Consider the following 144179-nt stretch of genomic DNA (forward strand, 5'->3'; position numbering starts at 1 on the left):
AGCTAGAGGTGTGTGTTTTGTACCTCTGCACTTAAGAGAACCCTACCCCCACCACTTTGCATCCTGGCTCTAATGACTTAATTTCACAGTAAGAGAATAAACCATTATCAAATACAAAATCCATGTTGAATACTGTACTTTGACTGTTCTTCAACAAATCTCAAAGATTTTTCCAACAAGGGAAGGAGATGTGAGGTGTAACCAAAGCCACTTAATTCCTCCTCCCTCTCCCACAGATGTTCACGACTCAGGGGCTTTCACCCTGACAAGAAATACTCACAAAAAATGGGGGACTGTAATTTACATCTCTTACAAAATCTGGAAAAAGTGATTCATCAGTGTTATGCTGCTAACAGCAATAATTGGATATTCCTTAAGAATCTTAAGTAAAAGCATAGCAGTGTCAGTCAGACACATACTTACCGTGTCTTGACTGAGGCCTTACAAGGTGCACATCATTGCAAGAATTACTTAAGGCAGAACAGAACAGAGACACCTGATTTTCTGGACTGCAGAAAAGACTATAGCCTAATGATTATTTTCATTGCAGAGCTGCCAGTGTTGCACAGTTAAGTCACACAAACACAAATTGTTCTGAAAGACCACTTCAACTGTTAGCTGTTCAAGACACTCTAAATACATATCAACAAAGAGGAAATCTCCACAATTAGAGGAAGAACAGGGAGAAGTTTCTAATTTTTTAAAATAAACTTTTAATAGGCTTTTCATAGGCATGATTACTATGGGATCTTCCAGCCATAAGCAATACTGCACACTGCAACACACCACAATTTCACTGTACATGAAAAAGTCTGGGAAGAGAATTCCTTCACTGGAAAAATATCATACAATCACTTAAATAAACAAAGACAACATTACAGTGCAAACAAAATCTTGGTTTTATTTATGCTGCAGTTACTGAGAACCTTCTTTCTAAAACTCTTTTAAAAAAATAATTAAAAAACCCACCCACTTACAACCAACATTTTCTGAGATGATTTCCTTTTGCAGAACCAAGAATCTTAGTCTGATCCTTGGAGGTGCAAACTGTATACACAACTGTACGATGTGTATTGACCTGATTTGAAGGGGGCAGGGGGCTCCCAACCCCAAACTGCAATAAAAACAGCACGTGCTGGCTTCATTTGACTTTGGATCAGGCCCACATCAAGAAAGATTCAGTACAATAGTCCTCTCCATGAGCTAAAGAGCAAACACTTAAGGATGCCTGGCAAGGTCCTGGTTTACAGGAATCTTGGTCTTGGCAGCCAGTTGCAGAGCGAATAGGGGCATTTTTCCCTTGCAGAAGAAAAACAGGCTGTAGTTCAGCAACAGTGCCAAGCTCTCAGAAATTCACTTCAACATGCACAGCAGGCAACATGACATCTTTCTGTCCCAGGAGGCCTGAGGGAGTTGCCAGAGCCCACACAAAGAATAGGACAGCAACAGATGCAATCTCATTCTTCATCTTTGCGAATTCTGCCAACTTAATGCACTCATACTCTGGCGAGAGAGAAACATGCACCATCACAAGTGCCTGTATGCTCTTGCCAACTGGTCAATCTTATGAGGAGAAGTGAGAGTTCTGGGAAGACATTAGGACAATACAAGGTGCATGTAGGGCAAGCACATAAAAAGAGGGTGTTTGGTTTCATTTGGAGAGGAATGTTGCCTCTTTGTTAATTCTGCTGTGCCACCCTTCTCTCAGAAAACCAGCAAGAACCTCCTCCAATGAAGCTTTGTCTGAATGTTGGGTGAGATGGAGACAGCTGACTCAACACTGTTGCTATACAGAATGACTGTGGGCTCCTTGTGTATGGGTGATCAGCTCTCATTGAAACTGCTGGATGGAAGGACTCACAGCAAATTCATATGCAGGACAAGACAGGCTTAAAAGACAGGCAGCAGAACATTCACCACTGATGGCATTATATGGAACATCTTGAAGTTCTTATCAGATTAGACAATACAACAAAGCACTACTTTACAGGCATTAAATAAATGATTATTCCATTACTTTTTTCAGATCTGCACTTATTTCAAAGCATACATAGAGGGAGGAGTAGGAAAGAAAGCTGAATTAAATAACAATTTCACAGTCCTATTGCAATCTGTAAAATATGTAAACTGCATGCTATTTGCTACTCCAATAGCTGATGAGCACTCTAGACATACAGGTGGGAGGTGGCACGAGGTCAGGACTACCAGGCTACTGATTCCTCAGTTCCAACATTTCTGCACAATTGCAGTTTTTCACTTATCCCCTTCAACAAGTACATGGAGCACATACCAATTATCACTCAAGTGGGTGGGCACTGAGCTGGCAGGACTGAGGTAGGGTAGTTTCTGCAGTGCTTCAGGCCAGCAGTGACTGAAATATAGCATGGAGCTTCTGCTCAGGGGGGAAACAAAAATTAGCCAGGAGGCATGTGTCAAGGGATCATGTTGTAAGCATACCATTTACATCAGAGAACCAAATTTCTGCTCTGATACATACTGCACATCTCATTTACACAGCTGGAAAAGCCAGCTTGTGGAAAGGCAGTGTGACACACACTCTAAGTCTGCTGCCTCAGTGGGACAATTGTTTGCCCCAGATGAAATGAGCAAGTGAAGATTTTGCCTGCAAAAGCCTTGTAAAAGCCTTCAACCACCCTCATGCATAAATAATAACCTATGCATTAAAATGACTCATTCTTAACTATTCACCTGCCCCTATGAATGAAACTTGCAAATGAAGACAGTAACCCTTAGAGATTTATTATTGTACCAGAAAGGATAAAAATATATATTAAACCACTATTTTAATTACATTCCCTATTCATAAATAATTGACAATGATTTGCTCTCACAAAATTATTTGTTAGGATTGTGTGCCTAAGAGGACTTTGCATTGTTTGACTACCCCAAGAAACCGCATAAAAAAGACATATCAAGCTGAGCGACCACACAGAACCACAGGGACTTGCCTGCTAAGCAGCTCCTTCACAGGTCCACCAAGACCACATGCCAGTATTTTGATGGAATACAGTGTCCCTCAGGGTTAGAAGTTTCTCAGGGTAGCAAGAAAATGAATGTTGCTGGTGCCTTAGGGCTGAGAAGAAGTTGTTGATTCTTTTTAAACCACGGAAGAACTTTATGTTAGAAAATACCTTCATATTCACAGAGAAGCTCTGGGAAGGTTATCTGTTCTCTTTGAACTAAAACAGGATTCCTTTCTCTTAAGTAGAAGCACAGTTCTATGGGCATGCTGTAGTGTAAGAGTACCATACACACAGTCCCACACAGAACTCTGCAGAGAGCCCCTGTGACCAAGACTAGAGGCAGCCACTCTCCATCACAGACTGAAGTGCTGAATTCTGGGAATGGAATCCATGAGACTCAGATTGCCTCTCACCTCCCATCCACAGGAAGGGGTGAGACGAGTATTATAGAGTCCTCACAGCCACAGGGTAGAGAAGTGACAAGTGTTCTGCTCCTTTGATGGGCAGCTTTCTTGTAGTGTAGTAGTGGATGACTTCAGGAACAGTGTCAAAGGGAGGACTGTTCTGACCCAGGATGTATTTCTCTTTGGTTTTCATCAGTTTCATGTGCATAAAACCTTGACTGCTCCTGCAAGGAAAGCAAAGAGTTAGTTCATGCCTATGTGTGGGAAGCACCACAACAGCCTCTACTTCATGATTCAGGGAAAGGTAGAAGAAGTTTCTGGGTGACAGGCTGAGAATATTTAATACGTCAGTGACTGTTAGCTTGATACTCCCACGGACAGCCTGAAAGAAATGGAACCTAAGCTAGGATACTGTTTTCACCACCTACACTCTGTGGCGATTCAGCCTTTTCCTGCTGGATCCAAGTTCAAGGCTGCCTCATCCTGCAGCTGATCAATCCATGCCAGAGGACAACTGCTTCCCCTCCTCCTCCGCAAATTTTGCAGTGAATCTCCCCTTTTCACTACTGCCAATTATCACGTGAAGACCAAAGGCCAAAGGTTTTGGCCTTTCAGAGGTCTGAGTCCCTTTTCATTGAGACAGATGCAGGCTGTAAGGCCCACTGATGTCAAGCAAGGTCTTCACTGCTGCTGGGGAGTCCTCGGGGCAGACCATCCCACCCTGGCAGCAACTGCCCAGAACAGGGCCATGTCCAGAGAGATGAGGTAACTTAGCTGGGAAAACATCCCTGCAACTCAGATGAGCCCACTCCTCAAGGCAATGGCACAGAGACTTTCAAACAGCAGAAGAATGCTCCTCTCCTGCACAGTGCTGAGCAAAGGCTGCTAGCCTGCAGCCTCTTGAGTCAGCCTGTAACTTCCACACCAGAAATAGGCAGTCCCTAGGTCACCTGCCTCCCTACATGGCACTCTGCCTCTTCAAGGGAACGCTCATGAAAACAGAGGGAAGGGAAGGGCAGCACAGACAATGCCCTGTCTGCTCCTGCCTCCCCAAAAGCAAGCCAGACAACATAAGCCAGTCTGCTAGGTAGCACCCCCACTCCTGTACAGCACAGCAGGTGGTAGACCTGCTCCCATCTATTCCCAACAGTGACACTTCAATCTCTGCTCTCTTTTGTCTGGCAGACTTGCACACTGCATAGTTTAGCCAGGACAAAACAAGAACAAAGGACAGCTCCACACTTCAGGATGTTAAATGAAGCCTAGAGAATTTTCACAACTTGCTCACTGTCCCAATCCTTAACATTCTGGCTCCAAACCATCATCTCTTCCAAGTGTTTCCAGGAACAAGGACAAACATGTTACAACTGGAGAGGGCAGTTTCAGCAATGAAACCCAGTTTAAGAGGACACAGCAAGCTGCAATAGGAAAACATAAATCTTGCTGTGTTGAAAGCAGTTTTTCTTAAATCTGCCATTTTCTATTTAGCAGACAGCGTTCCCTCTAGAAGTGCTTGGAGAACAAGCAAACTCATAATTTTCAGACATGTTGAGCAATTCTATGATGAAGTGACCCTTTCTGTTGAGCAAAAATCACTGCAGACCTTGTAATTATAGCTCTACAAGCTTAAAATCTTGATTTATTTTTTTTTTAACAGGAAAAATTCTTTTTCAAAGGATAATTGCTCTCTAAATGATCTCCTTTAAGCCAGGGTGACATCTCTAAATACTTTATCATGAAGCAAGATATAGTGTGCCCTTCCTTCCGTTCATTATGTAACCACTTTGCTACAAAGTACTTTATGAGTCTGCCATTAAAATACTGGAATTGCAGGTGGCTTCTAATTTCAGGAGTCTGGCATGAATGGCAGAACAATCTGCTAAATTTCTCAGACTTTTAAGGCAGCAAGGGCAGATATACAGGCACCTTTTAAAACAGCAAGAAAACAGATACATATAATGTAAGCAAAGTGCTATGAGCTATGAATTCATGCCAGACACCTGTTCCATTCTTAGTATGGAGCAGTGTGGATACACTGGTTTCGAAAGCACATGGTCACCGAGCCTTCAGCAGTCGATATCTTTGGCTACCAGAGCACAAACAACAAAGGGGAAGCATCTATCTATATCATGACAAGCCAACCTTTTGGGGGGGGCACACAAAATGTGAAGATGAGTGAAGAGCAACATGACCTGACAGTTACAGACAGCAGCCTTATGGAGTTCAGTCCACACAAATACAAAGTTTCTGCCCTTAGGATAGAATGATCCCATGCAACAATACAAGCTGGGGCCTAACTGTCTAGAAAAGAAACCCTGCTATGGTGGACAACACAGAACATGATTCAGCATCACTTTGCAGCAATGAAGGCCATTTGCAGCCTACAGAGCACTGGTGAGGCTGCATTTGGATACCGTAACTGTTTTGAGGGCCCCAGTACAAAAAAGAAGTCAACAAATGGGAGCAAGTCCAGAGGAGGGCCATGAAGATGGTCTGGGGCTTAGAGCACATGAAGAGTAGAGAGGCTGAGGGAACTGGGCCTGCTCACAGAATCACAGAATGGTTGAGGTTGGAAGGGACCTCTGGAGGACTCAACCCCCCTGCTCAAGCAGGGTCACCTACAGCACATTGTATAGGATCGCATCCAGGCAGGTTTTGAATATCTCCAGAGAAGGAGACTCCACAAACTCTCTGGGCAACCTGTTCCAGTGCTCTGTCACCCTCACAGTAAAGAAGTTTTTCCTCATATTCAGATGGAATTTCCTGTGTTTCAGTTTGTGCCCATTGCCTCACAGCCTGGAGAAGAGAAGGAAGAGGAGAGGGGATCAAATTGTACCCATCCACTGCCTAAACAGGACAATTACAGAGAAGACAGAGTCCGACCGCTCAGAGGTGCACAGTGAGCCAACAATCACAAGCTGCAACAAGGGGAGTTCCCACTGAGCATAAGGAAAAACTTCTTCCCCATAAGAGTGGTGCAGAGAAGTAGGGGGGTCTCCATCTTTGCAGGTTTTCCAAAGCCCTCAGCAACCTGACATAGCTTTTGGGTGAGTCCTGCTTGGAGTAGGGGGTAGGACTGGACATCTCCAGAGGTCTATTCCACCAAGAGCCTTATAGAAATCTATGGCAATTCTTCACCATCTCTATATTTCAGAAACCACTAACCTAAGCTTCCAGCTCAACAACTATTTTGACCTGAAAAACATTTAGAAGAATAAAGACTATTAAGGAAATAAGGTCAAAGAAAAATCAAAGAAATATATGAAATTTTATTTTGGAACTCCCAAGAAAAATTTTTTTGAATGCCTCTCCGTGTCAGTTCCTTGATCATCTGAGTTAGGAAGTTGTCAACAATGCACTCCAGAAATGTCCTGAATTGCTTGTGTCCTGCTCCAGCAGATATCAGAGTGGCTGAAATCCCCCGGGATGATCAGGGCTTCTGAAAATGAAGCTTCTTCCAGTCATCTGAAGGTCTCGTCTACTTCTTCCTGATCAGGCAGACCACAGCAGACAGCCACTAGAATATCATCCTTATTGGTTTGCCCTCTCATCCTAACCCATAAACTCTCAGCTGACCCATCACCCATCCCCAGGCAGAGCTCTGTGCATTCCAGCTACCCTCTCACATAAAGGGCCACTCTCTCTCCTCGTTGTCCTGACCAGTCCTTCCTAAAGAGCCTTTATCCATCTATCGCAGCATTCCAGTTGTGTGGGATATTACACCACGTCTCTGATCCTAGTGAGACTGTAGCCCTGTAACTGCACACAGACTTCTATTTCCTCCTGTTTGTTCCCCATGCTGTGTGCATTAGGGTACAGGCACTTCAGAGAGGTACCCCAGCATGCCATCTTCCTAGAAAAGGCATGAGAGCTTTCCCCATAACATGGTCTATAGGCACTTCCTTATTTACTTACATACATATGGGATGATCCCACTTCAGCCCTGTTTTGTTGATCAAGATGTCTCTACTGCTTACATCACCCACACCCTTTGGTTGCCAATCCTATCTACCATTTCCTTACTTAACTATTGGCCATCGTCTCCCCCCTACCCCACCCCACCCTGCCTCGTCATTTCTAGTTTAAAGCCCTCCTTACCACGCTGGGCAGCCTGTCGGCAAAGATACTTTTACCCCATTTTGTCAGGTGATCCCATCTCTAACAAATAGTTATCAGTCATCAAAGAGGGTCCCATGATCGCAGAAAACAAAACCCTGTTGGTGACACTAGCTGCACAACCAGTTGTTGACCTGCAGGGTCCGTTTGATTCTCCTCAGACCCTTCCTCCTCACTGGCAGGATCAAGAAGACCACCACCTGGGTCCCCATGCCCTTGACCATCACTCCCAGAGCCAGGTAGTCACATTTGATACTTTTCAGGTCTCTCCTGCCAGGATCATTAGTGCCTAGGTGGATGAGCAAAAGGGGATAATAGTCCAAGGGCCTGACAAGCCTCAGGTAGCCTCTCCACAACATCCTGAATGTCAGCCCCCGGCAAGCAGCAAATCTCCCTAGACAGCAAGTCAGGTCAGGTCAGCAGATGGGGTCCTCCATTCCTTGCAGTCAGGAGCCTCCCACTGCTAACACTCATGCTTCCTCCAGTTTCTCATGGATGGCTGAGGCTCAGCTGGCACAGGTGCTCCATTTAAGAGTGTTCCCAGCTCTTCATCAACTATGAGAGAAGTGAACCTATTCCTAAGTTTCAAGTCTTCTGGTGGAGCAGAAGCCCACCTCCTTGTACCAGAAGTGGCAAGGTTCCAGCCTTCACCATTGTAGTCGTTTCCACTTTCTGACTTGATTAGGCACTGTCTATTCCTGCCCCTCCACTACAGTGGGAAGTTCTGACTCCTAAAGCCACAGAGTCTCAGAGAAGATCTGTTCAATCTCCTTCTCATTCTCTCTGATGCTATGCAGTCTGCTGACCTCTTCCCAGAGCTCCTTGACTTGCTGGCTCAGCTGACCACTGAACACCTTCTGCACGCAGAGAGACCATCAGCCCCAACCTGGCGCCCCAGGTACTTCTGGCTGTCCAAGACTTGCAGAGCTGTGTCCTTCTGATGCTCTATCTGGGTTGAAGACTCTGATGTTGGAGTGACAGTTACTCCAATAGCTGTTGCGGACCATGCCCTGTGGTGCATGATAGTTGAGAACTGAGTTGTGGTGCATGATAGTTGAGAACATGTGTGCTGGCCTGATTAGTGTTGCCAGGCCCTTTTTGGCACCCTTCCGTGCAAACATTTCACAAGAAACCACAATAAAATCCACTTCCATTTTAAGCCAGACAAAACACTATTAAGGGGAAGACTTGCAAAAAGGAAACTCCAAGTTTTGACCTTCTCTAAATCTAAAAGCTGAAGAAACTTGCTGAAGGGCAGAAGATAAAAGGAGGTGGGACACGAGACGTACACTATCAGACATGCTGGATTTGGAGTTGGTATTAGTGGGGAAACATCTGAGAGATTCAAGAGTAAGAGAAATCAGTCCAGTGTGATGGCATAGTGAGGAAATAGCTGCATCATAGCCATGTGGCCAGAAAAAAAAAAGGGTGCAGACTGCAGGACAGACTGCTCACCTCCTGTCATTTGGATTTGCCCTTTGCCAACCAGTCAGAAGGAATCACATCACCCTGCAACTGCGTGTAGAGAAATCTTGCAGTTAATGGGGACTGGACAGTAGACAGGCTATGGAGGACCTGCACGCAGGTCCTTCCCAGTATGACATGCAGTATGATGCAGGTCCTTCCCAGCTATCCTAAACTAGGTGGAAGGAAAACAACCATTGAGTCCTGGAAGCAAGGAGCAAGGCACTTTCCTGTGTAATTATGTCTTTTACAATGATAAAGCATTCCCTCTTTTTCTTTTTTTTTCTTTTTTTTTTTTTCCTCCCAGTGGCATCTGCAAATTGCCAGCTCAAACTTGGAAAAGCAGGATCTGATTGGATGGAGAAATGCATCAGCAGAAATGAAAACACTTCAGCATAATGAGCTGGCCAAACAAATACAGTAGATACCATCTCTGTTGTATATATCAATAAGCCAAACTCATGGCCAGCTGACAGCCAGTTCCTTTAGGGTAAGTACCTTTTTGCTGCTTCAGCTCCTTTTGGAGCAGTGTTCTGGTTCAGAGGTCAGAGAGTTAGAGCATTTGCTTTGAGTCAAGAAAATCTTTCTGCCACTGTTTCTTCCCTCCACTGCAAAGCAAGTGAAGTACGGCATGAAGTAATTGCTCTGTGAACACATTGTTTCAAAGCACTGTGGTGCACAATGATGCTGCACAAGGCAGCTCCAGCTGCCACATTTCCCATCAAAAGAAGAGTCCTTATGTCATTTTCTCTTCCTTTGATAAAACATGTTTGAGAAGCAAGCTGCAAATCAGAGAGATCTCCCCAGCAGGTAAACCATCTCATTAATGTATGCAAGCTTTAAAATGACACATAACACAATTCACACCAATGCTGGATATAACTTATTATCATAACAAAAAGCAATTTTTGATCAAGAGGATTATGAAATACTGCCAGTGAGAGAGACCCTCATAACAGAATCATCCACTACTAAAAAGCAAGATATTTAATAACAGATTATGTGATTTTGCAGCTGCTGGGGCATATTGCCTACAGCCAGAATACACTTCCTACACCTCTTACTTTTCCTGGTAATTGGTCAATGAATTTTTCATGAAGCATACGGGCAACAGTTATGCTAAATCAACTCCTTTCACAATAAAATGACTTAAAACCACTTGCACAAAGAAATGATGTCATTAGGGGTAGAGGGGCCACACTCATTTCTCAAAAGCAGTAATCCTCTTAATGTAATCCACACATAGTTTGTATTTAGAGCAGCAGAGACTCATCACTGTTTTCTGAGATTTCTACACTAGCTCAAGGCAATGAGATCTCTCCCCTATTTCTCCTTTTCAAGAACTCTGCATTACAGTTTTTGAGAGATGTAGGTTCTGCAATTGCTGAAATCAGTAACAAAGCAAACTGATTTCTGGTGTAGAAGGACTGAGCTCAGAGATACCTCCCCATGCATTAATTTTATCGTTCCACTGTGTTCTGTGACAGTTTGCTCATTTAGCCATTGAAAGCTGACTGCCTAAGATTAGCACACTTGCAGATTTTACTTATCCAGGCCTGTTTTATTAAAATCAACCACTAACAAGGATCTTTGTGGAACTTCTTATATGGTTGAAACGTCAACTGGTCATGTGCAGGATTAACAGATATCTTCACTCTCAGCTATCTTCTCTGGGTTTTTTTAGTGAGAATCCTAACAGTCCTCACTCAAGCATTAGCTCCCCTTTTCTAGACAGTACGTTAGAAAACTTGTTAGCAAATGAATGGCAAGCTAACCTAACATTTTGATCACTGAAAAGTTGGTATTTCCCATCTGCTCAATCTGTTTCTGCCCTTGTATTTCTACAGTTTTTGGGTTCTCCTCCTAAAAAAACACTAGGTAAAACACAATCTGAATGGAAAGCCCTCAGAAGTGTTTTTCAGAGCTGATTTGTGTGAGGGTTGAGGAGCAGCAGGGGTGGCAACTGGGAGCTGTGTAAAACTGACCTCAAAAGTTTGCCATGTCAAGCATGCAAACTTTTTGTTCACAAAGGAGAAAGACCGACAGGCAAAAGAATGTAACTGGACTGATTTTTCTGTTGCTGGGTTTTGTAGCCAAGAACAACGTACTGCTAACTGTTCACTGCAAACACCAGCAAACTAGTTATCAACATATGGTTCATCATGGGCAAAGATCAAGTTTCTTTCCCAGCTACTTTTCCCAGATGTCCAGCACTCCTTAAGCTGATCAGTATTCCAGGCTTAATAGTGGATAACAACCAACGTTATTAGGAAGCCATTAATGATGTTTTCAAATCCTTTCCTCACTCACAGAATCTTGAGGTTGGAAGGGATCTCTAGATATCATCTAGTCCAACTCCCCTGTTCAAGCAGGATCATCCAACAGCAGGTTGCCCAGGACCTTGTCCACATGACTTTTGAATATCTTCAAGGATGGAGACTCCACAACCTCTCTGAGCAACCTCTTTCTGTGCTCAGGCACCCTCACAGTGAAGAAGGTTTTCCTTATGTTCAGACAGAACCTCCCGTGTTTCAGTTTGCGCCCATTGCCTCTTGTCCTGTCACTGGGTACCTCCCTCCTCTTAGTTTGAAAACATGACATTGGGCATCTGTTGTCTGCCCTCCTTGTTCCAAATAAACCATCTGAGTAGTCACTAGACACAGCTAGAAATATCAAACTAGACATTTCCCATCCTCCTGAATAAAGAACAACAAATCAAGTTGGAAGTCAGCTTAGCATCTTGAAACTCTGCCCCTAAAATTAAGTACTTCCAAGTGCATTTGTTCCTGTTCAAATCTCCATTAAGAATCCCTCTGCGCTGTACTTCCACACTGTCCTCCCCCATTTTAAGTCTCATTTGTTCCTGTTACAGACTCTCTTCTTTGCTGTGCCCAGACCCAAAGAGAAGCAGTGGCTATTAGTAACAGGCATAGGCAGAATGCATCTACACTTGTTTTACGGATCTATTGATGCTAGACCAGTGACTACAATTACAGCAACACTGTTCACAAGGGAATCCGGAAGTCAATATCCCTCCCTGTTATTCTCTGCCAGACCCTTTCATTTCAAGTCCTGTTCTTAGTAAGCAGAGATATTACTGAAATTTTGGGTACAAGCAATGAAAAAGATTAGTGGTCAAACTGGTAATAAATCAGTTTCTGCTTCTTTATTTGAGTACTGTTGCATCTCATCTGAATTTTACAAGTATAAGCAGAAGATGTCCATGACAGTGAGTATTCCTGGTTTTGGAATTAGGATTTTTCAGTCTTTTTCAGTAACAAGAACTATAGATCCTGCTGGGCCCAAGATTTCCAAAGAGCAGAGCATAAAGAAAACCCAAAATACACATACAGAAATGTTGATGGATGCATGTACCTGAGGAGAGCAGACACAATAATTTTGCTAGAGAAGCTGCTAGGACCTGACCAGTTTAAGTCAGATGCTATTGTTAGTATGGGACTTCCGAATAATCCTATGATTTCTCAAACGTTGCAGTAATTCTTTCCCAAGCTTTTGCTTAACTGAGGGAAAATAGTGGATTTGACACAGGCAATATTCACGCCTTCCTTTTCTCATTTCAGCCATTCTGGTGAGTTTCAAAAGAAGAATAGGAGAATTCCCAGCTGCTAATCCCTGTACTAAATTACTTCTGAACTTTCAAGTACAGATGTTTACACAGATCCAATACTTGATATATGACTAATAGTCACACCTTGTTTAAAGTGTTTTGCAACACAACCCTAAAACCAAACAACTTTGAATTACAGTTTCCCCATATTTTCCCTTCAGTTCTCAAAACCCAATGAAGATGGGAAAGAAATTGTGTAGACAGCTCATTAGACTGTGCTTTGTTTGATTGTGTGCTTACAGTATGGTACAAGAACATTCAAGAAATTAAACTTTTTTTTTTTTGGGGGGGGGGGGGAGGTCTCCAGAAAAAGTTACTGGCTTTGAAACATCACTCATGTTCATAAACAGAAAAGTCCTCCCAGCACTGCTTTAGCCTAAAAAAGTGCTGCTTTGTCAGAACACATTTTCTGCATCAAGGCATCCATTTTGATGAAATGTCACTTGAGCAAGGAAAAAAAAGCAACAACATTGCAATAACATCAAAAAAAATCCAGCTATTTTGGAACCACATGCTTTGTTTTTCCATTCTGAAATGACTTTCAATTTCAAAATTTATTTTATGTTCTATTCTGTCACTTCTAACAAGTCCTACAATGTTTCAGGCCAACCCACAGCAAGAAATAAAATCTCTCCTTAAAAATAAAATCCTGTTCCTACCTAAGATGAATGATTACTTAGAAAAATCCTTTCCTGGAAACATTCAGAGGCTGACCTGTCCACTACTTTTTCTATCTCAGCTCTGCTCTTTTCAAGCACAGTGCACACAACAGTATGTTATTCCGTATCTGACAGCCACTGTCTCCATGAGCAATAAACAGTGTCTGTCTTGGCTAGCAAGGGCTAACAAAATATCCCCTTGCACCACTATCCAACACACATGAAGACCATTCTGCTGTGTCAGGCTCCATTTCCTACAGCCACTTCTCATTTGTGGCTTGGGAGGTAGGACGTTAGCCTGTTGGATAACACCAAGTTACAGGGTATTCTGTGGAAGCAATAGAGTCCTTGTTGTCTGCAAACACCAACTCCTCTAACACTTCTGTTTTGACTGCTAGTAGACTAGATATACATTTTAAAATACTTTGATTAAATTGCTTATTTAGAGAGCCATGAAAAATTCCCCTTCCTCTTTATAAATTGTATTGGCAGGAAATAACTAGGCATTTCTTACAATATTACAACTGTTACTTTCCAAGAAGATGGTAAGTATTTTACATCAACTAAGAGGTACAAAAGCAAGCACTAATCCAAAAACTGGCACATGCCCAAAGTCTATGTTCTCAATTTTGGAAAACAGGACTTGTTCTACAGACCAATTCTGCATTTTCCTAAGTGGCAAAAAGTTTTGCTTGCAGTCCCCTCTGCCATTTAGGGAAAACTACATGTCTGTTTATGAGCTCACGGTATCAGGATGTCAGTAAGCAATCCATGGGTGACAAAAAGGTTCACTGAACTCAGCTTTGTTCTCCCCGCAGATGCTGATTGTGAAGAAATTAGCTGGCTTACCGAGCAGAAACCAGAACCCATTACTGTTTTTACCTCATACTTTGCACATTTAGCTGACTTGTGGAATAATGCTAATCTAAAATAGTCACATTTCCACACATTGAAATGCGAGTCAGGAAATGAAGTGCAGGCCTGGTGCAGCCTTGGGAAGGCAGAGGTCCTGACTGAAAAAGTTAAAAATCCAGAAACTCTAACTGTCAGAAGCCAAGAAATTCAAAAATCACTTAACTGTGGCAGGGCTTCTCATTGCTTCTGAGAAATCTTTGTGCAGAGTTGAGTATTACATGTCCCTTGTGGCTACAACAATCTCAAAAAATAGTGAATAAACAAAGAATGCAGGGGCAGTTGTATATTAGGGTTTTGAGGTGAAATTTAAATATTGGAGAAGATTTCAGGAGGATCAAAAGCATGCAGTGCTACTCTTCAGGGCATCAGGCTGGAAACCTTTATTATAGTGAATGAACATGCATTTGACAGTAGTACTAATTCTGAAAATACCCATCATTCATTCCAGAGACAAGGAGCCATTACCACCTGTCAAACAAGAATATACTTGAGGCACATTCAGATCAGTGGATTTCCCTTTTCCTACACACTTATTAAGTATTCTGTCAAAATCTGTCAGCTGTCCTCACATACACTAAATAATTCTGTGGAAAGGGAGAGTACAAAAATGCATAGTAACAAAGGCTCTAGCCAAGACAAAATGTATAGAATCTTGTCTCTTCCATCTCTAAAGAAAGCAGTCACCTTTTATCCCTGTGACTCAACAGCCCGTGCAACTTGGTTTCAAATTTGAAACCCTTCAGTAAGGCAGATCACTGCCCAATGATCAGACAGAAATAAATTTTACTATTATACCATCAAAATGTTAGATTCATTGACAGGATTTTAAAGGATGATTATTGTTATTGTTAGTTACTATTACAGTAATTAACAATAATTATTGTTAATTTTTATTAAATTCTTCACAACAATGAGGACTCACAGCATTCTAGAAGGCTCTGGGTGGGAATAGACCTCTGGAGATGTCCAGTCCTACCCCCTACTCCAAGCAGGACTCACCCAAAAGCTATGTCAGGTTGCTGAGGGCTTTGGAAAACCTGCAAAGATGGAGACCCCCCTACTTCTCTGCACCACTCTTATGGGGAAGAAGTTTTTCCTTATGCTCAGTGGGAACTCCCCTTGTTGCAGCTTGTGATTGTTGGCTCACTGTGCACCTCTGAGCGGTCGGACTCTGTCTTCTCTGTAATTGTCCTGTTTAGGCAGTGGATGGGTACAATTTGATCCCCTCTCCTCTTCCTTCTCTTCTCCAGACTGAACAGGCCCTCAGCCTCTCTACTCTTCACGTGCTCCAAGCCCCAGACCATCTTCATGGCCCTGCTCTGGACTTGCTTCCGTTTGTTGACTTCTTTTTTGTATTGGGGGCCCTCAAAGCAGTTACAGTATCCAAATGCAGCCTCATCAGTGCTCTGTAGGGAAAATGATTACTTTCTTCGATCTACTGCCCCTGCATTAGGTATTAGAGCCCAGCAGGTGGTTGTTCTTCATTATGCAAGACTGAAATCTAATACAGTATAGTAATTGATGTGCTGTTTTACTATCAAACTTAGCAAAGGACCTCACTGATCCTGATCTGCCATAAAGTCATCGCTGAACACCTGAAACACACTTTGAAGTGAGAGATGGCTCTCTTCCTGCTTCTGCACATTCACCTCCACCTCTTTCACCACCACGCTTGCTAGCGAGGAACAGATGTAATATAAGGAGCTTGCAACCAGGCATCTCTACAGCAGTCAGAGCTTGGGGGTTCTGGCCACAGCACAGTTTACAGGAGTATGGATCTCCAGATTTTACCTGGCCTTGTGCAGTTACAAATTAGGTTTAAGTAAAGAGCAGGAGAGTACGAGTGGGCCGAACATCTACAAGGGAAGGAATCCAGAAAAGAGCCAACACAAATAAGAGTGTCACCACCTGTGGAAGGGCAGAACAATGCAGGGCTGCTGGAAGAGCTGCAAGAGAGGTCACAGCTGTCCCTCAGGCCTTTGAGATCTTTCTGTTCTGGGAGGTAAATCATATTCCTTACCTTTTTTGCTACAGAAAACGTCAACAATGCTGATAAGGAGGACGAGCTCTCTGGACCTCAATCCAGAATCCCATGGAAGGACATTTTTTGCCTCACGCACTTGTCATCAAAAATAATTTCTTGTTTATTATTGAGATGAGCAACATATGAATCTATACATCATAAAGACCATTTCTCAAGCCAGACTCCAGAGGCGGCCAGTTCACACACAACGAATTGTTACTGGGTAAACAATGCTAACTTGAAATCACAGGTGTTGACATAAGCAAGTTAAACCACCCTGATGAATGCTTTCACCTGCAGATGCATTTTGACTTGACAACAGAGCAACTTTTATGTGTGCTTCACACTCATTGTACTGCCATTTTTGGAACAGGAGCGAGACAACAAACAACTCGTGCAAATTTCTGTGCAAGCTAAACCTGTCTGGCCCTCTCAAAGTCCATGGAACACAGACACTTTCCTGATTTTGGAAAAGAGGGTCTTTGGAGACATGTCGATTGTTTTAAATGGAATTGAAAAATTGCTACCATCTTTTAGTATAAACTTTGCAAATACAGGCAATATTTACGCAGATTCTCATTGCTAGACATAACTCTGCTTTGGGAAACTTCCATTTCTAGTCTTCCATTACAAGGGGAATAGTCCAATGAAAACACTGATTAGGTTAAAAACAAAACAAGAAAAAAACACCAAAACCAGAGCAGTACTGGATGCTTTAAAAAACCTGCCACATGAAGCTAAGGAATAGACTTTAAATTGCTAACAATCTCAACACAAAATCAGGATGCCATTGTTCCTTTTTCTCAGAATCAGAATGTATTGCACTGAATTAAGCACATGATGGCTCACACATGCTGACAAAGGTCTCCCAGAAGCATAAACACACCTAAAATGCAATGATGAATGTGAGTGCCTGGGGGATGTGTGCAACATTCAGACGCTGCAATTTTTGCCCCAGAATTATCTTAAAGACACACAGCCACACAATTACCAGAGCTTACCTCACACCCCACAAAACAATTCCACAGTCTACTGATGTACCAGTCAGGCATTTTACCATTTCCATAACTCAATAGAATCATTTTTGCCTAAACAATAATAATAAAAAAACCTAGAGTCATAAATCAAGCAGTATAACCAGAGGAGACAAAAGTAACTCATTGGATTTCAATATCAACTCAACCACATATTGGAAGCTTTAGTTTAATGAACTAAAATGGCAAAAGATAATGCTCCTATTCATATTCAAAGTGCCTTTGGCTCCTGAAACACTTAAGGAGGCTTGGAAATGCAATTTAGAAAGGTCCGTTTCAGTGCTTCATAATGTGTTCTTTGGATAACAAACCACTTGTGGCCAGTATTTTATCAATTTCTGGACAACCTATTTCCACAGGGTGATTTTTTTTGTTTGTAAATTAAATCTTGGTCTTTGTACTCTTTCATATGATTGACTTATTCTCTAATGTGACTGATTTATGCACTATTACATAATAAAGACTGTTTTATTATTTGTCTCAGAATATGCCTACATCGCTCACATGATTTGCAGCAAGACTGCATAGTATAGTTCCAAAAACTTACTTAATCTTGGTGTTCATTGCCTTTTTCCACTCAGTCCCCCATATATAAACTCATAAATCATCCACATTCACAGGCAGAGATTGCCCTCAACAGAGACTAGAGAATTAGCCAGGAGCTGATGTTTTACAGTCACTGTTCCACAGAAAACAAGGAGGAACTTTATTTTTGCTCATGTGTGTGAGAAAGTAAATCCACCCTTTCCCCAAAGTTTTTCCACAGAAGTTATCAAAATATCCATAAGAGAGAGATGTGTGTGTTCCTTGATTTTTACAAAGACCCAGAACTAACAAATTTCATAGGGTCACTCCTTTGGGTATGCAGATGTTTTGCCTGCCCCTCACCTCCCCTTATAACTATGGTAAAGATGATCAGCCAATGGGAGGATGCCGGATAAAGGCAGCTGAGTGCTCTTCAGAGCATATCAGTTAAGAAGTGAGAAGTGATTGAAGTCATTTGAAAGCATTTCATTAAGGCTTCTGTATCCAGTTATAATTTTTACTGATGTGCCGAAACAGTGAAGGAATCTCTCCTCAAATTTATTATATTTTTTTAAAAAAAGTAACAGCAACACATTACACTTGATTAGATAACTAAGAATGTATTTAATAATCACTCACCTTAGGCGACTAAGCCAGCATGCTGCCAAAGCAAGTCTGGCTGGCCCATCACTCCAGCCTTTTGTAGGACCTTCACCACTGCTTTCCTGTGTACAAGGTATGGCTATAGCAGAGACCCATATCCACTGCTCCAGGGCTCTATCTCTACCTGTAGCTACCTTTCAAGGTGGCCAAATTGGGAAACAGAGGGACCCAGAAGCAGCTCTAGTGTCCCTGAAGGAAACATGCAATCCAGGTGGACTGTGAAAGAAGCAATCTAGTGCATCTCCCAGCCCTTCTGCTGTAACATTAACCACTCAAGCTTGGCTGGCAAACATTTGCCTTACACCAACAGGTGATGAGTTGTTGTTTACCATGTCCAGCTATGGGGTGGCACTCCCTTTTCCTGTGTACCTCAAAGAGCCTCCCAGTTCCTTGCATAAAAGTTCTGTCTTCAGGCAACAACGCATACTTCAACAACAATTCATTTCTTTCTTTTTTTTTTTTGGAGTGACTTGGCTATCACCTAACCTTCACCCATACAGGCCTTATGGCCCCATTCAGTCTGCCATGGGACCACAGAGCTGACTGTGGGCTTGGTCCTCTGCCCTTGCAAAACCCCTCCTTAATGAGCAGTAGGACCATTCTTAGGAAAATAATCCTTTTAAAGGAACAAGACAGTAGGAAAAGCAGAGATACACAAGGAGATGTGACAGAGGTGGGGAAACTGAGAGATGTTACGGTTGAAAGCCAGTGAATCTTCTCATTTCAGATGTCCCCGCGAAGCCCTTCACTGTCCTGCTTCTGGCAAGGAATGCAGACCAGGGATGCACTACCGTGAATCAAATGCAACTTATTACCCTGAATGGACACATCAACTCAAGGACATGGAAGAGCAGCAATGGTCCCAAAACCTGGCCCTCTCCCTTTGGTTCTAAAAGGCCAGCAGAAGGATCTGTGCACTTTAATTAAAAATAAGCAAACAAAAAAAAACAAATGCAACCCTGATGAGTTTGTCCCAGGTGAAGGGTTATGGGCACCTGAGGACCAGGACTACCTTGCTCTATGGGGCTTTCACAGCCTTGTGCATCAGCCCACATCCCCTCTAGTTTCCACTGGAACATCTCCCAGACTGACAGAAAGCACCAAGCATGCAGGTGCAAGGGAAAGAGGCTTCATAGGGAGAAACTGAAAGCAGCCCTTCAGTTCTATAAGGCAGTAGAAGCCCCTGCTACTCCTGTGTCTCTCCAGTATACTTTTAAGAGCTGCTATGTGGCACACGGTGGCCTCTGGCAACTGCTGCGGACAGCCTGAGGACAGTGATGCTTGGGTCTAGTATCTTCTGGAGTAGATCAGGCTGCACAGCACTTGAGCTAAAGATTTTCAGGGTCTGAAGGGATACCAGGCAGCCCTGAGGCATTGCTGGGAATTTTACGGCATTTAAACTCACAAGGCCAGAACTGAGTCACAACCTGCTTGTTGCAAGTTGTGCTGTATGGTTTTCGAAGCAATGTGCTGAAGAGGTCAGACTAGACTACGGGATGAAGGTTTACAGGAGCACCTGAACATGCAAAGCCCGCTGGAGTAGATTTGGAGGGTAGCTCTGGTGCACAAGGAGCCTTGCTACATGTGACAAGTGCCTGTTACGTCTGCAGACCTAGGAACAAGCCAAACAGATTTACCATTCCTTTCTGGGGGACAGAGCTCATCTTATGCTCTTTTCTCCACATCTTATGGCATGAGGGTACCTGTGCTGTTTGGGGCAGGAGATATTCAGCTTTGTTTCAAGCATGCTAGAAAAGATAATGATAGAGGAGTTAAGGGGTGCAATAAGAGGAGAAAGAGTGGTCTGCAGCTGTGGCATTGGGGTGGATTTGGAGTCCAGCTCCAGCACACAGTGCTACCAGCAGGAGCTACAGCAGTGATCCAGAGAACACTACTGCTTACATACTATGCTGCAGCCCTGCTTCCAAGGTCTCCTTAGCAGGCTCCAAAGCAAAGCAAACTGGCTCAGAACAGCAGGGCTCTGAGATCACTCTTCGGAGAGGTATATGCTGCTCCTCAGAAAAGACCATGCAGAAAACATGACTTCCTTCAGATGCTTCCTGTTCTTATATATCTTTTCTGCTCTGGTCAACTGTCATCCTTTTGCTATAGGTACAAAGGTATTTTAAACCAGTGTTCTTCAGCATTGCTACCTATCGACAGTCTTTGAGGGCAGGGCTGGCTTGAGTTCTTTTACATCAGAGCTGTTTTCTAATCTGATTCAGAAGGGGATGAGAGCAAGCATCTACCATCTCTGGGGAGAGTATGGCATCTTACAGCTGTAACACTGGCTCACCTCTAGGCTGTCAGATGGCTGTATGCTCCGTGTGGCATGTTCTCAAACGGCAGGGGAACACAGTGCTCTTGCACAAAGCCATGTGTGTGGACTGTGCTGTACTGGAATCACATCACGTGCCTAAATGTTGAGGGAGAATTCAGCAAGATGGAGATGTGTTTGTTCAATGTCACGGTAGGAGAGACAGCAAAAGGTCATGGTCCATCCTCCTCTGGCATTTTCTTCTCCAGGCAGTCATGGGAGGCTGAGAGAGCAGAATCACCAAAAGAAGACCAAGCCCATGATGTAAAGAGAGGAATTAAAGACATTTTGTGGCAAGGGTGAGGGCTAACGGGACCTGTCCAGGAAAACAAGTGTACCATTATGTCACAGTTACAAACATTTCCTTCTAATGCTAGATGCCTACACCTAAAATCAGCTATAAACAAAAAAAGGCCAAACTGACTCTTGAAAAAGGCAGGAAGGTCATGTTGGTGCTGCTAGGCTCCCAGCAAAGCAGGCAGCTCTTCGCCCCTTCCAGTCCCAGTGATTCCCTACTACAGGGAACAATGCAAAAGTCGTGTCACAGGGAAAGATCAATGTAATTGCACTCCTGACAAAAGGCTAATTGGTGGGGTGAAAAAATGCATTTAATGATAGGCAATTTCTCTAAGTTCCACAACTTAGACAATTTTTTGGAGTCGACTCAATGTGCGTAATCATCCCTCTCATTAGACTTGCATAGTTCAACTCTGTATTCAGCGGAAGACTTAGTAACAATATCAAAGAAATTGTTATCTCCTCAACTCTATTCTGTTTATCATAGTTGATCATTTCAGCCTCAGAAATGTGTATACACATTATCCAGTGAATCTTTTGGATTATCTAGCTAATAATGCCTTTTGCTACTTTGAAAGTTGGAAATCTTTCCTTTCAGAGCTTAACAAAGCAGAAGTGACAGGTAGCTGATCCCTCTATGTAAATAGGAAATTAGAAGTGGCTGGGTTCATCTTAAGAGATTTTTGATAAAGAAGGGGCCTGCAATTGCCTTCATAACTTTGCATAAAGCAGCACTGCTCTGATTTCAACTAGTGGCCAAACTCTGTTCCTCTAAGACACTGCAAAGAAGGGAGAATAGTCTTTAGTGCTACTCCGACTGTAGCTGCCACTTGAAAGATAAGACCTTGCTGTCAGTCCACACAGAGCCTGCTTCTTGATTTCCACAGACATGCAGGAAAAATATACAGGTCCCTCTGAAGCTCAGCCTGGCCCCTCAGTACCTAGCAGCTGCCCTGAGCCCAAAGTCAATGGAGGATTGCAGGGCAGTTGCAGTCACCAACTTTGCTTCTTGTTGTGTGCATTGGGGTGTCAGCAGGAAAAAAGTAGATGGTCTACGAACACGTTCCACGCATCACCTACCCCAGGTAATCCTCTTGTGGCTGGAAGCAGGGCCTCCACTATGAAGTAGGACACGAGAGACCAGCTGTCACCCCACCTAATGGCCTGGCATAGCTAGACTCTTAAATCGTTTAAGTATCAGTGTTTTCCTTGTGAGTTAAAAGAGTTCTGGCTGGAGCCTTAGAAATACTGATCACCCACAAAGACAAGTGGCAACGTGGGGCCTTGAGGAAGTCAATGCTAAGTTCAGGGCTCCAACCCATGGACTATCCAGCAATGAGGGATATAAACACCTTGTAGCTGGCAGTAGTTTGGCACTGATGATATCACAGTTCAGAGACTTTCCAGTCTTACCCTGAATGAATATAAATAAATAGCTCCAGTCTGGAAAAGTGCTTATCTTATTGAGCAGATAAAAAGTGGTCTAAACTTTAAAATATAATTTTGCAAATCTCTCTTTGTTATATGGTTTGCTTTTTTCCAGCCTGGGTTCTCAGTTCTAGATCACAATCTTAAAACAACTTAAGTCTGAAAGTGATGTTATTCATACCTGATGGTCTACAAAAACTATTGCTGCTGCACACAGGCCTCACTGTCATCTCATGACAGCACCATGTCACAACTCTTCAATATTGACAGAAATCCCCTGTGAAAGAAAGCTCTTAGATGTTTTTAAAAGGACAATACTTGTTTTCCAAAATACATTGTTCTGGTACTCAGTGCCACTGGGACAGCTGCTACTTTCTCCAGAGGTACCTTTGACTTATCAGGGATGTGCTTAGCTGACAATTGACAGCTAAACTGAAACTCTGTTCACAGTTTTTGTTTACTGTAGTTTCCTATTCTGGTACTGACCCATCTGAGAAAAGGGAATTTGACTGATAAATTCACATGCTTCTTCACTGTAACCATGCCAGCACCATATGAATTATAGAGACAGTGGTTTTACTGCTTGAAAGCAAGCTAATTCTCTATTTACAATAAGATTATATTATACAGAATAAGATTATTCTGCTATTTGCTCCAACTGATCATGGCTTAAGTACTAAACAACATCGGCTGTGCAAATGTGAACCTAACTGCTGTTTTCTACCCTTTCTGTCAAAGAAGCAAGACAATACTGAAACAAAAGAAAACATCAATAAAGATCAGGATGTAGTCAAACTTAAGGGAGTATTCCCAAAGTCATATAAAACATTTCTGAAGAGGATTCTTAACATATTTCTGGTAACAATTCCAAGGGAATTCTGATATAAGTAATGATCTATAGCAAGTAGAAGGGAGTAGAGCCTCCTTTCTTGACATGCCTGGCAAAAAGCCATCCCCTCTATAGCTAGGGATAAGGGTCCCAGTCTATCCTGCAAAACCTACCACCATAGGCCTGGCAATCAAGACACCTTTCATTTTTGGGGATTAGGGGCAGTACACCTCAGCAAAAGACCTCTGAGAAACAAATATCAAACACCTGAAGAAGCCAGTTGTCTGGCAACACTCCCAAATAAAAAACACAAGAGCATCACAAAACTGTGGGTTTTGGGGCCATTACCTACGCCCTACACAATGTTTCATCATCAGCTTCAGTTTGCATGTCAATGATTTTAATGAAATCATGGCAGAAAACAGTTAAAACTGCAGTTAGCTTCAGAGTCAGAAGTCAAACACTAGCATGTGCCTATACTCTCCAATGTAACTGTCACAGACTGCTTCCTGAGAGGTCATTCCACGGTAACACAAGCCATACACTGTACACTAAGCAGGGGCGCTATACAGATCATATGAGAGCAGCATCTAGGACAAGGAGGCAGCAGAAAGCAGAAGCCAGAAGCCTAGTCCAACCAACATGGACATTCAGGAATTACTTGGAGGACAGCTGTCTATTTCTTAACTGTGGCATCTATCAACTCCAAAGCAAGGATTCAAGAACCATATTCTAGCACAATTATGTTAGATTAATGAAACAAGTGACAATGTTGCAAGTTTATAACAAGCATAAATAACATATGGCTGGTGAGGATTAATAAAACTAAATGCAAAACTAACAGGTATCCCCCATAGATACTGTGCATCTTTATACTACTTTCCATTTCATATGTTATAAACAAAGAAGCAAAATAATACAGTTGTTTGACGCTGAGTGGGTCTGTTCTGAACATTTGACTATGGACATTTAATCTGTATTAACAGCAACATTTCAAAACCTTCATCTTTATAGATCTCTCACATGCACAGAAGCCCTCAAGTACATTCGAGTCTGCCAGTCAAAGGAAAAGTGAGCAAAGCCATTTTTTCCCATCCTATGCTGACAGTCCAGATGCCAGCCCAGCCCTGCAAGAGGGGCACTGGAATGGTACAGTGACACAGGGCCATGACAGTGTGGTGGTGGTAGAACATGCATGTTATTACAAAGAGACTCTTATTGGCTGGCATTACTGAAGACACTACAGTAGGGCACCCACACACAACCCCACCCATGATCATGCCAGCAACCCATTGCCTGCACCCTCTTTATGTCTTCTTCTTATAACACTAATTCCAGTATCTTATCACATCTTACTGATTGTGATAGAAATTATCTGCCTGCCAGCGACAGCAGTCAAACCTTAGGTCTGCACTTGAATGTTTCAGGAGCTCTTTTCTGCAAACAGAAGTAACTTTACTCCTTGCAGTGGGATCACCACCAAGGACAAGGTTATACACATTCTCACTATAATCTGAGGAGGAGGTGTCTGGTTACTATTGTGTCTGGTTAACCCCTCGACTACTCCATGCACACCTTGTTTTGATCATCTCTCCTATATAAGCCATATCCCTGTGCTGGTGAAAATGGGAGATGAAACAGATGCTCTCATATAAATGAAGCACTGGAAAGAGTGCAAAACCATCTGAACACCATCAGCCTCACAGGTAGACTTCTTAGTCCATTCACTGAAGTCAAGCGAGCTATGAAAGGACACATGCTTGAAATCTCCCTTACCATGATACAGGGGAAGCGATAGGGCTGCTTAAGCTAGAAACCCACTGGGATACAAAGTACACCAGGAGCACATGACAATCACTTGACCTCAGTCACGAGGGATTTTACTCTGCCATCAGTTGGAAGGATATCCAGAAAAGCATGTATCTGCAGCAATACCCAGAGATGGGCTTGCTAGGGAAATGCAAAATAAAGCCAAAGATAAAAAACTCTAGAGTACTAAATGAGTTTCACATTAAAGCCTGCAACAGAGATAACAAATGCTGAAAATGAAATACACAGCTAGTGCCAAATTCATTGGAAGTTCAATAATAGGGATGGAAAAGGGTGAAAACTGCCTATTTTAGAAATGAGTAATACATTGTGTTTCACATTTCAACAAAGAATGAAGGAAGCAGGAGGTTCAGCAAGATAAATACTAATAAGAATATAAGATTGCATGGCAATAAAATTAATGAAGAGATTTCCTGCTGCTCTGAAGTTAAGGATGCACAGACACAAATGAACACCACCACAGACTGATCATGTGCCCCTGGGCAAAGGAATCAGGGCCCCAAATAGTAATATGTATTTGGCCCTTTAACAGGGGCTCTTTTCCTGCAGCTAAGTAGTCATAAATCAGGCTGATTGCAAGGAAATGTTTCTCTTGTCTAAATTCATGATCTTTGGTTGAGCTGTCCAAAACTAGAGGAACGTTACATCTGAGAACACACAGATCAAATGACAAAGGGGACAACAGGAGCTGAACTTCATTTCTAAAGTAGGTGTGTTCCAGTTCTTTAAGGCAGACATCTGTATTACAGAGCGATCACAACAACAGTGACAGAGAAATCTGTATTTTAAGAACTGCTCTAGTGCTTAAGAAAAATACTTTCAGATGACATCTTAAAACTGGGTAAAGGATGGACTTCTACTCAACCCAAAGTGAGGATATAAAACCAGCTTGAAATCTACTATTTAGACCATTAGGCTAAGCCAGGAAAGATGGGGCCCTTTATTTCTAGTGAACCTCAGAATGTACAAATGTTTCTTTGCATGTGCAGGTTTACAGCTGTTTTTGAAAGTGTTACCATCATTCCAGAGATAAAACATGCCTCTAGCACAGCTCTGTGCTAGACTGTCAACAATAACAATGGTAAACAAAGCAGGTGGGTCTGTGTCACAGGGCTTCTCCACATCACATGATATCCTGGAAGAAGAAAAGCATGGAAAGAATCTTCTTTATACCTGTATACCCATTACCAAGGTCAAAAGACTTGTTCTCATGCATAGAAAACCTGGGAACCTGGAAACTTCCTCTGCTGGAAATGCAAGTGAGCATATGTTGAAGTTGACATTTGTAATGTACTCTGATCAGCCTAAGGTAAGTGATGCAAGTTAAAAGTGGCACTAAAATATTGCAACAAGGCTTACTTCCTAATTCTGAAGGTCTTTCAGCTTTGATCCTGGGCTTTTTACTGGCAGGAACCAGCAACAATGCCACCCACTTCTACCACAGTAAACCACACACAGCTTCTTTCCTTCTATGACTGAAGAGTCTTTTACAAAAAGAATAAAATCCCAAGCTATACAGTTGCTAAATCTGAACAAAGCAGAAGCAGTAGTAGCATTTCTAATCAGATGCACAGAAAACTCCAAGTTTATTTTGTTAAATGAGCACCAAAGAATAACAATCTCTTACCAGATCCCAAATCAGTGACTGTCACTATATATCATGCAGGCCAACAATCTCAAATCCTCTGGGTGCTTTACCGAGCTGAACTGGTGCAATAGACTGGCTCATTTTCTCTTCTTGCACCACAAAAGTTCTGGCTTATAAATTACATTTACATGTTTTACTGACAGATACTTACTTCAGTGAAAGAGAATAGTCGTGCTTGCTTGTTTGACTATTTCTTACAAGGTAGCTACACTCTTTACATAAACGTAACAGGTTTTCTGCATCTGTCCGACTGATTGCTCCATGATACCATCTACGAAAAAGCAGAGAGATTAAGACATGCATATTCCAACCGATATTGCTTTCGTTACTTTGTTTCTTTAAGGTATGAATAAATGATATTTAAAGATCTAACATCTTAAGGATAAAAAGCACATTGCTTGCCTTATCTAAAGTTAACATTAAGCTTGAGATAGCTTGTAGTTCCTTTCTGCTGAAGCGAAAAGTTTAGATCTGGGCAGCATGTGACAGGATTGATGTAAATATTTATGTAATAAATTCTCATCAAGAGCAGCACATGTAATCTCTAACCTGCAAGCACTAGATCCCCAGTATACACACTTACTCTATTTTGTCCCCACACTACATCAGTATTTCAACCGAAGGCAGCCAAACCACTTCTGAAGAATACAAACAATATGGGAAAAGATTTGCAAACAAGTCTTTAAGAAAGGAGAAAAGCATTAAAGAAGGGTGCCTGTTTCCTCAATGTGAAGATCTATAACAAAGACACTTTCCAAGCAGGGCTGGGAAAACTCCAGAGCATTTCTAGTAAATTCTTGGGGGAATCTGTGGAAAGGGCATGACCAATTTTGAAAGTTCTTCTATGCCAGGAAGAAAGGAACTCAGAAGAGAAAAGGTGGGTCCTTTACTAAACTGACCATTGCAAACAAAGAATCTCTTCAGCACATGCTACACTGTATCAAAGATTAAAATCTTACAATTCAGTAACAAACGCTTTGAAAGGCAGCAGACCCCTCCCCCAACTTACCCCAACCACATAATGAGCCTGGCACTGCACAGAATCAGCCACATCTCTAAGGGAAATCTCCTCCTTCCTGCAGTTGCCAGCTGCACTTCAAAGCATGAGATGATGCTACCCTGCCTGCTTAGGATGCATACATCAGAAATGCTCTCTGCCAGTCAATGCCAGGAACTGTGACTGGCCTTGTGCAAAACAGTTTCCTTCCATTTGTTCTAAATTTATTTCTCCGTTAACCTCCTTCAAGAAGGGTGTTGCTCTACATAAAAGCTAAGTGAATAAACACCAGAGAGATTCCTTTCACAGAAGTAATGCTCTTAACCACCTGGGGCCAACATCAGCTCCATTGTCGAATGTGGTGAATGAGCTAAACAAAAGCTGGTAATCAAATTAAAAATTCATCATGTGCCTGCTCTGGTTGCAACCAGAGTTTGCATTAGATAAAGCTAACAGTAGGGTTAAACTATTGTACATTCAAGACAGATCAGAAAGGGATGCTGTGACAGCTCCATCACACACACGCAGCAATGAAGGATCCTCAAGTGTGGTTGTTTTTAGACAATGTTCCCCCTTCCCTCATCAGCTACTTACTGCTGAAGGATATTTCTCAACAAGCAATTTAAAGGCTAGGTTGTATTCTGAGCATAAGAGAGGGATTCTAAATTAATAAGAGTCAATCAGAAAATGGAATTGAGAAAGAATCTAAAATTATTCCTAATGCTATAAATCATTTCTCTTTCTGTTCCCCCAAGGAAAGTGGCAAATAAAACCAACATAAAACACAAGCCCAGCCAAAACCAGGAAAGCGTCCTGAAATCCAAGACTTACATGGAAGTATTTCATCTGTTCTTTGGGCCTGGTGTTCCTCAGTGGACAGACTCAGGCTCATGGACAAAGAACACCAAGTTCTTTCCAAGAAACAAAACAGGCTTTTAAAAATAGAGTTGGCAGAAGAACAACAAAGTATAAAGAGAACTGCTGATGGAGAACATCTGATTAGAAAAATGAATCCCAGAAGCTCTGGCTACAGCTGAGAGTAAACATGAGTATTCAGAAGTGTAATTGCTTGTGCATCGCATGCCAAGGGAGACGGGAAAGTCAGACTGTTCATGCTCCAGCTATCCTGAGAGATAAGCATGGTGCTATAACCAGCTCAAAGTTCTTGAATAACTTGCTGTTTCAACTCTGTTGCGGTTGTTCGCCCTGGGCATGTCTATTCTTTAAATGTCAACATACAGATATTTGTACAGAAAGGTCAAGATTCAAATGTCAAGAATACATTCACAGAAGAGAGCAAAGATACCTGGGAAACATGCCAGTGAAAAACTGTTAGAATAAGAACCTGAAAATGTTCATGTCTTCTGAGATATTTTGGAAAAATACAGGCACACAATACAAATCTAGAAGCAAAATTCAAATCCATGTGCTTCTACCTTTACCAGGACTTCCTCCTGAGGTTAACTGAAAGCATCCTGATCTGTGGCTTGTAGACATTCTTCCTGATGTCCCTGATTTTGTCAAGATCAGATTTCAGCTCTCAGTGGCCACAGCTCCAGTGAAAACAGGACAGCTGCATCAGTCAAGCAGCAGGTGCAATCAGTTATTGCAGCTCACATAATGCACAATACTAATCTGTCTCTGAATTGGTCAGAGCAAAACAGGAAGTCACCAGATCTTGTATATAAGGCTGGGAGGGATTCACTTTCAACAAGACGCAGGAAACAAAGCAGAGCACACTTTCTTTTATTCACTGTTACTTAGAGGAAGCACAACAATTTCATTCAATTTCCCTGTGTCTATGAGTTACTAAGTTCATAAGTAGGGATCCCTTAATCACAGTCAACTCATTGCTTGATATATTAACATGCCTTAGTATTTCAGCCTGTTTGGGAAAGTTCCTAGCCTACACTTTGTTTCCTTTCCTCTAGATCCTGCTCTCTACTAAAACAGAGTCCATATTTGTAGAGAGAAAGAAAGAGGGACTGGCTTGGCAGATGCTGTGGTGAGGTCTCACTAAAATGTGATCAGTTTGGATGAGTATGATTAATCTACAGTACAATAAATCCAAGCTATTCAATTTTCTGACATATTATTGTTAACTGTGCATTCATTTCACATTTGATCCTGCATACATAAGAACCAAAAGAATCCAGTATGAATAGCTTTATCTCCTTTAATTACTGAAGTGGGCTAAATCTGCAGCCTTTAGTTTTAAATTGCAGTGATCAGCATGCCTAGTGTGCCTACTGCAAATTAAGGACTAAACATAAACATCAGATTGCTCCATGAACTAAACAGGTTATCAAAAATGTTCAGCAGATACGTTGAAAGAGACCTACACAATAACCTATATAAGAGTCAAAAGTTAATTAACAGATGCTCAACTTTCTGCAATATTTTAAATGTATTTTTGGACTACAACTATTCAAGTCCGAAGATCAAATTTTATAGACGAACGTAAAGCACTTAAATCATTTATCTATAGTGTGTTCAGTGAGTAATTTCACAAGAGAGGTTGCTATTCCCTGTGTTGGAGATGCATCTACCCTCTGTCAATGGGCAGGTGCCTCAAAGCTTTGGCTGTGGTTAATGAGGTAGAACATGATACCATGTGGGTGATATTATTCTCTATTTCAAGCTTAAGGCCAAAGTGTTGCATGGAAAAATAAGAGTGCCAAAGGCAAAGGAACTTCTGCAACCACCTTCACTCAGCCACAACTGTCAGACAGGAGTATTCTCTCCTACTGAGAATCTGAAGTGCAACAGGATTCAACACTAACACTCCCAATACTGCTACCACTCAGGGACAAAGTTTTTCCACACAGAGGGCATTCAAATGCATGCTAGGTTATGCCCTCCCTCTTCTCCAAAAAGAAATTCTCCATCTAACTTAGAACATCAGGGTCTGGTGTAGGACCACCTTGATGGATTCCCTGACCCTACTGTGTGAATTTCTTTGAATCCTCAGTGCTCACAGACCACAGTACTACTAGCACAAACTATAGCACAAGATATTTTTTTCTCTTTTGGATTAGACAGGATTCCAGCACCGTGTTTGAGGCTGCACCTTCAGTATGGTACAGGACAGTGGATCACTCCAACATGCAAACCAGCCTGTCCAAATGGGTCAGGGAAGGACAGCAACGAGGCAGGACAGAGGTCACCCTTTTGGATAACAGACATTCATTCAAGGCAATTCCCCCACAGCTTGAATTTGGAGCTGACAAAGACACCTTTACATATCATCCTGAGTTTCACAACACCATAGAAGAAAAAACTGTCTCTTTTCTGAAAACTCTGTAAGCAGTCTCATCAATCTCTCCCTAGAGCAGTGTTACAGCTAGATGTAGGGCACATGTGAGATATCAGAAGTATGCTACGCAACCATAAATATGTGGAATTCATGAAGCTCTAAAGCACAGTTCAGATGTATGTGATGCACACCTATTTTCCCCAGAGTAATGAAATAACATGGATAAAGGTGGAATAAGCCACATGTGACTTGACAGATAAAATTCACCGTTCCTGAGGTGAGTTCAAAGAGGTTCCTATTTAACTTTATTTTATCCCTCACAGAAATTCCTTAAGCTCTGCAGAACTAATGAGAATAACTTTCTGTGAGCAATAACACAGGGGACACAGAGGAAGAGGAGCTAGACAGCAGGATGGAGGACATCTGCTGCTCCTATAAGTGCACGGCAAAGAGGTAGAGAGCAATTACTATGCTTACTTACATCTGTTTTTCCAGTGGAATAGTTGGATCTATTCTCTCTCCAAGGATTCCACAAAATTCTGGACTGCCATGTTTGAAGGGTTTAAAGCCTCCTCCGGGTGCTCGTAACTGCCTGCGCTGGTCATTTGAGGGAGAAGGAGATGCCTGCCGTTTCTCACTTCCATTAAACTGGGCTGTAAGATACAGAATAGTTACCTCTCCAGGCAAGCAAGGTTAGCAAGGACCAACATAGCTGTAGCATTTAGAGAGGTATCACACTTTTCAGGGAGAATAAACATGCATCCACTAGCATGAAATCTAGTGGTTTATCTACAAAATTGTGTATAATCTGAAGATGCCATATTTAACAGTGCACAGTACAGTCCCCAAACTCTTACCTTTCTAAAACTCAATAATGTAATCCACAGGCTTCAAAACACACGTAAAATGATCAGGGCTTATCCTAACACTTTTGATATTCTCTCCCCATAAGATGATACTGTCAGACTACCCCTCACAGTACCAAAGACAGCCTTTTCAGTCGTTTCACCTGCCATAATTAAGACAACAAACAGGTGAGAACACTAAGAATCCAGCTTTCCTCAGCTACATGGAACACCTGAACAGTGACCTGGGCGCAAATATGGACAGCCAACACCCATCTATCCATATCAAAAATGCTGGCAAGCAGCAATGATTTAAAAAATTCTATCAACTTATGCAATGCTGGCACAAGCCTTTTTTTCTTGAAATACAAGGGTATAAAGAGTGATGAAAAGGGAAAATGCCATTTGTCAGTTTCTCTCACAAACTATTATTCCAAGAAAAAAGATATGGCTTATTAGCAGAGCTGTAATTTCTCAGAACACTGCATTGTCTGTAACAAAGTACATACTAATGAGACCTGCATTCTCATGCCTATAAAATCTAGACTTACAGATTCTACACATTCCTAATTTCATGCAACTAAAAGAGACAATATTGGCAGAAGCAGTTACAGGAGCTACCCATACCATCCTCTTGAGTCTATCCCTACATTTTAGGTTTGTTTCTTCATCATCAAAAAGTAACATTCCCAGCTGCTGATGGATTATTGCTTTTCAGGTTACCTAGCGGGGAGCATGTAAAACAAATGTCACTGGTGTCAAGAGGCAAATGCTACAAGACCTATATACGCACACACACAGAGCAACCAGCTCTCCTGAGATTTTCAGCAGCAAAGCTAGAAAAAAATGTTATAAGGATGCTTAAACGGCATCCCTGCAACAGCTTGCTATAGATCTCATGCATTTAGAGCTCAGCTTGTTACGACATACAGGCAGTCAGGCCTGTGGCTGGTACTACTTACTGGTTTAAAGCAGCTCTACACAACACAAAGATGGCTGTAATCTTCAATAAGACAATGCATATAGAAGAAAGACGTATTCAATGGGGAAAGAGTTTTGGATTTATTTATTTTTTTAGTTTAGGAGAATTAGGATAGTTCCTCTAAGTAGTTAAGTTAGTAGAAATTACTGCCGAAGTGGGGCAAATGTATTCAAACATATTCTGAAGTTTACATGGCAGAAATATACAGATTATTTTTTTTTTAAATGGAAATTCAGATTTAACTTAATTACTGGATAGTGAAAGATGATTAGCTGAACAAGGAGAAACAGGACATGTGTGTACCTGCCACCGAAACATACACACAGCACTTACATCAGCTATAAGAAAAACACCTGGTACTACAATTTGGAAGCTTTATGAATACAGGTGAGCTGAATGTCTTCAGCTACTGAGCTACACCTTTCAGACACCAAAAACATTTAGTTCACAAAACAAACAAACCCTTATCCAACTGTAAACAGCAATATCCTTACAATAATGTGATGGTTAGAAGAAAGGTCTGTTCTTCAAAAGTAGCACAGACAAAGTTAAATTCAGAAGCTTCTGAATACTTTATTTCTCTGAAAAGCTCAGACATGTCTCTGGACTCCTGCCCTTTTTTTTTTTTTTTTGGTGTGTGTGAATTGTATTGGCAGGAAGAAATGGCCTGAAATGGTTATCAGACAGACTAGAACTGGCAAGCTTGATACCCAAAGTAAGGCACCAACCCATGTGATGCTGTTATCAGGACTCACCTTAGGTCATTTCAAATCCCATCCTATCCAAAGCTGCAGCACCTACAGTGAAGTTTAAGCAGCTCAGCTTCAGGCAGCTGGAGTGGAAAGCTTCTTATTGACATGGTATTTCTGTTTATATGGCCACTACAGTTGTGGAACTGGCTACGTCCCTTCCCCTTTCTCTGTGCTTCCTCTCAACTGCCCTGCAGTTGGTGCCATAACCCACTGGGGGTGGCAGGCCAGCACTCCCGTGTTTCCAGTCCCCCAGGTCTTAGGCACCAGCTTTCTGTGCATCAGCAACCACAGCTGGCCAAGTTTGATATCTGCAGTTCCTCCTCAAGGAAGCAGAGGAGTGAGTGATGGCCATGAATGGGCCATCTGGCCCCCTACGTACCAGAGGGCCATTTATTTTATAAAGCAGAATTTATATGGGCTTTACAAATTTCACATACATTTCTGTTACCCAGAGCTTTGCTATCCCTATGTGTCAGCCTAGAATCAAAGCCCATACATTCAAGGGGGAGCCAGCGTCAGCCTGATGTTCTTGAATGGGCTCTGCAGTGTTGCCATCTCTCCTTCCAAGACAGACTTACGTACCAGAAAATTACTTTGTTCCTGTCATTTAGCCAGGCTATCAGCCCTTCTAACCAAACCAGTTTGCCAAGCTCAGCAGGAGGTCTAACCAGACCTGACCTCATCCCATAAAAGCCTTCAAAAACGCATCTCAGCTTTAGCTATTATTTCCTTCCTGCTTGCATCACCATGCAGACTCCAACAAAACAAAACAAAACCTGTTTGTGAAAGAACTCCAGCCATAGACAGGCAACATGCTGCATTCCAAGGAGCAGAGCCACATCTTTTCACAGTGCCATTAACAGTAAATGTTCCTGAGGAAGGCTATGCACTTCGTGCTCAGCATGACACGAACAGAACAGCTCTGTGCTGTGCTTGGGAGCCACACTGTGGGCATGATGCCCTCAGCCTGAGCAGACATCACAGGCCATGCACACCTTCAGTCTCTTCCCCACCTGTCCATGTGCAGAGTAGAAACCAGGCTTGACACATACCATTTCAGCAGTAAGTCTTGAAACGATGGCAGGGGAACAAATGTTTGTTCAGACTTGCATGAATAATTGACTACACAATAATTCTTGGTGTTTCTTGCCATTTTGGTTTGTTTCCCAGGTCTGTCACACAATAAATTGAAAACATTTGCTGTATAAGTCTCATTGTGTCTGCACTTCAAATCACAAATGTCTGCTGTCCCTCCAGATGGATCTTAAAATAGGAAAGTTTTAGCAGAGGTCACCTTTAAGTTCGCAACCTCCACAACTTCAGTGGCAGCTGGGACCCATAAAGTGAGATTTGCCCATTGCCAGCATCTCTATTACCACATGGGCCAAGGTTGTGCTTGTCAGAGAAATCCACCTCAGTTAAAATGGAACAAAAAACCATAGGGCCGGTTTAGAAAGCTACACTGAAGAACCATAGCACTCAAAAAAGTCAAAAGCACTTCAGACATCTCAGCAGAAGGACAGAACTTCTGCACTGCATACATTTCATTGTTTTAAATTTAGAAGTTGGAGCTCCTGGTGCCTTGTTTTAATATTTACACTGCCCAGGAGTTAGATTAAGTACAGTGAGCACTGGTTAGAAAGTAGTTTGAATCTGTGCTTGTAGCCAATCCCGACACATTCATTTGTAACAAATAACCAGTTATCTCAGACATACTAAGTTGTACTGAATTACAGATCTAAGCACAGATAGTTGATTTGCCTGAAAAAAATAAGTTTACTCTCCTAGTACTGTAAAACAGAATTAAAACATAGCTTTTATAAGTGATAAACTAAACATGTTTCACATGCTGTTGTGAACCCATAAAGGATTCATATATCGTAACATTTTTTAATTAAATTTCCTTTCAGTTTGTCACTTTTAAAAGCTATGTTTTAATTGTGTGTCTTCATAAAAGAAAATTATATAATTCCTTAAGAGAAAATTTACACACAGCAAATCAAAGTCTATTATTGGATGGATTATGCCTAATTATTTTAGTCATATATAGACAAATCAAAAACTAAAGATGAAGAAAGGACCAACACAAAAAAAAGCTTTCCTCTTTCAAAATCAACACTAAAATAAATACTACTTCGGAATTCACCTGATAACAGACAGAAAAAAAAAGGGGTGTGAAAATAATTGCAAAGCCCAAAGACTTCACAAGTACCAAGTGAGTTGCAAATGAAAACAAATGTTGTAGAAAAAAATCAACTTATTCCCTTTTTTCAGTGAAATAAAACTCAGCCACTTCATATGACAGGCACAATACATACAAAATGAGGCCTAGGATTTCCATGTGCACACACATGACTCTCGGGGACAGTTACTTTTTAAACCAATAATGTCACTTTTGTGGCTATTTTATTTCTAGTTGAGAAAGCTTTCTGTAAAACTGCACTTAAGAGTGATCTCACTGGAGACAGAAATGCCCTGATCCCATAGCACCATACTGTAAATATTTAGCTTGTATTTCAGTTGCCAAACAAAGAAGTTTCTGTTTTAGATATTTTGTTCACTTCGAAAGAAAAAAGATCTCTGGCCAGCACACAATCACCACCCTTGTGTGGGAAGCTCATGGTAACTCTGATATCATTCTTTGCCTTTGGAAAATTATCAAAACTAATACATAAGGAAAAACTCAATTCACAATGCAAAACTTCTGCACTAGGCTACACCACAGAAAAACTACACAGAGATAAAAATCCCTAAAGAATTTAATTTTTAAAGTTTTAAGTGTCACTTATTCAGGCATGTCCCCCTGCTCCCTTTTTGTGCAGTCCGAGGGGCTACAACTACCCTCCTCCCTGAGCCTCCGACAGGTGCTGCTGACATTCCTGTGAGGTCTGTGCTAGCCCACAGTGACAGAAGGATGGGGATGAACCAAGAATCACATCAGACTCCTTTCTTGTGGGCAGAAATAAACACAGGGCAAATAGGAGAGGGTCTTGGGTGACAGGGACCAAGGGCCTGAACACGGGAGAAGGCAAATCCAAAGAGATGTAAAGAGGCAAGAAAATGGGACAAGGTGTTAGGTAGGAGAGGATGGATGAGAGAGACTAGGCATGTCTGAGGGACATGAGAAAGGGGAGAGGAAGACGAGACCACAAGCAGAAGAAGGGAAGAAGGGCAAGATGCAGACATGGTGAGGATGAGGAAGGGACAGGGAGAACACAGACAGCAGGCCCAAGGACAGAAAATCCTCCTGAATCTTGAGCAGAAAACACAGATTCCTCAGAAGGCACATACAGAGAGCACTGAAGACCCAATGCAAACCCACAGCTTGTGGCAATGCAGAGCTGCCTCATATGCTGGGGACAGCTCAAGAATCCTTCCAGGCAGTAGACACACTGCCTGTAAAACAGCATTACTAGGGACTACACTGCAGTGTAGGCAAGCTCACCTGTCAGGAGATGGAGGCTGCACATCTGCTGTAGGAAGAGCACAAGATGTCCCAGCACAGGGACACACAGAAAGAGAAAAGAATATCTACTGAATTAGGGCAGCAGTATCTGCACCAGAAAAGGGACCACAGCATAGCAGACACCCAAAGCAGATTAACTTCCAGCACATGCAACAGAACTACTGTGCTGCCATGCAAGCCTAGTGATGCACCTCTCCTTTGATCACGGCCAAACTGCCTATCTTGACACACAATAGATATCCCATATCACAACCAGGATTCTCATAGCCAGACAGCCTCCCGGCACAAGCCCTGCAAGCATTTTATTGGCCCCAGCAAACGTGATGGGTCAGCTCAGACAAGCTTGAACTCAAGCCTGCTTCCACCATGGCAGGGCTCAGCAGCAGAGCTCTGTCCTAGTGGAAGCCACACAAGCAGGTTAGGCTTCTGTGTTGGAGTTCATATTCTTTAGGGCGAGAGATTTCTTTAGCCTACAAAGCATCCAGCAGAACTAGATGCTGGCTCAGATCCAGGCTCCAGAAAAGTATCAGCATACGCTTAACAGAAAGTGACTGATCCTGGAAACCTCCAAGAGCAGACATGCCAGAGCAAACGATAGTGCTAGAAAGCAGAAATCAGCTTTCTCTAACCTCCTTTTCTCTTCCATAGGAGCCTAACAAGAGGAACAGGGATGCTGAGCAAGAGCTTCTTTTTAAGCAGTTCCTTCCTTCATGTTCATCTATGTCTCTCTTCCTCCCAGCCACATTTGTCAGGGTAAATATTATGGATAACAGCTTGGGTTGGAAACAAACCCAAACCAACCCCAAACTAAAGATGTAGAGCAAATGAAGTAGAGAGGCAGAGTCACTCTCAGAACAGATCCACACAGCTCTACTCCACTGTGCCATAAGAGAAACACATTTCTGACAAGCCCATCTCCATCAGTTACATTAGGGGAACAGATCAGAAACAAAGAGAAAGTGTATTTTCACAGCAGGCTGTCTGCAAAACAGCAATGCTGTAGAGCTCTGTGGAGAACTGTCATTCCCATTTCTTCAGTGTTGCAGTATCATGACACAGAGCACTGCAAAATCACAGAATAATTCAGGTGGAAAGAGACCTTGGGAGGACCCTAGTCCAACCTCCTGCTCAAGGAAGAGTCAGCTATGAGAACAGATCAGGTTGCTCAGGGCTTTATCCAGTCATCCCTTCACCCAGAATGAAAACCTCCAAGAATGGAGACTGCAAAACCTCTCTGTGAAACCTGTTCCAATGTTTCACTGTTCTCATGGGGATTCTTTTTTCCCCATATCCACTCAGAACTTTCCTTGATTCAACTTATGGCTGTTGCCTCTCATCTTCCACCAGGCACCTGCATCTTTGAAGAATCCGACTCTATCTTCTTGAAGACCTCCTCAGGAGACTGGTATTGGAAAGCTGCTAGTAGATCCCCCCAAAGCCTTCTCTCCTCCAGACCAAACAAACACAGTTCCCTCGGCATGCTTGTCCTCAAGCCCCCTTACCACCTTGGTGGGCCACAGCTGAACTTGTCCTGTTTTATAAATGTCTGTCTTGTACTGGGGCACCCACAACTGGATGCCATATTCCTTACATGGTCTAACAAGTGTAAAGAAAGGATAATGCTTCAAGGTTCACCACTAGGGTGATCTATTTGGGCAGAAAGAAAGCACTTTTTCCTAAGCTGTCATATTTCCAAAACAGATGCCTCTCACTCATTACAGTCAGTGAATCAGGGAATTACAATCAGCGAAGCACATTTATGATATGAGCAGTCCCACAAGAATAGCCCATCCTGTTCACAAACCAACAAACTAGAATGTTCATAGAGCCAAATCCTTATACGAGGGAGAATAGTGGTCCTGTCTTCATTGTCCCGGTAGTCTGTCAGGCAGCACATCATGTTCTAACTACACTACATGGAGAAAGAGCCAATTTACACAGAAATCCTGGGAGGAAATGTTTGATTTTTTTTGAACGGTGGAGAGAACAACTCCATCTGTTAAAGTACAAGACATCCAAATATCACGGAACAACACGTCAGATCAGCTTCTCCACAAAGTGCTAGAGAACTCAAATTTGTTATCTTTGCACACAATTGCAATTTGACTGCAGTGCAGGCAAACAGAATGGAGTTCATTTCAGATAATAAGTACATACAGGGTTTTCAAAAGGTTTTAATGTAATTTTGAATAAAGATATCCTCACAATAAGAGTGGTTGGCTATTTGACGGAAATGACAGAGCTGCCCAGAGAAGCGTACAGAAGCTTCTTGTCCTGTTGTGTTCTTGAACTTGTTGGAAAGCAGGAAATGCATTTTATATTAATGGTGATGCAGGAAGATGTTAAAACTTCAAGTTTTCAGTTCAACAGGTCAGAATAACCTCCCCATGCCAGAACTTTAACCGGCAGTTCAAAAAAATCTTCATGACTTTACTATGCTGATTCCCACATTTTTGCAACACAGAAGTTACAAACAACTGGAAGAAAGCTATTGTTGTGCCAATATTAATAAGGTTGACCCAGGGACCTGAGCAATCACACACATACACAAAAAAAAACTCTCGAAAAACAACCAAAAAAGTGGAGGTTAATTTTTCACTGTCAAACACAGGTTTATGAAACACATGAGCATGGTATTTCTTCAGTAAGACTGTATGTTATTGAAAGAAGCAGCATCACCACAGATAAATATCCACAGACCATTTGACTTACTGCTGAATAGTCTTTTAAGAAAGACAATACAACACTGTGCATTAAACAGGTTAAAAAGTAGGTAACAGACACAGCAAGACACCACAAAAACTCACCTTCGCTACCACTCCTTCAGAAGTGAGAAATATTCCTCTCCCCCAGTGCAGAGACTGTGCATCCTTTCCAGATTACATCCAGGATTCCTGAGACACCAACATGCACACTCTAGAAGTGACTGATTTGCTAGTACAGTATTGGGAATGAGTTTCTTACAGATACCAGTCTCTGTGCAGTTTCTCTCAGGTACATCTGAGCTGGCTCAGAAAGGGTAATGAACAGTGAAAGCATCCTAGTAATATGTCATGTTATTCCCCAGTAACACTTCCAGGATCAATTTTCTGCCATTCAGTACTTCAAGATTCAAATGTACATTTAATATTCTTGCAAGAACAAATCCTGAAGTTGCTGATTTAAACCAAGAGGAGCTGAAGGTGACCTGTAAGGCCAAATAATCCCTTAGCATCTTCCTTTCTTATCAAGATGATTCATCACTCCACTTCATGAGCTACTCTGGGAAAACAGACCCTCAGGATCTGCTTCTGCTTCTGGCACTCATCAAAAGCTATATGTTCCTAATCTTTTATGACATCATGGGAATTTAAATGAGCAACCCTCACTTAAACAGTCTTTGCCTGTACACCAATGCACACAGCATGGGGAGTAAACAGGAAGAATTAGAGATCTGTGTGCAGTCGTAGGGTCATAATCTCATTGCAATTACAGAGACATGGTGGGATAGTTTGCATGACTGGAGTGCTGTCATGGATGGCTACATGCTTTTTAGAAAAGATGGGCCAGGAAGGAGAGGTGGTGGAGTTGCTTTTTGTGTGAGAGAGCAACTGGAATGTATTGAGCTCTGCCTAGGGGTGGATGAAGAGCAAGTTGAGAGCTTATGGGTAAGGACTAAAGGGCAGGCTAGCATGGGGGACACTGCGGTGGGTGTTTAGTACACGCCACCTGAGCAGGAAGAGGAAGTCAATGAGGCCTTCTACAAACAAATGGAAGTAGCCTCACGATCACAGGCCCTGGTTCTCATGGGGGACTTCAACCACCCTGATATCTGCTGGAAACACAACACAGCTAGGCACAAACAGTCTCGGAGGTTCCTGCAGAGCACTGATGATAATTTTTTGACACAGGTGGTGGAGGAACCAGCAAGGAGAGGTGTGCTGCTGCACCTCGTACTAACAAACAAAGAAGGACTGGTTGGAGATGTGAAGGTCAGGGGCAGCCTTGGCTGCAGTGACCATGAGATGGTGGAGTTGAGGATCCTGCGAGGAGGAAGCAGGGCACTAAGTAGGATCGCAACCGTTGACTTCAGGAGAGCAAACTTTGGCCTCTTCAGGGACCTACTTGGAGGAATCCCATGGATTAGGGCCCTAGAAGGAAGGGGGGTCCAAGAGAGCTGGTTAATATTCAAGCATCACTTCCTCCAAGCTCAAGAGCAGTGCATTCCTATGAGTAAGAAGTCAAGCAAAGGAGGCAGGAGACCTGCATGGACGAGCAAGGAACTCCTGGAAAAACTCAGAAGAAGGAAGTATACAGAAAGTGGAAAGGGGGACAGGCCACTTGGAAGGAATATAGGGACATCGTCCGAGTATGCAGGGATGCGACGAGGAAGGTCAAGGCCCATTTGGAATTAAATCTGTCAAGGGATGCCAAGGACAACAAGAAGGGCTTCTTCAAATACATCAGCAGCAAGAGGAAGACTAGGGAAAATGTGGGCCCATTGCTGAATGGGGTGGGTGCCCTGGTGACAAAGGATGCAGAGATGGCAGAGTTACTGAATGCCTTCCTTGCTTCAGTCTTTACTGCTCAGGCCAGCCCTCAGGAATCCCAGACCCTGGAGGCAAGAGAGGAAGTCTGGAGGAAAGAAGACTTTCCCTTGGGCGAGGAGGATTAGGTTAGAAATCATTTAGGCAAACTTGACAGCCACAAATCCATGGGCCCCGATGGGATGCACCCACGAGTGCTGCGGGAGCTGGCGGATGTTATTGCTAGGCCACTCTCCATCATCTTGGAAAGGTCAAGGAGAACAGGAGAGGTGCCTGAACACTGGAAGAAAGCCAGTGTCACCCCAATCTTCAAAAAGGGCAAGAAGGAGGATCCGGGAAACTACAGGCCACTCAGCCTCACCACCATCCCAGGAAAGGTGATGGAGCAGCTCATCCTGGAGGCCATCTCCAAGCATGCGGAGGAAAAGAAGGTGATCAGGAGTAGTCAGCATGGCTTCCCCAAGGGGAAAGCATGCCTAACCAATCTGATAGCCTTCTATGAGGGAATGACTGGCTGGGTAGATGAGGGGAGAACAGTGGATGTTGTCTACCTTGCCTTCAGCAAGGCTTTTGACACTGTCTCCCATAACATCCTCACAGACAAGCTCAGGAAGTGTGGGCTAGATGAATGGACAGTGAGGTGGATTGAGAACTGGCTGGCAGAGCTCAGAGGGTTGTGATCAGCCTGGGAGTGCTGGTGGACACCAAGTTAAGCATGAGGCAGCAATGTGCCCTTGTGGTCAAGAAGGCCAATGGTATCCTGGGATGCATCAGGAAGAGTGTTGCCAGCAGGTCAAGGAAGGTGATCCTCCCCTTTTCTCTGCCCTGGTGAGGCCACATCTGGAGTACTGTGTCCAGTTCTGGGCTCCCCAGTACAAGAGGGATGTGGCACTACTGGAGCAAGTCCAGCGAAGGGCTACAAAGACGATTAGGGGACTGGAGCACCTCTCTTATGAGGAAAGACTGAGAGAGCTGGGCCTGTTTAGCCTGGAGAAGAGAAGGCTGAGAGGAGATCTTATCAATGTATACAAATACCTGAAGGGAGGCTGTCAAGAGGATGGAGCCAGACTCTTTTCAGTGGTGCCCAGCAATAGGATGTGAGGTAACGGGCACAAACTGAAACACAGACAGTTCCATCTGAACATGAGGAAAAACTTCTTCACTGTGAGGGTGACAGAGCACTGGAACAGGTTGCCCAGAGATGCTGTGGAGTCTCCTTCTCTGGAGATATTCAAAACCCGTCTGGATGCGATCCTGTGCAATGTGTTCTAGGTGACCCTGCTTGAGCAGGGGGGTTGGACTAGATGATCTCCAGAGGTCCCTTCCAACCTCAACCATTCTGTGATTCTGTGATTTATAGACTATCCTTGTAGTCAAAGCTGAACATGCTTGCATTGGTAAGCCAGGACCTAAACGTCCCCACCCGAAACACCTACTTGTCCAGACTATGTTACATGTCTGAAACTACTCAGCAGTCAACACATGGGAAAGAAGCAGCATGACTTTTTCTTAGTATTCCAGCAAACAGCTTTGCAAAGTGATTTAAACCGAAAGTAACTGAAGTCCGTATTATGCAGTCTTTGGAACCTGAAACAATGTGGACCAAGTGCATTGGGAATGACACTGGAAAGTAAGCCAACCCACAGTGTTAAAGTTTTGTCCTAACTTCAGAAAGTTATTTCACCAGTATGTTCTTAAAAGGCAAGCCACATGCAGCACAAACATCCACTGTTGTACACAGACAAGTATTTTTATTTTGCAAAATTAATACAGCTTGACTCCAGAGATGCACCTAACTGGAACGAACTTAAACTCCTCTCAAGAAGTCCACAAATTCTTCTTGCCAAGAACTCCTAAAACCATCTAAAAATAAAATTCTTCAGGCTACCATTTCTTGGGACTATACTCAATTAAGAAACAAGTTTCTTTTATGAAGCTGGGTAATATTTCACTTGGATATTTTTGTGTTACTCAAGGACATATTAAGAATCAAAAATTTGCAAACTGTTAACCAGAGTTTTCTTTTTCTATGTGAGCTTGTCTCAGTTTCACACTTCACTTACCAGAAAACAAATAAAACACATGTGTTTTGTGCTAAGTATTAACACTTCAGCAAGGCTCTGCATCACCATTTTCCTCCTAGCTTTTATGGGTCTGCTCACTGCCTGGAACAAAACATTTCCTCAGGAGCTTGGAGATGCCAAACAATTACTGTACAACAGTCAAAATGCAATGCAGATAACCTGAAATCTCTTTTGCACAGTGAAAGCTATTCCACAATGAGCTACTAGGAGCTCTCTGTTAATCTGATATGCTTCTCCTATGCTCAGGTTGAATGGCCATGCAAAAACTTTGTCTTGCTTGCTGCGTGTTGTCACAGCCACAGCTGACTCCTGCTTCAGCACAGAGCCAACAGACATGTGGAGAAACCATTTTCACTTCATGTACTCCATGTTAGTCTGTTCCAGAGGCAGTTCTTTCTTTGCATTTGTCCTGGTTGGATTTCATGAGGTTGCTGTCAGTCCATTTCTCCAGTTTCATCCAGTCCCTCTGAAAACCAGTCCTGCACCTCCTGTTTGATATCATTGCAAACCTGATGAGATATTTCACCTCTCCTTCTCCTTGTCACTGATAGAGATGTTAAACAGGAAGGGTCCCAGGACAGACCCCTGAGGAATCACACCTGTAACCATCTTCCAGTAAGAGTGTGAACCACTAAGCACCACCCCATGAGCCCAATGAAGCTGCCAGGTTTTCACTCATCTGAACTGTAACATTCCAAACTGCATAACGACGGTCTTGCAGCAGCACATGCTGAGAGCTGAAGTCAATGTAGATGCACCAACTGCATCAACAGGTCTAGTAATTTCAACACAGAAAGCAATGAGATTTAACAAGCAGGATTTACCACGGGGTAAATTCACATGGGCTATTCCTAAACATTGCTCCCAAGACTCTTTCATGCCTCCACCCATAGCCACATCTCTTCCCTTACCTTCTCACTCCCAAAATCCTGACCACACACAGCTCTCCTTCTGGCCTATATTCCCCAAGCTTTCTGCCAAGCTGACATCCAAAACGGAATGACTCTGTTTTCATACACAGCTTTTAACCAGAACATGTCATTGAGAGGGATATGGTAGAAAAAACATCCTCCAGGAGCTTCCTGGAACAGGGCCAGAGTATCAGACTCAGCTGGGCTTTGCTAGGGACACAGAGGTTCTACCAAGGAAAAGATCCTCAGCCTCCAGAATCACATCACTGCTGAATGAAGTCCACTCAGCCATTTTCTGCAATGTAACAGCGGGGAAAAAGAAGGAGCAGAGCACAACCAACATTACCATGAAGCATAGGCATTCACAGAGACCACAAACAGTTTGGCGTGAGATTTCTTTGACTGACAATTCTGAGACCTTCAGCAGTTGAAAAGCATTCATCTGAAAACAAGTTCTACACATCTAGAGAGATGTTCCAATTAGAATGAAGACAACACTCATGACAAACACCAAGAAACAACACTGAGTAGAGGCATGTTACTGCACGCATGCTACACAGCTACTTTTTAATTCAGCTCCTTTAGGAAGCGGCTCACCACTTTAAGCACCTTGCAAAACATCTCTCTCATCATACAGCCACACAGCAATCAACACCAGCTGTAGCAGGTCTAATAAAACAGGCAGTACTAACATGAACCAAGTGGTGAGTGAGTCTACAGGAGTTCAGCTGAAACACCAAACCAAAAAAAGGAGCGTTCTATACTTCTGTAGCAAGTAAAGATTTGAGACTACCCACATTTGCTTTTCAGAGCTTGCTTTTCTTTTTTCCTCCCCTCAAAAGCAGCAATGCTCCAATTCTCCTAAGGACCGGTACATATGCTACAGGCATGAAATAGAATTTTCTAGCTGGAACCTAGGAATCCTACCTGCCAGGGCTGGGATGGTGACTTTGTTCCATTCCCACGGCTGATCATACTCATCGGCAGGCCTGTCATCATCCTGTGGCAACTTGCTTTCTCGTAAATGCTGACTCACCACACTTTCAGAATCTGATTCCACACCACTGCCTTCTGGTTCATAGGGTGTGTCATAGAGCTGCATGCTTTTTTGATGGGACTTTACATTCTCCTCCCTCTGAAATTCTGTTGGCAAAAAAGAAAATTCCATTAGTGTCACTACTGACCGTGCTTTATCACTGCAGTTAATAATTTTAGAGTGTTTAACTTTCAAGCACTCCACAATATCCATGTAATTATACTACAGATGATAAGCTGCTACAAGACTTCTAGCTGTTAGCACAGCTAACAGAGGCAGCAAACATGCAGCAGTTTGCATAGCAGTGCCTGGGCTCTGCTTAGAACTTCTGAAGACCTTGCTGGAAGTTGTGGGGGCTTTCTGGGGACCCCCAAGGAACTAGAATGTGATTGCTGCAAACAGAAAAGGGGAGCTAGGCAAGGACAACTACAGGAGGCCTTAACTTCTCCTGGGAGAAGCTCTAGCTACGTGTAGCTGCCACTAATGAGCTCTCTTGGTTGCCCCTGATCAGAGGGATTTGGGGTCTTTGATCCAGGTGGCCCTTGATTAGGGTGGGACAAGTACCCTGTGGGTCAGTGCTAGGGAGTGGCCTATATAAAAGCCAGGCCTAGCATGCAGTGAAGAGATGCAGCAGTTTGCGCAGCAAAAAGGCACTTTCATTTCTGATCCCGGTGGTGTATGCTTCCTCCGGTATGGTCATGACATGCTGAAGAGCACGTTCCCCAGTAGCCATTGGAGTCGCTGCATCAGCTGCATCAGAGGCTTGGATCCAGACAGACCCTCTGACAGCTGATGCAGCTCTACAGGTCTCAGGCTGCAGGGAGTGCTTGGGGCCTCTCCGGGAGGCCTGGGCTGGCAGCCAGCTCTCCTGCAGGAGGTGTGCTGCTGTTGATGAGTTGTGTTGTCAGGTAAGGGAGTTACGGGAGGAGGTCAGCAGGCTGCAGAGCATCTGAGAGGATGAGATGGGAGATAGACAGGGTATTCTCGGAGACTTTCCAGCTTCAGGAGTCTCAAGCCCCCACCGCAGTGGAGTTGCTGGAGGGCTCTGTGCTATGTGAAATGGTACATAACACTGTAGAAGAAGGCTGGAAGCTGGTCACTTCTTGTAGGAGGAGAAAGGCTCCTACTCCTCCCAAAGATTTGCATTTGAAGAACAGGTTTAGTGCCCTCCAGGATGAGGAGGAGATGGGCAAGGCTGCAAGGGAAGTAACTGGGTTGACAGACTCTGTGCCTTGCCGGAACACCCAGAAGAAGCGGTGGGTGATTGTTGTGGGTGACTTCCTGCTGCAGGGGATGGAGGCACTTATCTAGAGAGGTTTGTTGCCTGCCAGGGGCTCGAATATGAGATGTCATGCAAAGCCTGCCAAGGCTTGTCTGCTCCTCAGACTATTACCCTTCTGCTGCTCTTCCATGTGGGCACTAACGATGCCAAGGGCAAACTGGAGACCAGCAAACAGAATTTCAGAGCTCCGGAGATGGTGGTCAAGGGTCTGGGAGCCCAGGTCATTTTCTCCTCAATCCTGCCAGTGAGGGGATGGATGTGAGGAGGAGGAGATGGCTTTTCCAAGTTAACAACTGGCTGCACCACTGGTGTTGGCAACAGGGTTTTGGCTTCTACGACCATGGGACCCTATTTGAAGACTGACAACTGATGGGGAGAGATGGGATCCACCTCACCAAGCAGGGCACGCATGTCTTTGCCAACAGGCTGGCCAACCTGGTAAGGAGGGCTTTAAACTAGGAAAGGTGGGGGAAGGAGAGAGTTATAGAGACAGGGTAGTCGGCAAAATACGGCTCAAGTTGGGATGCCTCCAGTGGGTGTATGCAGGCAGGGAAGTGTGCACAGCACATGGCTATAGTGTATCCTCTTGAATCCCTCCTGGAAAACGTGCATGCTCCATCACCTCTCTGAAATGCCTGTAACACCAATGCACACAGCATGGGGAGTAAACAGGAAGAATTAGAGATCTGTGTGCAGTCGTAGGGTCATAATCTCATTGCAATTACAGAGACATGGTGGGATAGTTTGCATGACTGGAGTGCTGTCATGGATGGCTACATGCTTTTTAGAAAAGATGGGCCAGGAAGGAGAGGTGGTGGAGTTGCTTTTTGTGTGAGAGAGCAACTGGAATGTATTGAGCTCTGCCTAGGGGTGGATGAAGAGCAAGTTGAGAGCTTATGGGTAAGGACTAAAGGGCAGGCTAGCATGGGGGACACTGTGGTGGGTGTTTAGTACACGCCACCTGAGCAGGAAGAGGAAGTCAGTGAGGCCTTCTACAAACAAATGGAAGTAGCCTCACGATCACAGGCCCTGGTTCTCATGGGGGACTTCAACCACCCTGATATCTGCTGGAAACACAACACAGCTAGGCACAAACAGTCTCGGAGGTTCCTGCAGAGCACTGATGATAATTTTTTGACACAGGTGGTGGAGGAACCAGCAAGGAGAGGTGTGCTGCTGCACCTCGTACTAACAAACAAAGAAGGACTGGTTGGAGATGTGAAGGTCAGGGGCAGCCTTGGCTGCAGTGACCATGAGATGGTGGAGTTGAGGATCCTGCGAGGAGGAAGCAGGGCACTAAGTAGGATCGCAACCGTTGACTTCAGGAGAGCAAACTTTGGCCTCTTCAGGGACCTACTTGGAGGAATCCCATGGATTAGGGCCCTAGAAGGAAGGGGGGTCCAAGAGAGCTGGTTAATATTCAAGCATCACTTCCTCCAAGCTCAAGAGCAGTGCATTCCTATGAGTAAGAAGTCAAGCAAAGGAGGCAGGAGACCTGCATGGACGAGCAAGGAACTCCTGGAAAAACTCAGAAGAAGGAAGTATACAGAAAGTGGAAAGGGGGACAGGCCACTTGGAAGGAATATAGGGACATCGTCCGAGTATGCAGGGATGCGACGAGGAAGGTCAAGGCCCATTTGGAATTAAATCTGTCAAGGGATGCCAAGGACAACAAGAAGGGCTTCTTCAAATACATCAGTAGCAAAAGGAAGACTAGGGAAAATGTGGGCCCATTGCTGAATGGGGTGGGTGCCCTGGTGACAAAGGATGCAGAGATGGCAGAGTTACGGAATGCCTTCCTTGCTTCAGTCTTTACTGCTCAGGCCAGCCCTCAGGAATCCCAGACCCTGGAGGCAAGAGAGGAAGTCTGGAGGAAAGAAGACTTTCCCTTGGGCGAGGAGGATTAGGTTAGAAATCATTTAGGCAAACTTGACAGCCACAAATCCATGGGCCCCGATGGGATGCACCCACGAGTGCTGCGGGAGCTGGCGGATGTTATTGCTAGGCCACTCTCCATCATCTTGGAAAGGTCAAGGAGAACAGGAGAGGTGCCTGAACACTGGAAGAAAGCCAGTGTCACCCCAATCTTCAAAAAGGGCAAGAAGGAGGATCCGGGAAACTACAGGCCACTCAGCCTCACCACCATCCCAGGAAAGGTGATGGAGCAGCTCATCCTGGAGGCCATCTCCAAGCATGCGGAGGAAAAGAAGGTGATCAGGAGTAGTCAGCATGGCTTCCCCAAGGGGAAAGCATGCCTAACCAATCTGATAGCCTTCTATGAGGGAATGACTGGCTGGGTAGATGAGGGGAGAACAGTGGATGTTGTCTACCTTGCCTTCAGCAAGGCTTTTGACACTGTCTCCCATAACATCCTCACAGACAAGCTCAGGAAGTGTGGGCTAGATGAATGGACAGTGAGGTGGATTGAGAACTGGCTGGCAGAGCTCAGAGGGTTGTGATCAGCCTGGGAGTGCTGGTGGACACCAAGTTAAGCATGAGGCAGCAATGTGCCCTTGTGGTCAAGAAGGCCAATGGTATCCTGGGATGCATCAGGAAGAGTGTTGCCAGCAGGTCAAGGAAGGTGATCCTCCCCTTTTCTCTGCCCTGGTGAGGCCACATCTGGAGTACTGTGTCCAGTTCTGGGCTCCCCAGTACAAGAGGGATGTGGCACTACTGGAGCAAGTCCAGCGAAGGGCTACAAAGACGATTAGGGGACTGGAGCACCTCTCTTGTGAGGAAAGACTGAGAGAGCTGGGCCTGTTTAGCCTGGAGAAGAGAAGGCTGAGAGGAGATCTTATCAATGTATACAAATACCTGAAGGGAGGCTGTCAAGAGGATGGAGCCAGACTCTTTTCAGTGGTGCCCAGCAATAGGATGTGAGGTAACGGGCACAAACTGAAACACAGACAGTTCCATCTGAACATGAGGAAAAACTTCTTCACTGTGAGGGTGACAGAGCACTGGAACAGGTTGCCCAGAGATGCTGTGGAGTCTCCTTCTCTGGAGATATTCAAAACCCATCTGGACGCGATCCTGTGCAAAGTGCTCTAGGTAACTGTGCTTGAGCAGGGTAGTTGGACTACAGAGTTGGATCTCCAGAGGTCCCTTCCAACCTCAACCATTCTGTGATTCTGTAAAACCCATCTCTGCATTTAGCAACTGTCTGGAAGCAACAGTTTTCTCTACATAACTAACAACTGCAGCACATTCTCCTGCCTCCACCAACATACCCCAGCTTGCATGGAGCCAGATTACAGGGAGCACAGTGTCAGTCCGTGAAAAGCACACTTGCAAGCAACTGCATGTAAATTCTGAGAACACTGATGTTTATGTGTGCAGTTAAGTCTTCAAGAATAGATAAGTTGGAAGTGCAACTCAGAGATATGAAGATGAATAAAAAATAAATCCCATAATAATTATATATGCTGACATAATTATATATGCAGTTACTCCTAGAGAAGCCAAAATATCAACAGAAAGTGAGCTGGGGCTAAACTAAGCATATGAAACAAAAACAGTGGTACCTAGACCTTAGCTCACATTATCTCAGTATTACGGACTACATTCATATTTAAATTAACACCAACTTTGTCAAAAAATGGAGATGTTGAAGCCCAGCAAAAAGGAACAGTGTACTGTCATTGTGAATAAGGCAAACCACAAACCAAGCTGTGTTTGGAAGAACACAGCCAGCAAACAGGGGGGGCGAAGCCATCTTGCCCTTTACTTGTCCCCAAGAAGGATACACCTGCTGGACTACTGTGTCCAGTTTGCACATACCCCCCTCCACACAGCTGATAAAACTAGAAAGGGGCCATCACCAGCTGGACAGCAGCCTGAAGTGCATGGCTGGTTAGTCTGATGAGGAAGAGGCTAAGGGGGATCTAACAGCATCCCACACTACCTGAAGGGCAGTCAGAACCCAATCTTTCTCAGCCATGCCAGGCAATGCAACAGGGGGCAACAGGGGCAAGATGCAGGTTGAGGGATCCAGGTGGGACATTGGGGGAACCTTTTTGCCTTGGAGAGTGGTCACCAGAGAGGAGGTGGTGGTGGTGGAGGGAGTCTTCATTCTTTGAGGTTTACAAGCTTTGGCTAGGCAAAACCTGGGCCACACCATCTAGTGCTGTGGGCACTTGACTCCTCTGAGTGGGAGGCTGGGCAGGACACCTCCAGGGGGCTCTTTGCATTCTGTGAATTTGTGCAGAAACAATACAAAAGCAGGTTTTCAAGCTCCAGTGATTAATTTAGTTCTTACTTGCATGCCAGGTAATTTCCATTTAGGCTACAGAAAACTCTTGCAAATCTTCAGGAGTATAACATACTGAAGCTTGATGGGGAGTTTGATATGAGCAAGTCACATCACTTGTCATATAGGATGCAAGGTAAGAGTTACTTTTTCCTCCAGCATTCATTCCCCAGTGTGGGACAATCTACCTGACAGGCAGGCTGCAAACCAACTTTCACAATGTCTTTGCAAATTTCTCTCTGTCAATTTATGGTTTATTTTTTCTGCACTCAGTAGATGGTAACAGTCTGCAAATGAGTACCGTGCTGATGGACAAAGGCATAGTAGGAAATGGATTTTGATGACTGCCAAATAAGTTTTCATCTTTTGTGAAATGTTTGTGTTGCCATGCTCAAAGAATTGTGAATAGATATATCATATTGCTTAAAGCATTTAATAGCTTTGCACTGCCACTATGGCTATATGCTTCAGCTTGGGAAGTGTATTCAGAACTCAGGTTTATGAGATATTTCCTGCAGCAAGGTGAAAACACCCAGAATTCAACCAAAACATTTTCATACCTTAAAAAGATACAGTCAAAATATATTTCAATCTTCCCTCTAGTCTAGCCAAAAAATGTTCAAAGTGGTAGGGTAAACTCTGTAGCAGACATAAAAATGCTGGCCTATTAGCTTCTCCTCATTCTAATGAGGCAGAATTTTAAATAGTTTCCTAGGGAAATGAAATAGTTCTCCCATACAGGAAACACCAGTTGGATAAACTAACCTCAAAGGAACCAAGTAGTAGAACGTGAAACCATTATCCTGATCGGTACACAGAAAAGTCCTTACTTGCAACAAATGGCAAAGTTGTTTAAAAAAAAAAAAAGAAAAGAAAAAGAGAAAGAGGCTTGTGGGAGAGTGAAGAGGTTTTTTTAACCTACAAATGAGTAAAGACTTACAGCAGCCCTTTCCATAACCCTAAAAAACATTCATCAATTCATCTACCAGCAAAAACAGTACATTAAAGTGATTGCTCAAAACCACCTCAAAAATACTGTGAAAAATCTACAGGAGGACAAAGTCCTTACTGTTCGGAAAAACATATTAAGTTTATACATTACAGATACAGCAAATCTGAAGAAATCTATGGCAAAACCACTGATGACAATACAAGTAATATAGCTATGGATAATTCCTAGTTATAAATAATAACCACATTCCTTACCTTTGCAATACAATCAAAATCTAGAAAAAGGTATCCAGTTTGCTCAAAAAAAGTACTTTCAACCCACCAAAAATGAAATACAGTCCTTGTGTTTCCACTGTTTTTCTAAAAAAATTCTGCTCAAGCATACTATGCTGCATTAAGAAACAGCTGATTAACACCACTCAGCTACGGACCGTTAATACTTTCTTGAATTCTCCTCCTTGAACTGAAAAGGAATAAGCATCTCATTTCCTCTAAGTCACAAACACGGGATGTGCCTGTCTTTCATGACTGTGAAGCCAACCACTAATAAACAAGGAAGTGTGCATTCCCAAGGAAGAGAAGCCATGATCCTGCCCAAGCAGAGATTTTACAAGAAAAAATCTACTAGTTTTCAGTGTCAAATACAGCTACAACACTGACTCCTGGTGCGTGAATATATTTCCATACAGGAGCTGATGATGAATTATCCTTTTACCCTCATGCACAAAATCATCAGATTATGCAGAAAAGATGACATTTAAAATAAAAGGCAGTAGGCTTCTATTTCATGCTGTGTGGTCAGACAGTAAAATGACAGATGTTTGATTCTGAAGCAAAGAAGCTTTTACAGGAAAAATTTGAAACTAGTGAGGGTAAGGAAGGGGAAGAGGGGGGAAAAAATATGTGTATGTACGTGTAAACATATACATGCACACATACATCTTATCTTTTATTTGTGTGTACAAAGATGAACTTTTAAGTAAATTTAAAGGAAGATTTATAAAGGAAAATATATGTAGTCTCCTTTATAAAGCCTCCTTTAAATTTGCTTGAAAGTGCACCTTTGAATTAATATATTGGAAGAATATTTATACAGAAAAATATTTTTATTATTTTACTATTAATCTATTTTTACTTGATCAATTTATTCTTAAAATTGTTTCAATTTTATTGAAAGTTAAAATCAAACACAGCTCAATGAAGAGTTGGATATTTAAGAATTAAGCATTTGAAGATGACAGAACATTTGTGCTTTTCTTATGATTTTCATGTAGGCTCTAATATTGACAGCTCTAAGTGCTAAAATAGTTACTGGAATGACCAGGGACTCAAAAATTGTGTTAATTCTGCTTTTCTGAAGCCTAGCTTTGGGGATTTAGAAGGCCAAGAGTCTTTTCACTGTAAAGACAGCAAGGGTAATGAAAAATACATCTAAAAAAGGGTGCAAAAGGTTTGTACAGACCACTCTCAGTTTACATTTTAATGTCTTGAAGTTCTGATTTATTAGTTGTATCCTTTAAACTCTTGCTTCTGACAAAGAAAAGGACATTTTTACAGATTTATGTTTATTTAGCAAGCTAGCTAATAGAAGAAGAAGCAACCACAGTTTCCAAAGAAGTTATTTTACTAGCAGGCTAGAAGAGAGACACAAATAATTCCTATTCTTTCAAACTAGCAGTTATGACAGAATCAGGCTCCAGGAGACTGGACTCCTTTGTGAAACTGAGAACCTGACCAGCAAGGTACAGAAACAGAGACACTTGGAAGCATAAGATTATGAGATACAAGACTGACCTTGACATTCCTCTTTCCATCTGCAATTCTTATTTATACCCACATATAGAACATACCTACTGCTCCACAGGATGAGCAGACAAACCCCATGGTAACCATTTCAGCAGTCACACTAAATCTTTTAATAGTCTTAAATAATCCAGCATCACTAATCATAGATGCCCTGTATTTCTCAGGTATCCCTGAGGGGAGCTCAGAGATATTTAGGGGAAATACCATGAAGAAAACAGCACAGCTACACAGACAAGAGGAGGAAACTTTGAGGACAGTACTACATGCTTACAAAACCCAAGAGCTGGGCATGGTTTCTTTCAGAAAAGATGCAACAGAAAATAGAACAACTAGATTCTTCTGCAATATATAGAAGACAATGGACATTTTCTTCACCTCAAACTAAAGCATCCAGTAACAAGTGGTCAAACAATATAATCGCATTCCAAATAAAAGTTCTGACAAAGTATAAAACAAAAACCACACCCTCTGAACCAAACATTTCTGTAAGTGCCACCTCGCAGTAAACTGAATCTTATCTGATATGCCATTTTGCAGAGCAGCACAACCCTTGGAAGCAATCCAAGACTTTAATTTCTGTGAAAAACAGGAAGAAAATTTCCCTTTTGTAATATTTCTTTTGATGAAATATGATAAAAGCAAAATGCAGGAGGTCCTTCCGCAAGAGCTGCATGAGGAATGTCACATATAGAAAGGTTCCCTGAAGTTAAGCACTGGTAAGAGAGCTTTTCTTTCCTTGCCAGATAAGAAGACAAGCTAAAGATTCAGCTGGGCAGGCAGCGAAGGCATTAGAAGAGCACATTCCTGTGTCATAATAGGAACACACCTTGCCTGCATGCAACCAGTATACAGAAAAGGGAATCTCCTGCTGAAGCACAAGCAAAGAACTCTCCTGCAGTTCTTTACTGCTATGTTAAAAAGGATAGAAGCAGCATCAGCAGACAGGATTCTAGGCTTTGGCCAAAGTCTTCATATTGAGTTGCACTGATTTTAGTCTGCAAGAAGCAAAGCAGTAAATCACATGAATACCCTGTTTTTTTCAACTTTTACTGTTGTACAATGAAAGCTTTTCAACATTTTACACACCAAGAGTTCACAGCATCTGTGATAACACAGGCATAGGAATTTCTTTATCACTTTGATAACAGACAGTAATTTCCACATGTCCCACCAAGAAATAAAGAGACTTACAAGGTAATTAGATACTGACACATTAACTTACAGACAAACCAACTGCAGCATTAATAAGCTATTTTGACTCATTAGTGTGTCAGATTCCAAAGTGTATTGACCCACATATATCAGGTGTACATAAGACAAGACAGATCCATCTCTGCTATAGATTTCAGGACTGGTGGAGAATTTAAAATGACAGTCCTACCAGCTCCTCAGTTTCTTTCCCTATGACCATACTCCTATCCTAGTGAGACAGATCTGACCATGAAGGAAACATGATGGAAATGGTATTGCCACACTATGTTGATTTCTGAAAGACTGGCACTGAAATTTTTTTTTAAGCAAAGTAAAAGGGCTGTTAATACCTTTTGCATTCCCAAGCCTGGAATAAAACTTTGGGCACCAGGACAAAATTCCACTACTGGGATTCTACACAGTGTTCTCAGTTACTCCCACTTTCATTTAACATTACAAAGCTCAATAAAGAGTTCATGGTCATATCGGTGGATAAAGCATCACCATCTTTTCTATCTCACTGGATGAAATACTTTGTAGTGCTCTTACCCTCAACCAGTAGCAGTTGGTAGAAGCACCTGAATGAAAGTACAAGAATTTGCAAAGTCAGAAGTGCATGCACTTAACTTTCATCACTTACATAGCCATCCGAAGAAGAGTCAGCAGATCATTGATTGGTTTTCACGACTAATTAAATTTTTAAACATTGTGCTGGAACAGAACACAGCCATCAACTTTGAGGATTTCTGCTCCCCATCTCTGGATTCAGACTACAGCCCCCCTCTTAGATATGGCTCCACTGACAAATCCTCTACCCAGAAGTTGGCACTTAAACAGCTCCAATCCTAATGACCTAGATTTAGCCTCCTGCTAACACATTCAAGAAAGTAACTAGCTGTCAACTATACAACATGTAAAACTATAACCAGCCTGGTGTAAATACCACCATGATGCCACCATCACTTAGAACATTTGCTCCACTCAAACAAACTAGATAATTCCAGCTGACATGATCTTAGAACTGAAGTGACTTTATCTGGAAATTATAGATCTTTCTGCTATCAAGTTCTCAAGGTGCACAGACAAACTAAACATTTATCTTCAGAAAGATCTGAATGTTTAACTAAAACAAGCAAAAAAACCAACAATCTTTTTCTAGACTCCATTATTTGTTCTGCTGTATGAACACTATGCTGTACTGGAGGAGGGAGCCTTTCAGCACTCAGGGTACAGGCTAAGTGATCTACAACTAGAATAGACAGTATGGAGTTATGAGCAACACAGCTTTTGAAATGCTGATTTACAACTGCCCCAGAGGGCTGTCTACAGGGTGCCCGGAGGACTTGCTATTGCACATAGGTTTTCTACAGACAGTACTTAGATAGCCAGAACAGCTCCATATTAAAAAAACAAGAAGGAAAAAAAAAAAAGTACCTGAGAACACGACTCAAGATCAGGGCCTGTTTGTGGACAATAGCCACATATATTCTTACCAGTCACTGAAGACCTAGAGTTATCAGTGGGAGCAAAGAAAAACTTGGAAAGTCTCAGGCCCCATCCACACTGAATGGCACTGGTAAGTATCTGGTGCATTGCACCAGACATTGTTCTGAGAGCTCAGCCAGCTCCTGCAGGTGAAGACCAGACCAGGGCCAGGTCTGAACACAGAAAGCCGTACCTCACCCTGTGTTCTTCTCGTTCTCTATCACGGAACAGTTCTTGCCAAACTGGCCAAAACCTCTTCTCTCTACATGCCCTTGAGGTTTCCAGCCATTCACCTGGCATGTAACCCTATTAAGGGTAGAGAGCATTTACATAGGCTACACATCAACCAATAATCTGCCAGTTTGCCAGAGGTACAACACAGATGCTAATGCAAGGATCAGCTTGACGTAAGAACAAGAAAATTAGTTCCGAATGAATCCATTTACTTACCCCCTCCACAAACAGTCCAGAAAACCTTAGACAACTGCTCACTTATTCCAGCTTCACTGTTACTGTTTCTTTTCATGCCCATCTTGGCAAGATGACCTGGCAACTTTTTACAATTCATACTGCAGACTTATCACTGTGTCTTTTTGAAGTCTTTACCACTGACAGACCACAGAAGCCAAGTTCTACCTCTAATCAAAATTCACTTTAGACCACCAGAAGTCCAACTGCTTTCTGCTCAGCTTTCAGGTCCATCTGGATCCCTCCATCTATTGGGCACAGGAGAGCACCAATAACCTCATCCCAACAGCAAGGAAGGCTGTTTTGAGACCACAACAACTGCCTCACAATGCTCATAATTCCAGATTTCTCTGCAGGAAAAGCTGGATATGGTGCCTTTCTTCCCTCCTTTTTCTTTCTGAACCAAGGCCATATGACTCAGATGTGAGCCACCTTCCAGGAATGAATAACTGACAATTGTTCCCCTACCTCAGTTTGAGAATTTGGCATAATATCCTGATATGAAAAGCAATGGCCCCAAACAGCCTGCATCATGACGGAAATCCTACCAAACTCCAGGCTTGACTCATTACCCCAGGGAACAGCATCCAAAGGAACTTTAGACTCCAGCAATCCAGATAAAGAAAGAGTACTAGGCCAGCCCGTGCAAGGGCAGGAAGGGAAAAGTCCCTTTATGACAAGTATCAGTAAACCAGAAACAAAAACCATTCATAATTTCCATGAAAAGTATGTGCCGAAAGAAAGAAAACAAACAAATGAAATAATCTGCCAGAGGAGACAAGAAGTGCAGTCTTTTTTTGGTGCGGGGGAGTGGCTTGGAGAACGAGAGGGAAGAAGGGTTAATGGTGGGGAGGGAACACCACAACACACAGACACACATAGAGGAAGAAAGACGACATCCTGGTGGAGTAGCAGAACAGCACTGCTGCCTCCAAAGGACGTGACTTCATGAATTCAGCCTTACAGACAGATTTCTTTAAAGACAGAAGAAAAAAAATGAAAGAAATTGAAATATTTTTAATTTCTTCAGTTGCTTGAAGTCAAAAGTTTAATCTACATAGTTGTTCCCTTCAACAACCCATTTTCTGTCAAATGAGCAGTCATTAAACATTGTAACTGCTGTCTTAAAATTCATGATTTCAGCAGACTTTTCATCTTTGGAGGTGTTTTGATGCTTCTTAGCCCAGTCACTCCTTACACATTCCTCAGAAAGACCAAGAAGAGGAGCAGGGATGCTCTTTTTGGTCAGAAAAATCAAGATTCTGTACATTTATTGCAGCTTGGCCAGTAGCCAACTCTGGTTGCTGCTACAGTCAGTCGCATCATGAGGCAATGGTTTGTTCTTAGGTTCTCTTGAACTTCCCTTTAAGGAGTATTGAATGGTGGGATTGAAGACTAGTCCATCCAACAATTGATGTGCCTTACAGCAAAACAGAGACTTTGGCTCAAACAAAACACAGGACTCCTATACTCTTAAGCTGCTATGCACCATAAGAGTGCCTTTTCCTTGCAGTAAAAGTAGGAATTGAAGCCCTCTTGGGAATGCAGACAGCACAAGGCCAGGAGAGGCATCAGGCAAAGCACCAAGACAGTGGGAAAATTATTTTCACATATACCTGCTAGCACAATGTTTCCCTACACCCCCAGACAGTTCCCCCACCCCTCCACCCCCAAAATTATTCTAACACTGGCACAACCAGAATCTATTCTCCTTAGAGGACATCCTAATACTAATGAGGTAGCTAATTTAAACAAGCTAATGCTCTCCAGGGCCAGGGCAAAGAAGCTGTAGCAAACAACTACGGTCTGTCAACTATTTCCTGCAGTTAGATCAGTATTGCTGGCTCAAGCCTGCTATTGATGCTCACAAGCCCCTTGTCAGATTTCTTCAAAAACACAATCTCACCTCTTGGCAGGAACCAACTTGAGAGGAGAGAGGAGTGAAAGTATAAACCATTCACAACATAAATGCAGCTCAGTGCTCTCACAGAAAGGAGATATTCTCTTCAACCTTGCCTGCCTGTCAGGGTCTCTGCTTATTGAGCGCTTGCTCAAAAGCTTGGCACAAGACCAGGTCTGAGCAGCAAGCTTTTTACTGAGTATAAATATGTATCTACACTCATACATTCAAGTTTATATTGCAAGGGATAGCCAGATATCAGGAAAGCCACTTTATTAAAACCAAGACAAGACGTGCAATTCTTTCCCTGACACCTGGGGGGTTTAAGTTCAATGAGAATTACTAAAAGAATCCCATTAACTGCATGCAGCTCACTTTGAAGCTGGCCTTACTTTCATGGGTGGGAGGAAGGGGGAAGCAGGGAGGGAGGAACCTCTAGAGGCCCCCCCCCAGCCTTAAATTGCCCTATGATTCAGAATAGGGAGGAAGTTGCCCACAGGAACGCCATACATGGCAGACTTAAGTGGTAGATTCAGGCAGTCAGAACAGCTGCCATCTCTGATTTAACAAAGCCAGACTGGCTCTGCTCTCATCTTATTTATGCCATCTGCCAACATTCCCCATATGGAGCACAAAGTAGGGAGAAGGACTGCTGCTTGAGACTCCTGCAGTAGATTTCTCACATAGATATGGCTACGTGGTCAAAAGCAACAGAGAAGTGTGAATTGCACTTCAGAGGAAGCATCTAGCCTGTGCATGTGTTTGCAGGTTTGTCTGTATTTGTTATACTGCACAGGCAAACCCTGACCTGATGTTAATTTTTAGTCCAAAGTTCACTTATAATCTGCTAGACAAGTATTTTTTCCCCCTCAGGGACAGCACTTTTATATAATAGTACAGAAACTGAAGTTGTATTTGAATGTATGGAGCTACTGATATGCTTTAGAACATTTTATCAAAGTCTTTCATGTCATCACTTAACTACATTTGTGCTTACACAAATATCTAATACCAGCAAATGAAACTGGTTAGCATTCAGCAGAACAGCATTAAGAACAAATCTTGTTCTTAAGAAAATGAAAGCACAGTCCAGCAAACACTGCAAATTAGTCCTCTTACTTCCCATATACTCCTTTCAACAGAAGCATCAGAAATGATGAATAGTAACATCGGATATTTTCTGCTTAGGTCAGGTCAGAAAATATCACGTCATAATTCATTCTAGTCATGATCTTGCTGCATGTAACTGAGTCAACATGCTATGGCAGCTTTTCCAGTTACACTCTTATTTTCCAATATGCTCTGCTAAACCACTAGATCAGAGTGCATGCAAACATTTTCAAAATGTTTGTACAAAACCACATCTGAAGAGACAAGTGTGAAAAGCTGGGTTTGTTGCTGTGAAAGTGTTTTGTTTTGATTTTTAAGAAAGATATAAAAACAACCTTAAAAGGGGATTACAAGAGGCTGTCTGTTCATCCGCTCTGTATTCCACCACGACGTCAAGTTTTCTCAGTGTCACTGCAGATGCTCCAATATTAGGCGCATCTAACAAGCTAGGAGAAGGAGCAGACGTGGCAATACTCACTCCTTTTCAATTCAACACAGACAAAAGCAATGGTAAATCTGAAAGACACCACATTATTTCCTTTTCTGTTCTCTTTCCTTACTATTTCATTTGAGACAATAACACACACAACTCTGCCCACTTGAGGATACATTACAACTGTAACAGCTGCTCCTGGGCTTGTCTAGAAAAAGCTCAGGAAGGCTCAGCTGTTCCAAACTTCTCTACTTTGCAGCCTACCCCAGCCAAGTTTAACAGTTGTCAGACCACAGGACAGCTACCACAGCATGAGAGCAGAGCCACAAAAAAACTACTGCTTCTTTGCATAGCTTTCCAAATTACAGAAAATGAACACAATTCAGATCTCAAAACAAGTCCAGATTTCCTCCAGGCAAGTCTCATTCCCCCCACTTGTCCTGATTCGTTCTTAATTGCTAGTTGACCTACAATAGCACCAGTTTTGCTTGCCTTCTTTATGTTTCATGCAGTACGCTATCTCTCCAAGCCTCTTCCAAGGCTTCCAAGCCATGGCTATACAATGAAACAAGCAACGTAGAACCATGAGTTAGCTTAATTCCACCAAGCCTCATTTCCAGCCTCTTCTTTCAAGTGTTGAAACTGCTTGAGAAATCCATGGTAATGCACCACAATCCAACAACAAGCACAAACAGACTGGAAGCTTTTGAGGTATTTGCTTGGGGAGGGGTGACAGAAAGAAACACTCACATCAGCATGCCAACATAGACTAAAACTGGAAGAGGCTTATTTGCCCCCAGCTGCAGGCTGCTGCTGCACAGATTAGTCTCTTGACATTTTATGCACCACCTGAATTTCCACAGATGCTTGAGCACCTCCAGAAGAGCACAGCGCTTTCAAGCGCAGCTCTTCATAGCCAGAAACAAGAGACAGTAAGAAGCCACACGCCGCATTGCCAGTCTCCGTAAAATGCAGAGCACACAAAACAAGCTGGGTTTCAGAGCAGTTCCCATCGATGTTTTAAACCCATTTTATGACACTGCAGTGAAGCCCCATTAAAAGGTTGGTAAAGCTGATATGAGATGCTGTTCAGTCTCTATGGCAAGCAGACCCAGAACTCTCTGAATCTTTCCCCTTCATTGATTTTTAAGGGTATGAAAAACCTCTTCTGGTTTGGCTTACAAAAACAAACAAAAAAAAAAACCAGGAGAAATAGCAGCTATCCAAATACAGCTGATGTCAGAAACCCACTGCATTTTCTTGAGATTTCACTCATGTTGTGCCACTAGAGATTTTCAGAGTTTGGATGCAAAGCCAGCATGCAAAAAATTTATCTGTTCACTAACAAGCTAAGCCCAGCAAAAAAGACAAAATATTACAGCTGAAAAGGCTTCTCCTTCTCTCCAAGCAGTACGACTTTTGCTTCATCACATGGTTAACTGTGCCAACCTGTTTTGCTGTTTTACTGAAGTCACTCAGGAAATCTACTTTGAACTAGTTTAACTTTTATGTACAGTATAGAGGAAAAAACACAGCATTAAAGAGAGTATTATATGAAAGGATGATTGAGAAAGTATTTCTGAGAAAAAAAATCCTCACAAGTTTAAAAAGACTCCCAACACAATATTTAACTTTAGCATTGCTAGCTGAGAAAAGGGCAGAATCTCCCTCTGACTTCATAGCACAGGTAATATCAACAATCTTTCAAAAAAAAAAAAAAAAAGTAGAAACATTTATTCTCAGAGTTTTAATCATGACATTAGCAGTGGTCTCACTAGAATAGTAACATCTCCACCTATAATTCACAGCACACCTCCAGCTATAGAGCAGCCTGAACTCCTGCCAGCACAGTCCAGCCACACATATGCAGGCCCTGTCCAGCCTGCAAGCCCATTTGTCCAGGCTCGGTCCCTTTTCTTTCATGTCGGAAAAGGTAGTGAACAGCTGTCAGAAACCATTTTCACTGCTGCAAGAACAGCAGGCTTTCAGCTTACACATTCTCTGTCCAATGTCTGTTACCTCCATAACACTGAGATATTTGTGGATGAACTCAAGCCTTCATCAGGGTGCTTCTTTATGCCTCATAAGCTCCTGCGTGTTTTTTTCAGTGATTCAGTTGAGAAAGACCACTATAGGGAGCATACTGTCACAGTGGCAAAGCTGGAAACGGACTGAGACCAAATAGGCATGGATTTTCACGTGCAGCCTGGCATGGGATGATTCTCACAGCCTTCGCAGAAAGCTCCAGCTGAGTTACAGGATCATAGGATAAGTCAGGTTGGAAGAGACCTCAGGAAGTCATCTTGTTCAATTTCTTGCTCCAAGCAGGGTCAGCTATGAGGTCACATCAGGTGCTCAGGCACTAGATGCTCAGTCCAGTGTTGAAAACACTCAAGGATGGAGACTACACAACCTCTCTAGGCAGCCTGTTCCACCACTTGACTGTCCTTATAATGAGAAAGTTTTTCCTTACATTCGGTTGGAACCTCTCATTTCAGTTTATCTGCTGACTCTTGTCCTTTCCATGCCTGGATGGGATGATGAAATCAGAAGGAATTGCAGTCTACAGAACTGTAATTTCAAGGGACAATGCCAAACAGTTTAATTTTTTATACAGCTCGCTCTAATATTCACAGTAAAGGGAGAAGCTCCCTTGATTGCCACATGCCCTCCTGCAGAGGCATGTTCTACAACACAGAATCACAGAATGGTTGAGGTTGGAAGGGACCTCTGGAGATCATCTAGTCCAACTCCCCTGCTCAAGCACAGTCACCTACAGCACATTGCCCAGGACCCTATCCAGACAGCTTTTGAATATCTCCAAAGATGGAGACTCCACAATCTTTCTGGGAAAACTGTTCCAATGCTCAAAGACCCTCACAGTAAAAAGAGTTTTTTTCCTTACGTTCAGGTGAAACTTCCTGTGTTTCAGTTTCTGCCTGTTGCCTCTCGTCCTGTCACTGGGCAACACTGAAAAGAGTCTGGCTCCATCCTCTTGACACCTGCCCTTCAGATATTTAAACATGTTGAAAAGATCCCCCCTGAGCCTTCTCTTCTCCAGGCTAAACAGGCCCAACTCTTGCAGCTTTCCTCGTATGACAGATGCTCTAGTTCCCTATTCATCTCAGTGGCCCTTCGCTGGACTTGCTCCAGTAGTGCCATATCTCTCTTGTACTGGGGAGCTCAGAACTGGATGCAGTACTCCAGATGTGGCCTCACCAGGGCTGAGGAGAGGGGGAGGATCCCCTCTGTCGACCTGCTGGCAACACTCTTCCTGATGCACCCCAGGATACCATTGGCCTTCTTGGCCACAAGGGCACATTGCTGCCTCATGGTCAACTTGGTGTCCACCAGCACTCCCAGGTCCTTCTCGGCAGAGCTGCTTTCCAGCAGGTCAACCCCCAACCTGTACTGCTGCATGGGGTTATTCCTCCCTGGGTGCAGGACCCTGCACTTGCCTTTGTTGAACTTCAGGAGGTTCCTCTCCGCCCACCTCTCCAGCCTGTCCAGGTCTCTCTGAGTGGCAGCACAGCCTTCTGGGGTATCCTCCCAGTATCCTCCACTCCTCCCAGTTTTGTATCGTCAGCAAACTTGCTGAGGGTGCACTCTGTCCCTTCATCCAGGTCACTGATGATTAAGCAGAACAGGACTGAACTCAGTATTGACCCCTGAGGGGCCAGTCGCTGGCCTTCACCTAGACTTTGTGCCACTGATCACAACCCTCTGAGCTCAGCTGTTCAGTCAGTTTTTAATCCACCTTACTGTCTGCTCATCTAGCCTATGAGGATGTTACGGGAGACAGTGTCAAAAGCCTTACTGAAGTCAGGGTAGACAACATCCACTGCTCTCCTCTCATTTACCCAGACAGTCATTCCATCAGAGAAAGCTATCAGGTTGGTTAAGCCTGATTTCCCCTTTGTGAATCCATGCTGGTTACTCTTGATCATCTTCTTATCCTTCACACACTTGGAAGTGGTATGTAGTATTAGCTGCCCCCTTAGTTGCTCCATCAAAGAATGCTCCACCAGAATCCTTTGCAACAGGCTTTTTTCATTTTCAGCTTTTTTATTCCATTTGATAGCTGGAGCAGTACAATTTCTTCAAATCCAACATAACTTGTACTGAGGGGATGAGGAGGATTGAAGTGAAAAGGGAGGGAGACTAAAATGACTTTGAACAGAGGCAAGAAGTTGCTTAATCAAGCAAGACAAGCATCAAATAAGAGAACTAGGAGCGCTTTCATTTTTTGCAGTCAGAAGATTTCCAAGATTCCCAGTGAATTCAGACCATCTTCTCACTGTAGAGTCACAGTTCTCTCTTTTCCATTTCTCAAGAGCCAGCTATAGAAGTACTAAAATGAGAGATACTCTTAGACCATGTGGGACCTTGGTACTCCTCACACTGCTGCAAGAAACATCCCTGTCTTGAAGGGGCAGGCAGATCACATCTAACATTAAAAGGATAAAAGTCCTTACGAAAATTGACCTGAAAACTTGCTGCTTTTTTGGAGGGGCCTGTGATGACTGACTGACAGACAAGAGAGAATCAAAGAAGCAAGCTAGAGCAAGATAAGAGTAAAACCCTGTATGCTAAAACCCAATGATGTGTTTAAGGTGCATCCAGACATCCAGCAATAAAAAAAAATTATCACATTGCAGACATTGACTGTATTTGTAGAAAAGATATGCTTTGTGCAAGCACCTCTCTTGAAAGGGAGGATTACAAAACTAGTGTTTCTTTACCCACATGATGCAGGGAGTCTCCAAACTGCAAGCACTGGTTAAACAGCATTTTGAGCCCCTAAAACTTGCTCTGCTAGAATGACCAGCATGTAGCCTTATTCATACCGTCTGCCAACAGTACAATGAACATATGAATTGTAGTGGGGAATCTACATCAGATGGGTTGATGCTGGATAGGTTCCCATGTTTGGACTGATTTCAAGCTGAGGCTAGCCCAGAGTTAGATCTTCAGACAGAGTCTAGAACTGGAACAGACGGAATGGTAGCCCCAACAAAGAATATAGCTAAGGCTATAGCCGTTTCCCATGCTTAAATACAAGCAGATTGCAAATCATGAACAAAGCCACTATAGTGCCCCACTATAGCACCTGTTGATCACGGGTTGGTTTGCTAGGCTCCATGACCTCCATTCCAACCAAAACTTCCTTTATAAGCATCCCAAGCTATGACTGCTAAGAAATATGTATCAAAGTAATTGCCATTGCTCTTTTTGCACTATCTGCAGTGGTAAACTCAGTGGAACAAACAGCGCACCAGAGGCCACCTGGTAAAGGAATAAGGATTTTACAAGAACTGACTCACCACCAGCACACTATTGTGACTATTCAGATGAAGTTACATGTCTGAACAAAAAAAAGCCTCCCCAGTTACAAGGGAAACTGACACCCGAGGGCTGTTTAAAGTAGGTTCAAGTTCATGGGAATGCTGCTTTCCCAGCACTCCCAGCATTTCTGAGTTAGCTTGTAGCAAGACAGAGCTATTGCTCCCAGCATGTCTACAAGGAGCTCCCTGTTAAGGCAGGTGTGTTTCTTTTGCCAAGCTGACTGCCACACATTGGGTTCCACCATGATTCAGACAGAGCTTGTTACTTCAGCCCCTAGAAAGAAGTAGTGAAGTGGAGGAAGACACCTGCTCTTCTCGCAATGCCTGCACTTTAGAGAGGGGACTCAGCTTTCTATAGCCAAAGAGATGGAGGCAGAGCACAAAATGCCTAGTTGTGAGCAAGTTAAACTACTGTTTTACTGCATAGCCAGGATGATGTTGACAAAGGCACAATGATCAATACACAGAAAAAGAAGAAAGGGAGGAGGGTATTACAGCTGAAAGCCTGTGATAAAGCAGGGAATTTTCCTTTGAAATTCTGCCTAATTCTCCCAGCCCCTGCTGGCAAAAAGTACAACCAGCTCCCAGGAGAACAAAGGGTCTCTTAGATGCACCTCTAGACTACTGAATCTGAAGTACTGACTAGCTAAAAGTGGAGGCTTGTCCACTGCCATGCAGGTCAGAATAGTTTCAAAGGAAATAAGAAACTGCCTCCTGCAGGCAGAAGAACAGGATGGACAGATTCCCCTTCACCCACCTCCTGGCAGAACTAAGCAGAAGAACAGAAAACTGCAAAAGACAACTACCACATCAGGAATAAGAGCGATAAGTATGAAAGCAGCCTAAAAACCATTCCATAAAATAAGACATTATAGAGAATTCCTTCCTTGCAGCAGAAAAAGAGCTAGGAGTGTGTCTTCTACAGCCAGTGCAACAATTCACACTATCATAATGGATACATAAAAAAACCCCAAAACAATAGAAAAAACACCCACCCACACAACTACTCAGAGCTCAAGAGAATGCATGAAAGGAAATTCTTCTGCATACAGAAGAGCCCCCTGGAGGTGTCCTGCCCAGCCTCCCACTCAGAGGAGTCAAGTGCCCACAGCACTAGATGGTGTGGCCCAGGTTTTGCCTAGCCAAAGCTTGTAAACCTCAAAGAATGAAGACTCCCTCCACCACCACCACCTCCTCTCTGGTGACCACTCTCCAAGGCAAAAAAGTTCCCCCAATGTCCCACCTGGATCCCTCAACCTGCATCTTGCCCCTGTTGCCCCCTGTTGCATTGCCTGGCATGGCTGAGAAAGATTGGGTTCTGACTGCCCTTCAGGTAGTGTGGGATGCTGTTAGATCCCCCTTAGCCTCTTCCTCATCAGACTAACCAGCCATGCACTTCAGGCTGCTGTCCAGCTGGTGATGGCCCCTTTCTAGTTTTATCAGCTGTGTGGAGGGGGGTATGTGCAAACTGGACACAGTAGTCCAGCAGGTGTATCCTTCTTGGGGACAAGTAAAGGGCAAGATGGCTTCCCCCCTATTTGCTGGCTGTGTTCCTCCAAATGCAGCTTGGTTTGCCTTATGCATTGGCTTATACGCACCTTGGCATAGCTCACATTCAACCTGCCATCTGCCATTACCAGTTTTTCACACACAGCAGCACCCATGCCATATCTGCAGAGGTCTCTGCTGTTTCCTCTCCAGTTTCTCCACCTTTCTCTTGATCTGGGAGCCCAGACTGGACACTGTAGTAAAGGTCAGGCCTCACCAGTACCAGACAGTGAATAACAACTTCTATATCTGCTGGCCATGCTTCTCCATACCTAGCCCAGTATGTTGTTTGTCCTACTCGTGACAGGAGCACTGGGTAGCCTGGGTTCAGCCTGGCATTCAGGAACACCCAGGTCCATTCCAGCAGGGCTGCTACTCAGCCAGGCAAATTCCAGTGTGCACCAAGAAATAGGGTTACTCCACTCCATTGGGGACCTTGGCACTTCTCACTGAACCTCACACAGTTCCTATAGGCCCAGTCATCAAATTTATCAAGATTCCTCTGCATGGAGGCTCTGCCCTTCCTAATCAACCACTTCTCCTAGTTTATTGGTCATCTGGAAAACTTTGCTGAGGGTGCAAGTGTCATTATACAGGCTGACAAAGATGTTGAGCAATACAGGCACCACTATCCACCATAAGATGATAATAGGTATGTCTATGCCATGAATCAAGTGCTCTAAGCATCCCTAGAAACCCTTGCATATCTTCTCAAGTCCAGCAGAGATCCTTCTCCTCTGTAAATGCTTCAGGGGTGGATTGCTGATACAAGCTGCTCTTGTCTCAGCTCAGCTTGCCCTGCATAGTCCACGGAGGAAGGACATGTTCCTTTTGGATTTAACTACGTCCAGGACACGTGAATTCAGCTTTCCATTTACTGCCAGCAGCTCTTCTGGGACTCTCTTAGATCTTTCCGAGTTCTCCCAGGGTGTTGGCAGCACAATACTGTGCTGATTCAGGACTGACTCAAAGGGATGCATATTAGCACTTCCACTGATCTCATGGGTCAACATGTCCTGCCTACAAGATCTAACAGTCTCAGTTCCAGGAAAGTAGCTGATAGCAGGTATTCTGTGTGACTAATTTCTTGGAAGAAATGCATCAAGAGCAAGACTGAATTTCAGCCTCCCCAAACACAAAAACCTGCCTTTCACTGTCCTGAAAGAGATATTTTATGCTTGAGTAGCTTCAGAAGCTATCCCAAGCAGAAGAGAACCACAGTGGATATTTTATTAGTTATTTTATCAAACTCTTCTGAAGTTCGTTTGTAATACTGCTTTTGCTCCATGCAGAATACCTTGTCACATGTCACATCTCAGGGAAAGTTACTATTTTCAGAAATCCCACCCAATGAAATCTGCAGAAGGTTGAAATGCAAAAAGAGGGGTTTCCTCCTGTCAACCATATCCCTGAGGCAGACGCATGATAAAAGGGGCCAGAGCCTCAAGCAGGAACTGAAGTCCCTGACACAGTGCCACATGCTGCCTACAAAAGCATAGGAAAATGCAAGCCATACATTCAAAATTCCAGGCAGGGCACAGTCCTGAGGGACTTCTGGGCCTGTAACATACAGTAGGCACTAATATACCCTATGCTTATCCCAACTTCAAAGCCAACTCCAAGGCCTAGCATGCCCCAATCTTCCTTCTCTCCCCATTCTAGAGCATAGAAAACACAACTCTTGACCTGGAAAAGGCAATAGTTTTTTCTCCATAGACACATCCCTCAGGGAAGGCATGCTTTCATACTGCCTTGGGTGAATGAAAATGTGAGCAACAGGTTAACATCTCAGGTCTTGAACCATACCCAGCTGGTAGCCTGTCCTGCCCTCACACAGGGGGTTTGATCTCACAACAGCTTAGTTCATTAGGGTAAAGCATTACAGTCCAGCTCACGATGTCACCTATAGAGTTCCTCGTTTAACATTGTATTCTCCTGTCAGACAGAACACCACTTCAAAACTGTTTCTCTGCAGTGCGCTTCCTGCAACTAAAAGAATAGGAAAAATAAAATAAAATAAATAAATAAATAAAAGGCTGCTGTCATGGAGGAGGATGTGGTCATCTGCCAGGCCCGCAAGGAACTCCTGCTGGGTTAAAAAGATTTTGTTCCACAGGTGGGCACTGCTTATACAGCAGCTGGAACAGGAATACAGCCACATGCAGTTTGCAGCCAGGCGATATCAGCAAGGTGGAGAGCACAAAACAGGTCTCCCCACACTTGCAAGTGTCACAATGGAACTGCACAACAGAGTAGAGGGATCCTTCACATGGTTCTTCAGCATGGCTTTGGAAGCAGAATTCAGGCTTTGGAGCAGAATTCAGAAAAGCTCACCTTGCATCAGGCCTAGATTACAGGGTCAGAAAACTGGCATTCAAGAGGGACAATATGTCTTGTAGGCAAATAGCCTGAATTCTTGGGCCTTGTAGCTATGAAGTTACCCGGACACAGACTTTGAATTCTTGCAGACACCCAGCAACTTGTCTGCTAGAAGGAAGTAAATCATCACGTGTTGTCTGCAACCAAATCCAGAGGCCTATAAAAGCCTTCTAGTTCACAAGAGTGCAGAACTGTTGTAGACATGAGGGGAAGAAAACCATGCAAATTTATTGCACCTTTCTCCCCTTCCCATGTGCTGGAGGAGAGAAGAAAAAGCCTTCAGATTTGCTGTGCTGTATTTCCTCTGGACTGCTTGCTGAAACTGGAACAAAGCAGAGACTCCAACTAGCTTATATCATAGGATAGAATTCAAGAATATAGCTCAGTGATGATCCAAGATTGGATCCCCCTCCAACAGTGACTTTCAGATGCCCTCTATGATCCACCATACAGACATGGTATAGATTGCCTTGATCAACTGTGCAAGTGTTTCATGCAATCTGAGGGCTTGACTAATTCATATTGAGAGGCAGAGCTGCCTGGAAGTGCTGTGTCACCACACAAAGTTGTCAGGAGACAGTGGAAAGGTACTATCCCTCCCAGCTCGCAGGGTATGGCTGTGATAGGGTCTTGTGATTCTTAGAGCATCTTAAAGGGAAAAACAACTCACACTTCCCTCCAGCATGGCCATACCCACAAACTGAGGGCATCCTCCCTTTTCTCAAGCAAGGAATTACCACAGTAAACAAACATGCTTCTCTCCAGCACTTGCCATTGGTACAGGCTGGTGGCAGCACATGCCCAGGACAGGCTTATCTCTTCTTCCCCTATTGTTCCCTGAGAAGAACGGATCACAGCACAACATTACAGGTAGCACCCACCACTCTAGCCTGACAATGGCTCAACCATCCCTGTCCATGAGAATGCAGCAGCCCCAGCCATTACTCCTCTGGGGAGCTGTTTCTCTCCGGAGTGTAAGTACCTCCTAGGTCTGATTCAAGCAATAGTGCTTGGCTGCAGGCTTGGAAAGGACGCACAGCTCCCTTGGCCTGTTCTTGTGACAGGTAACACACTACTGCAGCACAGGCAGGCTCTAGGGCCAATGCCAGGTGAAAAAATAAGAGTGAAAGCATGCATGCGAGTTGCAGTGGAAACACCCCACTTGCAACTGGCTCAGGGAGACAGCTCAGACTTTGCAAGCGAACACAGGGGATTTACACTGCAGTTCCCCAATGCTCTGGGGCCAGTATAAAAGGGCAGAGTCCCTTCTGGTGTGAGATAGCTCAGACAAAGCAGCACCTGGGGCAGCAGCCTTGTAAGGAACCCCAGTTACAGCAGTGTTATCTTGGGTTGTTTTTTCTTTCTTTTCCTCTTTGCCTTCCAGTCCTTCCTCATTTGTGTCCCACTAGGATGTGGTTATTGTGGCAGCATCAGCAATACCCATATCTTTTTTGCAGGTTGCTTTCTTTTTTTCTGGTCCACCTTGTTTTCAAAATCTTTAGAAATCAGTATCATCTTCGATGCCTGTAGTGGTTTTCATGTCTGCATGACAGCTGTCAGGCCAGGATCCCACTCTATGTTGAGCCAGCATGTGCATGTCCAAGATACAATATGTCAAAAAATTAGATCACAGAGAACCTCCTTCTTACATCTCTATTTACACCGGGACATGCAATCCCCAGACAGAATGGGAACAAGGCAAAAATGCCACACTGTTCCCGTGGCTCTTAGGGGCACATTCACCCTAGTTGAGACCCACACCTGGAGCACACAGCACACCAGGAAGGGGCGGCCAGAGTACAAGCCCCCTTCCGTGTCACAAAGAAAGGAGCTACAAGATCTGAAGACAGTTCTTTAAAGGTACTGAAGAAAAGGATGTGTAAAGGGACAAATACCAACCACAGCTACTACCAACTGGCTGCACTTCAAGCGAGCCATGAGGAGCTCACCTGGGCTTTTAGCAAATGCAGAGCAACTCTTCTATTTAATGAACACCATATCCCTGAAGTACATGACAGATGCCACCATGCTGAACCAACTTCTTATTGTTACAGCCCTAGGAAACACATTCGAAGGGTATTCAAAGCACCAAATCCATTAAACAGCGAAGTCCCAGGGAAGCCAAACAGAATCTGGACTACACAAAAGGCATAAGTTTAAAAGGCAGATCACTGAAGATTGCCCAAGGAGATTCCTGCTCAGCCTTCACCAAAAACTGCTTAACCACAAGACAAGTTTAACTCTTATTTAACAACGGCTCATCTTCCTAATTCAGTCCATTAGCTTACCTGATCAAAGTTATCATCCAACAACTTCTGTGGCATTGCAACAGTGGGTATTATTCAACACAAACCTAATTTTTAAAAAATAGAGGTAAACAAGTTACTGGATGTTTGTTGGTGGGTTTTTTTTCTCCTTTCGGTGCTTTTTTCTGGTAGCAGACAAGGGCAAAGGTGTGGTTTTGTACCCCCCAGTGAATTTTGGCATCAGAACATGAAGTTATTATAGCTTTTAAATGGATAGATTTGTAGTTTTTGGTCAAAAGTCTCACAGGATCGCAGATTTGATATTTTTTCCTTCTTAAGCTTAAAACCATTTGTGTAGAAGTAGTCAAGAGGCAAGTAACTAGAAAGCCAGAACAACATGAATACGCACTTGCTAACCCTTACACAGAAAAGGAAGTGTCCCCCATTTTACTTCACACACCTTCCATCCTAGGTGCTGGATAGCACATGTACACAAGCATGCACACACATACAACTGGAGTCATGGGGTCATGTGGTAACCACAGCTGTGTATTTACAGTGTATGTGGCATATGAGAAAAAAAGATTGTATTTTAACAGGGGAGAGTTTCAAAAGGTTTTATCTGATAAAACTTAGCAAGAAATGTTTTTTCTGCTGAGAGGAATTACAGAAAGAGACATCACTTTTGCCATACTGGATTTAGATATTAAATCAAATTAAAAAAAATAAAATAAAAATAAAAAGTGGTGGTATCTTTATGCCATGCTGTAACTGGAAATCAGCACAACCTTAACTACCGCATCCCCATGATAATTCATAATTTATCTTCTGTTTCACTGCAGTTTCCAGAGTTTAGCTGGGTATCTGCTGCAGAGAAGTCTGTCACTGAACAAAGACTATCAGGCAACCAAAGGGAATGGAGTCTTAGTTTTCTACATAATCAGCTATCCTATGTCCCATTTGGGCACAAGAGAAGAGAAGCCACTGTTAAAGTAAGTGGGCCCCCAGGGATTTTCTCTGAACCTTTGGCACAGGCTCCCTGAAGACAGGACAAACACTCAGGATTATCTGCCCAGGCAGCGGATGTGGGCGGCTGCCAGGAGACGACATCTTGACAAAAGCATGCAGTGGTTCTCACCACACCCTGCCTTGGCCTCAGGTTAAGCCTTTCCAAAGGTTGGCATAAGGGTCACTTTCTTCCAGCCAGCCTGATCTGCAAGTCTGGGAAGACAGTATTTTGAGGGACACTATCAGCAGAAAAAACTTCAAGCTTGATTAAATACACTTCTACCACAGACAGCATGGGATTAGACGGACCAGTAAGTTTCTTTTAGTAGTGACCAAAGATTGTCCCTGAAGATTCTAATTATTGTCTTCAATACCTGAAGCCATTTGACATTACATCTCTGAGCCCCCACAGCTTTCAGTGGGGAATAAAATGAGCTTTTGATGAACACAATACTTATTTCACACAGCATAGATTTTTCTTTAGGTGTAAACTTAGCTTCTCCAATTGAAGTCATAGGGTTTTGCCTAACTCTTTATTCCCTCAAGGAGCATGCAGCTTGCACAAACAATTTAGACCCCAATTTCAGACTAACCCTTGCATCTGGTGCAATTCTAACAGCTGGTGTCAGAATTCAGACTTAATCAAAAGTTAGGATACATCTGTAAACAAAGAATGAGCAGACAAAAAAGCTCTACAGTTAAAAAGAGGAATAACAGACAGAAAAGCCATTCTAAGCTGATGGTATGGCATTCACAGAAGTAAAAAACAGACTGGTGAACTCCCAGCTTTATGGAAACAAAAGCAGGGAAAGTTTTATATCTGAAGGTTGACTGAAATAGGTAAGCTGAATTATGAGTTCTCTTCCAGACTAGGAAGAATTTAGTGATCTCTATTTGACCCTCATTAAAAGGAACAGAAAAATACTAGTTTTTTTTTCCCTAATAAAATCATCTGTGACTTCTCTGGAAGTATTCTTATCTGTGAAAACCACAAGGTCAAGCTAGCCTGACATTAAACGACTTAAGGAGACATTTGTACCATCAGGCTATGACAATACCATTATCTTTAATACAACTATGGCATAAAGAATTGTGGAGCCAACAAGTCGCATAAAACACCCTTGCACATTACCTGTGTGACATAGAAGTGCAAAGCAGAAGTACAGCAGAGTTTAAAGGGGTGAAGGGGGTGGGGGATTTTTGTAATCTCTCCACAAGACAGGGCCTCGAGATATCTCCCATTCTGCCACATCATGCTGAAGGTAAATAATGTAACAGGTTGAACAGAAAACAACACTTCTGACTGACACAATAAAGTATGTGAGCTGATACCTAAGTTCCTGCAGAAGCACACCTCTTTGCTTTTTATAATCATCAGCAATGTACAATCATTACAAGGGACCTTAAAACTTGCTTAGAAAGAAAGGATAGCAAGTCTTAAATGGGGCATATTCCTCACTATCAATCCACAAGAGAGGCTCATCCCCCCGTATCTTTGCTATGCATTTTTTATAGTCAGTCTCTACGGGCTTTAAACAAAAAGGCTGAAATTGTAATCAAGCATGGAGAAGAGCTCTGAAAGCTGGCAAAGACCCCCCACCACCCACACTTTGTTTTCTTTGTCTCTTCCAAAGTGTTTTCTGCTCCTGAAAGCAGATTCCAGTTTGGGATTAACTCATTCTAAATACACAAAAGAATTTCACCAGATGAGTTGAAGTTAAATGGACAGCCATATAACATGCTTTTTGCCCCTCTAACAGTACAGCTAACAAACATCACAAACAAAGCAGCAAACATTTTGAGACCAAACCAAACTAAGACTAAATGCTTTCTTTAGAAAGGCTACTCTGTAGTAGTTACATAATAGAACAGAATTCATATGGGAACTGCAAACTGGATAATCTTGGAGCAATTAAAAAAACAAAAAATCACATGCTTGAATATGATGGAACATAACTTAATTTCACTGAGGTTAATGGAAAGACTTTTTCTATTTTTCTATTTTCAGCATTAGGACAGGAAGAGGGTAGGATAGGAACCAAAACACCCAGATGTCAAAGCACTAAGCATCTTCAGGGATTATCAAGCACCTTCTACCAGCTCAAAGGCATATTCAGAATACTTGCTGTATCAACATATACAATTAAACCCCAGTGTTGGAAGTACTTTTATCATCTGAGATCTCCTCACATCTGCTTTATAAGAACATACATAGCAGATTTGCTAGCTCCTCAGCTGCACCAAACACTGATTTGACCAAGAGGGTTGTAGACAAGGGTTTTCCAATTGCAAAGCTACACAAATTAACTGCTAATCCACCCAGTATTGTCCACATAACCATCCCATTTATTATGGCTAACCCTGTAAAAAGATATAGAATAAGCTCTTGCCCTAAATACAGGGAGAAGGAAATCAGGCACTGTCAACTTCAAAGCTAAAATTACAAGTGCTCACTATTACATTTCTACTGTGGAAAAAAATGCTTTCATCACTGCTGTGTAAGTAGCAAGAATCCATTCAAACCAATTTATTCATTTGAAGATTCCTCAGCTAAAATGAGATTTACATCAAGGATATATAAAAGTTCCCAGTCACTCTAAGATACTGAAACCTTCCAAACAATGTGCTCTACAGGTCATTTCCTGTGCCTTTCTTCAGGCCTGCTCTTTAAAAAAAGAAAAATAGGAACACTTGCATGCAAAAGGGATCAGTGCATCAAACTGCCTCATCTTCTCCCACTGACTGATCTTTCCTGAGGGCCCAAAGCAGGAGTTGCTGATAGAAAAGGAAAGCATACAAACAACTTAACTAGGCAAAACAGAAGGACTAATTGTGACATTCAGCTCATAATAAAAGCACCTACTGTACATCTGAGAAATGCACTACTGATCCCGCACAAAGGTATGTGCTGACTGAGTCAAACATTCATAAATGCAGAAGATATGGCCCCTGGCCCCCAGAAAAGCTTGCAGGCTGCAAAGCCTATTCGTAGGAAATGGATGCAGATCATATGAGGAAAACACATGAATAATAATCACATTATACATCTCACATAATGAGAGGACAAGGGGTGTTCAGCAGTCCAAATTCTTAGAACATTACCGCCATAAGCCACCTCCCTACATGACAACAAAGGAAGCAGACTACAAAGAACAGCAGTTAAAGGCTCAAAGGCATCCTAAGCGTCCCATTTTGTCCACAGACACAGAAAAACAGAGCACCAGAGAATCAAGGAAGAAAGAGACATGAGGATGTAGCTTTGCAGCCCTCCTGCAGTAAAGGCAGGACCAAGAAGCTGAAATCAGATGAAGAAGTAAGGTCACAAGCAAACTGACTAATTGCTTTTAAGTGAACTAATGCAGTGCCATGCTTCAGCCATCCCTGCTATGTACACATCCCTGCTAAGCCACAGCCTTGCCACTGGCAAGCAGGGCCATGCGCACGCCAACTCCCAGTGCTCCTATCACTGTCATCTTCTTACAACACAGTTCAAGCTATCTATACTCAACTGCCAGATCCAGAAGCGTATTTAGGTGCCAAGGCAGACACAGTCCTACAACAGCCTACATGACATTTACTATTGACTGTCTGAGCATCTTCAAAAAACACAGGTCCATGTGCCCAAGGACATTTCTGTTTCAGAGCAGTTGTAATATCCATGTGAACTGCCATGCAATTAAACCTCACATATGTACATGTGCAATCCTTTTTTCTTACCAGTCATTATTCTCTGGGCTTCATAGGGTTCCATATAGCCAGTGTTCTCCCCTTTCCCCATTTTGTTCAATTCACTTTTGGCATCAAATGGATCTGAGTAGTCATCTGGTATCAAGACCTGAAAGACAGGAAAGTAACCGTTACTGGAATTGCCACTGATATCTGTAAGTCAGAAGGAAGCAACACCCCAAAAGCAAAAAAATCCAAAGTTTCACACAGCTGTATCCTATCTCATCTTCAAAATGCAATCTGGGTTCAGACAAACACACAACTTCCACACATCAGCTACTTACTGGTGCTGAAATATGCCTGCTCCTGTTCATCACACCAGAGGCCTCACAAAGGCAGATTCTACTTCAAAAAAATTTTTGAGTAGCACAAAACATGGAATAATTGTGACTGGCAAATTACAAAGAACTAATCACTCAGCATATTCCATCCTGGGCAGTTCTTCTCTTATCAGAATAGTTTGTTCGTATTTGCAGAAAAGCATGCTTACATATGCAGATTGTCTCTACCTTTTTAGAGTTATAAGCCATAACAGAAAATACTGGTAAAATTTTTTCCAATGAGATATTCATAGGCTGTTCTTTTCACTCCATTAATAAAAAACTAACATTTTAATTCTTTGTTGAAAAGCAACAAGCCACAAAATAAGATTTTGCTTAAAGCTCATTTCCTTGGACCAATCTGTGCTATCTTTTCCCTTAAAGGAGCATTCCATTTACCTGTGTTTAGTGAAACTAGACAATAAAAGGCAGTGAAGAAATTATCTGTCAAAAGAACAAGTTCCCTTCCTCCATTAGGAGATCAGAAATACTGAAGGACAGAAAACCTCACCTCTTACCCTGCATTACCACCCTCTGTTGCCCCACACAAAATCATCATACGATAAGTCCCATTGGTTATGTAGGCACTATAATCAGCTCATAGAAATCGTTCCTCCCTATGACTGAACAGGCTAAGATAATCTTGGTTCTAGACACACAGAGATGCAATATAGAACAGGCAGAGGAGTACCACAGGCAAGTGAAGAGCCTGAAGCACAGAAAGCAGAGGCAAGCTTCTATCCCATTCCTCAGTATCAGGATGCCCACAGAATCATAGAACAATTCAGGTTGGAAGGCGCCACAGGAGGTCCCTTTAGAGGTTGTATTCGTCTTCACAGAACTCACAGACCTAAAATGTCAGAGCAAGCCTTCATTGTCCTATGGTCACAGGTTAACAATGGTAATCCCAAAGTATCTTGGGTTGATTTTTTAATTATAGATCAAGGGTGTTTTCCTTCACTCAATTTAAAGTGCTTGGAAGCTTCCCTTCAATAGGAAACTAGCAGACTGACGAGGATAATAGAGGGACAAAAAATAATCCTTTCTTTCACATAATGGTTGAAATGATTGTTTCATTATTGTGAATAACAGTTAGCTCAAAGGAAAAACGCCCCCTCTCCCCATCTTTGGCAACATACACGCAAGCAGCACTCAACCATACTGTCAGAGAAGTATCAGTGGCTGCACACATTTAATACAAAGACAACAATGTGTATCTCGCAGCACTAATTTATCCTAGTCACAAGGATCGGTTTATCTCCAAAAGCTCTGCAGCTGAACTGCTATCCATTTAGTTTTCTGATGCAGCCCTGTCAAAAGTTGATGGATGGTATCATAGGCTCCCTGCTGCTCTCTCATTACAGATGCTTACACCTAATAGTTGTCAGTCTTTAACATAACTGTACTAAAACACGAAAGAGAAAACAGCCTAACATGGATAGCTATTTGATATTTCTTCTTCTCCATTTGCCAAAAATACACTGTGAAAGAAATTATACATACAAAATGCTGTCAAACAGGATAAATCGGAGACTGATTTGCCTTAAGCTTAATGGTAAAATAAGAGCTCATGGTACCTAATAAAAGGATTAAAGTGACTAACTTGCTATTCAGAAGAAGTCTAACAAAACAAACGCTGCTTTCTAACAGCAAAACTAAGTGATTTGTCGGAGGGCCCAAACCTTCCAGAAGACCCATATGCCCCAATTTTGAATCTGTACCAGATTACAGTTTGGAAATCTACCTACTATAGTATTTCCTGGAATGAAAACCTTCCTTCACTCAGACATTGGCTGCAAACTCCTCCCCTCCAGATGAATAACAATATCATGGTCACTATGAAATTCTGTACAGCTCATCATAACTGTGCTTTCAAACAGGTCACCTAACACATTTGTCAGATTGAGCAAACTCCTCCCCCCATAACACCCCATCAACCCCAAGCTTTCTCTTCCAAACTCATTCAGGCAGAAATAACAATCTGCTTCCCTTCCTGGAGCTCTGTATCTGTATTTCCCAATAAAATGTAGCTCTAAAGCTCTGAGCTGCCAGAAAGCTCCCCAGGTAACTGTTACCAACCTCTCCTGGTGCTAAGAAGCTGCACTTGCCCTGAGCATCTGTAAATCCTCACAATTCTGGGGCACAGAAGTAGTTCCTTATACTAGGAGGCATACTGCCAAATATCACATCTATTCAAACCAAAGACTGAGTCTCCTGCATTTCACTGTTGCAAATTCATGATCTCTGTTGGATTTCAAATTTAACTCAGTAAGCCATCCTTGTCTTTAACATAGGAATAATGTTTGGAATGTAACACCATGGACTCAAGAGACACTCAGCCACTGAAAAGAAAGATCATGCATTACACCAGAGCTCTGGTATCAGAACAATGAAGAAAAACTGTGCTGTGTCAGCTGACCACACAAAGCCTCTCACCACAGGATTTGCTGAGTCTTTATTCCAGATACTAGCCAGCTGACAGGCTTTAGCACTGAAGTCATTTAGATTTCAGGTACCTTATCAGAATTTTGCTTGGAATAATCCTGTCAAAGAGCTGTATTACAGACCAAGCCTCACATAATTCACTCTCCCAGTGGCCTATGCCAAGAACAGGTAATTGCTTTCAATCATTCAAACAGAGTAAACTATTTTTCAGCTAAATACTCTTGCTGTGTAATCCATCTACATGCATTTATCCAACTGTATTAAACTCTTTTCAATAAAAATGAATTAATCTTGACTTTAGAAGAATAGCATATTGGGAAAGAAAACCAGGGACAATTCTTTAAAGACACAAAAGCCAGGCCCATAACAACTAACATCTTAGAAAATAATCATAAGGTAGAATAAGTAAATATCAATCAAATAAAGCAACTTCAAGACCAGTTCACAAATTCCACAACAGAAACAGGAGTGAAAAAAAAAAAATACAGTACTGTTTTCTGTCATGTTGTTCAAGTAACATCAAGACATAAGGAAAAGTGCATTAATCTAAAGTATGTGAAACTTATATCCAAGCTTCCTAGATCAGGCAGATCAACCCTCATTGATTCAATGAAAGGTCTCATGAGTTCCCAAGCAGGTAGTCTGTTAAAACTCAAATGCAAAAGAAAATGAACATGCCTCAATTACTAGGTAAACTGGGAGATTCAAAACAGTAATACTGTTGCTTGTAATACAGATGCTTGCTAAGATGCCAAGTAGCAGACACAAAATTAAAAATAATAATAATAACAATAATAACCTATTAGATATAAGCTTCACAGTGAGTCTGTTTTGCCCCTCTAATACGTAGTAATTAAGATGCAAGCTTCGTAGTTGAAGCATGTTCTTCAAGTCTAAAGCAGTGTTTGCACATGCAAAAGCATGATTTCCATATGCAGTCAAAGCAAGAAAACAACAAACAGACCTAAAAGCATGATTTTGCAGATATCTGTACCTGGCTGAAAAATATATTTTTAAAAGAAATGAGCAAAAAAAGAAACTACTGAGAACTTACCACACTAAAATAAACTCAGTCATTAGGGATAATACCTCTTTGAACTGAAGCAAGATACAGAAGAGCTATCCCTGGGACAGCAACTTCAGGGCAGAAAAATCTGTTTGCTGACTGATTTAGTGGCTATCCAGATTAGTTATATCCTACTAATTATATTCTTAATTATATATATTATTTACATGGAGAATACAGAAGGAATTATGATAAATAACACTAAGCAAAAAGCAAAAGACCTCTCCTGCCTGACAAAGCTTTGAAAGACATTTATTATCTAGGCAGACCGTATACTCATCCCTTCTCAGTTTTTGTGACTCACAATTTTTAGTTTAATACATTGATATCATATTCAAGAACAAGTAACTGCCAGCAGAGATACAGGAGGAGCTCTCCTGAAAAAGAAGGCACCTACACACTGAAGGTGTGTAATGCAAATTCCTCATCCTGAGAATTTAGTCACAAAAGAGCAGTTACTAGCCACAGCAGAAGTCACTGTGTATTAAACATCCATCTGCTAAACAAATTTGGAGATCCAGTTTTAAAACTGTGTGAAAAGTTGAACAACTACCAACTTTTCCTTCTTGTACCCAAGGGATCTGCTGGTCTCACTTCTCAAACAAACTCTAGGCAGATATTTCCTTAAAAAGAGTCTTTTCATGTAATGCTCAGGGGACTACATATCAGAAAGGTCTCTGGTGATGAAACCTAGAAGTTTAGTCTGCATACAGAACAACCACTAAGTTTGGTCTAGATTTGTTTTCCAAACAAATAAAAATGTGCACTTACTTTCTCCTGTGAAACACCAGATGCAAGTTCAGGCAATCCTCCCCACAGCCTCAGTACTGCCTTTTGCAAAATAAAATTCACAGACTTGGAAAACCTGCAAATACAGTGACCTATATACCATCCAATTTGCAAAAGGGCCAGCAGAAGGATCTCCACCATCCTGGCAGCGTTAGATCAGAACAGCAAAAACAGGCTTTTGAATATCTGGCTAAGGAGTCAGAAATTTAGGTCATGATTCTGGGAGGATTACTCCAAAGATGGAGCTATGTCTGGAAATTCTCCCTCTACTCCTGGATTTGGGAGTTGGAAAGGCCCATATCAGCTCCAGCCCTGGAGCAAATTAGAGGCCTCATTCACAGCTTTGTTTTCTGGAGTGACACATTCCTTGTCTAAATGCAACTGAAGTACAAATTTGGAAAGGTATCTCCTAAATTTCTGACACAGGGATGAACATGGTAGCGAGATGTCAAACAGGAAATCAGCCATTATTTAACAGAGTTTCAAGAGCTACACCCCCATACATAAAAGTTAGTTTTAAGACTGGATGAATTCCTGTTTGCAGTTTCCAGATTTCAAGCAAATGCATCAGTCTGCATTTCACAGTGACAGGACCCCACCGCTAACAAGTTCATACATAAACAACAGTGCCTGTCTTCTCACCAGTTTGTGTCCTTTTGTGGCTAATGCCTCCCCATCTCTCTCCTCTATGCCCCCCATTCCCCAAGCAGTAACTGCAGTTCCCTGCTAATCCATGTGATGTCCCTACTCCATGTAAGGCAACATAGATGCTGTTGCTGAAAGTTTAAAAAGGCAGCTCTACCTGCTTTCCCTTTGGTAGGATGTCCTTCCTCAACCCATTCACCCACCTATATTGAACTTGAATATATTCCTTCCAGTATCTGCCAACAGATCCAAAAGTTATAGAAGGACAGACAGCAGTTTATAGGTGGTGTTTCCTTTGGAAAACCAGTCCAAAAAAAAAGAAAAAAGAAAGAAAGAAAGAAAGAAAAAAGGCAAAACCCCCAAAAACTAATGTCCTGTGCGCTGCTGTTGGCAGATGTGCTCTGTACAAAACTGTTCTATACATCAGGCATGCCACAGGACTACTCCAAATCCACAGCTTATATCCATTTCCACATCTAAACAATGAACTGTTTTATAGTGACATTTATAGAAACAGTGACATATCCAGGAAGATCTGGATCATAGTCCCCTTCCTCTTTATCACCAGAATACATCATATGCTGTTTCAACAGTCAGGTCTCATGTTACTCCATCTTTCTACAGCAGGCCTAGCATACCATTATTCACAAGATGCAATCACAGCAGCACAAGGCAGCAAAGGAGAGAGAAGTCAAACCATATCCTTTGCCATGGGGCAGTGCTGAGCTTGAATGTCTGGGAATCAAGCACCATATCCAACTGTTGCTAGGCAAGGATACACAAAAGTGTTTAGAGACAAGAATCTCTCTCCTCCATATCAGTGTCAGTCAGCTGGGGAGCAAAGGAGCATGTGAAAACCTAGCAAAGATATTTCTTCATTGATCTAAGCAAATACAATGGCAAACTGGCCACCACAAAAAAAGAGCAGAGTGCAAACCAATTATACAATGTTTATTAATCAACTTGATGGTTAAAGAAAGATATACTGGTTCACATTTTCCTTTCTAGGCTTCCAAACTCATTACACCAGGCTAAAAGACATTTACTTAAGTCCCAATGCATGTTCTTATATGAGTTACTGCATCTACTTTTCCTTTAGAATTAAAAAGCCCTTTAAAGTACAAACTGCTTAGCTTTATTCTGTCTATGGAAGGTTCCACTTCCATGTATACTTTACGTTAGAATAGCCCTAATGCTAACAGAGTTCACACATCCAGCTGCTAGGCAAGCAAATAACTGCAAGGCAGACCTTTCCCTTACCTGAGCAGTTTTGGAGGGGAGGCTGCAGACAGAGGTAAGATCTGTGCTGTCACATAACAATAAGCAAGCTGGATTTATGGTGACCCAAATCTAGAAACAGACAGAGAAGAGCATTACACAATTCTATGTCTAGTGTCTCAGTACTTTAGCATGCAGATTTAACTACCCTAGCTGCTGCATACACCCACTTTAAAATTCAGAGGACTATCTATGCAGGTAAGTACAGTCCTCTCCTTCCTGCTGATCAGCACCAGCATTCAGCTGTGCCTTAGTGTCCCCACAGTATCACTCCCATTCATTGACTCAAAAGCCACGCCCAACTGTATACCCATGCACTTGACCTGAACAAAATCCTGTTCATTCCTCCTTGCCTTTTCAGAAGAAAGTGTCAGACTAACTTCACATTCACTTACTGCAAAGAATTCTCTATAGAAAGGGAAAGAGACTTCAGCTTGACAGAGCTGTACCTTAGATCCTGAGTTACTATCCTTATAGGAATACACTATATTAACATAAATAAAAGTCTGTTAGCAATGCTCAGGCTCTATGGCAGTTCTTGAACTTCAGTGTCACAGAAAGACTTAGGTCAGATGAGACCTCTGAAGATAATTAAACCACATCCTCCTCAAAGCAGGGCTAATGTCAAGGGTAGACCAGGTTGTTCAGTACTGAAATCTCCAAGGATGGGAATTCCATAACCTCTCTCAGCAGGTATGCATATATATTACACACACACATACACACATATATATACAACATACACCTCCACTCCCATATTATGTAGATTTCACAACATTACAAATCATTTCAACATACGTAACAAGAAATACTAAATTTGAGGGAAATTTACTTAAATGAAATAGACGAGTGTAACTGGTATAATACAGCAACAGCTTGAGATCAGAAGGAAGATGTGAACATCAGAGGATGTGATTAAGTATGCATCTAGATTCCATTCAGATATTTGTTCCAGTAAAGACAGAAGACATACAAGTGCAATACTGATTGACTGCCCTGCACATTTCCTCCAATTCCTGCTCTGCACCTAGCTCAATAATTTAGAAAAAAATCCTTCCACAGGCAATATACTTGCATTTAAAATTGAAACCCATACAGTAAGCCAATAAATCTTAGAGTGACCACAAGCAATTTTTGCATTTTGACTCTTTTCTCCTGCTTTCTTTTGCTATCCATTTCCATATCCATGCTATACATTCATTTTAGGTAGACACCATTATTTTTTTCTTTCATTATACAGAGGCTACTTTTAGCCCTCTGCAGATTGTGCTACTACCTTTTGAGGTTAAATGCTACACCTTCTTGTCTCCTACATTTATTAATTGTATCAGTCTGCAGACTTCAGTTAGAATTCCTGGCTCAACATAAAAGCACAACGATGAAAGAAAGTGTATCCATAGGGACATATCTCATTACTGCTATTATTTATTATTCATTCCTCTAATACTTTTGGTCAGCTAATTCCGGGGTGTAAGTTGAGTTTTAACAGGGAATGCTCCAGGGTCCCTGTGTCTGACATGAAAATCTACAGAGTCTGGGAGAACATGAATTGTGTCTACAGCGTGCAGGATTCACTCTTGTCCCCATGCAGCTGTCAGCTGCTGGAACCAGGCCAAAATCATCACTATGGAATCGCCAAAGACACATAACAGTAATAAACTTCTCCACTCCCTTCCCTGGAAGGATTTTCATAGCATAGATTCTGACAGCAATCAACAGAGACACAGATAAAGTGGTGAATTTATGCAAAGCAGTCAGATCCAACTGTGAAACACACATGAAAAGGCAGGTTGGTAAAAGGCACTCCAGTGCCAGGACCTGGATGGCTACCACAGGCAGTGACAGCCTTTCAGGGACAATCCCCAACCCCACCTGACCTCTCAAAGATAAGGCAGCAACCTGCTGAGCAGCAGTAGAGCCACATGGCTCCAGCCTCTGCATTAGGGAGCTCAGGAAGGGCAGGGGGGACCCCTCTGCCTGCTCAGAGAAGTTCAGATAGGCAGTTCCAGTCTACAGCTCTGGCCGAGAGGAGCACAGTCAGCATTCTGCTGTCCTGGCCAGTGTTCTGCACACAGCTGGCAACTTCTGAAATCAGGGTGTTTCAGTCTTACCTCCAGCTGCCATCACAAGCAGCTCCTGTCCCCTTCCTCCTTCCCTGCAGCAACAGTAGCATGTGGACTTCTCTAATACAGAAGATGCTCTACAAACTCCACAGTGGCAGCAGCCCTGGAGAAGGCTCTTCGGGCATAGCAGAGCCACTCTACGATGCTATGCCATGGCTGGAAGACCAGTAGAGCAACCCGGGTATGTCAATAAAGTTCTAGTCCACCAGCAACAGAAGGCTTCTCCACACTCAGTGACAAAGAGCAAGCAAGCACAGCTCCATACAGAATTTTCCCAAAAACACAGTGTTGGTGGCAAACTCTATACAATTAGCTTGTTCCTCTGCACAGCTCAGGGCTCACAGAGTTGCATTATCCTAGATGGAAAGTCACTCCCAAAATTCCCAGTTGATGTTCAGCATCTCCTTCACTCTGCTGCTTTACTCATGCCTGTTCCAAGGCATGAGTAAAAAAGCATTAGAAAAGCATTAGAGCCCAGCACTTAGTCTGCACTTGGCTGGGGAAGAACAGTCATAGGACAAACTCACTCCCTGATGAACCAGGGCCCCTACACCACAGCTCAGGACTCAGACACAAATTTCCTCTAGACTTGACTTCATCTTCCTGCACTCCATATTTCTGGGTCTCTTCCTCCGTGTCAGACCAGCAGCTAAAATGACTTCAGTGTCACACAGCATCAAGCACCCACCACCAGGGATACAGCAGCAGCAAGACCAACACAACAGCACTCATGTCCCTCTCATGCTTCCTGTCATCCTTGAATGCCAGCTGGAAATCTGTCAGCAACATCTGTGTAATTCAGTGAATAGTAACTTCAGTTACTTTCAGTACACTTAGAATCACAGTGATGTATGGGCCAAATCAACCATCTCACCTTATTTATTGATTTGCAGAGTGGTGTTACGCATGACTGTCAGGAGCTGCAGCCCCCAGTCAAAGACCTCTGTGAGTCCCCCACAGAACTTTCCCTGCGCAACTTCATCATGGGGGAGAAAAATGGAAGATGCTTGTGTGTAGCATGAAGGACACCTGTCTCTTCCTGAGACAGAATGCAGTAAGAATTCTTGGTAGCTTTCAGTCTTCCTACCATAACCTTGGAGTATTTGGCAGCTGATAGTCACTGCTGGGTTGTAGCCTTTGGTCTTTATCCATCTTTGAGTCATTTGTTTAATTCTCCAAATAGAAAAATTGCTACCAGGATTTAGTGAATCACGCAACTCATGCTCTTCATTACTGCTGAAATCTCAGTAATTTTGCACCGCTTTTGCCAGAGATTTATGGCTGTCAGGTGCAGCAAAGCTTCTCAAATGAATTTCATGTTTTAAACTGCCTGCAGAGGGACTTGATTCCTCAAGATCTCCTGCAGATCTCTGGCTTGGCAATCATGCCAAGCACTATGGCTAACCAGCTTACTTCTGTAATGTAGACATCTCAGGGAATGGGAGAGGAGACAGGGACACTTGAGACTGATGATACAATAAGGAGGCTTGAGGCAGAGCAATGTCCATGAAGTCTGAAGTACAGGTAAGTTATGAGGTAGCCACAGATCACAGTAGTGGGAGTAAGCTGAACCTCAGTGGACTAATGCTTTCTCCTTGACTGACAGCATCTCCTTCCAGTTTCACACTAAGCAAGTATTCACTCCTTTCCACACCCACAGCAAGCAGAGTTACACAGAAGACATGGCAAAAATCTGTTTGCTGGAACAATACTGGTTGAAACTAGAGACAGAGATTGTATCTGAAAGGGTAGAGCTTTCTTTGAAGAAAGAGACCACTCTAAAACTTCACTTGGACAGGATTCATTTGGATGTAAAGTCTTCCATAATATAAATTTCCTGCAATTTTACCAAGCTACAATCTAACAATCTTTATAACAGCCATACACAGAAACTACCCAGAGAACATGCAGCACAGCTATGGGCAGTGTAAACTCAGAACCTACTTCTATCTCATTCAGATTTTATATATTATCCCCAATGTGGATTTAAGGATCACTGTTATGACACCTCTTTGAAGATTAAGACTATCTTTTGTTGGTTTGGGTTTTACAGTTTTTTAAAAAATGAAAGATGAAAATAGATCCTAAAACCTCTCAAAAGAGCAGAGAGGTCTGAATTCCAGACAGATACTCTGCCTACACACACTCCTCCTGCAGAAGCCCTTGCTCTGCAGTGCTCCTCAACTACTGTCACATTATAAACTGGAAGTGGTTGAAGTCCATCTCAGTGGCATCAATCCCTCAAACGAAGCCTGTGAAACACTTTCACACCTTTGGAATTAGAACCACTGGAAATTCAGTTATCTTGGGTTTTTGCAAAATCACATGGAGAAAATTTAAGAATACCCAAAAAAAAAAAAAAAAGCCTTCGAGACAGAATCAACAGATAAGGCCCAAGAAAAGACACATCAGAAAATAAGAGATTTAGGAGTTGCAAGCAGGTTACTGTTTGGCATCGACATATAGAATTCAGTTATAGATACAAAGCAACTCTGCAGTTTTCATCCACATCAGCCAGAATACAGCTATTTTTTAAAGAGTCAAATATTAACAAGCAATTCACTTTAAACTGGCCTCCACCCTTCCAATGAAAAACAGCCTGAGACCTTGCAGGCCACTGCAGTCGCAAGTAGTTTTGCTGGTTTTCCAGCTAGAATTGAAATGAAAACAGAGGTTAGCAAGTCCCTCGCAGCAAAGGCTGAACCTCTGGTGCCCATTTCAGTCATTGGCAAATTTGCTTTGATAACTGTTTCAGAATTGACTTTGAGGAGACCAAGGTTAGAGCACTAAGCCCAGACTAACTGCTCCAGAACACATACTGTCCATCTCTCGGGCCATAGATGTGCTCAGAACAGTGGCTGGAGAGACAACAAAGCACATGGGCTAATTCCTGTGGTCCAGTAGTGGGACATGGGTACAAAATCAAGATTAGGGTATCTATGATTAGAAGTGAAACCAGCAGCTTACAGCTGGACTATGCAAGGAAAAACAGAAATAGCAAGCAGTTTTAGGAAAAAATCTTGTCCCTTCTCTTTCAAGTTTTTGCACAGAACTTTCAAACTCAGGCCTAATACTCTATATCTCTCAAACTCTCAGTCCAAAGGAAAAAAAACACTTTGTACAATGGAAGGGGCCCAGAAGTTAAGCACATGACAGCTCAGAACCTGTGTCCCTCACAGCAGCATAGAGCTGTTGGATTTGGGAAGACAGCCCAGCACAGAAACATGTTGGTGTCACACGATCTCCCGAGAAGCAAGAGAGAGCAAAAGTGAAAAACTAGCAGTGTGAACATGGTCCATAAACATTAGGCACATTGTTCACAGGGAAGAACAGGGACAAAGGTCCACTACTCTACACAGTTCCCTTATGAGCATCTGTACTGCAGGATCAGTCTTTCACAGAACCTTTTCAGGATAAGGCCATGTGGAACACCTTCAGCTACAGTCTCCCAATAAATGATTCAAGAAGCATATCTGAGTTCAGAAGGGGCAAGTCAGTCTTTTTACAAGTATCCAGTAAGTGAGGTAATTTGTTTCAGGGTTTTGCATGTGTTTTCTTCAAGACAGTATACATGATAGCCTCTTCTGGAAGACCACCAGTCAATCTACAAGTGTCCAACTGCTTCAGACTCCTTCCACACAGCCCTTTCTCTGGTTGTATCCCTCTCTCTACAACAGCTTGAAAACATGGATGATTCCCAGAGCTGAGATGATTCCAAGCTGTGCCACTCCCAGACTTCTCTACTGCATAAGTCAGGCAGATTTGTAATTCAACAGCTTATCATTTCAAACAGTGACCACATCACACAGAACAGCTCTAAGTCAGTAAGACTCCACAGGCCCAGGTAATTACTGAATATCTTCCCATTCTCAAGACTGTGATAGTCCCTTGATATGGGGCTGACATATGTGGAAGAATGCATTTCTAGCTGCTGCTTTCTCATATAGCACCATGAACTGCTAGGGAAAAATTGTTTGCTGCCTTTATGCATGGCCCCACCCAGGCCAGTCCTGCAGGTTCATAAGGTCCACAGTCACCAGTACCTTGTTCTCCAGTTCTTTTGCTCACAAGCCAGAGCCAAATGACAAGCACAGAGCAAGATTGTCTCGGTGGAGCTAGATGTAAAAAGCAGCAGCCTGACACTCTGCTGTAATAGATTAAACACTGATATAACACACTGCGTTCTGCTTGTAGTTCGAGCTCTTTAGGAAGTGCATAATTGGATCTAGAGAACCTCACACTGCTCAGACAGTTTTCAAGTTTTCCTCAGTGCATCCTGAAGTATCACCTACAAGATTCTGTTAATTACACACGAGTTATTCTCACTTGCATGGCCAAATACAACTTGGACCATCCAGATACAAAAATAAGACAAACATATTCACAATGTGTACTAAAAGGTTTTAACCATATGCAGATATTATTATTTTTCCACGGAGCATAAGTACAGTTTTCCAAGATCTGCAGAGCTCAAGTAACAGTTCCATAGTCTATTGCAGTGCAAGAAAGGTACTTGTTGCATGTAGAACAGGGGGAAGCTTTCAAGGCAAATGGCTTTAGCTCTTGTGCTTAGCTAGCAGCAAGATCTCTGTGAAGCACACTTCTGAGGTGGATCCCATAGAAACTAAGTTTTTCTTCCTGCACAGGTGCAAGATGCACACAGTCCTTGTCTTCAGACCTTTGGAAATCAAGCCAGCAACTATGCTGCCTGGAACAGTTTCCAGCTTGACAGTTGCTGCCACACATTTATGTACTTTCCCATTGATCAGCTCTGTTTGTACACAGCCAAGCTCTTTTCTACAGCATCAGATACAGCCTCTCCTGTTGAAATGGATCTTGCAACTTGCAACGTCTGCTGCATTAAAGATCCAGACCTGCTGCACAGTTCTACCTCCGCTGCACAGAGCTAAAGCAAAATGCTGCTCATTATAAAATGACCGTCTTTTAAAGGACAAGTATGCTGCAATCCCAGTTCTTAAATCCTATGTAGCTGCTGCAATGAAAAACAACAGTAACTGTCTGGCAGGTTCTTCAGCCCAAAGCCAGGCAGAGAAGCATTTAAGTCCTGAAAACCATAATAGGCAAGACAAACACAAAGTATCCTTTCACACAGAATATCCTTCCCCTCAAGTATTACTACTTTCATGGATTTACATGCATCACACAATGCCAGAAATGCGAAAGTCACAAAAGAAGGCTTCGACGCATTCTACTAGTGGTGTGGTCTCCAATTTACCAAGTGTTTCTGTCCCGTCAGTCGATGTTCAGTTTCACATTTGTTCTTACACAAATACAGCAGGTGCCAGTCTTACACATATTGCCACATGTCATTCAAGCTCTTCTGTGCTCACTCCTCTGCCACAGGAGAGCTGAGCAGTAACCATCTCCCAGATCAGCACTAAAGATGGAAGCCAGAAATGTCTTATTGTATGTACTGGAGGAACTGAGCTGCTGCTGCCCCAGATTCTAAGCCAGCCTATCAGCCATCAACATTGCAGTCCACTTTCTGATAAGCATCATTCTTGGAACCTCCAAACCCGCCTGATTAAAGTATCTAAACAAAAACAAACAAACAAACAAAACAAAAACAAAACAAAACAAAAAAACTAAACCCCCCAAAAGAAAAAAAAATCCACCAATCCAAATTCAGAGACATCTGGTGATGATGACTTTCCCTTGGGCATTTGTTCCAAATGTCAGTTTGCTTCAGCTGTAGTTAGTATTCTTAACTTTACACATCAAAGTTTCCTGAATATCAGACACATTATACTTCTGCAGTACCTTTTGTAAGCTATGCCTGGAATCTCACAAAAGACAGTCACGCATGTAACAGATACTTTCTGTAACAGCAGGTTGCCTGCCATTATTTTATCTCCTTTGCTCCCTGAATCAGCTATTCTATCTTTTTTCCTGGGACTGCTTTAAACTAACCAGTCTCTAGTTATTTGTACTTTCCCATTTGTCCTTTATGTATAATTGCAGCACACCCACAGCTTCCCTGAATCTCTTTCCTAGTCCAGTATCTCTTAAAAGTTTAATAGATAATTGAGCTCAGCCAACACAGACAGCCAGGCACAAAACTTACAAAACTACTCATCTAACTTGTTGAAAACCATGCTTCTCTGTTTTGCATAAAGGAAAAACAGTGTTCCATCCTTGTATATTCAAAAAAAAAAAAAAGATCAGAGATGCCAGAGCGCACATAAGCATTTACTGAACATTCCTGAACATTCTTGGATCATTAAACACTATCGTCTCTCCATGGTGACAGACATATATGGCAAATGGATTTTCTTTCATTCCTAATGTACTTAGTAGACTAAGCTATGCTATTTACAGATTTTTTCCTCAGGGTTTTTTAAATATTTTTATCAAATTTTCTGACTACACCTTCTGACTTCACCTTTTCTCCCTCAGTGAGTGACAGAATTTTAAGAAAAAAGAAATTCTCTCCCTGCACACTATCACCACTGTACACCAGGCTTGCCTGTCAGGCTCTCCCTTTACATTTCAGGACTGTGAAATTAAAAAAAAAAAAAAATCTAATTTCTACCACTGGGAGAAAATAAACAGCACAGAAAGAAAAGGATGTAGCTCCTCTTTGTTCCATTGCTGAGGAAGTTAATATTCAGGAAATTAACTCCTCATATAAAAGTTAGAAGTATCATCAGACATAACCAAACAGGAAAGCAAGGAAAATGCCACTGTGTCATTTGAATCTTTAATATGCAGTGGAGCTTTCTCAGTATAACACGATCTCAAAGTCTCTGCACATTGTACCCAAGTGCCAACACTTGTTATCTGGTATCATTAAACTGCAGAGCACCAACAGTTCTCATAAGGACTGGCTACAACCAACCACTTACAAATGAGGGACAGGTGGGGGGGGGCACAGATATTAATGAGTACACTAACAAACTTGCATCTGCTCAGTTCGAAAAAAGATGAAGGCCAGCCATGTTAGCCTCCTAACAAAAGCTGTCCACACTGCTGTGAGAAAAGACTGCAGGCTGCACTTTACCCTTCAGAGTGGGTGAAAATATTCAGCCAAAGCATCTATGTGCATATGAAGAGATATATGGACAGGTAATGCCACTGCATCAGCTGTCTCCAACAAAGCAGCTAGCTCGACACTGGTGTCTGACTCCACAACCAAGGTCAGCCACATTTCTCTCCCAAGAGCATGCAAGTGTTTTATACAATGACCGTCTTCTCTTCATCACACAGTTAACCTATCATTTGGATCTTCCCTTTTCCCCAAACCAACATAGCTTCCCAAAATAAAAATGATTTTTATTTACTTTTAATTTGTTACAGGCTTCTTAGCCCAAGCTAAATGGTGCTGTAACATCAGGAAGCATGGGCGAAAACTAAGCATCTCCAGGGCTCAAAGCTAGTAAAACAATTGGATGCAGTGGCTAGAGCAGTATGTTCTTACCTGGCCTAATTGTACCTTATAGTTCAAAGGCTGTTGTGCAGCAAAGGCATGCTCATTTGAGCCAACAGCTCTTAGCAGTAACTAGTGCATGGCTCTTACAGTTTCAGCAGAAATTGTATTCACGACAATACCCGTTCCCTAGAAGAAATTTTTCAAAACACATTACCAGCTTTACCCTTGACTGCACCTCTGTATTAGGGGAAGGAAAGCTAGTGAAGAACTTACTGATTTCCAGCATTAACAGAAACAATTCACCCACTTCTTCATGCATGACTTGAAACAAATGTTTTGAATTTTAGCTAAATCATTCCCTCAAACATCATCCACTTATACCAGATCCATTCACTTCTTTCACAAAAACAACATTTGTGAAAAACTCAACACACAGAAAAAACATAACCCCTCTCCACGTTCCTCAGCAGAACAAAGTTCAAGGACAAATCCAACAGAGGTAAATGTATTTTGAAACAACAGCAACACTGCTCTCCCATCACCACAAGAAACTACACAAAGCTTCATTTAAAAAAGGGGAAGGGAGGGAATGAGAATATCATAGAGGTACATGTATCACTTTACCAAGTTTATCACTTATCTATGAAACAGCTGAAGAGAGTCATGTTAACACCTACCTTTTCAGGTGCAGGGCTGATTTTATTTCTCAGACATTTTAAGATTTCCCGCTTGTCACATGTATTTTCCTGGAATTTTTTGGAATTACCTTATTTTAAAAAGCTACAGGTTACTCATTCAAAACAAATTTTAGAACCTGCAGCACAGGCTTAGAACAGCACATGGACTTATAACCACACAAATGGAAGAGGAATTGGGTAATTATGGCACAGGTTTTGTACCAGAGCACTTGACAACAGATGCAGTTTCTGTTTTGAAAATTGCTTCAGTAAGGCCTAAAATTGAAAGATGATTAAAAAAAGAAAAAAAATATGCCCAATAAAAAATAGTAGCTGCACTTGGAAGCTCCTGCCCCAAGCAGTTATTTTCTTTAAAGTATGAAGCTGTAGAAAGTATCTCCTTAAAAAGCGGATACAGGGCCTCAACACAGTTAATTGATAGAAGACTAAAATACATACTGATATTGTGACTTTAATCATTCACTTTTCTGAAAGCTTTTTCCAGTGAGGGATGATACATAAAATGACTGACATTGTAATAAATACCTAGAGCTTTAATCTTGTATCATCATCATGACAAGCTGATTTATTTGGATTTGTATCTGGACAGGATATAATTTATCAAATTGTCATGGAAATGTGTCACCAATCAATGCAATCCTGTTACATGCCTAAACATGTACACACAGATCATTTAAACTGATAGCAAATACTTAGAATTCCTGTGATGTGACTATTACACTGAAGTTGCACATGCCAGCTTACATAATTGGAGAAATATTAGTTTCCATGATAACAAAAAGCTAAATTATAGTTATAGGGATGTGGGGGGTGACAGAGGTGTGGGGATACACGCTATGCTTATAAGATGAGTAATGCTACTTACCTCTTCAAAGCTCCCCAAACTGTAACCTGAATTCTCTGAGCACAGTGCTTTCCAGTACTGTGTGTGCCTGAAGTATTTCACAAATACTGGTAGAGAACCACCACTAAAAGATAGGAGAACGTTAGCAGCTGGACCAGTAGCTATGGAGTTTGCTTCAGGTACATGTCAGTTGGAAACACACTTAGGCACACAAAGCACTGTAATGCTGTAAGACAGGATTTTCAACTACATTAGTGAACATGTGACAAGTTGTCACCTTATAAAATGGGCAGACTGCCATTATCTTGAAATAAACTCTCCTGTGAGTTTATCAGTTCGCTGCAGACATAAGAAGCCCAACTGACGAGCAGTTACTGCCCAGACTGAATGTGCCCGCATTCAATCTGCCATCAAAAGTCTGTAATAAGCAGCAAAATATTCAGATTTGCAGAAGATTGTTACCATACAAAAAAAGCCTTTCCAAATACCACACACAGTTCTTACTACGGAGTCTCTAAGGCAGACTCTTCCCTGATCCTGAAATCCGATTTATTCAATCAGACCATCTCCTGCATGTGCAGAAGCAAGCACAGAGCAGGTATACAGCTCACCCTATGCAGATAGCTGTCAAGAAGCTGTGGGTGACTGCGGGGGGGGGGGGGGGTGCGAGGGGGAAACAAAACAAAACAAACAAAAAAACAAACCCCCACACTCGAAACACTCCTGCAACTGAAGTTACAGAACAAATTAAAACAACTGCAAGGCCAAGCAGCCCTTACATTCTCCTAGCCTGGTCCAGTTCTCACCCTGGAAGATGAGCATATTCTGAAAACAAGTCAAATGCTCCATACTCATCCACAACAGAGTAACCCTGAGAAAAAGGCAGCAACAGCAAACAGGTCCCCAAAGGTTTTCAGCACTCCTGAGTTTAGTCAGCCATTAAGCAACATCACTGAGGAACCCAACCTTGTAGGTGACCACCTGAACCACATAAAAGTGGCTCTCAAAACTCAGCAGTTCATGGAAAAAAAACCTCCCCTCAGTCCCATTCCCCCACACCTCACTGCACACTCCTAACACCTCCTAGGCCTGTTTTCTTCTCCTTCTTGACTCAGAAAAACATCAGTTTGGGGGGTTTGTTTTCTTTTTTTTCTTTAAATATGGCCATCCCATTCACACCAGAACCCCTGCAGTAGGGCTGAGGCCACAACTTTGTCCCATCAGCATGGGGTTCCTCATGGCTCCCCAGGGCTCCACAACCTGACCCCAAAGACTCAGGCCCTGTTTAGCAGGAGCACAGCAATCCAAGGGCCCTGGTGGCAGTTGTTAAGTTGGGCGTGTGCTGTGACCCAGAGCACAGACAGGGACACCTGCAAACCTGCCCTGCCAGAGAGTGACAAAGCTACCTCAGGCTGCATCGGGCATCTAAACAGGATGGCAGCAAGTGACTTTCCTCTCTCTCAGTCTTCACTAAGAACTCTGAATGCATTCACTAATTCAATCTGCAGAACAAGGGTTTTGGCACAGCGGCCAACCTTTACCCATGTGCATTCAGGTGCCTTGTGTGCTAGGGCACAGACAAGTACACCTGCAAACCTGCCCCATCAGGCAGCCAGAAGGGAGGTAAGTTCAAAAGCCCAGAGTAGGTGTCACTTCACCCCCAAGCCCTGCACACAACCTGCCTACCCAGAGATGTTAACAAGTGTCAGACCATCCAGAGCCAGAGTCGTCTGAAGAGAAGCTTGCGCCCCACCACCAGCTACTCTTCTGGAGATGGGGACATCCTCAGCCCTATCCTTAGCTTGGCAGGCTGGAGGGCACACTTACTTTCTCTTTCTTGGCAGAGGGGACGAGAGTCGCCAGCTGCTCGCAGCCCTTGCTGAGCTTCTTGCCAGTGCCGTCGGCAGCGGTGCTGCCGCTGCTCTCAACCTTGATGAGTCGGTGCTTGGGGGAGATGTACTTGACGTCGGGCGGCGTGGCCGGGCGGCGCTCGCTGTGGCTGCGGAACAGGTGCGGGGAGCCGGCTGCGGAAGCGGCGGGCGGCGCGGCGCAGCACGACGAGGAGGAGAAAGCCCTCGGGGCCGCCTCGCCTGCATCCTCGGGCGCGCAGTAGTCCGGGCGGCATATAGCGCGCAGCTTGCGCAGGGACGAGCCGGGCCCGCTGTAGGGGTCCTCAAAGTCGCGGTCCTTCTGGGCGCGGTAGGCACGCAGCAGGTCGCTGGTGTCGTCGCGCAGGTGGCGGTGCTGGAAGCCGGGCGAGGTGTGGTGGTGGAGGTGCGGCGGGCCGTCGGGGCGGGGCGCGCCGCCGGCACCGTTGCGCTTCTCGCGGTAGTCGGGCCGCGGAGGCTGCGGGGGACTCTTGGTCTTGTTATTGCCCAGGCTGAAGTACTTGTTCAGCCATTTGGCCATCGTCGCCGCCGGGCCCTACGGCGCTGCGCCCATGGACGGCAGCTCGGCCCGCGGCGCCGACCCGCTGCCGCTCAGCGCTGCGCACCGCCCCCGCACGCCGCCACCGCCCGCATGGAGGAGAAGGAGCGGCGAGGCAGGTCAGCCACCTCCCCCCACGCACGCCCAACTTTGCCGCTGCCACCAGGGGCCCGAACGCTCCACTCCGGGCCTCAACTTCCCGATGGGACGGGGCAGCTCCGCACCCCCCGCGGCCGCGGGGGCCCCTTCCCCCACCCGCCCCGCCGCGGCTCCTCCGCGCTTACACGCTCCTGCAGCCCGGCCTGACCTCAGCACGCACTGGGGAGGCGGGGGACGTATCTGCATGCGGGGCCCGGCCCATCGCCGCGGCCGGGGGCGGGGAGAGGCGGGCGGGGGCTGGGCCAGGTGCCCGCCGGGCCGAGGGAGGCTGCGCGGCGCACTGTGCCCTTCCTGCCGGGGGGGGGCGGTGTCCGATCCCTTTTCCCAAGGTGACGAGCTGGCGGGGTTCATCGTCGTCCCCGGGACGTGCAGCAGCACCCACGAGCTGCTTCGGGAAGTGAGGGAGCTTCGATCTGGCCTCTGCGGGGCAGGGCGACCCGGAGGGATGGGGGCACAGGCAGGCAGGAGGCACTGGCGCTCCTGGCTCTCTAGGTTGCTTTGGGTTTAGGAGCCTCTAGGAAGGCACGACCTGGTGGATCGATGTGACCCCGCGCGGTTCGAGCTCTGACCTTTCCAGCACTGCTGCGTGTGCGTCACCTTCTGCGTTGGTGGACCCCTGTTGGAGGTGAGGGGTGAATTTTCCTAAAGAAGGTTTCCAAGGCCTGTGCTGGGCAGGACTGGTGCTGCTAAGCGAACAGGATATTGCATTTTGTGTCGGTAGATGTCTTTCTCGGGTTTGTGCCTGCATTCCTAGATAAGGGCTACAGTAAATCAGACAAGCAGATGATGCCTATGTGAATCATGCTGCCAGGCTTGTATATTGCCAGGATATGTGGCTTTCTGGTCTGCCACAGTTGTGACCGGTTAGTATTGTTCTTGCTGGTTTTGTCTTTGTCTATCTACCTAAGGGTGAACATCTGTCATAGTAGGTTCTCTCAGATGCTTTCTGCCTTGCTATGTTTGTCTCACTTGAATCTTTAGTCCCCCTTCCAGCACTGATTTGACCTGGCTTTGGAGGGAGATTGAGATGGATGTGCAGTGGGGCATAAGGTGAATGTCCCTAGGCTGGTGTATCTGGGCCTGTCTCCTGTGTCTTGCCACAACAAATAAGGTAAGCAGACCAAAGGACTACCCAGTGAGAGTCTGGCCAGTGGTGCTTCAATTGTGCATACTGGTCCGGGAATGGAGGTTTTCATCATTTTTCTGTCCTGCTAACACTGCAGAGGGAGAAGTCAGCTTCAAATAAGGATGGAGAAGGCCTTGGACTTACATCTTTGAGAGGCCTCCATCAGTGAGAATTCAGATATATCAATAAAAACAACAGAAAGTTGTTTTGTTTGTTTCTTTTCCCTCCTTTTGGGATTCATCTTTTTCATTGTTTCAGTTCAAGCCATTTCAAATTGTGAAAGGGATTCTCAGATCTATACTTTTGTATAAAGCAACAGTTTCCTGTTGCTTTATCAAGTGCATACACACAGACACAGGACAACACTCTGCACAAGAGCATCCCAGTTCTGTTGGAAGCCATGGACATGTCCCTAATACAAACAGCAATGATCTGAACATGCCTTCTGAGCAGAAGGGTGGCCTGAAATTAGAACTGAGATGTAATCCCCTTTTGAAGATGTGAAAGTCCATTGCTATGCAGGCTAAGACCGCTATACAGTCTTCAGAAAATGGAATGAAGATGTCAGGGTCTTGTCATGTTTTGCACTGTTGCTTTTTATCTTTAGGCAGATGGTCCTCTTTTTAGTCTTCTCATTTTATGTTCAGAATGGGGGATGGGAGAGGAAGCCCTTATCTATATGTCATTACAAGTCACCTATCTAGTGCTCTGCTTATACTTTTGCATTGCTGAGGTCCAACAACAGAGGCATACCTGTAGTGTATTTGATTCACCCACTCCCCAGTAATGATTTTTGAGGGCTGAACAAAAGTTTATCTTGTCTCCACGAGATAATTAAAGGTGCATTGGATTTTCACATGCAGGTTTTTTCTGGTTTTATGGACAACTTTAACTTTGCTCTTGTCTGTACATGCTCTGTAGGATGCCTCTTTTGAATGCAAAGAAGTGTCTTGGTTTTGTCCATCTTGCTCAAGGTGAGTCTGTCCGTATGCTCTGGTGACCTCCTGAAAGCATAGCTGTATGCCAACCACCCCTCCCCATGTTGTGAACACAGGGTTTAATTATAATTCCTTCCTGAGAGGACTTCCTGCAGCATTGCCCTTAGCTGGTGTGAAAAGGGACATGACATCCTTTCTTTGCTAGTTTGAGAAACCAGAAATTTTTCTGTTTTTATATTCTTAGTGTTGTCCACCCATCTCTGTTCAGTGTGTTCACCATGTCTTGCCTTAGTTCTCAGAGCAACCTTCCAGCCTAAGACCCACCCTGCCAGATACCCAGTTTCTAACTTGGCCAGTACCATGGTCTTTTAGGGGGTTGCAAGACTCCCAGCAGTTGCTATTTCCAGGAATGCCATGTTCTATGCCGTTACATAAGGGTTGGTTTATGTCCTGAAGCAAGATGGGTTTGCATTTCTTTAAAACTTCAAGGATCTCATTGCTCAGACGTCTGGCAGCTCCCTAATCCTGTTCTGCCTGTCCTTCCTTCTGACAACGTGGCTCCAGCATGGAGGCATGGGAGGGGCAAGAAGACTGTTTCGGTACCCCCAAACTCAGTCCCACAGCTGTCCCTCGTGGCAAAGATGAGGAACTATGTTTTCTGCACTGCTTTGGCAGGCAGCCTGGGGGTCAGATGAGCAGAATGCTGCCAATGCAGGGAAGCTTATGTAATATTTCAGAGGTTCCCTTTACCCACTTCCCATCAAATCTCAGGAATATGTGAGGATGGGAAAGATGTGGAGACTGGATAGCCCCAAGAAAAGCTAAACCTATATAATACTTAACATGAATGAAACTAAAAGAATCTGCAAGGCAGGCACAGAAGAGAAATGAGATGAATGTTTCTTTTTCCTGCAGAGCATGCCAGTCTCTGAGCTTGCACTAGCCAGAACTGCAAAAAGCACAGCAGCCATGGATGTGCAAAGGCTGCTTCCCACTCCCAGAATGCTCAGAGGGTATGTCCGCACCTGCAGCACTACTAATTCCTGACCTGACAAATCTCCCTGTGGCTCTTTGGAGGAACAGGACTTCATCCTTTCAGAGCGTTGACTGGAGTTATGAGTTAATGGTTAGGTTTTGGCATGGTTTTGTGCAACGCTCGGGGATGGAATGGTAGTGGTGAAAGAGACAAATTAAAACTTCTTTGGGAAATAACAGATCCTAAAATGCTATTATCTGAATTGAACACATGCTTCTGGCCTTGCACCTCTTGCAATAGAAGCACCAGGACAGGCTTTTCAATTTGTTCCAACTTAGAGAACAAGCAATACTGAGATTCTTATCTCAACTGAGACTAAATGAAGAGCTGGCACTTGATACATGTTTATTATTGCACTCAACTCATTCATTTGTACTGACTAAGTATGCAAACTACTAATTATGTCAATTTAATTAAGTAACACAGCTAAGGAGCAACTTCTCTGAAACTTATGTGACATTTCTTTCCTCTCATGCTTCTGGTTTTCTTATTTAATAAATGTTGCAATAAATTTTAACTGCCTTTTGAATTAAAGAAGAAAAAGGAGCAGAGGAAATAACTTTCTGGATTAATAAACCCTCAGCAGTGCTGCCATATCTAACTCTACAGCTGTTCTACAATAAAGCAAGTCCTACGTTTTTGATGCTGATTAGCTCCTCATATTGAAATACCTACAACAGGGCTTGGAAGGAGGACAATACATCTGGTTATTACGGCCTTGGCCTGGGCAAAAAATCAACATGTTAAGATCTGCCATCACAAAACAGAGAAATGTTCTCTTTCCTGATGTGCTTCTCTCTTGGTGACTAATGTCAGATATTTCAGACATCCCTAATGCACTTGAATTCCTCCTATCTATTTGTATTGCATCATACTTAGGTAGTGATTCCAGACCAGTTTGTGACTCACAGCTTATCAAAACTCTGAATGTTTTCCTTTTTGTGTGTGTATGACTAAATGTGGTATTACTGGAAAGATAGATTTTTCCACTCTCCAGAATGACTTCCTACATCAACTAGTTTACTCCTGGGCAGGATGGAATAATTATTCTGCAGTTAGGTTTTTGTTATTTAAATTCAACAAATACCCCCACATTGTCATGCTTCAGGAAAGCAGGGGCTCTTCCGCTCTTGTGACTGTCTCTGTCTCCCCGCTAGCTAGCATGGACCCTGTTTCCTTGCTTTTACTTTTCTTGTATCTTATGGGCTATTCAAGGTCAGATTTTGAAAAGTAGAATTTGCAAAAGCAGCTCATAAAGCCAGCTGGAATTAGGGTCCCAGGTACTGATAAGCATCCCTCTTGTCACCTGCTTCCATCTTTAGGTGCCTCTAAGTCTGGAAGTCTTTGACCCAGGTGACCAATATGGGCAGCATCATTGATTTGCTCTGATTTTATGGGCAGCCTGGAATGACTGGAGTTGTGCCCTACAACCACAGCCAGCCTTCAGGCAATTAGATTAGGTCTGACCATGGTGTAGCTGCAACAGCACAGGATGCTACATGGGTTGCAAAACCTGGCTGGGACCTTGGTTCAGCCTCACAGGCTGAACCATTAGGTGGCTAAGCTGTGGACTTTCCTCAGCTGGATAAAGGGGAGCTCTGTCATTGCAAGCTCTTCTCCCTGCTTTTTACTGTAACATGCAATGACTATAGCATTTCTGGCTCCTTCTGCTCTGCACAGGCCTGTTCTCTTCCACCTCTGCACCTTTCCCACCAGGCCTGCCACTGGCCTCCTGGTACTACCTCCTGGAAGTGATGGGACTTTCTGCACCGTAAGGAGAAGTCAGGCACAGGTAGAGGGGCCCAGAGAGGCTGTGAGATTTCCATCCTTGGAGATCACAAACTTCACCTGGAGAAGGCCCTGAACATCTAGATTTATAGTGGCCCTGCTTTGAGCAGGGGGTTGGCACCTCTGTTCAGAGTTCAGAGATTTGGGCAGAAGCTCTGGAAATTATTCTGTGCTTCTAAGGAGCTGCTCTCCATTCTGTGTCCTCCCAAACTCCTGTGCTCCTGTGCTGCAGGATGTAGAGACGTGGTGGGATAGCTCGCATGACTGGAGTGCTGTCATGGATGGCTACGTGTTTTTTAGGAAAGACAGGCCAGGAAAGCGAGGTGGCGGAGTTGCTCTTTATGTGAGAGAGCAACTGGAATGTATTGAGCTCTGCCTAGGGGTGGATGAAGAGCGAGTCGAGAGCTTATGGGTAAGGATTAAAGAGCAGGCTAGCATGGGTGATACTGTTGTGGGTGTTTACTACAGGCCACCTGATCAGGATGAGAAAGTCGATGAGGCCTTCTACAGACAGCTGGAAGTAGCCTCACGATCCCAGGCCCTGGTTCTCATGGGGGACTTCAACCACCCCGATATCTGCTGGAAACACAACACAGCTAGGCACAAACAGTCCTGGAGGTTCCTGCAGAGCATTAGTGACAACTTCTTGACACAGGTGGTGGAGGAGCCAACAAGGAGAGGTGTGCTGCTGGACCTCGTACTAACAAACAAAGAAGGACTGGTGGAAGATGTGAAGGTTGGGGACAGCCTTGGCTGCAGTGACCATGAGATGGTGGAGTTCAGTATCCTGCGAGGAGGCAGCAGGGCACTAAGTAGGATCACAGCCGCTGACTTCAGGAGAGCAAACTTTGGCCTCTTCAGGGAGCTACTTGGAGGAATCCCATGGATTAGGGCCCTAGAAGGAAGGGGTGTTCAAGAGAGCTGGTTAATATTCAAGCATCACTTCCTCCAAGCTCAAGAGTGGTGCATCCCTATGAGTAGGAAGTCAAGCAAAGGAGGCAGGAGACCTGCATGGATGAGCAAGGAGCTCCTGGCAAAACTCAACCAGAAGAAGGAAGTATACAGAAAGTGGAAAGGGGGACAGGCCACTTGGGAGGAATATAGGAACGTTGTCAGAGTATGCAGGGATGCGACGAGGAAGGCCAAGGCCCATTTGGAATTAAATCTATCAAGGGATGCCAAGGACAACAAGAAGGGCTTCTTCAAATACATCAGTAGCAAAAGGAAGACTAGGGAAAATGTGGGCCCATTGCTGAATGGGGCGGGTGCCCTGGTGACAAAGGATGCAGAGATGGCAGAGATGGCAGAGTTACTGAATGCCTTCCTTGCTTCAGTCTTTACTACTCAGGCCAGTCCTCAGGAATCCCAGACCCTGGAGGCAAGAGTGAAAGTCTGGAGGAAGGAAGACTTTCCCTTGGGCGAGGAGGATCAGGTTAGAGATCATTTAGGCAAACTTGACAGCCACAAATCCATGGGCCCCGATGGGATGCACCCACGAGTGCTGCGGGAGCTGGCGGATGTTATTGCTAGGCCACTCTCCATCATCTTGGAAAGGTCAAGGAGAACAGGAGAGGTGCCTGAACACTGGAAGAAAGCCAGTGTCACCCCAATCTTCAAAAAGGGCAAGAAGGAGGATCCGGGAAACTACAGGCCACTCAGCCTCACCACCATCCCAGGAAAGGTGATGGAGCAGCTCATCCTGGAGGCCATCTCCAAGCATGCGGAGGAAAAGAAGGTGATCAGGAGTAGTCAGCATGGCTTCCCCAAGGGGAAAGCATGCCTAACCAATGTGATAGCCTTCTATGAGGGAATGACTGGCTGGGTAGATGAGGGGAGAACAGTGGATGTTGTCTACCTTGCCTTCAGCAAGGCTTTTGACACTGTCTCCCATAACATCCTCACAGACAAGCTCAGGAAGTGTGGGCTAGATGAATGGACAGTGAGGTGGATTGAGAACTGGCTGAATGGCAGAGCTCAGAGAATTGTGATCAGTGGCACAGAGTCTAGTTGGAGGCCTGTAGCTAGCGGTGTCCCCCAGTGGTCAGTACTGGGTCCGGTCTTGTTCAATTTATTCATCAGTGACCTAGATGAAAGGACAGAGTGCACCCTCAGCAAGTTTGCTGACAATACAAAACTGGGAGGAGTGGCAGATATGCCAGAGGGCTGTGCTGCCACTCAGAGAGACCTGGACAAGCTGGAGAGGTGGGCGGAGAGGAACCTCCTGAAGTTCAACAAAGGCAAGTGCAGGGTCCTGCACCCAGGGAGGAATAACCCCATGCACCAGTACAGGTTGGGGGTTGACCTGCTGGAAAGCAGCTCTGCCGAGAAGGACCTGGGAGTGCTGGTGGACACCAAGTTAAGCATGAGGCAGCAATGTGCCCTTGTGGCCAAGAAGGCCAATGGTATCCTGGGGTGCATCAGGAAGAGTGTTGCCAGCAGGTGGAGGGAGGTGATTCTCCCCCTCTACTCAGCCCTGGTGAGGCCACATCTGGAGTACTGCGTCCAGTTCTGGGCTCCCCAGTACAAGAGGGATGTGGCACTACTGGAGCAAGTCCAGCAAAGGGCTACAAAGACGATTAGGGGACTGGAGCATCTCTCTTGTGAGGAAAGACTGAGAGAGCTTGGCCTGTTTAGCCTAGAGAAGAGAAGGCTGAGAGGAGATCTTATCAATGTGTACAAGTATCTGAAGGGAGGGTGTCGAGAGGATGGAGCCAGACTCTTTTCAGTGGTGCCCAGCAACAGGACGCGAGGCAACAGGCACAAACTGAAACACAAGAAGTTCCATCTGAACTTGAGGAAAAACTTCTTCACTGTGAGGGTGAGAGAGCACTGGACCAGGTTGCCCAGAGAGGCTGTGGAGTCTCCTTCTCTGGAGATATTCAAAACCCGTCTGGACGCGATCCTGTGCAAAGTGCTCTAGGTGACTGTGCTTGAGCAGGGGAGTTGGACTAGATGATCTCCAGAGGTCCCTTCCAACCTCAGCGATTCTGTGATTCTGTGATTCTGTGAAAAGTTCCACTGGCACAACAGGAAGATTTTGTAGGTGATGTACCTGTTGGCTCCCCTGCTGAGAGGTTTGTTACTATTCATCCTAAACCAAAAGTAGCTGAGCTACTTTACACTGTCTTCCTATTGCGTGTTGCTTTGCATGTGACTGAATATGTTTTGTCAGTGCTTACCCAGTTTTCCTAGATCCTCTGGAGAGATCCTCAAGCTCTTCCCTGGCTGTAAGTAACCTACATAATTTTAAGACACCATATTTTGCCAGCTCAGTATTCAGGCTGTCTTTCAGGTATTTATTAGTGAACATCAGCAATCCTAGCATGGATCCCACAGGCATGCTGTTATTAACCTCTTTCTGAGCTGAGAATTGGCCATTTATTCCTTCTCTTCATTTCCAATCTCTTAACCAGATTTTAATCCCTCACAGGACTTTTAACTGCTACTCTTTAGTTATCTCATTTCCTTGATAGTCTCGTGTGAGAAACTGTATCAGAAGGCTTTTGAAAGACTAACTAAATACTATTCTCTGATTATTTTTTGTCCATCATTTTAACACTTTCAAGGAACTCTAACAGTAGCTAGGCATGGCTTCACCTTCCAAACCTGGTTATTACATTCATCCAGGGGTTCTGTGCATGTTCACATTAAATGATTTAAACATACTTTAGCTGTTCCAAATCATAGCATTTACAAGACTTACCAGAATCCTTCACAGTCTGATGTGTTACAAAGCTGCCACATCAATTATACTGGAACACCTTTGCAGTTAAAATGTAGATGCAACCATATGCAGCAGTGTCCTGTGTGCTCATGACAAGGATTGTTCAGTGCAGAATGCTGGAGAGAACTTCCCAGCTTCAATGACCTTGCATTAAAAAGAGACCACTGTTTTTCATAATGTTTTGGAGAAATTTATGCAATTTATTTTTGCTTGACACTCTAATTCCTCTTTCCTAATCATTATTCTCTCGTGTTTCACTTATTAGTTTACTGGTTTTCCTGTGCAGTATTCAATCTATGTAAAAATATTTTTGTTCACACCATCCTGGGGTGACACTGGTGTAGTTTGCTCTCTTCCCTGCATCTGGCAGTATGTTTTTTTCAATGACAGATATAGAAACAAGAGCTGAATGGCTCAAAATTGCTGGCTAGTTTTCATCCAGGCTTCAGCTCCATGATAACACAGCTGTGATTTATTTTGCTATTTAAAAATTTTCCTGCCTGCTGTTTGTAATAAATATTAGCCTATGATAAGTCAAGAAAAAATGTTTTTTCTCGTTCCTCTGCACTGTTCTTCCATGAGTTTCACTGGCTCCAACCCCCCTAGAAAAAAAATTTGGAGACAAGAACCCCCCAGACCAGCTCTGTTGGCACCTCCCCCTCCAAATCCAGTTGCCTCGTTCTGCAAAGGTTGGATGCTGGAACAGGCAATCCATGACCTGAACCACATCCCTAAACAGCTAGAGAAGTGTTTGCTACAAAGTGTTGATAACTTTTAAACCTCTAGTGCAGTATTGCACAAGCAGAGGTGACTCGAAGTAAGCAGTAACACCATAATGCAGTTTGTTGTCATTGTCATGGCACAGGAATCATTTGCAGTGACACATTTTACTAAAATATTATCCTGCTTCTCTGTATTCATTATCACTCCAGTCAAATCTCTGCTCTCTCAGAAAATGTGTGTAATACTATGAAGCTGATTAATTTTTTTATTCATGTCTTCAGTTTAATAAATAGCTGTAGTCCTTAGTCTCTAGTGTGGTAGAAAGTAAACGTAGAGGGGTAGGGACTATTCCCTCAACGTCCAAGGGGAGAAGAATTGGAGCCATGTTATTCTGGTGAGATGACAAAGATGAGTAGCCATGGGGAGAACAAGAGGACTGGAGAGCGAGAATTCAAATTCAAAATGTTCTCATAAAGTTAAGGAACAGGATGGAAACTTGGGCAATCATGTAGTCAAGACACTTTGCTATAGCAGCAGCAGGAGTAAGAAACCACAAGCCAAAACATGAGTATAGAGAACCAAATGTGCTTGTAGCAGTGACTTCACTAGATGATGAGTGTTACTTTGTTAACAGAAATCTGCAGCACAAAGCCAGATGGGCCAGCTGATGGAGCAGAGGTCTTCCAATGACTCCAGCTAAAAACAGGACCTGACCCATGCAAATCAGCAGCTCACTCACATGTAGCCCATACTGAACTGAGCTAGAGGAAGATTTGCAGATGGGTGGCAGGAATTCACTATCATCCATCCAAGAAATCAGTCATGTGATACTAGTACATAAGGGGCAGTTGTGCTGGAAAAGGCCTATATGAAAGAGAGGGCAATAAGCTAGTAAACCTGTGCCAATCCACACAGCTGGATGAAAGGCCAAACATATTTGAGATGGAATCAAATCAGTGGGATTTTGACATGGTCTAAAACAGCTCCAAGATATTTACCACCAAATTTACCTTAAAAGTCCAGTTACGGAAGGCAGAAAGAATTGGGACTCTGGAATTCATCCCCAGATAGTTCAGGTTCTTCAGGAAGAGGCTTGTTTAAAACATGAGTCTTTGTTTCCAGTTAGCAATGCATACTCTAGTCAGATGGTCATTGAGGGGTATGAAACAACTGGAGAACACAGAAGAACAGGAAAACAGTTAGCCCCCAGGTATTAAAGCACCATATCACATATCTTTGGAGGGAGGGAGCATGGCTCTCCTGAGTCACTGGTGGGTAAAGTTTTGCTATCAGATTGTTGTAAGGAGTATAAAGCCCATGTGCTGCCATCCCAGGCCTGCAGCAGACTGTCTGGCATGTCTCTGCAGTTGAAATGTGTTACTTAGAGAAGGGGCAGAAAGTAGCCCCATTATCTTGAATGGAGAAACACACTGCTTGTTGATGGATATTACCATATATTTCAAAATGGGGGAATTAAATTCTCTCCTCCCCTTCTCTCCTTCCAGTCTGCTTCTCTTCTTCAAAGTGTAGATATAGCATCTGCTGACTCAATGACCCAAGTTTCTGCAGTCCTCTTGGCAGACTGGTATAAAAATTGCTCTGTTCTCTCTTCCCCCTTAGTGCAATATTGGGAGAGAGGGATCTGCGTTTTGCCTCTTCTCTGCCATTGTCTGAAGACAATGGGATTGAATATGACATGCCGAGATTGAAGTCCTGCTGTCAGTATATAACATGAAGAATATAGCTGCTCAGTACTGTTTGTTTCTTATTACTAATGTGCACATGTAACACAGGTGGGAAGAGACAAATTTCACCAGCTCTAGGATGGTTCAGCAAGAGGTTGTTTTTTTTTTAACCAAATCTCTCAATACTGCACAAGCTGGCATACTACATCTACCTAGACATTGGCTATATCTAGTCCCAGGCCATGATGAACCATGGTCAACCAGAGGAGAGACCATTATGTCTCAAAGGGGGATGAAAGTATCAAATTTGGAAGAAATTGGCTATTCTGTCCATGAAATATCTGTATGGAAAATCTAGCTTTAGCAGCAAGGAGATTTCTAACTTAACTCATGATCACATCTGCTAAAAAGTCCGTTGGTCCATAAAGGAAAAGGAAGATTCTTCTCATTAAAGCAGCTTTCTTCTCATCTGCAAGAATCCTTTATTGTAGCACCTGTTGTGCTTTCTGCTGGTAGTGGTACTATGGCATTGGTTTGAATCCAAGACCACGCTTGCATAAACAACTGTTCAGGAGGTATAATTTTAAAATCTTTAAAGTGAAATCCCAGAGGCTTCTGACAACAAAAAAGGAATTAAAGACAATTTCCCCCCTTCTCATCTTGTTTCTAATATTTATGGGATAAATAGCTTTCTTAATAAGGAAACATCTCTTGTTTAAAGAGTCCCACATTGCATTGTTAGCGTGGGAGTGGCAATTCAGAAATTCACAAAGAGTTCTCAGATTTACTGAAGAGATTGAAAAAAAAATTCCCCTCATTAACCCTTTTTCACATCAGGCCCAGAATACCTAATTACTTTTTCAATGTGATGAAGAAGACATAATACTTTACAGAAGTACTCTGTACTCTGCAATAAAAATATCAGAGGAATTCTCCATACATTATGAATGACTCGTTTTCACTGAGCAGAGATTGGAAATGGCCATTTTTTTCTAGTGAGCTTCTCAGCAGAGAATTAGAGCAGAGACATACAAAGATCTGCAAGAAAAGAAGTATTCGGCTTGCTGTGATCAATTGCTTTAGGAACAGGGCAAGGAACTAAAGAGGTGGAGCTGAAATCCAAAAACTCTAGGATATGAACACATCCACTGATAAATATTTACATTCTTCTACTGTATTCCTGCATAGCTCAATGAGTTCAATCTCAGCAATTAGCCAACTGATCATATATGGATGCTTCTGAAATGCCCAGGTGGCAACCTCTGGGACAGAAGATAGGAGGAATTTCATAATCTTGTTTTGCGAGCTGGTCTGAATAGTATGGAGGGAGTGAGACCTGGTTTCATGTATTGAACAAGAAAGGAACTTAATACTAAACATGGGTTCCTAATATGGGATCCAGTCCGGCTGTGCTCTAATTGAGACTGAGTCCTGTGGAAACACAGGGCATAATTCTGTAATTAAAGGCTGAATTATAACACCTATAAGTAAGTTGGTGAATTGTGTTTGAGCATGCAACTTTACTTTTAGCACTTCCTAACTCAGCAGTACAAACTGAGTATTTTGTTACGTTACTGGTCCTGCTCTGTCACTGGTGTTAGCCCTGCTTTAAGCAGGCAGCTGGATTAATGACTTCCAGAGGTCTCATCCCACCTTCTTTTTAGTTGAACTTAATTTTCTCCATTTTGTTTTTTTAGATTCACTGGACATCTGCCCTTATCTGCCTCTGTTGGAAGGTGGACCTACAGATTTTGTTGTTGATTTCCTGCTAGTGGTGGGTCTAAGGGAGAAGAATGTTGTTCCTGCCAATCCAGATCAGGTGCTGCTTCATATCTGCAATGGCCAACAGTCAGTTACAATGCATTTATCTGGCCCAGTGGACTACTTTGGAATAAGGAAGTTCTGACTGGCAGTGGCCTGACATTTGGTATGATTTTGCCCTGTGGTTTTAGCCACAAACAAAAAGATTCACTGATGCCAAAGACTGAGCAGCTTTTCTAGCCTTTCTTCTCTTCCTGAGTTCACTGTTTCAACAGCTTTCTTGTCATGTCCCCAATTTCCAGCAGCAACACAAGCCAATTTTCTCAGTAGCTCCTGATTGCACTATGTCAGCCTCTCAACACCAATATTTTATTGCAGTTAGGTTTGGCAGGGATTTCTTCTATGTTAACATCTACAGAAGAAGAGAATGGTCTGTATCCAAACAGTACCAAAGTGTTTCACAATAATCAAGCTCCTACAAAGAAAGCAGATGTATAGACATTGCAGAGGCCTCAAATTCTGCTTCCAAAGAGGAAGAAAACATTCCAGTGTGTTGAAATGATTTGCACAGTAGCATATGCTGCAGAGGAAACAAGTCAGCTCTGGTCCTTTAGTAAATGATGCCTATCTCTTGAGCCAGTGTCGTCCTATCAGATGTTTCATTTCATCAGAGTCAATACAAGTTTAATTGCTCTGCTTTATCCAGTGTCTGATGACTTTTGGATCTCCAGACCAGGCGATGTTACAGGATGGGAGATTTTGCAAGGGTCTTACCCTTAGTAGTAATCTAGAGGCAGCAAATTTGCACTTTAGCATGTTTGGAAAGCATGAAAGGAGCTTTCAACATAATCAGATTTTTCAAATGCAGTTGAATGGCAGACTTCTCGGTTAAAATAGCGTAACTCACCCAAATGCCCTCTGAGTCTGCACAGAGTCATTTTGGACTTTGCACCGTCTCACTGAAGCCAGCAGACCTCACCAGTGTTCTGAAAAGTATTCATAGTCTGGCTCTGGAGAAACCAGTGAGCAGTGATTATCCACTGGGGACCTTGTAACAGTCTCTGCAATGCTCACTGAACATGCATCCATCTTGAGCCAACCAGTCTGTCTGGGGAGAAAAAAAATTACTGAATGAAACAGTAAAAGATGAGTATTGTGTTAGTTATTGTGTTACAACTTTGGCTAAATTCCAGCTGTAAGTGCTAACAGTGCCTTCAAGGGACAAACCTACCAGAAGCAGGGTCATTCATTCCCTTCCATTTGCCATCCATGAGGCACAAGGCTCTGTGGAGACATCTATCAGCAGGAGATAAAAGCCTACATGCATACTGCCACTCTTGAGCAGCAAATAATTTACCTACTCTCGCTTCTTCAAATAATCACCCATTCACCTTCTGAAAGTGGGGAGTAGGGTGGAACAGAAATTTCCAAAAATGAACTGGCCATTAATAGATGAGAAACCTTCTCTACCATCTGTGAATCTCAAGGAGGATGTTTGTGTGTGCTCCACATTATTCCTGGTATTTGTCATAACGCAGCTGCCTGGAAAAGGGGAAGTTCAGTGTATATGATATTATATAGATGCTTCCTGACTTTTGAATTCTCTCATCTTCTACCTGAACTTTCCCTTAAAGGGGGCAAAGCTGTGTAGGCATTTGCCATGAAGGTAGGTAGAGCTAATAGATTTTGTCAGCTGGCACTCTGCAGGATTACAAGAACATGCTCTGCTGGACCTTTAAAATCTGTGTAGAGAACCAACCTCAGCCTTTGTGTCACCATGTCCAGGGTCAAAAACCTTGAAAGATCAAGCTTCTTCCTGTGACTGCAGACACAGGAGATAACATGTTCAGAGCAGATGTTGATGCTGTTGTGATGGTTGTGCATTTATGAGCTCCAAAAATAACTTGCTCAAGAGATAGCAGGGTAGTAATGCTCACACTGAAAGTGCTCCCACACGTACATGCCTCTTCTTCTGTCTACTCTCCTTATACTTTGACTGCTGCTGACCCTTTTTCTGGCTTTTGTCACCCATGGATGTGATTGATTACCTGTGCTCTGAAGAGGTCAAAGAGATTTACAATTTTTTTTTTTCTTTTCGCAAAGAGATTTGCAATTATTGAGGGAATGTAGCAACTGTCCACCACAACACAGCAGGGATTTACAAAGAGAGGAAAGCAGCCAGTTCTGGATCAGTAACTGCTTGGAGGTCTTTCCTCTTCATGTTGATATCATATATGCTCACCAGCAGCAAGCCCAAAACAGCCCTCTTCTTGTTCATGGTGAGGAAGTGAAAGATTTCTTAATCACAGAGAAGAAAGACCCCCATCTGAGGCAGTCACTGGGAAAAGAGTACAGTTTTTCTGTTTCTTGTCCATTCAGAGCTGTTCCAGGAGCCAAGTGTGACACAAATCCCAGAAAATAGGCTGTCTGGGCTGTCTTTTTTCATTGTTAGTTGGAGAGAATTGTCCAAAATTTGCTTTTCATGTCTCTTTTTAAGTCTTCAGTCTTGTCTTCAGTCTTGTCCAAAATTTGCTTTTCATGTCTCTTTTCAAGTCTTTTTCTATCATCTTCAGACAGCTCCAGAGAAGACTGTGAGCTAGGATTCCAAATTTGTTACTAGTAAAGTAGATAAGGAGGTAACATGAATATATTTAGGAAGAGAATGGGACCAGAGGATTGTGGTAATTCAAATCAGCTAGGAGCATGGCCTACTGAATTTTAACTTATGCTTTGGCTTCCTGGGGAGTTTTGAATGTAGCCAGGTTTCAGGCAGATCTTTTACAGAATACACCTTAGTACAGGCTGGCATACCTGAACTAGCAGATTTGTTAGTGGAAGATATTCAAGTGCTTAATCCAGGCTTGTCACTTAATGAAGCCCATAAAGAAATGCAGCTATAAATGTATCCATAAAGTATTATTCCTAATCCTACAGTGAATTTCATCTCAGACTTCTCCTTTCCTCCAAACAAAAGGTGTCTTAGCTGCTTTCCATATGCTCAAACAGGAGTGGATCATAGATCAGAGAAGTTACAGCAGGCCAAGTTGCAGCAGATGTCCTGCTCCTTCTTTGCCTATGATTGAAATTGGCTTCTTAGAGACCAGATCCTTGCTTTTAACATCAGCCCTACTGGGATCCTTGAAAGAACTGGAGACAGATATGTAGTATTTGTAGATCTCTCTTCTACAACCAGTATATTACCTCAGTGTCCTCACACCTGTCTGGAGTCCGCACCTATGAAATGTGATGACCAGCCATGCCTCATTCTTTGGGATGCAGGAAATAACAGAGGTACTGTTAGCAGCAGGAGGGAAAAGGTACTTTAAGCCTCCTTCTGAACTCTGCTCCTTGCTGTCAAGATGAGATGAGAAACTGCATGAGAGCTGAAGATAATTCCCTCCTCCTTGTCCTGACAGGGAAGTGGGGTGTTACCTTCCCACCTGTACTTGTCCTTTGAGAGTCTGTGACTATTCACAGGGATGAACCCTGTCTCTGGAGCAGAGGAAACTCAGGGACATGGGGGACAGAGAAAGGATCAGAAGATAAACTAGGCTGAACTGAGTTACCAACAAAGGCAGTCCAGGAGAATGGGAAGTAAAGTCCTTGCAGAGTGGGTATCATTCATTAACAGTGACTGTAAATACTGTCCCTGGAAAAAACAAGGTTATTTTTTCTTCTGTTAACAAATCAGGTGCTTTAGCTATAGGGGCCAGGTCATTATCCCGGATGAATTAGAAACCTGACAGGTAGATTCATTTGACTGTGCTTGCTCACCTGAAATGCCTTTTTACTTTATGCTATTAGAATGGTAGCTCTTTGCATACATGAAACTCTGTCAGCTCTAGCTTGGAGCCAGTTGTCTCTGCTGGTGCTGCTTTGAGCTGTCACAGAAGTTAGAGAGGTAGAAGCTGCCAGAAATTCCCTTGCTGGGGCAGAGAGTGGCTAAACCCAGCACTCTTGTTTAAAGGCTCACATGTGAACTGACGAAGACCTGAGTCTAGCATCACCAACCTAAAGAAAACCCTTTCCCATTTATTTCCACCCTTGTAAGAAGGCACAGACAGCCATAGATGGGTGCCATTATTGTATCTGTACAAGAAGAAAGAAAACAAACCAGTAATATTACTTACAGGACACAGCTCCTAACCACAGCAGCATTTTTCCTTTCTCAGCATCTTGTCTTTATGCTCCGTCTCTCATACCATACTAAAACAGCTCCCTTTCTCTCAGTCCCTCCATGTCTTGATGGCTTGTTTTGCTATCCCTTTTCTCTGGTTTGGCTCAGCCAAGATGAACATATGGAAGAGGAAAACAAATGAAATCAACTAGCACAGGTTTCTCCGTCAGGGCAATTGACAGCCAGGTCCTGAGCCCCTCCATAGGTTCCTGAGTGCACATGTGCTCTGAGTGCATCTGTGCACTGCACGTGTACCTTTGCAACAATTCCCCTCTTCCTGTAAGACACCTAGGACAAAAATGGTCTTGGAGTCATAACTTGACTGCTCTTTTTTGTGAGTATTTTGTGATCCAGGTAATGGAAGTTCATGTACAGAACACTTGGCCAGTGCTGTTTTCCCATTAGTATAGCATAGAGCATTTATTGAAATTTAATCTCTTAGCTCTCTGCATGTAAAAATGGCCTTTCTCTTTTGCTTCATCAGCATTGCCTAGCTTGGAAAATACAGTTAATTTCAACAGTCTCCTGGTTTTCTTGCTAAGCTCATAATTAAATTCTAGGTATGTGCATATTTAACTGATCAGTGGGAGTGTTATTACATCATCTCCAGTATCTTCAGCAGGCTTCTGTTAGCTGTGGGCCAAGATGGTTGGATGCCACATTTAGTTAAACATAATAGAGAAATATTTCAAACAGGTTTCACCACTACATTTTTTCCAAGTGATGAATTATGTCAAATGTAAGCCCAGTTCTGGCTGAGCTGCCACAACTCCCTTAACTCCCCTAAGATTCAAGCAACCCCTTCACACTGCCTCCGTTCTGGGTAGCCAGCTGCTACTGTTCTCCAGGCCGGTAACTCATGACTTTGCTTATTAGTAGCCCATGTCCTCATTTACCATGGACCAGTAGCTACTAAAAAAGGACAGCCTTAATATAGCAAACAAAAAGACAGAACAACCAGAATCAAAACAAATGAGGAGCTTTTTGCTGGTAAGACTGATCTGCTCTTGCAGAGATTCCTGAAGCATATGGTGGGTGTGCCAACACAGGGTTTGGACTCTTCCTGAAAAATACTGACTTCATAACCACCAGCTGCATGAGTGGTGGGGAGAGGCCTCTGGTCTAAGCAAGCAGTCAGACTGCCTGATCACAAAATTCCATGGCCTAAAGGCATAACTTTAGGAACCTGTGGCAGCTGGTGTGTTCCTAATGTTCACTGAAATGTATATTCCATGCTTGTCTTCCCTTCCTCCTTGCTGCATCACTGCACAAAAAGTAACCCATTTTAATGGAATTATACGCTACTTCATAACCATGTCTCAATAGTTTCCACTGCAAATATACTGAATTTGAAAATAAATGCATTATTCTAGCTAACTGGCCTGCAAAATCCCTTGTACTCAGAATCTGAGGTGGGGTTTCCCCATCTTCTATGCCCCGTTCAGGGCTAAAGGTTATAGAAACCAAATTTTGTCTGTAAGGACACTTGGAAATCTCCAATGCCTGGTATTTAGGCCTTTATGAATGAAGAGACAGACCATCTACACAACAGCTAATAGGAGTAATACAGCTGTCATGCAGCAGTCTGGCCTGTAAGACATTGATTATTGGTAGAGATTCATGAGAGTATTTATGAGAGATTCAGCTTCAAAGTCCAAGTGGAACTTGAAGAACTGATGCTCAGTATACTTAATATATGTGACATACATAGTTCAGCCATGCATTGCTTTAGTCTTGCCCTGCTGTGGGATTCTTTCATTTAAATTCTGACAAGACTCTATGCAGGCCTCCTCCAGAGCTGTTCTCTGTTCTGACTGCATAATCCAAAAGAAAGAAAAAAGGGCAACCTGATTTTCAAGAGTGCAATGGACTTTCCTGGGGCAAAAACCTCAAGAACACTTTGACTGTCAAGTCAAGGAACCTTTCTAGCTCACTAAAATTAAAGAGAGTTACTTTAGCACAGTGTGACTTATGGGAAAGGAACCTATTTCAACTGCTAAGCAAAATATTTTTCTATTTTGGATGAATCCATTGATCGTAGGCACAGGAACATACACAGAGTCCAGTTTTATCACCTAACATTTGGTATAGAATCCTTCCTTAGCATGCACACACGCACAAATATTCTGCTCATATATCCCAGCAAAAGGTGTTTTGATGCTGTGCAGGTCTGCAGTCTTGAAAGCAAGGTATGCTATGAACACATTTACCATGCCACCAGTTCAGCCACTGCTAAAAGGTCATCTGCTACAGTACAGATTTGCTTCTGCTGGGTGCCTGGCCTCTCCTGGCCAGCATAACTGCTTTCAGGGCCTAGTGTTTAGGTACAGCATGGGAGGCATTTCCATCTATTCTGTATGCTATGCTAGTACCTTTTCTCCTTGCAGTCTCATAAAGGATACTCTAGACTTCTCATTGCTTCAGAGAGTCATCTGGAAGTGTCTCAGTGTTCTCTGAGATCACAATACAGTCTGCTTTTCACCACAGCAAGGGAGAATGGTCTAAACAGAAACTTCTTTTCCTCACTATCTTCCTGAATGCAACTAGATTACCCTCAGTTTAAGCTTGCTGTGCATTCCCACCACATATCCACTGCACAAAACATGTCTGCACTGGAGGACAGCCACCAAAAGAGTCAGGTCAGCATTTAGCAAAATTCAGGGCTCAGAAATCTTTGCCAAGTACAAGAATGATTCTAGAGTTTGGAGGATCTTTGGGAAGAGGAGAGAGGTATTAATCATTTGTCCAGTTATTTATGTGTGCTGCCTGGAAGGCAAGAATGAATCAGCCACACACAGAAAAGACTTCTATCTGCCCTCTGCGAGGCCCAGCCCAAGGCCCACTCCAGATGCCAAGTAGGTCACCCAGGTTAGAATCCCCTACCTGTAAGTGTTATATCCCCTACCTGTAAGTGTTATATCCCCTACCTGTAAGTGTTATATCCCCTACTTGTAAGTGTTACACAGGTAAGGCACCAGTCCTCACTAGCATTCCAGAATAATGCCTCCCTCCCATTGAAATATTATCACCTCTGAACTGATGCTGAGCAAAGCCTGGGAGAGAACTCATAAGGTTTCATTAAGTTGCAGCTGAGGTGTCAGTGATTTAGCAATGTGACCAATGTGAAGTCACTGCTGTTTCTTCAGTGTACTGTAGTGGCAGCCAAAGTAGAAAAAGCTCGGGTACCAGTAGCAAAAAAACCCCCACCTGGGCTGCAAAGCCCACTCTAGAACCAGATAGATAATACAATAGTGACTTCAGTTTATATGCCTCCAGAGACCATGGCAGGACTTGGATTAGCCTCATGTATGGTTCACCTGCATGTTTGGAAGGGTGTTTGGAAAGGTCCAAGACCACCCATTCACCAAATGCAGAATGGGAAATATCCAAGCCTTATAGTATGTTTCTAGAGCTATGGCATGCCAGAAAAGTAGATCTAAATGTCTGAGCTCCCTAATAAACATCTATAAATATCAGCTTTATACAAACTAAAGATACTCACTAACTCAAAATTCTCTGGTTTCTTTAAAGCCCATCTGTGACCACTCTGTGTCTCATTTCCTTTGCCGATTTCCCTCAAGCAAATAAACCCTAAAGTATATTCCCTAATGCCGTTAGGTTTTGCTATACAAGTTCTGCTAAGCCGTTAGTGATCCTACTTTCATCTAGATTAAGACATTTGACACAATCACACAATGTGCTCCATGTTTGTCCCACGACATTGCTCATAATAATGTAATGTAATGAAAGAGCAACATCAGCAGGATATGATGGTGCGAATCTATTGCAGGGGAGACTAACAAATCTGCCTTCCCAAGAATTTGCTCTCTCTCCATTGTCACTGGCAAATATGGTGGGGGAGGGGATCAAAGATCTCCAAAGGTGCAGAACATTTTCTTTCCATGTGAAGAGTCTATGTGTGCTACATGTCTAAGCAACTTTAGATAACTCATTCCTGTGAGCCTCAGCTAAGACAATTTACTCCCAGTCCTGGTCTGGTTGGCAGCTTCCCGAAGTGAGCTGTGCAAGCAGGCTAGATTTTTTGCTAACCATGTACAACAATTGGAAGCCAAGGAAGACATCTGTTTCAGGGCTCATGCCATGCTTTTACTCTCAGAAATGCAATTTGGTCTGACTCAATCAAATAGTTCAATGACCTCACCGACTGTTTTCCCCCAGGATCTGTTACTAGACATAGTAAAGGGTGAGACACTGCACCAGATGGCCTATATACTTAATTGGTTTTGTATAACAAAAGTATTTAAATTACATGCAATTACACAGGATTTTATCCTTCCCAAAGATGGGGTAGGCTTCATCTCTCATGTTCTACTCCAGGTATAACTCCCTCCAAGATCAGTGGATTTCATCTGAAAGGGTATACAAACACCAAAACCCACTTCTTAAAGCATCGTTTTCTTAGCACAGGACAAGAATGAACAAGAAGAATATAAACATTACTTCCTGTCCCTGTTCTTTGCACCACATCTGTTGAGGCAGGTGAAACATTCAAAAAGCACATAGCCAACTGTGGAATTATATACTACTGAATGCACTTGACAGGTCCAGCCAATGAGGAAGTTATGCTCTGAAGGACAAAATATTGTTACATTTACATTAGCACCAGAACTGCAGAGATACAAGCTGAGATAGTGAAGGAAACGGCTAGAAAATTTTCACTCTTTCCACAATTTGCAAGTCTTTCCACTCATAAGAACAGTATAGAGAAATGGCAAACTGTAGAAGAGCTGTTCACTGAAACTCTTCAAAATATTGGTTTTGTATTCTTCTATTACTGAAATACCTTTTTATATTTGAGACAATATTTTTTCCAAAAAACACACAGAACTAAACAAGCTAAATGGAGAGCATGGCTGTGTGAGATTAATTAGAGTTCTTTTTTAAGAGTATTATTATAGTATTATTAGGAAAAAGACACCACCACCCCCCAAAAAATGTAGTGTTAATTCATTAAACTATAAGCCTTTAAAAAGCTGTGATCTTCTCTTTTGTGGTGCTTTCTGTGCCTAGCATAGCAAAGCCCGACCCCTAAGTTAGTTCTGTGGGTGTAATAACAATATAATAATAAAGAAGCCTGCATAAAAAGACACATGAAATAGCATTAATTTAGGCAAACAAAAGCAAAACCACCACACACATATACTCACCCAAACTGGAAAAAAATCTTCAAATCTCCAATCCCCCTTGCTATATGAGTTAGAAATTTGGCTTTACCTAGAAACAATAAATGTTTGTTCAGTAACACAATACATAACAGCATGAAACCATGCAACTTACAAAACTGCTGCACAATATATAGAGGAACAGATAGCTGTCCTACAGGGTTAGGACCCATTATTAATTATCCTCCCTATCTACCTTGCACTGCAGCATGGAACTCTGAGCATGCGCATGGCCAACCAAAGGTGAGACTAAATGTGTTCACTCAGATGTGAACTTTAAACCCAAAGGACTTTAAACTAAGCTGTGTTAATTCTCTAGCAGGCCCAGCTTGGAGTTCATGCATGAATAGTTCAGTTCATGGTTTTTGGAGCCTGAGGGGTCTGGATTTGTCTTGGCATTTAGGACTGAAGAGGATTTCTGAGACAGGAAAAATCCATCCAAACCTTTTTTTGAATTGCCAATCTGTAAAAGGTGGCTGACCAGTCAGTAGAGGTGTATCCATCTGAAAATCCTCTCCCCTTGTTTTAAACATCTGGAAGCTATAATACACATTCTCAGCATCTGTGGTGGCTCATCTGACTAGGCAGAATAGGCCTGGGCAAGGGATACATTTCTGCTGTCCACCTGGAGTGTGATCTTCAGGGGACTCAGGGTTGGGAGGTGAGAGAGCACTGATCTCTGTACTGCATGGGAGAGGAGCAGGCACACTGCCCTGCCTATTCTGCATCTATGGCCAGCGCCAGAGGGGAAGGGCAGACAGCAAAATATCCTGTTTAGCTTCCTTAGCCTCTGAGAGGACTTTGAGTCATAGTCCTGGGACTGCAGAAAGGTGCCTCTGCCACAGCCTACACATGGTATCACAGCTTATCATAACATTTTTTGAAAGAACACTTAGGTATTTTTTGTGCCAGCCATACTGCCTTCCAGTTCTGGGTCTCACAGAGCATCTCCATGCATTCTTCTCCTCCCTCTGCCTCTCTGCCCTCATGTCTCATCTGCAGCTTTTCCATTTATTTAAACCATGCACAGCTAACACCTGAAATTGGATCTGACAGACTTTTCATGTATTTTCCTAGGAGGCATCAATTTATTTTTTTGCCACCAAATAAGAAGCAACTGTTTTTTCTCCCTTTTGGTGTGAAAGGCTCTAATTCTGCACATGACTCACTGTAAAACAGCCATACATCTCAGCCAAGAGCTGTGGAAAGGCAGCCTGGCCTATTTTACTGTGAATCATCCTTCAGACCCTGAGACTTCTTTCAGACGTACTCTGAACCAAAGCCAGTAGCTGCTGAACATTCAGTGATGTGAGAGCTTGGCCACATAGGGAATGCCACACTCATCTAAGCCAAGCAGGAGAGAAGCTTTCTGACTTGAGAGGCAGGTCCTTGCAGGCTTCATTCACACCTGTCAGAGGCATGGCACAGAGCTGAAGATTGGCTTTTGGAAAAGAAGAAATGGAGATTGTGCTCCTACCTCAAACAAGTTTTTGTAATGGAGAGCTGCTGTACTGTGTAACAACACAGGTCACACAGCCACCCAAACACAGTTTGAAGCAACTGTGAGGAGGCAGAAAAAAGGGCCAGGGTACCTCAGCCTGACTGTACAGACATCCTAAGCCTATAAAGAAAGTTGAATGGACAACTCAAGGCTGCCAGAAGCACTCTGTTAGGGAGGTTTCCTAGCCCTTTTCATGTGGTCTCACTGCAGAATAGAGATTAATGGCTGCAGAAATTGCTGGGTAATGTCAAGACAAAAAGTAGTGCTGGCATTTAGGACATTCAGATAAGCTTGAATTCTGCCTTTAGTAATAAGCACATGACTGTTGAAACTGTATCTGCATTCTGCCTGGAGGGGTTCCCAGATATATGGGTAGGTTTCTGATGGCTCAGGTATAAAGGTGCTTTCTTAAGACAGAGCTGCCATAACATCCAGAATGTTGCCATTATTCATAAATGTAAGAGATGACTCATTTTCCTCACAGGGAGTTGGAAGTGCTCAGTGTGCTGGAAGATCAGGCCATTTACCTTAACATGAAGTCTGTCTTTGAAAATTTTGCATGGGAGACTGTCCTTAGCAGATATCAAAGCAGTAGACATACAGCTTGCTAACTAGAATACATCTGCATAAAGAGCAGAGTTTTTATAAGTTTTTGATCTACTCCTTCTCCTTGAGTACTGGCTGGAGAATGTCTTGTCACTTAGTGTTTGGATAGAAATCAAAACCAAATGGCACACCTTACTCCCACTCTGGTCCAGAGCTTACAGTATGAACCCTTTTATGTGCACTGTGTGATTTTTAGTTCTCCTTCAGCGGCTGTGACAGTCAATCCCCATGGTCCAACATCTGGATTATCCTTTGCATCCAAACTAATATGCGAGTCTGGCATCTAGATTATTATTAAAAAAAAAACACAAATGACTGCTCCACCCTAAAGACATGCACTGGCAGACGAATTCAGATTAGCTGAAATGCTTCACTTACCTACAGACTAGTTTTCAATTGTTCCTTAAACTGGGTGTTGAAAGTTTATAGAGCTGCTCAAGAACCCAATCCTGGAGGTCCTGTGTGTGCCAGAGAGATCAAGGTAGGAAAAACATGGTATGAGGAAAAGTCCTAGTCCTCTGCCTTCAGCCCTTGCTGTAAAAACAATCAATATCATTTAAATGGAGTACTTTCACATTCTGTTGATTACTGACAGGTCAGAGAAAACTATGAATCCTCATCTCACTTGTGTTCAGATCTCCCCTTTCATACAGTTATTCATAAAGAGGAAATTTCATTTTTAGATTAAAAAAAAGATCTCAAAGAGAAACTGCAGCAAATGAAAGCCTCTGAACAACTGAGCACTTTTCTCATTAGCAGTTCACATATTCATATTAGAGCAGTTGCTACACTGGAATTTTCCCCTCTCTAATCCAGAATTCTATCTTCCTTATTAATTCTTAATCTTTTGATCTGTCAGTCAGCAAACAGGCTCTGCAAGCTGGTTGCATACACTTAAACTTCAGCAGCATGTTCCCCAAACAGGCAGTGTTTAGACAGTTGGTCTAAACACGGGGAGCTCCTGTGTGTGTTCACAGACAGGGGTGTGAAATAGACTCAGAATGAGCAGGCACCTATAGCTACAGCTTTCCTGTATTTGCTTTTCAAAACAGATTTTAATAATCCCATAGCAAACAACACACATGAAATGCAAGTAATTTTCTTTTCCATTCTCTTTGCTGCTGGCTGAGGAAAGAATAATAAGAGATTGGAAAGAGATTGCTAAATTTCAGTCTTATTAAAGAAAAAAATTAAATAGCTTGGCATATGTTGAATGCAGTTTACCATTTCCGATGAAAGATTGATTATGGTCACGGAATAAGCTGGGATCTGATGTGAATAGATGGCTTCTTTGTGCAGATGAACTGAGTCATCACAGCACCAGGAAGGGAGGCTGAGCAGGGACTGGTCATCCCCCACATGTTACGGAGTTCTGCTGCCTTAGGTTCAGGCTCTCTGTAGAAAGATGTCTCTGCAGGAGGATCTCCCTGTACTTCCAGCACCAAATACTAATATCAGATTAAAGGCTGGTGGGCAACTGGTTTGGTTTCTTGCTCTTTGGATATCTAAGGGAACACAGCATTTAATACCCAGGGCATTTGACTTCAGCAGGGTCCAGCAAAGCCATTTGGAATCACCTTTTTCCTTAATCTAGAGAAGCTCCTTCATGGCAGATCAAAGCGTCTGGTCCTCTCCTTCAGTGTTTGGCTCCTTTCCAGAGAAGATGTTCCCTGTGGCTAGAGACAGTCTCTAGCTGATGGCTTGTCCCATCTGTATCTCATCTTCATTAGAGCTGCACCGATTATGTTTGTTCACAACTAGCTAGCTAACAGATTAGTAATCCATGTTGATCTGCTTCTAATGTGCAAATGTTGCCATGACACTGATTTCCATTGCATGAGCAATCCTAATCCCAAGGACTGTGTAATCTGTGGAAAAGAGAATGTGCCACATCCTGAGTTGTACATTGTAGCCCCTCCCTCCTCACAACTACTGAGATGCTGAGTAGCTGTTTTGCAAGAACACGTTGAATAGCTACTTAAAATGTAAGAACATGCATTGTTTGGTGTTAAGACATCCTGATCACCCAGCCTGATTTGGTATAGAGAAACTCAAAGAGTGATAGGATCAGCATAGGATCAGCCACAAGAGCCATCTCATGCTGGGAAATGACATGGTCAGAACCAGATGGGTAAATTCAGCTACATCCTGAATTTTGATTCATAAAGTTTGGTTACTTCTGGATAATGAAGGGAAGTGAGAACTCTGACTGGTAATTTTAGGAAAAGAGAATGTCTCCAGCATGCCACTATCCAGAGTAATTAAGCTAAAGTACTTTACTTTCACCCAGGGCTACTGAAGCCTCAGCCACTTCAAAGGTCTACAAATCTGATGGGACTGGGGAAAGGTGGAGTTCAATCTGCAGAAAGCTGCTAACCAGCCTAAATGCTACAATTTCACTGGTTAGAAGAGGCAAAGTAAGCCATCCCTTTGTGGCCAAAGGAGGGCCAGCTCAGGATCTGGGTTCCTGGAGTACAGGAGAGAAGTGAAGTGGCTAATGACAGCATGTTCCAGCTTATTAGCCAAGAGGCTATCACCAAGACTTCCCTGGCAGTAAGGGTGTTAATTTACTGGCTTGCTCTGATTCCTCTGGTGTCAGGAACTTGGTAAATGTGAGTGGAGATAAATTGTTTGGTGTAACAAGGCATCTACAGGTGGACACAGGGCATCAACACATCTAACATCAATGATGGGCTTGCCTGGGAGGCCATGGGGATAGTGCTCTTGAGGTAGCAAGGCACCAGACCTTCTGCAGTGAGAGGCATGATGCTGAACAAAACCAAAATGATTAGGCACTAATATCCCTGGAGGTTCACAGTATTCACAGTGTCAGGCTCATGCAGCCTAGCTTGGCTTTGCTGTGCCCCAGTCCCCATCTCCACAATTCATTCAGAGCTGAGGCAGCTCTGCCAGCCCAAACCCTTTGCTTCAGGGAAAGAAAAATCCGCTTTTCTGGCCAGCGATTCATGACACAGGTGTTGGGGCAGGGTGGAGGAGGGGACAGGCTAGACAGGCCTAGGAGGAGAGTACATTGGGCTGTGGGTTTAATGGGTCCAGAAGACTGGAGCAGGTCCTAGCTTCCATCTTGCTGAAGAAGGAACTAGCACTATCTCTATCTTGCACTAAAGGCCACAGAGTAAACATCTTGAAATGAGGAGGGATAAACAATTATCTCCACAAGAGAGGGAGGGGAAAGAGAGCCCCTGAGAACCCCTACACACAGCCTCCTATAACACAGAGTCAGTTTCACAGGGGTAAACCCAAACAACAGTTAATGTACACAGAAGATGTACCACAGCTGTAGTACAAACTCCATAGGCTGCACATGCCCTGCTATCAGTAACTTTGCATCAGGGATTTCTGTTGTGATAGCTGGATCAGCCACTGGAAGACAGCACTTCCAACCAGCTTTGCAGTAGCATTGCTTAGTGCATTCTTTTACCCAACAACTATGTTTTATGATATGGAGATCATTATCTGCTCCTTACCTTTGCATCTTGACTGATGCTCAAGGTCAATGAGGCCAGGAAGGGAAAAAGCTGCACAGTATCTCCTGCTTTTCTAAATCTGCAGTGGTGCTCCTCTAAGGAAAAGAGAAGCATGAGGTCTTCACCAGCCACCTACTTGTATTCTGCCTGTAGCAACTAGTTTGGAGTCTCCTGTATTTTAAAACTGTATTACTTCTTTTGGGGTATCCTTCACTCTGTTGAAGATGGAGACCTCTGCAGCTCGGAAATCTCCACTCTGGAAAGCAGGGATTTGTTGTATCTTTTCTAAAGACTCTCTGTTTTCTCCATCCAGATTTCCAAGTAGCCCTCCAACGAATCCAGACTAGAGAACAGGTTAGAGAATTTCAGCTTGTAGGGAGGAGCAGAACAGACCCCATCAGACTGTTCTGCTCCTCTAAAGAGTAAAGAAACAAGTACAGATAAGAACTTTCAGGGAAGTTCTGGAACTTTTCATTGTACATGCTAAAACTGACATGGATTCAAAAACCAACTGAATAAATTCAGAGAAGAAAACTCTGCCAAGGGCTCTCAAAAGTAAAGATGCTACCTCTGGACCAGGCAACTCTTGAGCTGCAAATCCCTGAAGGCTGTGTATATTTGAGAAATATTATGTACTCTTCTTTTCCAGTCAGTCAAAATTGCTCCCCAAAAGGGACAGGTTGCTGGGCTGCCAAGATCTTTGCTATGTGAATAGCTCTCCAAAGACTTTTGGTTCTTAAAAAAAAAAACCACTGAATTGTCTGAGCCCAGACTCTGCAGAGAAGTATGCCTGAAAGACCAGCACAGATAGCATGTTCTCCCTTCTCTGTATTATCCATGGTTTTTATACACTGTGTTCCTGACTTGTTGTACAAAGGAGCAACCTGCATTAGGTGAATGCATTTTCATGCCCAAGCAGGTGCATTTTCATGTCAGCTCATTTGGGCAGGTTAATTCTTGTTAAGACTCAAAGGTTGTCCTCAAAATGAGACCATCACAGAATCACAGAATGGTTGAGGTTGGAAGGGACCTCTGGAGATCATCTAGTCCAACTCCCCTGCTCAAGCACAGTCACCTAGAGCACATTGCACAGGATCGCGTCCAGGCGGGTTTTGAATATCTCCAGAGAAGGAGACTCCACAGCCTCTCTGGGCAACCTGGTCCAGTGCTCTCTCACCCTCACAGTGAAGAAGTTTTTCCTCATGTTCAAATAGAACTTTCTGTGTTTCAGTTTGTGCCTGTTGCCTCGCGTCCTGTTGCTGGGCACCACTGAAAAGAGTCTGGCTCCATCCTCTTGACAGCCTCCCTTCAGATATTTGTACATATTAACAAGATCTCCTCTCAGCCTTCTCTTCTCCAGGCTAAACAGGCCAAGCTCTCTCAGCCTTTCCTCATAAGAGAGGTGCTCCAGTCCCCTAAACGTCTTTGTAGCCCTCCACTGGACTTGCTCCAGTAGTGCCACATCCCTCTTGTACTGGGGAGCCCAGAACTGGACACAATATACAACACCATATATGCAGATAGAAGGCAGATTTCTCTCTGACTACAGGGCTTTGATTTTTCTACACTAACAAGTCACAATCTGCTCATCTTTGTGACTTTGCACATTGTGCTTTTGAATGTCAGCTTGCTTCTACAACCCCAGTCCCCCATGTCATCTTGTTTTTAGGGCAGTAAGTCCACTTCCCCAGAGACTCCAAGACTACTAAAACAAGCAGTTGGCTTGTTTTAGCACAACTGACCTGCAGAATCCCCTCACATATTATATTCTCAGTGCCATTTAATTGTTTGCTCTTTCAAAATTTCTTTGATACCTTCCACATCCTCAAGGCCAGACAAAAGACCTTGAAGCTGCGGAACTCACACTTCACCCTTAATCTGAACAATGCTTGTAATTGCCTAGCCATTCAGCACTGTCCCTTCACAGACCAGAAGTACTCACTGCCGGGGTTCCTGTTTGAAGAACAGTTCTTTCAGAGGATACAATGGAAATGCCTTGCTTCCCTGCCCTGATGTTTCCCCTGTCTCCTTGAATACAATGGCTTTCATTTACAGTGCTGACAATCTGTGAGATTTAGGGTAATAATCCAAAGCCAGTACCATTATTTAAATATTTGACTCAATCTGGTACTATATTTACATTGTCTGTATTACTGATACAACCCTGTCTCCTCTTTCTTTGCTCCAAAACAGTCTTCTGTGATTCATTTTAGAGATGTAACATTACAATGCCACAATCAAAAAAATCCTGAACTCTTGAAAGAGAGCATGTCAGGGACCTGGTGTACTGCATGCAAAAAGGTGCATTTCTTAGCTTTCATAGAAAACCCACTATTCTGAAGATAATACAAACCTGAGTGGCCAAGCTCAGCTGAAATGAGGTAAGTGCTTGGCAAGTGAACTTAATCTTTACCTAAAAAAGGCTAAATTCCTGAAGGATCAAAGGTCATCATCAGCTCATGGAATTCACATTTTAAATCAAGGACATCATTTTCAGGAGCTATATTTGTCAAGAATTAGCTTTCAGCATCACTTTATGTCCAAATGTAGGCCACCACACAGACAAGGTCAGTTTACAGGCAAGCCATAGTTATTATTTCTTATTTGCTTGCATGCAGACAGTGTGCGCTGTGCTGTTTAAAGCACATTTCACCTAAGAGAGTAACCAGTCCACATGGAAAAAACAAACAAGATTTTTTTTTAACGCCAAAAGATATTGGTGCTAAAGATTCATGATTTGTGCTTCCATTACGAATTTATGAAAATGAATGTATTTATCAGATCTCTACAGGGAAAACATGTATCTTGCAGGAAAGAGTGTTAAAGATCCATTCAGCCATAAGTTACCTGCAGCGACATAGTGCAAATGCCTGCTGCCAGTTCACAGCCTTTGCAATGATGATTTTATTTAAATGCTCTGCTTTATTTATATTTTCTTTGTTCACAAAATAATGAGAACACACTTTCATATTCCCAGATCAAATTCTTTTGGCACTGAAGATACTGGCAGGAACCCAAAAGCGCACACACCCTTCCCTACACACTTTGCCAGGACCTTATGTACTGCTTTCCTGATGCAGCTGTCTCCTTCCCCTACATGCTTTCATTGCCTTTCTCTGAGTCATCCACTGATCAGCAGAGTTAATGCAAACTTATTATTTTAACTGTCTGAAGGCATAGTGTATTGGACATTGTGCTGACTGTTTGATCTGACCCCTAGGCTGTGGAAGATTGGTAGACTGATTAAAGCAGGCACCAGGCCTGCCTAAGCTAGCCTAGGGATCATCCTCCTACAGGGATGTGGGCCTGAATGTGCCTTCTGAGTTTGCCCATGCTCAGAGTATCTTGATTAACTGTTTAACCATCTCCTAACACTGGAGCACAGAACACTTGGCTTTTCTAGACAGAGATATCCATGTTATTACGACAGCAGACCCTCTGCACTCCAGCACTCTTTGTCCTTCTTAGAAAGGCAGTTTCGTAGAGAACCTGAACTTACCACTCCACCCCCAGCTGCCCCTTCCCAAGAAAGGCCACACTGTACATAAGCCAATGGAGTCCTACTTCTAGATCTTTTTTTTCCTACCCCTGCTGAAATATCTTCCACCTCATCTGGGAAGATCTGACAGCCTGCCTGTGCTGGGGCATCTGGAGAAACAACCAGTGAAACATAGTATGGGCCACTTGCTTTCAGCAGCCTCTAGTTTTACATGTCAAGGACAAATAAATGGATTTTGTCTTGTCTATGCAGCTCAGTCTTTCACTGCAGTCTGAACTGGAGAGGACAGTGGGGACTGGGGAATTGTGAGTTCCCTGAGATTTCACAAAAAAATGCTTTTGCTAATTTACAAACCCTCTGCTTGGCATAGCATAGCCACTTAATGAAATTCACATTTTAGGAGAGAAGCAGTGATTTCTTTACGCAGAAATGAAGGACTACATCAACTCAGCTGCATGCAGCTTACTGTATATGAGCAGTGTCTCCTGAAGGGTGAATGCTGTGCTAAATGGGATGATAGAGAGTGTGATGGTGTCAGGGAAAGCTGCAGTGCATCCTCCACAACAGTAGCTCATTATGCCTTTGCAACAAGAATACAATTGGGTATATTTTCCACCATATTTTCCATTTTTAACCACCTAAGAAGATCCCTTCTGCTCACTGCACCTTGTCCTGTCCCACAAGGATGTCCCCAAGTATCAACTTCACTGCCTGGCCCAATGGCAATGAAAGCCAAAGTGGCTGAGCCTTCATGCAAGGAGAGACATTGCTCAGGAGGCAAAGGACATTTATTATGCTATTGCTGATGAACTGACCCCATGCCCCATAAAACAAAGGATTCACAGCACTATCAAAGTCCAGTGAAAATTACTCACTGAAGTTTATTGGTACATCTTTCATCTGGTCCTAGTGAATCTAAGCCAAGGACTCTAAGATTGAGCTGGACTGAACAGCAGAGCCCATCTGTCCCCCACCAGACTCTAAACCTGCAGCCCTCTCATTGGGTATTGTTTACTCTGTGACTGTAGACCATGTCCTATTGGGCAAGGACACTCTCCCTTTCCAGCCCTTCCACTCTACTTGATGAGCTGCTGTGGAAAGATGCAGAAAAGACAGCTCTTTTGGCAGAGCTGGGATACAGGCATCACACTACTCCCTATAGCAAGCAGATCTCTGAAGAGGTCAGCAACCTACTACAGTCATGAACCCCAGAAGTGATGGTGGGAAGGGAGGTCTGGAGGTCTTCATTCCTAACTCATGCTTGGAGGGGGCCTACTTCCCACCACAGCAGATCAGGGTGGTCCTGTCTTTGTCAAGCTGAGGCTTGGAAACCTGAAGGATGGACCCCTCCCACACACACTTCACTGAAGACCTTTCCCAGGGCTGAAACACGCCCTCGGGCAAGAATATTGTCCCTATGTCTAACCTGAAAGCCCAAGCTGCATCTTGTGCCCATTGACCCTTGTTGTATCATCTGACACTACCAAGACTTTGACTCTGTCATCCTTTAACCGTCCTTAGGTAGCTATGGGATGCTGTTAGATTTCCTTGGCCACCTTCTTTACAATGCGGAAAGAGCTAAGGAATCTAAATTATGCAGAGACACTCAAGGTTGTCTTATAGTTTTAACACGGATGCAGCTGAGTATCAATGACTATGCCTGTTAACACACCAAATCTACTGAAGTCATTCATTCCCTGGGTAGTCAAGGAACTCCACAGGAGAAGTCATTTGGTGCATCATTCCATACATCAGAAAAGGCTGGGGGCTAGCCAGGTGTGGATCAGCTTTGCAGAGAAGGAACTAGGGATCCTGGTGGACAACAAGCTGAACATGAGCCAGTAATGCACCCTTGCAGCAAAGGCCAATGGTAGCCTGGATTGCATTATGGAGAGTGTTGCCAGCTGGACAAGGGAGGTGATCCCTCCCCTCTACTCAGCCCTGCTGAGGCCACACCTGGAGTACTGTGTCCAATTCTAGGCTTCCCAGTACACGAGAGACACAGACCTGCTGGAATGATTCCAGCAAAGAGCCACAAAGCAACTGGAGCATCTCTCATATGAAGAGAGGCTGAGAAAGCTGCAACAGTTTAGCTTGGAGAAGAGAAGGCTCTGGGGAGATCTTATCAATGTTTTTAAATATCTGATGGGAGATTGTTAAGAGGATGAGGCCAGACTCTTCTCAGTGGTGGCCAGTGACAGGACAAGAGGCAATGGGCAAAACAAGAAACTCTGTCCAAAAATAAGAACACACTTTTTTATAGTGAGGGTGGTTAAGCTTGGCAACAGGTTGACCTGGGAGATCGTGGAGCCTCCATTCTTGGAGATATTCAAAGCTCCACTTGACATGGTCTTGGGCAATCTGTTCTAGCTGACCCTGCTTGATCGGGGGGGTTGGACCAGGTGATCTCCAGAGGTCTCTTCCAACCTCAAGTATTCTGAGATTCTGTGGTCTGCATTGAAAAGGCAATCAACTGATATTAGACAACAGACTGAGTTGAAATGAAGTGATTCACTGAACTCCTAACCACCTTCACAACAAAGCAGTTGACTAACAGGTGAAGGAACTTTCCAGGTGCCAATTTTGGACTATCCTGAAGATTCCACGCTACGGTTCTATATGTAGACCAGCTAGTATATTTCAGTGTGTGGATTAACATCATGGGTGGAGAATATGGCTATTTCAAATACTTTCTAGTCAGCCCCTCCTGCAATATTGATCCAGCTATACTATGAAATACTTGTAAATGCTCAGACGTAACAGTTCAGGGAGTCCGATGCTGTTGCAAGAACCCTGACAACAGAGACTATCATTGCCATGCAGACAGGAAATGACTATTCCGTTTGACAAATTTGATTGCCTGCATGAAAGTTAGCCTATACCTAGATGCCCAGAAAATCTGTTTGGTTTTTTTTAAACAAACACTCTCTCTGTGTGTATATGTTCAACAGCCAGACTACCAAACCCAAATCCCTCCATCTCTCCTCACAGACTATCTACTTTAGGCTCCTATCCATCCTGGATAACACTACTCCTTTCCAGTTTGTTTACCTTGTGCTTGACCTGAGAAGTCCAGGCTGAGCACAGTAGTACATATCCTCACAGAATCACAGAATTGTTGAGGTTGGAAGGGACCACTGGAGTTCACCTAGCCCAACACACTACTCAAAGAGGGATCAACTAGAGCAAGTAGCTCAGGACTACATCCTGTTGGGTTTTTGAGTATCTCCAAGGATGGAGACTCCACAACCACTCCGGGCAACCTGTTCCAATGCTTGAGCACCTCTACAGTAAAAACTATTTTTTTGTGTTTAAATACAATTTCTTCTACTTGTGCCCGTTACCTTTTGTTCTTTCACTGGATACCACTGAGGAGAGTCTGATTTTGTCTTCTTTACACCCTACCAACAGGTATTTTTACACACTGATGGATCCCCCAGAGCCTTCAGGCTAAGGCTCCAGGCTAAACTGTCACAGCTCTCTCAGCTTCTCCTCATATGTCAGACACTTCAAATTCCTAAAGCATCTTTGTGGCCCTTCACTGGACTTGCTCCAGCAAGTCCATTCCTATCTTGTACTGGGGAGCCCAGAACTGGACATAGCACTCCAGAAGTGTTCTCATCAGTGCTGAGAAGACGGAAAGAATCATGTCCCTCAATCAGCTGGCAACATTTCTCCTGCGATTCTGTAATACAGGTTAGGATGCCGTTGGCTTTCTTTGCTGCAATGGTACACTACAGTTCATGTTCAACTCATCCACCAGGTCTCCTAGATCTTTTTATTCAAAGCTGTCTTCCAGCTGGTTCATTCCCTGGCTTTACTAGTGCATGGGGTTTCCAGGTCCTCCCCAGGTGCAGGACTTGGCATTTCCCTTTGTTCAACTCCATGAGATTCCTGTCAGCCCATTCCTCCAGCCTGTTGAAGTCCCTCTAAATGGCAGTACAATCATCTCGTGTATTAACCACTCCTCTGAGTTTTGAATCATCTGTGGACTTGCTGCGGGTACTTTTGGCCCCATCATCCAGGTCATTAATGCAGATATTAAACAGTATTACACCCAATATCAACTCCTGAAGGACACTACTAGTGACTGGCCTCCAGCTGGACTTTGTGCCACTGATCAAAACCCTCTGAGTCCAGCTGTTCAGCCAATTTTCAGTCTGTTACTAGCCTATAATTCATCAGTTTGCGTATGAGGACTTTATGGGAGACAGTACTGAAAGCCTTACTAAAGCTGAGATAAACAACAACGACTGTTCTCCTGTCATACACCAAGCCAGTGATCTCATCATAGAAGACTGTTGGGTTGGTCAAGCATGACTTCCCCTTCCTTAATACATGCCGACTACTCCCAATAATCTTCCTATCCTTCACATATACGGAAATGGTATTCAGGATTAGTTGCTCCATCACGTTCCCAGAGACTGAGATGAGGTTGGCTGGCCTGTAGTTCTCTGGATCTTCCTTCTCGCCCTTCTTGAAGATAGGAGTGACATTTGCTTTCTTCCAGTCCTCAGGTACCTCTCCCAGTCGCATGACCTTTCAAAGATAATTGAGAGTAATCTTGAAATGCAATCAGGCAGCTCCCTCAGTACTCATGCGTGCATCCTATCAGGTCTAATGCACTTGTTTATGCCCACTTTGTTTAAATGTTCCCAACTTTATCCTCTTCCACCAAGGATAAGTCATCGTTCCAGCAGACTTTCCATCTGGTCTCAGGGCCTGGGATTCCTGAAGGCTGGTGTTCCCAGTGAAGACTGAGGTGAAGAACACATTCAATACCTCTGAATTTTCTGTGTCCATTTTCACCAAGTTCCCTGCTCCATTTAGCAGCAGACCTACATTTTCCCTAGCCTTCCTTTTTGCTGCTGATATATCTGTAGAAGCCTTTCTTGTTGCTCTTCATGTCCCTTGCCAGATTCAACTCCAGATGAGCTCTGGCTTTCCTAACCCCATCCCTGCATGCTTCAACAGTGTCTCTATATTCTTCCTGGATCACCTATCCCTGATTCCACCTCTTGTACATTTCCTTTTAATGTTTGAGTTCAATAAGGAGCTCCTTGTTCATCCAGGCAGGCTTCCTGCCACCTTTGCTTGATTTTCTGCACCTTGGGATGGACCATTCTTGAGCTTGAAGGAGGTGATCCTTAAAAATTAACCATGTCTCCTGGAGTCCTCTTCCCTCTAGGGCCATATCCCATGGGATTCTTCCAAGCAGAGCTCTGAACAGGCCAAAGTCTGCTCTCCTGAAGAGACAGTAGAGTTGTGATCCCACTTCTTCCTTTTTTCCCTCCTCGCAGGATCCTCAACTCCACCATCTCATTGTCACTGCAGCCAATGATGCCCCCAGCTTTTACATCGCCATACAGTTCTTCCTTGTTTGTAAGCAGGAGGTCCAGCATAGTGCCTCACCTCATCAGCTCCATGACCACTTGAGTTAGGAAGTTGTCATCAATGCACTCCAAAAATGTCCTGGATTTCTTATGCCCTGCTGTGTTGTCCCTCCATCAAATATCCAGGTAGCTGAAGTCCCTCAGGGGGATCAGGGCCTGAGAAAGTGAGGCTTCTTCCAGTTTTCTGAAGAAGGCCTCATATACTTCTTTTTCCTAATCAGACATTCTGTAGCATACACCTACAACAACATCGGTCACGTTGGTTTGCTCACTAATCCTAACCCATAAGCTCTCAGTTGGCTCATCATCGATCCCAAGGCACAGCTCCATACATTTCTGCTTCTGTCTCACATAAAGGGCAACTCCCTCTCCTCACCTTCCTGGCCTGTACTTCCTAAGGAGCCTGCATCTATCCACTGCAGCACTCTAGTTGTGTGAGCTATCCTACCAAATCTCTGTGAGATCACAATGAGATTGTAACCCTGCAGTTGCACACAGACCTCTAATTCCTTCTTTTATTCCTCATGCTGCATGCATTAGTGTACAGACACTTCAGAGAGGCACACCTTGTGCTGATTTCCCAAAAAGCATACAAGAGCTTTCCCCATAAGAGCTGTCCTGTAGGCACTTCCTTATTTATGTGCATACACCTGCGGTGGGCTCCTTTCAGTCCAGCCGGTCCAGTTTTGTTGATTATGACGTCCCTCCTATTCACACCACCCCACGCCCTTTGCTTGCCAACCCGGACCATCACTTCCTCACTTGATTAATTGTTTGTCTTTCTCTCCCTCCACTATCTTTCCTACTGTAAATATAGCTTTTAGCTAGTATGTTTGACCCAGTCATTTGCTTCTGATACTGAGACCTAGGAAATCACCCCACAGAGGACAAACCAAAATAAGCTTCCTCGTGTGCTACAAGCAAAATTCTTTGGAATGAGTTTCAGTTCCTTAGGAAGAATAAATATGCTTTTATGGCATAAAACCACTCCCACAAATTCGACTGTCTTTGAGGTACAAATTGCTGCAAGGACCAAATGCACTGCCCCAACTGACACAGCAGGCTTCAAGTTCGTTGTCCAGATCTTATCCAAAGTATTATATGACACTAAGAACTGATTGTTACTTAAATCTTAATGAATTAGCTTAAATCAAATGTGCCAGAAGATAAGAGACCTGTTTCCTTCAAGTGAATTACATTATATTTCTTCTAATCTTCAGCTGTAGTGATAATGCTGGTTCTCTTCACCAAAGTTGACACACAGCCAGAGTAAAGCATCCAAAACATTCAGTTCATTGCTAAACAATAGGAATGCTATGTAAAGGTTATATGTCTTTGTTTGCCAGAGTCAAGACATGAACTTTGGCCACTATTGCTTTGAAGAGGTCAGTGTGCTACTCATTCCCTAAGGGAAACACATTTCAACCAAGCCTCAATCTTTGCTGCTGAAATGCTTCTCAGAACACGAAAAGTCAAAACTCTCTGTGAAAATTTATAAGACCTCTAGGGAGAGCAATGCTCAGTTAGCATTGGATCAGCCACAGTTGTCTGTCGCTTAAGGTAATGAACACCTTCCTGAAATAGCAGGTCAACTGTTAGCAGTCTTACTGAGAGGAGTGAATGGAGTGACTCATTTGCTTATAATACACTTATAAATAAATGAGGTGCAGGGAAAGGAGCCTTTTCATGGATTTTTTTTTAAAGTAACATGTAAACAAGCCTGCTGCCTACTGGCTGAGGAAATATGATCTATCTGGAAGGGTCAGGTCAAGACCGATTGAAATGGCTGCCAACACATTTGCCACTATGCATTGTGACCTAGAGCCAGCTGTCTAACTCCTAGCCTCCTCTGTTTATTCCCCTCTGAGTAAGGTTGATTTAACCTCCCTGCCAATGTGACTCCAACCTAAAAGTACTTCCCTTTCAGCTGATGAGCTCTCTTGTCTTTCACTAACCAGTGATAACCCTCTAGGCAGAGGGGCCAGTCTGTCTATCAGTCCATGACTGGATGGATTGCCCAGACCTTTGCCTGTTCTTTGCATAACACGTAGCTTGTCTGTCCTCTCCAAGTTTGAAAGATTGAGCAAACCACAGGCTCAGTCTAGTGAGTCACTGCTTCAGCTTTGTCGGTTCCAAATAGAGATTCTGCCATGGCTCCTCCTTGTGAAAAGTAGTGGTAAAGGTAAAAAGAATGTCTTATCTGAAGGTCTCTGTGCTCTGACCAAACACACATGTCCTGTGATTTCTTGATAAAATCCACCTGCCCACAAGAAGCAAATAAGTGAAACAGCAAAACTGATGTTTGTTTCCTGCAAGGGTTACACAACAATCACTGGAGCTTGCTTTGTCAGAACTTACCTTCACTTTGCAAACTGACATGATTCAGACCTCTGGGCAAGCTATACTCCTCCACACCCTTGGCCCACGTGAAGCGTAGTCACATCAGGCAAAGTGGTCAGCCCTTCTGAGAGGAAGGAGCAAAGCAGAAAATGGGCTAAGAGTGGTGCAAAGTGCCAGGAGTTCCACTACTCTAATTCCAGCACTGTTTTAGGGAGAGGGCATGCATGCTAGGCCTTTGTCTTGTGCTTCTGCCTCTTCTGCCATGCTAGAACAGAGGCAAAGACCAGGAGTCCAGGGCTCTTCTAATCAGTACTGCAGGAGCTGGAGCCAAAGTTCAGCAGGTCCTGAGACCTCCAACTATTAGCTATCCCACAGATATAGTTTTGGTCATTTTCTCTTTCACATAAACCTCCCTAGGAAAAATCCAGATCAAAGTAAAAGAATGTAGAAAGGAATCCCCAGGCCATTCTTGCCAGGCTCTCTAGGTCCCATCTTCAATGTCCATCCTTGGTGGCAGGTGCTAACCAAAAAACATCCAGGCTACCCCAGCCAAAAGGATCATGGACCAATTCTCCACAGTTATGACTCCCTTAATTTTGGGAGTCATTAGCTTCCACAGCCAGCTATATACACTGCAAGGATCTGCACCTGAAGCACAAGAGAGTAATGGCTACACCAGGATCCACTGTGGAACAGGAAACCAGTATCCTGGAGGAAGTCCATCTGTTGCCCTCACTGGGGACTGCAGGAATTCAGAATTCATGCCTTTGGAAATCAAGCTCGGAAGCACAGCAGAAGAGCAGCACAACCCCCCCACCCCCCGCCCCACAGCAGATGTCTTTAAATGGATTATGAAATTGCATGTTCTGTTTGCATGGTGTCTGGTGAGTGATGTTGCCAGGTTTGGCTGTTTTCCCCCTCATTCCTCAGTCTCTGTTAGTCCTGTGAGTCATGTTGTATCAAAGATTCAAGGAAATGAGAGTAGATCCAGGTGGATGATTAATTGGAGAGAGCAAATATTGTGGTGTTGCCAGCACCTCCATATGAAAGTGGCGTGTAATCAGGAATTTCATGAGTATATTCTCCAATGAGCTCAGCTGATACAATTTCTTTTCCACCTCCCTTGTTGCCCTCTGCCCTCACTTCAGCCTTTTCCAGCAAAGATGGTCAGTGTTCAAAGTTTCCTCTTCCCTCCTCTACTATTCCTAGAGTTCTGCTATACCATGCAATGGGAATGAGAATTCTTGCTATTCACTCGTTTGTGACAGCCAGTCATGTTGCATCCCAGTTTTCCTCAGTATGTAAGCCAGTGAGATTACTGCTAGATTGAACTAAGACTCTCAGGAGCTCCCAGACTGAGCCACTCCTCATTTGCCAAGGTTTCATACTAGAATGTCACATTAATTCATGGCAAAGTTTTGAGAGGTTTAAGGCATAAAATTAGGGATGTCTCTCAGACTGAGCAGTCTCTAGTGTGGTAAGAAGACTCCCTATCCAGGCCACTTTTTTGAACAATGGCTGGTCCATGAATGGATGGAATGGATGAGACCATGGCACAGTCTGCCTTTCTTGGTGAATTTCCTTGCAGGGGCAGTACTGAGGCTTGATGGATGAACTGCTTTGATTTCCAGTTTCAGTCCCTGCCACAGAACTTTCTAATTAAATCCACTTATGTTCCAAGGCTTGCAGCCACTATCACAAGGGAAGCTCAGTGTTGATGCAGGGCAGCAGCCAGCTGGAAAACAAAATCAAAATCAGTGATTTCCACTCCATGACCTGCAAGAGTATTCATTCTGTTGCAAAGAGAGATGTTTGAATCATCTCCCTGAAAAACAAGAAGTTTCTTGCCTTTGTTCCATTCTATTTTCATTTCTTCTGCTCTTTCCTTCAACATACTCTTTCCTTCTATGTTCATCCTGTCAGTACATAGTTCTCTACATTTTCTGCTCACCAGAGAGTGTAAGTTCAGGTGCTAGTGTTGCAGCTGAGAGGTCTGTGCATTGCCTTTGGGAAGATGCTTGCAAAGACAGGCAAGCTCTTCAGTCCCACCAGTACCTTGCCTCAGATTACCAGTACAGTGCATATCCCTGAAGATTTGTCTTAAAACCTTCCAGTGTTTTGTGTGAACTTTTCCTCATGTCCGATTTGGCATGGCTATATTCTCCAATGTCCTTGCCTCCCTGTCCCTTTCAAGGGGTGACAAGAGGCAGGCCTCAGGAAAAGCTTTCTTCTGTTCTATGCCTATATGTGCTTTTAGGTATGTCTGGTCAGACCTGTTTCATTCCTCTGTTTCATCTCTTCTGCCATATTCCCAACTTCCAGATACATCCACAGCCTGTGGAGCCTTAGAGTAGACAAAGCAGACTACCGGGTTTGGTATCTCTGAACCCCAGACCCAGGCATCTCATTCATGTCTTTTTGTCTGCGATTACTGCTCTACTACCAACACTTAAGTGAAGCATGTGTACCCTGCTTTCTCCAGACTTTCTGAAACCTGAACTTTCCCCAGTTCCTTGAGCTGTGCTAGGGAATTGAGATGGGGAAGACCATTTCAGTAACTGTTCTGGCATAAGCCACTCACCACAGAGAAAAGCAGCTGCTTAGAATGAGGAATGGTATTAACTGCACATGACTTGTGTGCCAAGGCTCAGCTGCAGAGAGCTCTCCTGTTATTTAAGAAAATTGGTTGCTAGATTTCTTTCCCTCTCTCACCCAGGTGTGTCCTGGCATGGACACTTTATTCCTCAATAGCAAAACTCTCAGTAGTGACTTCCTTCAAGTGTTTTCATTATCATCTTGTTTAGAGAGGATTCATTTTGCAGAGAGGCAAGGCAACAGCACAGCACTGATGACTTACTTGGAGACCGTCACTGCTCTTTCAGCACTATACATGACAGAAGCAGACAATACAGGAGCAGACAATGCATTTTTTTCCCATCTAGCTCCCAGGGGATGAATAACTTGCCTGCCTCTGAAAAAGGGGTCTCCATCAGAGCCAGGCAAAGTTTGACTGGCTGCTCAAAATTTGACTAGCTGAAAAAAAGACTTCACCCTTCAGCACTCTTCTGGTTGGGTTGTGCAGCAAGTACACCCTGATACCCAAGAGGCTCACATTCACTGGGAGGTTTGAAACAAAGAGCCTTTTTCTCACAGCTGGCTCTGTTGTGTGATGAGCTGGAAATTCTCCCCCTGGTTCTGGTATCTACTCAATGGGCTCTGTCGCAGAGCTACACTGTTCTCACAGGGAAAACATTTTTCTTGGTGTCCATTGGAAATATCTTTTGTTGCAGCTTATACCTATTGCTCCTTTTCACCCTGAAGAGTATTTGCACCTCTGCAAAGAGCCTGGCTCTGTATTCTCTGTGACCTACCCTCCTCTTTAGACAGTGGAAGACAGTAATTAGATCTCCACTTTATTTTCCTTTCTCCAGGCTGAACAAGTCCAGTTCCCTCAGCTTCTCCACATTTGCCATGTAGGCTGTATGCCATGTGTTTGGAACTAGGAATGACCTAGCAGATATGGATATTACTTCTTTTCTTCTGTGATGTGCCCTGCCCTTTGAGCTAAGGAGTAGCAAGTGACTATATTTGCCCATGGGTAAAGGAGTCATTAAAGACTAGGAACAACTCCAAATAAGGATAGCAATGTCCTAAAAGCTAGAGTATGCAGTATGAAAATCTGACCTGCAGCCCTGGAGAAAACTCTGAGGAGAGGTTCTCAGAACATCTCAAGATCTTCTTTGGGAGCCTCAGCAGTAGATGGGCAGTCATGACAAAGACTACTTCCTATTTGAGAAAATGGGCACAGGAAGGAGCAAGATTGTGTCCCAGGAAGGAGTTAGAGACTCTGATACAGGAAAAGCAGTGTTCTGCCACAGTGATGGATCCAGCATCAGCCCAATTGCTTCTCAAGAACGAATAAAAATGTTGATACAAGAACAACATGCTGTGCTATCCTGAATAAGAAATCCTTGGGTTTGGATCCTTGATAAGGTTGTGTCTGTTTGTTCCATATGCCTCCAAAGAGGGCAGCTATGTTCTGATAGTGTTTCTCACACTGCTGACCAGGCTATGGGAGAGTACATACCTGTCCTGGGAGGCACAGGTGGTGTGACAGCCTATTTCCATTAAATGGTAATAGGCAAGGCCAAGCCCTAGGCAGAGGACTTTAGAAGACAAAGCTGCAGCCTGCTCAGACTCAGGAAAACACATGGGCCTGGCATGACAGGAAGCAGGCACAGCATGCAATGAACAGCCATGGAAAGAGATCTGTCACTGTACAGAGAACTCCAGGAGAGCACCTCCTGGAGCAATCCCCATCATTTTGTGAGGAGGTGTAAAACCAGCCTCATTTATAAGGCTCTCTGTGTCACATGTCTGTTGCACAGAGAGCCTGTACCACACCCAGTTTTCACCAGGGGAAGATCTTCCCATCACCCAGTTACAATTTGAGGCTTGCAGTAGAAGACTGTAATGTGGAAATGAGGCAGAGATATCTAGAACACAAGCAATATCCTAAGGCCATGCAACAACAGAGAATTATTGGCTTAAACTCCCAGGAGATCCTGGGATGGGGTCACACAACACAAGAAGGCAAAACATACCTCTAGTACTTCAGGGAAAGATGAAAGAGAAATAACAGCCCAGAAGCCATATGAGGTATCAGGAGGGAAAATACATTTCTTCCTGGCCTTGTACTGGAGTTTTACTACAGTACTCCTGACACAATGGCACTGTGTTGCCTCTCCCACAGAGGCCAAAGAGTCTTTGAGCCAGGGCAGTGAGGTCCTTTGCTGGCAGTTTCTCCTCTTACCTTTTCCATAGAAAGACTAGGATGCAGTGCTGTCTGTTGGAGCCCATCCAGACATGGTGCTTGGTTACAGCAAAGTACATTAGGATGGATCATCTAGCTCTCTGTGCTTCATTACCCCTATCTTCCTTGACACCAGCCCTCTCCTCTTCCAGAGTCAGCAAAAGACTGGAAGGAGATGCACCTCCCCTCCTGTGAGTGTTCACTCTAGACCACCAATTGGATCCTCTTCACCTACCATCCAACCTATAGATCTTCAGCTGTCCTATGCCTGTGCATGCTGCATCTCATCCAAGTACAGAGCAAAGGGAAAGAAGGGAAATGCAAAAGGTGTCTTGAGTCATCTGTGGAGGTCATGTTGTCCCTACCTCATCCCATTTCATACCCCATGCACTCCTGAGTGCTGCCCCTTGAAGAAGGGCAGCAGGAGGGAGCATAAGAGCCTGGATGGAAAAAGAAATCATGTATACCCAGTTCTTTGTGTGGCATGCTCATTTCCAAGCCTGGCTTGCTGTGAATGTGAGGCTGGGCTCCTCTAGTGGCTCCCTGTAAACTCAGGAGATAAAACACCTTCAGCATACACCATTTCCCTTGCATAACTCACGTAGCCCTCAGGCAACACCACATCACAGCTGCTGAGCTTTAGGGACAAGGCCCTGCAGCTGTGTACCACAAAGGCTGATGGGTTAGGTATGCCTGGAGCTAAGGCTCTGAGGGTCAGATGGTTGAAGCCTTGGGATCACAACATGAAGGTTAGAAAGGAGCAATCAGTGAGCCCATCTTTCCTGGTCCCATGTTCAAATGGATTAAACATACATAAATTCATTGTCCTTCTCTCTAGCTTCTGCCCAGGATGATCCAGTTTCAAGGATGCTCAGAACACAGGAACATCCAATTTCATAACCTACTCCACTCATTTCTGGTGGTATAACAGCTCCCAGGTCTGGAGTGGCCTTCCTTGAGATACTACAGGGTGACTGGCATTTTATATGCATGGGGTCCTCTCTGAATCCGGGACAGTATTCAGCTTTTGAACAGGGTTAGCCATGCCTGGCTCTTATCTCCCAACACTTTTGGCTACCATTACCCAAAATGACTGCCCAGAACAAAGGGCCTCTAGGTTCCTGTTAGCAGGTCCCTACTAGTGATGGCAGGAGGAAATCAAATTAATGTGCTCATCCCATGGCCAAAATCAAGCATCTTCCTCAGGAAATGTAACCCAGTGTCTAATACTCAAAGTGCAACAGCTGGCATGTTCAGGATGGATGCAGGCTGTCCACCAGCTGATTTCACTGTTAGGCTGTAAGCTTCACTGGGACTGTAAAAACTTCAACAGTCTGTTTCCTGATCTCAGTTGCTGGAAACAAAACAGCGATGTGGTAAAATCCTACATCCTGACTGTCTTTTGCCTTTCTGACAGGATTCCAAAAAAGAGGGGGAGCCCAGAACTTATTTTACCTGTCCGTGATGACAATGGACAATTGTTTAGAGCTACGCAAGGATCTTACAGTGAACAATAAAGTAACCAAAAGCAGGCTCTGAGTGAACCAAAATCTCTAGGAAATTAGGGCTCAATGCTAGGCATACTACTGCCTGAAAATCACAGCTTTTTAGAGAAATTTATAGTAAAGATCCCCACCTATTTTTCATGCTTTGCTTCCTAAGATGAAAAACAACTTATTTCTACAGTTCTACTATGATGAATCTTATGTTATGTGAGGGCTGTCAGAGGAAGCACCAAATGTACTAAAATAAATGCCAGTGGAATGCAGCAGAATAGAGTGAAAAGGTAATTGGTTCTAATTAAATAGTCAAAACAATATTTAATTTATGAACAAATTACAGATAAATAAGGGAGATTATGCCAGGCTCAATGAGGCCTCAGTAGAGCAACTAAAGTTTGTATAATCGTCTTAGTGGGGAAAAAAAAATGCTTCTGGGAAATCCTATTGAAGCCAATCGCCTTTTCTGTCCAGGGCACAGTTCATTAGCTTGACAATCATAAGCAGCTCCAGGGTCCCTGTTCTACCCAGATACTCAGTCCTACAAACTTACAAGCAATACTGAAAGTTTCTACAGACTACACCAAATAAAGGACTGGCTCCAGGTAGTGCTGAGTGATTTCCATAGACAACTGAAACTATGAGGTGTAAGGCCAGAAAGAACCGTGTTAATGAAATGAAGTTTCTCAGGATATAGGGCTTGGGACCTCTTGAGAGGCTGTTGTAAAATAGAGTAGAGCCCTGGCCCCAGGGCTGGCTGTAGCAAGGAATAGGGTTGCACAGAAATTTCAAATGATGAGTCAGGCCTTTCTGCAATTCAACAGGTGAGAATGTCACACTTGAGCCCCTACTTGGTGTGTACACAACTTTTCTCAGCATAACCCTGGCAGTTCTGCCTCTCTGCTGTGTCTGTCATGCTTATTATGCTAGTCACAGTGTCATGCAAACTGCGTACATTGACCATAGTGGTCTTGGGAACAGGAGGCTCTCTTCACATTATGAAAGCACTGTGCAAAACCCAGCAACTCTTCAATTCATTAAAGGTACTCCAAGTGCAATGGAGAAAAAGAGCAATGGGCCAGTCACGTGTTTTGCTCCCTATTTTGAATATTACTGGTGTATTGACTGCTGCTGTCCTAGAATCACTGAATACATACAGTGGCAGAAAGGAGCTGTGCTCCCAAAAATCACAAATGAGTATCAGGGATAAACTGTTCCAGGCAAGATATCTGCAGCCTAGCTTGCTGAAGGTTATGACTCTCCCTGCTTTTGGTTAAGCAGAAGCTATAGAACTCTCCAGGCTGGATTAAGCTGAGTGCATTTATCAGCAAGCAGCTAGGAGAAGAGAAACCCCTATGCAATGTAGATTAGAGTCCCTGAGCATCACAGTCCCAGCTGTCTTTTGCATCAACAAGTCTTGCAAGTCTTAATTTTGAAAGGGAATGGATTCACCTCACATTTGCTGGAGAGGATCTGATTGATTAGGTCAGCCTGGAACCACTGTACAAAGCCCGCATGAGCCAATTATCTCTACTCTAAAGGCATAAATGCAGGCTGCACTAGGACAAAAACTAATTTTTCTAGGAAAGTTGCAACTAGCTGTATTCAAAGCTTTCACTATGTTGTGAAAAATAGATATCCCAGAGCTATTTCAGTCTATAAATGTGGCCCTAGTCCTGTGGTGTTGTGGGTCAAACATTAGGCTCTGCACATACAGAAAAATGAAACATTCTTTTGTCTCAGAACACCGAAATACCCAAAGCCCCACTCCCAGGAGCAAGTCTGCTGGAGAAATATAAATGGATTCACATTTGCTCCATCATAGGTGCCTCAGCATAGCTTCCAAAAACCAAAACCCCAAATTAGTTCTGGTATCACTAGAGTTGCTACAAAACCCACCCAAAAGGTTGGTACCAGAGCTGTCAGTAAATGCAAACAAGGACCTAGTCACAGCTTGTTTCTGTATGCA

General features: G+C 43.4%; 1 protein-coding gene and 1 long non-coding RNA gene across 4 annotated transcripts; one reads left to right on the forward strand and one right to left on the reverse strand.

Moving 5' to 3' along the window:
• Window positions 1-725: 725 nt before the first annotated feature.
• On the reverse strand, window positions 726-96941 carry SHB (SH2 domain containing adaptor protein B). 3 transcript variants are annotated; one of them, XR_010886947.1, is made up of 7 exons: window positions 96172-96941; window positions 76738-76855; window positions 45511-45726; window positions 31499-31670; window positions 26916-27035; window positions 20712-21048; window positions 3546-3612 (listed from the first exon to the last, which is right to left on the reverse strand). XR_010886947.1 is itself a non-coding variant. In XM_067316032.1 (6 exons), the coding sequence occupies exons 1-6, from the start codon at window positions 96751-96753 to the stop codon at window positions 3429-3431; spliced, it is 1392 nt and encodes a 463-aa protein (XP_067172133.1). In that variant the 5' UTR covers window positions 96754-96941; the 3' UTR covers window positions 726-3428. The 3 variants fall into 3 exon arrangements, 2 of the variants coding, with proteins under 2 accessions (XP_067172133.1, XP_067172134.1); XM_067316032.1 differs by lacking the exon at window positions 20712-21048 and having other exon boundaries at window positions 726-3612; XM_067316033.1 differs by lacking the exons at window positions 20712-21048; window positions 45511-45726 and having other exon boundaries at window positions 726-3612.
• Window positions 96942-98009: 1068 nt separating this feature from the next.
• Window positions 98010-99939, forward strand: LOC106487470 (uncharacterized). Its single transcript, XR_001293074.1, has 3 exons — window positions 98010-98041; window positions 98978-99030; window positions 99910-99939. It is a non-coding gene; the product is annotated as an uncharacterized lncRNA (long non-coding RNA).
• The last annotated feature ends 44240 nt before the right edge of the window (window positions 99940-144179 follow it).

This window comes from Apteryx mantelli, chromosome Z, assembly GCF_036417845.1.
Source record: "Apteryx mantelli isolate bAptMan1 chromosome Z, bAptMan1.hap1, whole genome shotgun sequence".
In the NCBI taxonomy this organism is placed as follows: domain Eukaryota; kingdom Metazoa; phylum Chordata; class Aves; order Apterygiformes; family Apterygidae; genus Apteryx; species Apteryx mantelli.

Coding starts and splice junctions, on each gene's coding strand:
- SHB (XM_067316032.1), bottom strand. CDS start 96,753: ATGGCCAAATGGCTGAACAAGTACTTCAGCCTGGGCAATAACAAGACC. Junction 76,856..96,171: donor CCTCTGCCAAGAAAGAGAAA/GTAAGTGTGCCC, acceptor CCTGTCTTTCAG/GTCTTGATACCAGATGACTA. Junction 31,671..45,510: donor CACCATCCCAGCCCTGGCAG/GTAGGATTCCTA, acceptor TGTATCTTACAG/CCCAGTTTAATGGAAGTGAG.